General features: G+C 47.1%; 6 protein-coding genes across 11 annotated transcripts in view; 3 read left to right on the top strand and 3 right to left on the bottom strand.

The window, feature by feature from the left end:
• Positions 1-5,859, top strand: part of LOC138652017 (alpha-tectorin-like) — an 8,903-nt gene extending 3,044 nt beyond the window's left edge. Inside the window, exons 5-8 of the mRNA XM_069742705.1 lie at positions 4,174-4,455; positions 4,579-4,716; positions 4,862-5,021; positions 5,424-5,859. Of these exons, the coding sequence (XP_069598806.1) occupies positions 4,174-4,455; positions 4,579-4,716; positions 4,862-5,021; positions 5,424-5,596 (753 nt within the window). The 3' untranslated portion in view covers positions 5,597-5,859. The remainder of the gene's footprint in view (positions 1-4,173; positions 4,456-4,578; positions 4,717-4,861; positions 5,022-5,423) is intronic.
• A 1,187-nt stretch (positions 5,860-7,046) lies between these two features.
• Positions 7,047-75,191, bottom strand: LOC138651639 (alpha-tectorin-like). Its single transcript, XM_069741974.1, has 8 exons — positions 75,138-75,191; positions 14,616-14,671; positions 14,414-14,452; positions 14,165-14,295; positions 8,929-9,207; positions 8,658-8,795; positions 8,174-8,327; positions 7,047-7,570 (listed from the first exon to the last, which is right to left on the bottom strand). The coding sequence occupies exons 2-8, from the start codon at positions 14,656-14,658 to the stop codon at positions 7,398-7,400; spliced, it is 957 nt and encodes a 318-aa protein (XP_069598075.1). The 5' UTR covers positions 14,659-14,671; positions 75,138-75,191; the 3' UTR covers positions 7,047-7,397.
• On the bottom strand, positions 32,407-51,978 carry CTU1 (cytosolic thiouridylase subunit 1). Of its 3 annotated transcripts, XM_069741972.1 has the most exons (4): positions 51,902-51,978; positions 37,548-39,333; positions 36,770-37,266; positions 32,407-33,764 (listed from the first exon to the last, which is right to left on the bottom strand). In XM_069741972.1, the coding sequence occupies exons 3-4, from the start codon at positions 37,263-37,265 to the stop codon at positions 33,235-33,237; spliced, it is 1,026 nt and encodes a 341-aa protein (XP_069598073.1). In that variant the 5' UTR covers position 37,266; positions 37,548-39,333; positions 51,902-51,978; the 3' UTR covers positions 32,407-33,234. The 3 variants fall into 3 exon arrangements, with proteins under 3 accessions (XP_069598073.1, XP_069598072.1, XP_069598074.1); XM_069741971.1 differs by having other exon boundaries at positions 36,770-39,333; XM_069741973.1 differs by lacking the exon at positions 37,548-39,333 and having other exon boundaries at positions 51,902-51,972.
• A 7,526-nt stretch (positions 75,192-82,717) lies between the features above and the next one.
• LOC138651951 (beta-1,4-galactosyltransferase 3-like) overlaps positions 82,718-144,179 on the top strand; it is a 64,707-nt gene continuing 3,245 nt past the window's right edge. The window contains exons 1-6 of one of the 4 annotated variants that reach the window (XM_069742599.1): positions 82,718-82,824; positions 130,065-130,651; positions 138,307-138,542; positions 138,686-138,873; positions 141,322-141,444; positions 141,820-141,924. In XM_069742599.1, the coding sequence (XP_069598700.1) occupies positions 130,384-130,651; positions 138,307-138,542; positions 138,686-138,873; positions 141,322-141,444; positions 141,820-141,924 (920 nt within the window). In that variant the 5' untranslated portion in view covers positions 82,718-82,824; positions 130,065-130,383. Of the gene's footprint in view, positions 82,825-99,363; positions 99,481-118,716; positions 118,818-129,862; positions 129,933-130,064; positions 130,652-138,306; positions 138,543-138,685; positions 138,874-141,321; positions 141,445-141,819; positions 141,925-144,179 lie in introns of those variants that run through there. The other 3 variants (XM_069742597.1, XM_069742598.1, XM_069742595.1) reach the window with 3 other exon arrangements.
• Positions 106,131-107,663, top strand: LOC138650964 (uncharacterized). The gene is made up of 2 exons (XM_069740853.1): positions 106,131-106,253; positions 106,455-107,663. Exons 1-2 carry the CDS (start codon positions 106,158-106,160, stop codon positions 107,646-107,648), a joined length of 1,290 nt encoding a protein of 429 aa, XP_069596954.1. The 5' UTR covers positions 106,131-106,157; the 3' UTR covers positions 107,649-107,663.
• LOC138651614 (spidroin-1-like) lies at positions 125,760-127,616 on the bottom strand. The gene has a single exon (XM_069741933.1). It carries the CDS (start codon positions 127,614-127,616, stop codon positions 125,760-125,762), a length of 1,857 nt encoding a protein of 618 aa, XP_069598034.1.

Consider the following 144,179-nt stretch of genomic DNA (forward strand, 5'->3'; position numbering starts at 1 on the left):
TATATTCAACCCCTTCCTGCAATATATTATTCCATTCAGCCCCATCCTGCAGTGCATCCCTCCTCTCAGTATTTTATGCTTCTGACTCCTCTATAAACAGCAATGTATCTCTCCTTTCAGCCCCTATACACAGCCCCATCCTAGAGTACATTGCTCTTCTCAGTCCCTCTACAGCCTCAGCCTGCAGTGCATCACTCCTCTCAGTATATTATGACTCTGACCCCTCTATAGACAGCAATATCATGCAATATATCTCTTTTCAGCCCCTATAACAGCTCCATCCTACAGTTTATCCCTCCTCTCAGCCCCCTTATGTACACCCCATCCTAGTATATCTCTCCTCTCAGCCCCATCCTGCAGTACATTACTCCTCTTATGTACCAGCAAACATGCACACTACCTCTTCCTGGTATGAGCACTTTGCACTGTAACAAAGGAGGCTCTGACCCTTCTATAAACTGTTCTATCATGAAATGTATCTCTCTTTTCAGCCCCTATACACAGCCTCATCCTACAGTACATAACTACTCTCAACCCCTCTATGTACAGGCTCATCATGTTTTATATCTCTCATCTCAGTCCCATCCTGTAGTACATCACTCCTCTTATTTACCAGCACACATACACACTGCTGCATCCTAGCATGAGCTCTCTCACCGTAAGGAAGGAGGCTCTGAGTCTCTAACCCTTCTAGAAACAGGCCCATCATGCAATAAATCTCTGCTTTCAGCTAACTATACACAGCCCCATCCTAAAGTACATAACGCCTCTCAGCCTTTCTATTGACAGGCCCATCCTGCAATATATCTTTCCTCTCAGTCCCATCCTGCAATATATCTTTCCTCTTAGTCCCATCATGCAGTGCATCACTTCTCTTATTTAACAGCACACATTCATGCTGCTGCTGCCTGGTATGAGCTCTCTGCATTGTAATGAAGGAGGCTCTGGATCTCTTGACCCTTCTATAAACACCCTGATCATGCAATATCTCACTCCTCTCAGCCCTTCTATGTACAGCCCCATCCTCTCAGCCCCTCTATGTACAGCCCCATCCTCTCAGCCCCTCTATGTACAGCCCCATCCTCTCAGCCCCTCTATGTACAGCCCCATCCTCTCAGCCCCTCTATATACAGCCCCATCCTTTCAGCCCCTCTATGTACAGCCCCATCCTCAGCCCCTCTATGTACAGCCCTATCCTCTCAGCCCCTGTATGTACAACCCCATCCTACAGTACATCACTCCTCACAGCCCCTCTATGTACAGCCTCATCCTGCCGTACAACGCTTCTCTCAGCCCCTCTATGTACAGCCCCATCCTCTCAGCCCCTCTATGTACAGCCCCATCCTCTCAGCCCCTGTATGTACATCCCCATCCTTTCAGCCCCTCTATGTACAGCCCCATCCTCTCAGCCCCTCTATGTACATCCCCATCCTTTCAGCCCCTCTATGTACAGCCCCATCCTCTCAGCCCCTCTATGTACAGCCCCATCCTCTCAGCCCCTCTATGTATAGCCCCATCCTCTCAGCCCCTCTATGTACAGCTCCATCCTCTCAGCCCCTCTATGTACAACCCCATCCTCTCAGCCCCTCTATGTACAGCCCCATCCTCTCAGCCCCTATATGTACAGCCCCATCCTCTCAGCCCCTCTATGTACATCCCCATCCTTTCAGCCCCTCTATGTACAGCCCCATCCTCTCAGCCCCTCTATGTACATCCCCATCCTCTCAGCCCCTCTATGTACAGCCCCATCCTTTCAGCCCCTCTATGTACAGCCCCATCCTCTCAGCCCCTCTATGTATAGCCCCATCCTCTCAGCCCCTCTATGTACAGCTCCATCCTCTCAGCCCCTCTATGTACAACCCCATCCTCTCAGCCCCTCTATGTACAGCCCCATCCTCTCAGCCCCTATATGTACAGCCCCATCCTCTCAGCCCCTCTATGTACATCCCCATCCTTTCAGCCCCTCTATGTACAGCCCCATCCTCTCAGCCCCTCTATGTACAGCCCCATCCTCTCAGCCCCTCTATGTACAGCTCCATCCTCTCAGCCCCTCTATGTACAGCCCCATCCTCTCAGCCCCTCTATGTACAGCTCCATCCTCTCAGCCCCTCTATGTACAGCTCCATCCTCTCAGCCCCTCTATGTACAGCTCCATCTTGTCAGCCGCTGTATGTACAACCCCATCCTACAGTACATCACTCCTCACAGCACCTCTATGTACAGCCTCATCCTGCAGTACATCGCTTCTCTCAGCCCCTCTATGTTCAGCCCCATCCTCTCAGCCCCTCTATGTACAGCCCCATCCTTTCAGCCCCTCTATGTACAGCCCCATCCTCAGCCCCTCTATGTACAGCCCTATCCTCTCAGCCCCTGTATGTACAACCACATCCTACAGTATATCACTCCTCACAGCACCTTTATGTACAGCCTCATCCTGCAGTACATCGCTTCTCTCAGCCCCTCTATGTACAGCCCCATCCTCTCAGTCCCTCTATATACAGCCCCATCCTTTCAGCCCCTCTATGTACAGCCCCATCCTCAGCCCCTCTATGTACAGCCCTATCCTCTCAGCCCCTGTATGTACAACCCCATCCTACAGTACATCACTCCTCACAGCACCTCTATGTACAGCCTCATCCTGCAGTACAACGCTTCTCTCAGCCCCTCTATGTACAGCCCCATCCTCTCAGCCCCTCTATGTACAGCCCCATCCTCTCAGCCCCTCTATGTACATCCCCATCCTTTCAGCCCCTCTATGTACAGCCCCATCCTCTCAGCCCCTCTATGTACATCCCCATCCTTTCAGCCCCTCTATGTACAGCCCCATCCTCTCAGCCCCTCTATGTACAGCCCCATCCTCTCAGCCCCTCTATGTATAGCCCCATCCGTTCAGCCCCTCTATGTACAGCTCCATCCTCTCAGCCCCTCTATGTACAGCTCCATCCTCTCAGCCCCTCTATGTACAGCTCCATCTTGTCAGCCCCTGTATGTACAACCCCATCCTCTCAGCCCCTCTATGTACAGCCCCATCCTCTCAGCCCCTATATGTACAGCCCCATCCTCTCAGCCCCTCTATGTACATGCCCATCCTTTCAGCCCCTCTATGTACAGCCCCATCCTCTCAGCCCCTCTATGTACAGCCCCATCCTCTCAGCCCCTCTATGTACAGCTCCATCCTCTCAGCCCCTCTATGTACAGCTCCATCTTGTTAGCCCCTGTATGTACAACCCCATCCTACAGTACATCACTCCTCACAGCACCTCTATGTACAGCCTCATCCTGCAGTACATCGCTTCTCTCAGCCCCTCTATGTTCAGCCCCATCCTCTCAGCCCCTCTATGTACAGCCCCATCCTTTCAGCCCCTCTATGTACAGCCCCATCCACAGCCCCTCTATGTACAGCCCTATCCTCTCAGCCCCTGTATGTACAACCACATCCTACAGTACATCACTCCTCACAGCACCTTTATGTACAGCCTCATCCTGCAGTACATCGCTTCTCTCAGCCCCTCTATGTACAGCCCCATCCTCTCAGCCCCTCCCTCTATGTTCAGCCCCATCCTCTCAGCCCCTCTATGTATAGCCCCATCCTCTCAGCCCCTCTATGTACAGCTCCATCCTATAAGCCCCTCTATGTACAGCTCCATCCTGTCAGCCCCTGTATGTACAACCCCATCCTACAGTACATCACTCCTCACAGCACCTCTATGTACAGCCTCATCCTGGATTACATTGCTTCTCTCAGCCCCTCTATGTACAGCCCCATCCTCTGAGCCCCTCTATGTACAGCACCATCCTGCAGTAATCTGCACTGTAATGAAGGTGTCTCTGACTCTCTTCTAGTGACAATAACAGCACTGTTCCAGACAAAACCAAGAACAAAGCTGTGATCCTGGTACTTAGGAGTTGTCATTGGATCTTCCCAAATTTCCTTGCAAGGGGTCACATTCCGTTAGAAATCATAAAATTTGGTCTAAAAAATTGAATATCCCCCCCCCCCCAAAAAAAAAAAAACCTCCTCCATTCATGATGTTTTTTCAGAATTTTAGTTCAGTTTCCTTTTAGCCTGGAGCGATCCGGCAGCATTTGTGGTTATCGCCACCTGTGGGTGATACATGGTATTTCGGACACAATCTAAATCTTAACTTTATTCATTTTTTTCATCTTTTGCAGGTAAATAATAATGGAGTGATTTCATTTAACAAGGCAGTTTCCAAATACACCCCAAATGCTTTCCCCCTGACTAATGGAGAAACATTTGTCACCCCCTTCTGGGGAGACGTGAACAATCGTTTGGGGGGCACTGTGTACTATCGGCAAAGCACAGACCCTGATCTTCTGCGGAACATATCAGCGGATATGACGAAGTACCTGCCGGATCTGCACTATAAGGCCACATGGGCGTTCGTGGCCACCTGGGACAAAGTAGCGTATTATGGTTCAAAATCTAGAAAGGTCAGATATACATACACATTAATAGTCTCTGTCATTGCTAGTATCACTTGCAAACAATATTTTTTTCCTAATAGCAAACTTTATAAACTTTTAATACTCTTTTCATGTCATTTCCTCTATTAGGTGAACACCTTCCAGGCCGTCCTCACCAGTGACGGCTATAATTATATCACCATTTTAAATTACGGTGGCATCCAGTGGACGACTGGGACCGCCAGCGGTGGAGACCCCTACACTGGACTGGGTGGGACCCCGGCTCAGGTGTGTAAAACAAGCGTAAATACTGTGTCATATCGCCACCTGCTGGTGCTTTCAGGAATTTCAGCAGATTTCTGCACTGTGTTTTCTTCTGGAAGTTCCCCAGATACATTGTAACACTGTATATATATATATATGTATATCACAGGCCGGATTTAACAGCGGAGATGACACTCATTACTTCAATATTCCCGGATCCAGAACTAACGAGGTGCTAAAGATCGAGACCACATCTAATGTCAATTACCCTGGACGATGGGTATTCCAGGTCGATGACTTTAAGGTTTCCGGGGGCTGCATCTTCCAAGGTATTTCCTTGTTTATTACAAGGTGCATAATAACAAGTAAGAAAATAAAAACAGGAACGAAAATAACAAATACTGTTATCTGGTGACCCCTGTCACCGCCATCATCAGTATCTTGTAACCCCTGTCACCGCCATCATCAGTATCTGTTGACTCCTGTCACCGCCAGCATCAGCATGCTGAGCTGTCAGTATTTGATGGACAGCTAAGTTGTCCAATCGGATGCTGAGGTGCAGGGCCGCCCTGACTGGTGTATGGGGCCCGGTGGGCAGGTGAGACGCGGACCCCCCTCTGCCCATCAGGCCTGGGTCCCGCGACGCAGGTTTTATTGCAGCACCCTGTGCTGCTGCTGCTGCAGTTTTTGGGAACATTCTGATATCACTTTCCATTATTTCTTTATCACAGCACAGTTTGCTAAGGAAGGTGAGGATTTCTGGAGCGAGGCCTCGTGCAGCACTAAGTGCAGGTGTCAGGGCGGTAAGGTGTCCTGTGCGGAGGAGAAATGTCCGGGGTCCGGCACCTGTGAAGAATCTGGACCTTTCTTCACCTGCAAGATCGAGAAGAAACTCTGTTTCTAAGTGATCCACCGGCACATCTGATTGCCCAGGGCTTCTTATCGGGCAACCAAGAGGTCCTACAGAGCGGTGGGAGACCTGCCCCATGTCTGTAGTGCCCTCCCCCCGTAGAGACCACCCTTATGCATACACTGCCCTGCTGACTGGTCGCTGCGAGATGCCGCACATCATTGCTTCAAATAGCTGTCAGACATGTCAGCATAGCCACAAATAAGATGTAATCCGTCCATATAGGATGTCATGTGATAATAAAAGGCTTCTGACCAGGTGCCGCGTCCTCCGTGTGTACAGCCCATAGGTCATCAATATCAAATCGATAGACAACCCCTTTAATTCTCTTGGGGCTAGGTAAGGCAGCCTTACGTCTGCAACATCGGAAATTGTCTAAAATTGGACAGGTCGGCAGCACTTACAGGCTCTATCACAAGGAGTTTGTAAGCGCTGCACTTTGGACAATGATATAGAACATAAAAAGACAAAAAAAAATTCCTATATTTTTCAGAAAGGAGAGGATTTTTTTTTAAAGGAGACAATTTACAAAGTTGGGTGGACGTTGGTTAACTACCTGCACAGGTTAACATTAGTGAGATTGTTATCTTTTATTAAGGGAGAGAACTTTTGCATATAGTTTTCCCATGAAGCCTTAACAACAAGACACCATTTATATCTGGTCTTCTTAAGGAGAACAATAGAACTATTCCCCCATCCCAGAAGATATAGACGAGAAAGAAAAATTGAAGCAAGAAGAATATATATGGATAGAAAGAGCAGAACTCCTGTCCTAGTTTATCCAACATAGGGCAAATTGTTCATCCTCATCGTTAAGCCTCCAGTTGTTTCCCAATGGCCATGAACTTATCTTCGTCCTTGCTCAAGTTTTGGGTCGAGTTGTTGGAGCTCTTTCTTTGCGAGTCAGTAGAACTCAACAAGTTGAAGACGCTCCCAATGTCCCACCATGAAATCTTCAACTTCTTGTCCAAAAATTTGAGCAAGACGAACGATGACCGAAGAGTAGAATTTATCGAAATCTCCTCCGTCTCCTCCTTGGAAATTCCGAAGTTCAATATGGAGATAGAGAAGAAAAATTGAAGCAAGAAGAATATATATGGATAGAAAGAGCAGAACTCCTGTCCTAGTTTATCCAACATAGGGCAAATTGTTCATCCTCATCGTTAAGCCTCCAGTTGTTTCCCAATGGGCATGAACTTATCTTCGTCCTCGCTCAAGTTTTTGGTCGAGTTGTTGGAGCTCTTTCTTTGCGGGTCAGTAGAACTCGGCAAGTTGAAGACGCTCCCAACGTCCCACCATGAAATCTTCAACTTCTTGTCCAAAAACTTGAGCAAGATGTACGATGACCGAAGAGTAGAATTTATCAAAATCTCCTCCGTCTCCTCCTTGGAAATTCCGAAGTTCAATATGGAGATAGAGAAGAAATAAATAACCACGGAGAAGACAAGAGCTGAGAGATTTATTTTAATGTCAGGCAGATGAAAAGGAAAAAGTGGGAAAAAATGCTGCGAATCGTTCTACTGCAGAGGAACCTTCAACCTTTCGATGGGTTTGGAGGCCAGAAGAAGACACTATGGAAGTTATCAAAGAAGACAAGTCAAGGACTTCAATCATGTGAGGTCAAACATCACAGACTTTGGACTTTTTGCATAATACGATGGTGGAACGTGAAATGATAAAACTAATCTTTCTAAATAATATGGTGTAATAAAGTTGAAAAGATTTAGAGAAGAAGGCGAGCGTTTGAAGCAGGGCCGAGTCTCCGAGATCCATAACATAATCTTCAGGTGGAGACCTAGCAGTCTTCCTCATCGATTTGGCACGTGTAGTATTGACCTGATTGCACACAGATGTGACCTTCATCGCACTTCTTGTCTTCGCACAACACTTTCCCGCTGCGCCTACAAGAACACTGGGTGGTACAACCTTCGTCGCTCCACATGGTTTGTCCAAAGCTTAGGAAACTATCTGGAGATACAAGAAGAAAAAAAAAGAGCTGAGAAATTGGCTCCATAAACTCTAGAATTGTGGTTGGTTTCTACTTTCTGGTTCAGGTTCTTCCATGAAAGTCGAAACAGGCAGCTCGGGTATTGCCGTTGACCCTTTCTTCTATTGGCCACCAAAACCTTGAGATATTTGGATTGGACCGAATGTTAGGAAAGACTTTTTGTCTAAATAAGTTCCTGGAATAAATCAGCTATTTAAAGGTTTTTTTTTTGTATTGTAGACATCAATTACCTATTTCTAGGAACTCATCGAACAAAGGAGTAAAGGAGCAAGACATCCCTTGGGCTCTCTGCTATAACACAAAAGTAGGATTGTGTTGGGTCACGAGTGATGCCAAGTGAAGAAAAAGCCACTGGGATCACTTTATATTGTGTAGAGCTGCACAGACTTTGTTTTAAGACCAAGTCTGGACCTCCACTGGTCAAAATTGGTGGAATATCCTATCAACGTGTCTGCACTTTAATATTTTTATGTACAAGAAGCCCAGATGGTAGACCGCCGCTTTGGTGATGAGGAATGGGGGACTAAGGACCCCCATTTTTGTGATTAGAAGGGAACACATACCTGAGTGCGTACAGCCACCGGGCACCTTGAATTCATCCACTCGGAAGACCCAGAGCCCGGGAATGCCAACATTGCTGGAAGACTTAATATTGATTATATGTTCAGTTCTGGAGAAGGGAATGTTGAAATATTCGGTATCGGTGTTAAATCCAGCCTGTTACAAGAAAAAAAAATGATATTACAGTATTTAATGGTCTACCCTCTATCATAGGCTTGAAATAGCCCCCCGCATTATGAATCGGTTGTATAAGCACTGAGTCATGGTAACAGTCTGGTTTCAATGATGTAGACCTTTATTGGCCTTTATTCCCCATCACCAAATACATGTGTCATTTTCCCTTTTCAGATGTCAAAAGTGAAATTTCATTGTTGAACCAATTTTTTTTTTAAATTTGTATTATTTTGGAGAAACCTTCAAATTGTCAAGTGTCTTACTGGAATTTTGCAGTTGTTTGTTGCCTTTAGCGAACTTTTTTATACATACCTGGGCAGGGGTGCCTCCAAGACCCGTATGAGGGTCTCCACCGCTGGCTGTGCCGGTTGTCCACTGAATATCTTGGTATCTAAACATGACGATGGACCTGAGACCATCAACAGTGAGGACGACCTGGAAGGTGTTCGTCTGGTAAGGGGAATTAGAAGAGAGCGTCAGTTACGTCTTTTGGACGCCATCACGCGACTTTGATTTAGGAGGAAATAGTAATTTATTGATCCGAAATATTTGTTCTCTCGCTGCCGATTTCTTGGCCCCTAACCTTGTCGGATTCGGTTCCATGATAGGCCACCTCATGCCAGGTGGCGATGAACGCCCATTCTGATGTAAAATCCATATCTTCAAACATTTTGTTTATGTCATCGGATATGCGTTTCATCAGCGTTTCGTCCGTCGTCTGCCTGTAATGTATCGAACCTCCTCTTTCATTGTCGACGTCTCCCCAGTAGGGACAGATCATAAAGAGATCAGGAATGGGGAACGCGTCAGGAGTGTAGTCAGTCACCGGTTGTTTAAATGAGATCGCTCCATTGTTGTTCACCTGCGAAAGAAATGAGAATTCGCAATGAGATGATGAAGATGAACGATCACCGTAAACTGGATCATATGTAGAGTGCCCCTATTAACAGGGGCCAGACACTGAGTGCACCCATGTATACTGGCATCCAAACAGTGTCGCTATTAACAGACCATCCAAAGCGCTCTCGATAGGCAGTACCAGACACAGAGCGCATGTAGGAGAATCAAGATAAAAGGCTTTAATGCCGTGCGGCTTCCAGGCCTGAACAAAAACATACGGAACTAACTCGGAGGGAAAAAGTTGCAGGAGGGACAGAATTAGGCAGTGCTCTGGGTCAGGTGGCGATGACGAAGCCAGCCTTAGATATAAAAGCACAGTGCGCCAAAAGGGGATAAGATTTGTCGCAAAGCGAAGTGACAGGTCCACTCGCTGCGGCCCAGACATCCGCGTGTACCATCAAGTCCCCGACCCAGATTAAGACTGTCAAGCATTGAAGACCCAAATGATGCCGATCAAGGTTCCCGATCCAAACGATGTCGGTCAACAGCCAAGGACCAGCCCTCAATGATACAGGCCAAGGAAACACTCGTCAGCCATCAAGTACCGAAGAGACCCCAAGGATACCGGAGACTTGTGCCTGGGCTGGAGATTGGAGGAGATGTGTGAACCGGGCCGTCACTTTCATCGTGGACCTATGGGACCAGGCATGGGCAGGGGGAGGACTGCAGGCCAAATGGGGTCTGGTTGATGTTAAAGCGGCCCAGAGATCGCTGATAGACTTTTTTTTTAGGTAAACGTGCCACTTGTGAGATGGAGCAACAGCCCTCGTAAATTGTTGATCGCGCCCGGTGTCTCTGAGGTTGCATTCAGACCACCTGCTTACGTGCATCAATGTATACTGTCATCACAAAATACAGTTTTTAAATTAAGGTCTTCATTATTAATGGAAAAAGAAATCCAAACCTACTGGGCCCTGTGCAAAAAAAAGGGATTCCTAACATGAATTAACTGTGGTTTATCACATCTTTGGGAAGCTGAGTTCACATTCCCTAGCCACACACAGGCCTTACTACTGCCCACTTTCCCAATCAAGAAATCCCTTACATAGGACCTGCCTGACAAAGTGAAGTAGACCAAACGGTCCTCAAAAGCAAGACATCATGCCGCGATCCAAAGAAATTTCTGGAACAAATGAGAAACAAAGTAATTGAGATCCATCAGTCTGGAGAAGGGTTATAAAGCCATTCCCAAAAGCTTTCGGACTCCAGCAAACCACAGCGAGAGCTTAAGAAAAACAAAATTAAGACTTGGCAAAGTCCTGACCTTAATCAGATTGAGATGCTGTGGCGGATCTTAAAAAGGCGGTTCATTCTCGGAAACCCTCCAATGTGGTTGAATTACAACAATTCTGCAGAGATGAGTGGGCCAAAATTCCTCCAGAGCGTTGTAAAAGACTCATTGCCAGTTATTGCAGACTCTGGATTGATAAGAGGCCCAACCAGTTATTAGGGTTAGGGAGCAATCACTTTTTCACGCAGGGCCCTGTAGGTTTGGATTTCTTTTTCCCTCAATAATAAAGCCCTTCATTTATAAACTGCCTTTTGTGTTCACTTGTGTTATCTTTGTCTAATATTTACATTTCTTTATGGATCTGAAACATTTAAGTGTAAGTGTGACAAAAAAAAGGTAATCAGGAACAGCAAAATCACTTTTTCTCATCCAGTAAAGTTCCTATTTACAGTGTAAAAGAGGGAGTACTCCCACCTACAGAAAGTGCCCCTATTAAGAATGTAAGGAAGAGAGTACACCCAGCTGAGTGCCTTGAAAATAGTGCCAGCCAAAATATGGATACCGGGACACTGACACGCAGAGAGTGCCCCATAAACAGTGCCAGCCACTGATTGCATGCTGTCATAAAGAGAGTGCCCCATAAACAGTGTTAGGCCTCTTTCAGATGTCATGTGAATGGGTCTGTGCACATGTCAGTGTGTTTTTATGGACCGTGTGTCCGTGGGCAAAATACCTTGACATGTCCATTTTTTACCAGCAAAACATCCCACACACGTGCACACTGATGACACACAGATGACATCCATGTGTCATCAGTATCACACGTACTGGCGCCAGGGAAGCAGCGGTACAGTTAGCGCTGTTCCCCGGCACCTGATGCTGAAGACGGCTCTCATCATTCTCCCCTGCTCTGACGGCGATCAGCGGGAGCAGGGGAGAATGGTGAGAGTTATATTCAATTGATTACAGTGAGAGCAGGTGGCAGCTGATGGGACTACTACTCCCATCAGCCTACACCTGCTACCACTAATAAATTTAAGAAAAACGGAGCGGGTTCCCCTGTATTTTTGATAACCAGTCAAGGCATAACTGACAGCTGGGGGCTGCAACATTCAGCTGTCGGAGTTAGCAAGGCTGGTTATCAAGAATTGAGGGGTCCTCATGCTGTTTTTTAAATTATTTAAATAAATAAATAAATGGCATGGGGTCCCCCTAATTTTGGACAACCAGCTGGGGGCTGGTATTCTCAGGCTGGTTGAACTGCAGTGACCTCAGCACCATGAGAAAAAGTCAATGAGTTCACCGCAGTTAAAAAAAAACAAAACAGCGTGGGTTAACCTGCATTTTTGATAACCAGCCAGGCAAAACTGACAGCTGCGGGCTGCAACCTTCAGCAAGGCTAGTTATCAAGAATAGAGGGGACCCCATGCCATATTTTTTTTTAATTATTTAAATCATTTTTTTTAAAAACGGCGTGGGGTCCTCACCATTTTTGACAATCAGCCTTGCTAAAGCAGACAGCTGGGGGCTAGCATTCTCAGGCTGTTAAGGGGCCATGGATATTGATGCCCCCAGCCTAAAAATAGCAGCCCGCAGCTGCCCAGAAAAGGCACATCAATTAGATGCGCCAATTCTGGTGCTTTGCGGGCTCTTTGCCCGCAGCTGTCAGTTTTGCCTGGCTGGTTATCAAAAATACAGAGGAAACCACGCGCTGCTCGGCGTCAGAGCAGGATAGAATGATGAGAGCCATCTTCAGCACCCGGCACCGGGGGAACAGCGCTAACTGTACCGCTGCTTCCCTGGCACCTATACAGGTCCTTCTCAAAAAATTAGCATATAGTGTTAAATTTCATTATTTACCATAATGTAATGATCACAATTAAACTTTCATATATTATAGATTCATTATCCATCAACTGAAATTTGTCACGTCTTTTATTGTTTTAATACTGATGATTTTGGCATACAACTCCTGATAACCCAAAAAACCTGTCTCAATAAATTAGCATATCAAGAAAAGGTTCTCTAAACGACCTATTACCCTAATCTTCTGAATCAACTAATTAACTCTAAACACATGCAAAAGATACCTGAGGCTTTTATAAACTCCCTGCCTGGTTCATTACTCAAAACCCCCATCATGGGTAAGACTAGCGACCTGACAGATGTCAAGAAGGCCATCATTGACACCCTCAAGCAAGAGGGTAAGACCCAGAAAGAAATTTCTCAACAAATAGGCTGTTCCCAGAGTGCTGTATCAAGGCACCTCAATGGTAAGTCTGTTGGAAGGAAACAATGTGGCCGAAAACGCTGTACAACGAGAAGAGGAGACCGGACCCTGAGGAAGATTGTGGAGAAGGACCGATTCCAGACCTTGGGGAACCTGAGGAAGCAGTGGACTGAGTCTGGTGTGGAAACATCCAGAGCCACCGTGCACAGGCGTGTGCAGGAAATGGGCTACAGGTGCCGCATTCCCCAGGTAAAGCCACTTTTGAACCATAAACAGCGGCAGAGGCGCCTGACCTGGGCTACAGAGAAGCAGCACTGGACTGTTGCTAAGTGGTCCCAAGTACTTTTTTCTGATGAAAGCAAATTTTGCATGTCATTCGGAAATCAAGGTGCCAGAGTCTGGAGGAAGACTGGGGAGAAGGAAATGCCAAAATGCCTGAAGTCCAGTGTCAAGTACCCACAGTCAGTGATGGTGTGGGGTGCCATGTCAGCTGCTGGTGTTGGTCCACTGTGTTTCATCAAGGGCAGGGTCAATGCAGCTAGCTATCAGGAGATTTTGGAGCACTTCATGCTTCCATCGGCTGAAATGCTTTATGGAGATGAAGATTTCATTTTTCAGCACGACCTGGCACCTGCTCACAGTGCCAAAACCACTGGTAAATGGTTTACTGACCATGGTATTACTGTGCTCAATTGGCCTGCCAACTCTCCTGACCTGAACCCCATAGAGAATCTGTGGGATATTGTGAAGAGAAAGTTGAGAGACGCAAGACCCAACACTCTGGATGAGCTTAAGGCCGCTATTGAAGCATCCTGGGCCTCCATAACCTCTCAGCAGTGTCACAGGCTGATTGCCTCCATGCCACGCCGCATTGAAGCAGTCATTTCTGCCAAAGGATTCCCCACCAAGTATTGAGTGCATAACTGAACATTATTATTTGATGGGTTTTTTGTTTGTTATTAAAAAACACTTTTATTTGATTGGATGGGTGAAATATGCTAATTTATTGAGACAGGTTTTTTGGGTTATCAGGAGTTGTATGCCAAAATCATCAGTATTAAAACAATAAAAGACCTGACAAATTTCAGTTGGTGGATAATGAATCTATAATATATGAAAGTTTAATTGTAATCATTACATTATGGGAAATAATGAAATTTAACACTATATGCTAATTTTTTGAGAAGGACCTGTACATGTGGTACTAGTACAGTACTAGTCAGAAAGCGATCCTATAAAGACTGGAAATCCAGAGTGCCCCACTCACGCCCAAAAAGCGTTATCAAGACAGTTTCCTCACTCCCAAAACTTCCAGAAATAAAACATCATTCTGTATCGGACAAACAAAATTCCAGCCAGGCGCTGGATATTGGGTGGATATTCCCCCTAAAAACCCACTTGACCAGTTCTGTTAATGAGGGGCTGCTGCCCTTTACTGATCAGTGATGGTGGACTTACGTAACAACTCCTGTAAATTTCCTTGAAGAAGGTAAATGAATGTGAGAATGGGATGAGGTCGGTGCCGCCATCGTCCTCGGTTTCAGTGACCAGGTCGTTGTGAGCTTCACCATAGGGATAAAGGAGCGAGCCTGGAGGGGAGACAGAGACAGGGGCAATGGGCAAAGCTTCCCAAATGTGCACCCGACACCTGATAAATGACCCCCAAATGTCTGATGGTTCTCCGTAAGGAGCTGCCACATACGGTACCTTGTTGTGGGTATGCCATGGAGAAAGCTGACGGCAGCGCTGGAAAACAAGTGTGAACAGAGTTATTAGTACGTGGGAACCTAAAGCAGCGAATATGAAGGTTGTTTATTATCCTCGGTTAATTTTAGGGTCACTGGCCCTTTAAGAAAAAGTCAAGTATATTATATATTCAAAGTTTTGCCCATGAGCCGCTGTCACTTACCCAGGAGCAGGAGCATCCAACAGTCCCAGGTTTTCATGTCCATGATTGATTCCCCACTGAAACACAGGCTGATGAGAGTGGTTGGTGCACAATGATAGGAAGCGCAGAACCCGAGAGAGTAATGTGACGAGCGACGAGTCCCGGAGCCACGAATTATATAATGTACAGAAATAACGAATAATAAAGGACGGTAATCATCATTCCGAGGAAAAGCCGCAGTCACCAAAGCTGCATCGTTACTGCACAGTGTGAACCAGGACCAGAAACATCAAGGCGGCTCCTGCTGGAGGAGAAACCAGCGGCATCCACAGACTGGTGACACCGTCCATTACTGTGTGCCCCAAATACGCCCCAAACACGCCCCAGAGCGCTGCGTCACTGCGACACGTGTCCAGAACAAAGAATCGGACGTATCCAAAGCATCTAAGAAACATGGAGTACAAAATGCAGAATTCTGCTGAACTCAGCACAGGAAATGTCCTAGTGTATCTAATCCTCTCCTGTATGATACTGACGGCTGAGCCGTGTATCTAATCCTATCCTGTGTGATACTGACTGCTGAGCCGTGTATCTAATCCTCTCCTGTATGATACTGACGGCTGAGCCGTGTATCTAATCCTATCCTGTGTGATACTGACTGCTGAGCTGTGTATCTAATCCTCTCCTGTATGATACTGACGGCTGAGCCGTGTATCTAATCCTCTCCTGTGTGATACTGACTGCTGAGCCGTGTATCTAATCCTCTCCTGTATGATACTGACGGCTGAGCCGTGTATCTAATCCTATCCTGTGTGATACTGACTGCTGAGCTGTGTATCTAATCCTCTCCTGTATGATACTGACGGCTGAGCCGTGTATCTAATCCTATCCTGTGTGATACTGACTGCTGAGCTGTGTATCTAATCCTCTCCTGTATGATACTGACGGCTGAGCCGTGTATCTAATCCTATCCTGTGTGATACTGACTGCTGAGCTGTGTATCTAATCCTCTCCTGTATGATACTGACGGCTGAGCCGTGTATCTAATCCTCTCCTGTATGATACTGACGGCTGAGCCGTGTATCTAATCCTCTCCTGTGTGATACTGACTGCTGAGCCGTGTATCTAATCCTATCCTGTGTGATACTGACTGCTGAAATGTGTATCTAATCCTATCCTGTGTGATACTGACGGCTGAGCCGTGTATCTAATCCTCTCCTGTGTGATACTGACTGCTGAGCTGTGTATCTAATCCTATGCTGTGTGATACTGACGGCTGAGCCGTGTATCTAATCCTCTCCAGTATGATACTGACTGCTGAGCTGTGTATCTAATCCTATGCTGTATGATACTGACGGCTGAGCCGTGTATCTAATCCTCTCCTGTGTGATACTGACTGCTGAGCCGTGTATCTAATCCTCTCCTGTGTGATACTGACTGCTGAGCCGTGTATCTAATACTAAGCTGTATGATACTGACTGCTGAGCCGTGTATCTAATCCTCTCCTGTGTGATACTGACTGCTGAGCCGTGTATCTAATCCTCTCCTGTGGGATACTGACTGCTGAGCCGTGTATCTAATCCTCTCCTGTGTGATACTGACTGCTGAGCCGTGTATCTAATCCTATGCTGTATGATACTGACTGCTGAGCCGTGTATCTAATCCTCTCCTGTGTAATACTGTCTGCTGAACCATGTATCTAATCCTCTCCTGTGGGATACTGACTGCTGAGCCGTGTATCTAATCCTAAGCTGTATGATACTGACTGCTGAGCCGTGTATCTAATCCTCTCCTGTGTGATACTGACTGCTGAGCCGTGTATCTAATCCTCTCCTGTGTGATACTGACTGCTGAGCCGTGTATCTAATCCTCTGCTGTGTGATACTGTCTGCTGAGCCGTGTATCTAATCCTCTCCTGTGTGATACTGACTGCTGAGCCGTGTATCTAATCCTCTCCTGTGTGATACTGACTGCTGAGCCGTGTATCTAATCCTCTGCTGTGTGATACTGACTGCTGAGCCGTGTATCTAATCCTATGCTGTATGATACTGACGGCTGAGCCGTGTATCTAATCCTCTCCAGTATGATACTGACTGCTGAGCTGTGTATCTAATTCTGTCCTGTGTGATACTGACTGCTGAGCCGTGTATCTAATACTAAGCTGTATGATACTGACTGCTGAGCCGTGTATCTAATCCTCTCCTGTGTGATACTGACTGCTGAGCCGTGTATCTAATCCTCTCCTGTGGGATACTGACTGCTGAGCCGTGTATCTAATCCTCTCCTGTGTGATACTGACTGCTGAGCCGTGTATCTAATCCTATGCTGTATGATACTGACTGCTGAGCCGTGTATCTAATCCTCTCCTGTGTAATACTGTCTGCTGAACCATGTATCTAATCCTCTCCAGTATGATACTGACTGCTGAGCTGTGTATCTAATTCTGTCCTGTGTGATACTGTCTGCTGAGCCGTGTATCTAATACTAAGCTGTATGATACTGACTGCTGAGCCGTGTATCTAATCCTCTCCTGTGTGATACTGACTGCTGAGCCGTGTATCTAATCCTCTCCTGTGGGATACTGACTGCTGAGCCGTGTATCTAATCCTAAGCTGTATGATACTGACTGCTGAGCCGTGTATCTAATCCTCTCCTGTGTGATACTGACTGCTGAGCCGTGTATCTAATCCTCTCCTGTGTGATACTGACTGCTGAGCCGTGTATCTAATCCTCTCCTGTGTGATACTGACTGCTGAGCCGTGTATCTAATCCTCTGCTGTGTGATACTGTCTGCTGAGCCGTGTATCTAATCCTCTCCTGTGTGATACTGTCTGCTGAGCCGTGTATCTAATCCTCTCCTGTGTGATACTGACTGCTGAGCCGTGTATCTAATCCTCTCCTGTGTGATACTGACTGCTGAGCCGTGTATCTAATCCTGTCCTGTGTGATACTGACTGCTGAGCCGTGTATCTCATCCTCTCCTGTGTGATACCGTCTGCGGAGCTGTGTATCTAATCCTATCCTGTGTAACTGACTGCTGAGCCGTGTATCTAATCCTATTGTGTGTGATACTGTCTGCTGAGCTGTATATCTTATCCTCTCCTGTGTGATGCTGACTGCTGAGCTGTATCTAATCTTTTCATTTGTGATACCGTCTGCTGAGCTGTGTATCTAATCCTCTCCTGTGTGATACTCTCTGCTGCGCTTTGTATCTAATCCTCTCCTTTGTGATACTGTCTGCTGAGCCATGTATCTAATCCTCTCCTGTATGATACTGTCTGCTGAGCCGTGTATCTAATCCTATCCTGTGTGATACTGTCTGTTGAGCCGTGTATCTAATCCTATCCTGTGTGATACTGACTGCTGAGCCGTGTATCTAATCCTATCCTGTGTGATACCGTCTGCTGAACTGTTTATCTAATCCTACCCTGTGTGATACTGACTGCTGAGCCGTGTATCTAATCCTCTCCTGTGTGATACTGTCTGCTGAGCCGTGTATCTAATCCTCTGCTGTGTGATACTGTCTGCTGAGCCGTGTATCTAATCCTCTCCTGTGTGATACTGACTGCTGAGCCGTGTATCTAATCCTCTCCTGTGTGATACTGACTGCTGAGCCGTGTATCTAATCCTCTCCTGTGTGATACTGACTGCTGAGCTGTGTATCTAATCCTCTCCTGTGTGATACTGTCTGCTGAGCCGTGTATATAATCCTCTCCTGTGTGATACAGTCTGCTGAGCCGTGTATCTAATCCTCTCCTGTGTGATACTGACTGCTGAGCCGTTTATCTAATCCTCTCCTGTGTGATACTGTCTGCTGAGCCGTGTATCTAATCCTATCCTGTGTGATACCGTCTGCTGAACTGTTTATCTAATCCTACCCTGTGTGATACTGACTGCTGAGCCGTGTATCTAATCCTATCCTGTGTGATACTGTCTGCTGAGCTGTGTATCTAATCCTCTCCTGTGTGATACTGTCTGCTGAGCCGTGTATCTAATCCTCTCCTGTGTGATACTGTCTGCTGAGCCGTGTATCTAATCCTCTACTGTGTGATACTGACTGCTGAGCCGTGTATCTAATACTCTCCTGTGTGATACTGACTGCTGAGCCTTGTATCTAATCCTCTCCTGTGTGATACTGACTGCTGAGCCGTGTATCTAATCCTCTCCTGTGTGATACTGACTGCTGAGCTGTGTATCTAATCCTCTCCTGTGTGATACTGTCTGCTGAGCCGTGTATCTAATCCTCTCCTGTGTGATACAGTCTGCTGAGCCGTGTATCTAATCCTCTCCTGTGTGATACTGACTGCTGAGCCGTGTATCTAATCCTCTCCTGTGTGATACTGTCTGCTGAGCCGTGTATCTAATCCTATCCTGTGTGATACTGACTGCTGAGCCGTGTATCTAATCCTCTCCTGTGTGATACTGTCTGCTGAGCCGTGTATCTAATCCTCTCCTGTGTGATACTGACTGCTGAGCCGTGTATCTAATCCTCTTCTGTGTGATACTGTCTGCTGAGCCGTGTATCTAATCCTATCCTGTGTGATACTGACTGCTGAGCCGTGTATCTAATCCTCTCCTGTGTGATACTGTCTGCTGAGCCGTGTATCTAATCCTCTCCTGTGTGATACTGACTGCTGAGCCGTGTATCTAATCCTCTCCTGTGTGATACTGTCTGCTGAGCCGTGTATCTAATCCTCTCCTGTGTGATACTGACTGCTGAGCCGTGTATCTAATCCTCTCCTGTGTGATACTGTCTGCTGAGCCGTGTATCTAATCCTCTCCTGTGTGATACTGACTGCTGAGCCGTGTATCTAATCCTCTCCTGTGTGATACTGTCTGCTGAGCCGTGTATCTAATCCTCTCCTGTGTGATACTGACTGCTGAGCCGTGTATGTAATCCTCTCCTGTGTGATACTGTCTGCTGAGCCGTGTATCTAATCTTATCCTGTGTGATACTGACTGCTGAGCCGTGTATCTAATCCTCTCCTGTGTGATACTGACTGCTGAGCCGTGTATCTAATCCTCTCCTGTGTGATACTGACTGCTGAGCCGTGTATCTAATCCTCTCCTGTGTGATACTGTCTGCTGAGCCGTGTATCTAATCCTCTCCTGTGTGATACTGACTGCTGAGCCGTGTATCTAATCCTCTTCTGTGTGATACTGTCTGCTGAGCCGTGTATCTAATCCTATCCTGTGTGATACTGACTGCTGAGCCGTGTATCTAATCCTCTCCTGTGTGATACTGTCTGCTGAGCCGTGTATCTAATCCTCTCCTGTGTGATACTGACTGCTGAGCCGTGTATCTAATCCTCTCCTGTGTGATACTGTCTGCTGAGCCGTGTATCTAATCCTCTCCTGTGTGATACTGACTGCTGAGCCGTGTATCTAATCCTCTCCTGTGTGATACTGTCTGCTGAGCCGTGTATCTAATCCTCTCCTGTGTGATACTGACTGCTGAGCCGTGTATCTAATCCTCTCCTGTGTGATACTGTCTGCTGAGCCGTGTATCTAATCCTCTCCTGTGTGATACTGACTGCTGAGCCGTGTATGTAATCCTCTCCTGTGTGATACTGTCTGCTGAGCCGTGTATCTAATCTTATCCTGTGTGATACTGACTGCTGAGCCGTGTATCTAATCCTCTCCTGTGTGATACTGACTGCTGAGCCGTGTATCTAATCCTCTCCTGTGTGATACTGACTGCTGAGCCGTGTATCTAATCCTCTCCTGTGTGATACTGTCTGCTGAGCCGTGTATCTAATCTTATCCTGTGTGATACTGACTGCTGAGCCGTGTATCTAATCCTCTCCTGTGTGATACTGACTGCTGAGCCGTGTATCTAATCCTCTCCTGTGTGATACTGACTGCTGAGCCGTGTATCTAATCCTCTCCTGTGTGATACTGTCTGCTGAGCCGTGTATCTAATCCTATCCTGTGTGATACTGACTGCTGAGCCGTGTATCTAATCCTCTCCTGTGTGATACTGTCTGCTGAGCCGTGTATCTAATCCTCTCCTGTGTGATACTGACTGCTGAGCCGTGTATCTAATCCTCTCCTGTGTGATACTGTCTGCTGAGCCGTGTATCTAATCCTCTCCTGTGTGATACTGACTGCTGAGCCGTGTATCTAATCCTCTCCTGTGTGATACTGACTGCTGAGCCGTGTATCTAATCCTCTCCTGTGTGATACTGACTGCTGAGCTGTGTATCTAATCCCATCATGTGTGATACTGACTGCTGAGCCGTGTATCTAATCCCATCATGTGTGATACTGACTGCTGAGCCGTGTATCTAATCCCATCATGTGTGATACAGTCTTGATGAACCCCATCGTGGGATGTAAATTATATTTCCATAAATCAATATCTGCATCAATCAGAAATCGTCAGAATCTATGAGATCAATAGAAGCACAAATGAATGAGGCCGGAATGTGCGAGTAACAGGCGGAGCTGATACATTGTATCATTGTCACTGCTCGTGTTCTATTTGTAAATAACAATGTGACTGATACATAATAACATTACCAGAACTCCAGCTTGTGCTGAAACTGACTTGTGTGAGTTTTGCTTCTCCATTCACATCCAAAGCTGCAACAAGAATTTGCAGCTTTGCAAAGAGCCCTGTATATAATGTCCTAGAATCTAGAAGCAGCTCTGGATGTGAGTGGAGAAGAAAAACCATCTAATTACTTAACCAAAGTCAGTAATGCTGAAAGTTTATAAATTTAGAGATGTAGCAGAGCTGAAAGCTTTGTTCATCCACAAAGAAAAAAAACTTTATCAGTCTCCCCATACTAGTGCTGACCTCTAGGACTGCATGCACACAGAGATTGCGGAGCAGAGACTGACCTATCCTCCTCCAAACACATAAAAAACTCCGGAAAACTTGGCCCATTTTCTGCTCTGAAAATTCATCAAAAAAGACTCTGTGTGCTCCTGGCCTTATAGGCAAGTAGAGCCATTGGTGGGAATGCAAAATCAGCACCCTGATAATGTGGTAGCTTAACCCCTGCGCGTCACAAATCCCAACCATCAGCGCCCCTGTGATGCACGTGCAATGTGAATTTTTTTTTTACAAAATAGGAAAAAAAAAGAAGAAGAAAGAAGAAGGAAGAAGAAAGAAGAAAGAAGAAAGAAGAAAGAAGAAGAAGAAAGAAGAAGAAGAAAGAAGAAGAAGAAAGAAGAAGAAGAAGAAGAAAGAAGAAGAAAGAAGAAGAAAGAAGAAGAAAGAAGAAAGAAGAAGAAAGAAGAAAGAAGAAGAAGAAGAAAGAAGAAGAAGAAGAAAGAAGAAGAAAGAAGAAAGAAGAAGAAGAAGAAAGAAGAAGAAGAAAGAAGAAGAAGAAAGAAGAAGAAAGAAGAAAGAAGAAGAAGAAGAAAGAAGAAGAAGAAGAAGAAAGAAGAAAGAAGAAGAAGAAAGAAGAAGAAGGAAGAAGAAGAAAGAAGAAGAAGAAAGAAGAAGAAGAAGAAAGAAGAAGAAAGAAGAAGAAGAAAGAAGAAGAAGAAGAAAGAAGAAGAAGAAAGAAGAAGAAGAAGAAAGAAGAAGAAGAAGAAGAAGAAAGAAGAAGAAGAAAGAAGAAGAAGAAGAAGAAAGAAGAAGAAAGAAGAAAGAAGAAAGAAGAAGAAAGAAGAAGAAGAAGAAAGAAGAAGAAAGAAGAAGAAAGAAGAAGAAGAAAGAAGAAGAAGAAAGAAGAAGAAGAAGAAAGAAGAAGAAAGAAGAAGAAGAAAGAAGAAAGAAGAAAGAAGAAGAAAGAAGAAAGAAGAAGAAGAAGAAAGAAGAAGAAAGAAGAAGAAGAAAGAAGAAGAAGAAAGAAGAAGAAGAAAGAAGAAGAAGAAGAAGAAGAAGAAAGAAGAAGAAGAAAGAAGAAGAAGAAGAAGAAAGAAAGAAGAAGAAGAAGAAGAAGAAGAAAGAAGAAGAAGAAAGAAGAAGAAAGAAGAAAGAAGAAGAAGAAGAAGAAGAAGAAGAAAGAAGAAGAAAGAAGAAAGAAGAAGAAAGAAGAAGAAAGAAGAAGAAGAAGAAAGAAGAAGAAGAAAGAAGAAAGAAGAAGAAAGAAGAAAGAAGAAGAAAGAAGAAGAAGAAGAAAGAAGAAGAAAGAAGAAGAAGAAAGAAGAAGAAGAAAGAAGAAGAAGAAGAAAGAAGAAGAAGAAGAAGAAGAAAGAAGAAGAAAGAAGAAAGAAGAAGAAAGAAGAAGAAGAAAGAAGAAGAAAGAAGAAAGAAGAAGAAGAAAGAAGAAGAAGAAAGAAGAAGAAGAAGAAGAAAGAAGAAGAAAGAAGAAGAAGAAGAAGAAAGAAGAAGAAGAAAGAAGAAGAAGAAGAAGAAGAAGAAGAAGAAAGAAGAAAGAAGAAGAAAGAAGAAAGAAGAAGAAAGAAGAAAGAAGAAAGAAGAAGAAAGAAGAAGAAAGAAGAAAGAAGAAAGAAGAAGAAAGAAGAAGAAGAAGAAAGAAGAAGAAGAAGAAAGAAGAAAGAAGAAGAAAGAAGAAGAAAGAAGAAGAAGAAGAAAGAAGAAGAAGAAGAAAGAAGAAGAAAGAAGAAGAAGAAAGAAGAAGAAGAAAGAAGAAGAAGAAAGAAGAAGAAGAAGAAAGAAGAAGAAGAAAGAAGAAGAAAGAAGAAGAAGAAGAACAACAACAACAACTTGTCTGGCAAAAAACAAGCCATATTGTTGGAAAAATTTAAGAAAAAGTTACGGCTCTTGGAAGAAAAAAAAATGAAGGCGCAAAAATGGAAAATCGCAAGGTGGGGAAGGGGTGCATGAGTGCTGAAAACTAAACTCAGCTCTGCTGCAACTGTGTACAAAGGGGATTGGTATTTGACTTAAAATTGTCATTGACATCATTGCAATGAGCAGTATATAATTATTAGATACAATGTATATTACATGTATCCATAGAGCTGCCCACTGCCCACTGCCTGCAGCCCACTGCCCATTGCCTGCAGCTGCTCCTACCTCCTCCTGTGCTTCTCGGCTGTAGTGAAGGGCAGCACCTGCAGATCTCACACATCTTATAACTGTGGATTTGGGGGAGTAACATGTCATCGTTTTACATATTAATGATGCTGATGGCATCCGCTCGACAATGCAGCCACAGGACATTTTGCAGCCACTTTATCGGGGAATCGCCTTTTAAGCAATTCCTGACTCTGGTAAAAAAAAACACCTGGATATAGGATTACTTTATTCTCTAGGTTAGACTTTTTTGAGGATTTTTTTTTTTTGGGGGGGGGGGGGGGGGGAATGTTAAAACTCTTCAAAAACTTTGATTTTCTGCTCAGTTTCAGCTCCAAAAACCCAGAATAATAATAAAAAAAAAGGTTCAGTGTGCACACGGCCTGACTTTGAAACCAAATGGGGGAGTTTCAAAATAAAAAGTTATTTAAAAAAAAAAAAAGGAATTAGATTTTGGGGCGCATGTTGTAATTACCAGGATGGGTCCCCTAATATATGTAGGTCTCATATAAGATTTGCAGGGGGCTGAGGTTGGTGTGGGGGGAAGAAGAGGCACACAAAGGCTCAGTGAATAAATAATACCGCCATGAAGTGCCCATAAAATAGCATCACATAGTAAAGTATGTGACTTTCCTACGCGTTTCAGACCCCTAAGAAATGAGTAGACGTCTGAAACGCGTAGGAACCATATACTACACTTTGGTGACCTTTAAGGATGTCGCTTTTTTAATCTTTTGGAATAAATTCATTTTTTTTCATCTTGAATCACGACTGGAGGAGTTTCTCTTTCGGATCTACGCTGTGTTCCAAATTATTATGCAAATTGGATTTAAGTGTCATAAAGATTTAATGGTTTTGTTTTTCAAATAAACTCGTGGATGGTTTTGTGTCTCAGGGCTCAATGGATCACTGAAATCAATCTTAAACACGTGTGATAATTAGTTTTCCAGGTGATTCTAATTAAAGGAAAACTACTTAAAAATGATGTTCCACATTATTAAGCAGGCCACAGGTTTCAAGCAATATGGGAAGTAAAAAGGATCTCTCTGCTGCTGAAAAGCGTTAAATAGTCCAATGCCTTGGACCAGGTATGAAAACATTAGATATTTCACAAAAAAATTAAGAGTGATCATCATAATGTGAACAGAGCACAGACAGAGTTCATGCAGATAAAGGCATAATGAGGAAGGTTTCTGCCAGACAAATTCATTGGATTAAGAGAGCAGCTGCCAAAATACCATTACAAAGCAGTTATTTGAAGCTGCTGGTGCCTCTGGAGTCCCTCGAGCTTCAAGGTGTAGGATCCTTCAAAGGCTTGCTGTGGTGCATAAACCTACTATTCGGCCACCCCTAAACAGTGTTCATGAGCAGAAACGGTTGCAGTGGGCCCAGACATACATGAAGACTAATTTTCACACAGTCTTGTTTACTGATGAGTGTCGAGCAACCCTGGATGGTCCAGATGGATGGAGTAGTGGATGGTTGGTGGATGGCCACCATGTCCCAACAAGGCTCCAACGTCAGCAAGGAGGTGGAGGAGTCATCTTTTGGGCCGGAATCACGGGGAAACAGCTGGTGGGGCCCTTTAAGGTTCCTGAAGGTGTGAAAATGACGTCTGCAAGGTATGTAGAGTTTCTGACTGACAACTTTCTTCCATGGTCTAAAAAGCAGAAACCAGGAGCAAAATCATCTTCATGTATGACAATGCCCCATCTCATGCTGCAAAGAATAGCGAGTCATTGGCTGCTATGGGCATAAAAGGAGATAAACTCATGGTGCGGCCGCCATCTTCCCCTGACCTCAGCCCTATAGAGAACCTTATTAGACTGACTGTTATTTGCACCGACCCTTTAGGAAAATCAGAGAAAAATATCATTTGCATAATAATTTGGAACATGGTGTACGTAGTGCTGAAGGTTACAGTGGTCTTGGTAAAGGCGATCTGATTCCATTCCATTGTCTGTGACTCTTATCTGATCTGATCTGTGCCGATTCCGATTTATGGACACAGACCACATAAAACGCCATCTGAACTGTGCGGCATGAGTTCACTGACTGATTCTCAGTTGACTCATTCTGCTGCTAAGAACAAGTAAAAGCCAAAAAGTGTAAGAATTTAAATGAACTACCAATTGCCAAAATGCATGTATTACAGAAAAAAACATTTGTCTATATTCTTTAAAGTTCCAGAATGTGCTGAAATCTTAACTTGGAATAAACCGAAAAGTATCAACAGAACTTAAAAAAATGAGGAGTTGTGGAAACTTTCCCGAAATAGTAACTATTGGTAATTGCTGATGTGGAGTCCTACGTCCGCTGATCCTGAGCGACACACGGGAAGAACGAGAAAAACCACAAATGTAACCAGCGATCACTCATCGGATCCTCGGTTCATTGGTGGCTTCTAATCCCTGAAGTGTGTGCACAGGGGATTTACAAAGGTTAGAGCCATTATCATCGCTCCCGCGTGACTTCTAGAGCCGCCTCATTGGCCAATTCCATCTTACCCGGCTTCACGCTTTTGCTTACGGCCAACCGCAGGTCGCGGATGTGTTTGACCGGTCGTCCCTCATGCGTACCTTCCAAAAATTGGGGCTTAAATTGAGGGACACCACTGATCTCCATGTGATGACTCTTCATCATACGGAAGTAGGCATCAACTTTTTGAGATGACCCCTTCATGGAATGACTTGGGGGTAAAAGTTGAGAAACTTTGCAAGTAACTTAGGGTATGTGCACACGTTGCGGATTCTCTGCGGATCCGCAGCGTTTTTTGAGGTGCAGAAACGCTGCAGATCCGCAATTGATTTAAAGTACAATGTAAATCAATGACAACAAAAAAAACATTGCGCAGATGGTGCGGAAAATTCCATGCGGAAACGCTGCGAATTAAAAGTAGCATGTCACTTTTTTTTGTGGATCTGCAGCGTTTTTGCACCCATTCCATTATAGAAATCTGCAGGGGTAAAAAAGGCTGAAAATCTGCCAAAAATCACACCAAAAATGCTGCGGATCCGCACAAAAAACGCGACAAGTCCGCAGCTACGTTTTCTGCCAGGAGAGGCAGAATCCGCACCAGAAATTCCTAAGCCTAATCCGCAAAGTGTGCACATAGCAGAATGCATCCAATCTGGGTCACTTGGACAATGGAACACTGCAAATTTTTTGGAGGATTGGGAGGATGGGCAAAAGAAAAAAAACATATGGAAATGTAGATGGATTCAAGCACTGGGCCCCAGGGCAAATTTTGGACCCAACATGTTGCACGTGAGCCACGGTGGAGCGCTAGGGCAACTTTTGGACCCGACAAGTTGCACGTAAGCCACGATGGAGCGCTAGGCAACTTTTGGACCCGGCAAGTTGCATGTGAGCCACGATGGAGCGCTAGGCAACTTTTGGACCCGATATGTTGCATGTGAGCCACGGTGGAGCACTAGGGCAAATTTTGGACCCAACATGTTGCACGTGAGCCACGATGGAGCGCTAGGGCAACTTTTGGACCCGATATGTTGCACGTGAGCTACGGTGGAGCACTAGGGCAAATTTTGGACCTGACATGTTGCACGTGAGCCACGGTGGAGCGCTAGGGCAAATTTTGGACCCAACATGTTGCACATGAGCCTCACTGGAGCGCTAGGGCAATTTTTCGACCCAACATGTTGAACGTGAGCCACGATGGAGCACTAGGGCAACTTTTGGACCTGGCCTGTTTCACGTAAGCCTTGGTGGAGCGCTAGGGCAACTTTTGGACCCAAATGTTGCACGTGAGCCACAGTGGAGGGCTAAAGCAACTTTGGACCCGACATGTTGCACGTGAGCCACGGTGGAGGGCTAGGGCAACTTTTGGACCTGACATGTTTCACGTGAGCCACGGTGGAGCGCTAGGGCAACTTTTGGACCCTACATGTTGCACGTGAGCCACAGTGGAGCGCTAGGGCAACTTTTGGACCTGACTTGTTGCATGTGAGCCTCAGTGGTGTGCTAGGGCAACTGTTGGACCCGACGCTACATGTGAGCCACAGTGGAGCGCTAGGGAAACATTTGGACCTGAGCTCTTGCATGTGAGCCACACAGTGGAGCACTAGGGCAACTTTTGGACATGATGTTGCATGTGACCCACAGTGGAGCGCAAGGCAACTTTTGGACCTGACAAGTTGCACGTGAGTCACAGTGGAGCGCTAGGGGAACTTTTGGACCCGACAAGTTGCATGTCACCCACAGTGGAGTACTAGGGCAAATTTTGGACCTGACATGTTGCGTGTGAGCCACGGTGGAGTGCTAGGGCATCTTTTGGACCCGACGTGTTGCGCGTGAGCCACAGTGGAGCGCTAGGGCAAGTTTTGGACCTGATGTTGCATGTGAGCCTCAGTGGTGTGCTAAGGTAACTTTTGGACCCGATGCTACATGTGAGCCACAGTGGAGCGCTACAGAAACATTTGGACCTGACCTGTTGCATGTGAGCCACACAGTGGAGCACTAGGGCAACTTTTGGACCTGACATGTTGCACGTGAGCCACGGTGGAGCGCTAGAGCAATTTTTGAACCCTACATGTTGCGTGTGAGCCACGGTGGAGCGCTAGGGCATCTTTTGGACCCAACATGTTGCACATGAGCCTCACTGGAGCGCTAGGGCAATTTTTCGACCCAACATGTTGAATGTGAGCCACGATGGAGCACTAGGGCAACTTTTGGACCTGGCCTGTTTCACGTAAGCCTTGGTGGAGCGCTAGGGCAACTTTTGGACCCAAATGTTGCACGTGAGCCACAGTGGAGGGCTAAAGCAACTTTGGACCCGACATGTTGCACGTGAGCCACGGTGGAGGGCTAGGGCAACTTTTGGACCTGACATGTTTCACGTGAGCCACGGTGGAGCGCTAGGGCAACTTTTGGACCCTACATGTTGCACGTGAGCCACAGTGGAGCGCTAGGGCAACTTTTGGACCTGACTTGTTGCATGTGAGCCTCAGTGGTGTGCTAGGGCAACTGTTGGACCCGACGCTACATGTGAGCCACAGTGGAGCGCTAGGGAAACATTTGGACCTGAGCTCTTGCATGTGAGCCACACAGTGGAGCACTAGGGCAACTTTTGGACATGATGTTGCATGTGACCCACAGTGGAGCGCAAGGCAACTTTTGGACCTGACAAGTTGCACGTGAGTCACAGTGGAGCGCTATGGGAACTTTTGGACCCGACAAGTTGCACGTCACCCACAGTGGAGTACTAGGGCAAATTTTGGACCTGACATGTTGCACGTGAGCCACGGTGGAGCGCTAGGGCAATTTTTGAACCCTACATGTTGCGTGTGAGCCACGGTGGAGTGCTAGGGCATCTTTTGGACCCGACGTGTTGCGCGTGAGCCACAGTGGAGCGCTAGGGCAAGTTTTGGACCTGATGTTGCATGTGAGCCTCAGTGGTGTGCTAGGGTAACTTTTGGACCCGATGCTACATGTGAGCCACAGTGGAGCGCTACAGAAACATTTGGACCTGACCTGTTGCATGTGAGCCACACAGTGGAGCACTAGGGCAACTTTTGGACCTAACATGTTGCACGTGAGCCACGGTGGAGCGCTAGGGCAATTTTTCAACCCTACATGTTGCGTGTGAGCCACGGTGGAGCGCTAGGGCATCTTTTGGACCCGACGTGTTGCGCGTGAGCCACGGTGGAGCGCTAGGGCAACTTTTGGACCTGACATGCTGCATGTGAGCCACAGTGGAGCGCCAGGGCAACTTTTGGACCCGACATGTTGCACGTGAGACACAGTGGAGTGCTAGGACAACTTTTGGACCTGACAAGTTGCACAAAATCCAGTGGAGCGCCTGGGTTTGCAACTATTTTGTAACCACCTACTTACCACCCGGCGGCTCTTCCTTTCAGAATCTTGACCCGATGTCGCGTGCACCATTTCGCAACAATGACCTTTCGCCAAGTGTAAGGCACCAGGGACTTCGGCACATATTGGCCGGTTCACAGGGCTCCAGTATGGCGGCCGTGGACTACTGAGTTGCCCGTTGCACCATTTGTTTTTCTCTATTGGCCACTCGACCCAACCAGGAAGCCGAGATCTTTGGTGCTGTAGGTCCTATCCTCTTCCACATGAACTCTTCACATGACCTCTAGATCCTACATTTCTTGCATGAAAAAAGGTTTTCAAGTTTCAAAAAAATATTGGGCCCCCAAACTACTGCACATTTGCAAACATAAACTAAGATAGTACCCATGCTTCCTCGTTCCGTGCGTTTTCACTGCACCAGTGACATCATGACAAAAGTGAACATCACCGCTGCAGCCAATCACTGAGAAAGCATGATCTGCAGTGATTGAGCATTCCGCTTTGTGATTGATTGGGGACAGAATGGAACAAGAGAAAAACCAGCGCCGGATGCAGGAGAGCGGCGGCTTATAATGGAGGAAATATTACATGTTTATAGCTAGTGACACTTATTAATTCTGCATGTCGACCAAATGCCAAAACACGGCTGCGTTATCACCTTGTGAATGGAAAAATATCTCCTCCGCTTCTACTTGTGTTCCTATACGGGGTTTAATAGGAGAGAGTTTACAATGTGGAGAATAACGAGTTATATAAATGACGGGTACATTTCACGGAGGAAGATCCTGGGAGAAATCAGAAGCATCCGAGCCCTCTGGCTGCCCTAACCGCCCGTCTCCAAAATCCACGGAGCATAGCGGATGCTGTCATATGCTTTATGGAGCACGGAGAAAGCTGTCCGGGTGCCAGAGGTGCATCTCCAGAGCGGAAAAAACAAACCGTACCCCAACCCCATGACGTATTTAATCCACCAAGGGAACACTAAAAATAACACTGCCCATCTATACAAATATATATTATAATAGTGCCCATATGCACAAGATGATACGGTAAATACTATAATACTGCCCCACGTAGAAGAATATAACTACTATAATACTGCCCCGATGTACAATAATATTACTATAATACTGCTCCTGTGTACAAGAATATAACTACTATAATACATAGTAACATAGTAACATAGTAACATAGTTAGTAAGGCCGAAAAAAGACATTTGTCCATCCAGTTCAGCCTATATTCCATCATAATAAATACCCAGATCTACGTCCTTCTACAGAACCTAATAATTGTATGATACAATATTGTTCTGCTCCAGGAAGACATCCAGGCCTCTCTTGAACCCCTCGACTGAGTTCGCCATCACCACCTCTTCAGGCAAGCAATTCCAGATTCTCACCGCCCTAACAGTAAAGAATCCTCTTCTATGTTGGTGGAAAAACCTTCTCTCCTCCAGACGCAAAGAATGCCCCCTTGTGCCCGTCACCTTCCTTGGTATAAACAGATCCTCAGCGAGATATTTGTATTGTCCCCTTATATACTTATACATGGTTATTAGATCGCCCCTCAGTCGTCTTTTTTCTAGACTAAATAATCCTAATTTCGCTAATCTATCTGGGTAATACTGCTCCTATGTACAAGAATATAACTACTATAATACTGCTCCTATGTACAAGAATATAACTACTATAATACTGTCTCCTATGTACAAGAATATAACTACTATAATACTGCTCCTATGTACAAGAATATAACTTCTATAATACTGCTCCTATGTACAAGAATATACCTACTATAATACTGCCCCCTATGTACAAGAATATAACTTCTATAATACTGCTCCTATGTACAAGAATATACCTACTATAATACTGCCCCTATGTACAAGAATATAACTTCTATAATACTGCTCCTATGTACAAGAATATACCTACTATAATACTGCCCCCTATGTACAAGAATATAACTACTATAATACTGTCTCCTATGCACAAGAATATAACTACTATAATACTGCTCCTGTGTACAAGAATATAACTACTATAATACTACCCCTATGTACAAGAATATAACTACTATAATACTACCCCTATGTACAAGAATATAACTACTATAATACTGCTCCCTATGTACAAGAATATAACTACTATAATACTGCTCCCTATGTACAAGAATATAACTACTATAATACTGATCCTATGTACAAGAATATAACTACTATAATACTGACCCTATGTACAAGAATATAACTACTATAATACTGCTCCTATGCACAAGAATATAACTACTATAATACTGCCCCTATGCACAAGAATATAACTTCTATAATACTGCCCCTATGTACAAGAATATAACTACTATAATACTGCCCCTATGTACAAGAATATAACTACTATAATACTGCTCCTATGTACAAGAATATAACTACTATAATACTGCCCCTATGTACAAGAATATAACTACTATAATATTGCTCCTATGTACAAGAATATAACTACTATAATACTGCCCCTATGTACAAGAATATAACTACTATAATACTGCTCCTATGTACAAGAATATAACTACTATAATACTGTCTCCTATGCACAAGAATATAACTACTATAATACTGCTCCTATGCACAAGAATATAACTACTATAATACTGCTCCTGTGTACAAGAATATAACTACTATAATACTGTCCCTATGTACAAGAATATAACTACTATAATACTGCTCCTATGTACAAGAATATAACTACTATAATACTGCCCCTATGTACAAGAATATAACTACTATAATACTGCCCCTATGTACAAGAATATAACTACTATAATACTGATCCTATGTACAAGAATATAACTACTATAATACTGCTCCTATATACAAGAATATAACTACTATAATACTGCTCCTATGTACACGATTGTTTCTCCCAATGAATGAATATACGTCTGTGTGTTCCCATTGTCCATGTTGGGGTTACGTTCATGCACATTGTAGACTAGTCATCTGTAATAAGACCTGGTGGCGTTCTTCCATCACATTGCAGGGTGTGTACAGTATTGCAGCATTTTATTTTTTATTGCAGCAAAAAAAAAAAAAAAGAATGTTAAGAATTTCACAAAATATAAAAGAAATGAACAGAGCAGGTCGGCTCCTCCAACATGACATATCACACGTCTGTTTACATATATACTGCATATGACTTTTTTAAATCTTAGCGGTCAGATCCCCTTTAATACGGACCGTGCAATCCTTCTGATGCAAGTGCTATTGTCACTAACTCACTAGAATAATGTTTTACTATGTACATTGCTGGAAAAAAAAAATGCATTCACAATGGAAACCATCAACAAGTTGCAGGTGACAGATCTGATAGTTTTACAAGTCTCAACTTAGCACTCTGAGTGCCCACGGGTGCAATTTCAGATTTTACGGTCGTTCAGAGACAAATTCAGCTTTACACTCGGCAGTCACGGCTAAAATTAAAGGACACGCATTACTAAGATCAGCCGACCTGCTTGTTGATGGTTTCCTTTTAGTCACACAACTTTCCGCACAGAATTGAAACAAAAAAATATATATATTTAAAAAAAAAATAAAAATCTTAAAACTTCTACATGCAACTCTTGACGGGGGATCGATCTGTCCCACAAATATTTTCGACCATAAGTTGCATTCAGTTCTTTGGTGATAGCCTAGAAGTATTTTTTTTTATTAATGTGCTTGTGACTTCTTAAAGGGACGGTCGAAGACAAGAATGACTGCACCTCTTCCCCTGCAAAAATAAACAAAAAACAGCGCCACACCTGTCCGCAGGTCAGTCCGGGTATTGCAGCACAGCCCCGTAATATAATATGGCGTTGGGAGGGGTCTCTAGTGCTCAGAAGTCCACGACTTTCAGCTTTCGGGTCTCCGCTTCGCTCAGTGGTTCCTGCGCCAGGAGTTTGTGGTGCAGTTTGTGGTGTTTCCCGATCCCCAGTTTGGGGAGCCCCCGGTTGAGACCCTCCAGGAGGACGCACGCCTTGCAGAGTCCCTGGCTGGAGATGTAGCCGCAGCGCGTGCAGGTTCCCTGGACCGGCATCCGCACGTCTTCCCTCACCGACAGGTTTTCCCCGGAGTGGATGATGTCCATGATGGCGCTGGGCCGTAAAGCCTCCAGCTCCTTCAGGAAGGCGCGGGCGTGGCCCCGGTAGGCGTTCGGGGAGTAGATGCATTCGGTGGAAAAGTAGTCCAGCTTTTTGAAGTAGGCGTACAGCACGATCTCCTTCTCGTAGGCGTACTTCAGGGGCTTGCAGCGCGGGATGGCGCCTTCGCTGCCCGTGGTGATGGCTGTGCAGCGCCGCAAGCGAGCAATGTCCCCTCGAAGAAAATTCATCAGGACGGTTTCCGCTATGTCGTCTGCGTTATGACCTGGGAGTAAAAAATGGCAGGAGTAGTAAGTCTGTGTAGTGTGGAGAGGCAGTCTATTGTACTGCATGGTCGCAGGAAGCCCTGTCTGCCCTACATCTCTCACTCTATCACTTGCTTTGCAATCTCATTTTTATGTTATTTGTGCAAGTAACACCTTTAACAAGTCTGTGTAGTATGTAGAGGCGGTCTACTGTACAGCAGATGTCACCCTGAGCGGAGAGAAGGGTCATATAACATGTATGTGTAGCGTGTAGAGGCAGTCTACCGTACAGTACATCACTCTAAGAGGATATAAGGGTCATAAAACAAGTCTGTGTGCCATGTAGAGGCAGTCTACTGTACAGCAGATGTCACCCTGAGCGGAGAGAAGGGTCGTATAACATGTATGTGTAGCGTGTAGAGGCAGTCTACCGTACAGCACATCACTCTAAGAGGATATAAGGGTCATAAAACAAGTCTGTGTGCCATGTAGAGACAGTCTACTGTACAGCAGATAATTTATAGGTATCTGGTTACAGGAAGCGTGCTCTAAAATGTTTACTCCAAAGATATTTAAGGGCAATAAAACAAGTCTGTATCACGTTATTGTGCAGCAGACAGAGTTTCCTACATCCAAGGCATCCGGATTAAAGACCTAAAAACAAGTCTGTGCAGTATACAGAGCCAGTCTAGTGTACAGCATATAGCAGCTTCTTGTACCTAGATACATATACTTAAATGGAAATTATCCAGAAAGGATGTTAAGGGACATAAAAACAAGTCTGTGCAGCATGTCGAGGCAGTGTGCTGTATAGCTGATAGAGCTTACTACTACCGAGCACACAAACAGCTGTACAGTACACTGCCTCTCCATGCTGCACAGACTTGTTTTACATCCCTTAATATCCTTTCTGGATTACTACCATTTACCTTAAATTTATGTATCTAGTTACGAGCAGCTTTTATCTGCTGCACAGTAGACTGCTTCTATGTTACACAGATTTTTATTTTTTTGCCCCTTAATAAGGTATATATTTTTTTAAACTAACGTTTCATTAGAAATATCTGGTTACAGTCATCTATTTGCTGTACAGTAGACTGTCCCTTTATATATCTTAACCTTTCAGGGTGACTACTGCTTGAGTATGTGTGCTTGGAAGTAAGATGCTGAAACTTAAAAAAAAATAAAAAAATAAACAAAAACATCTAACATACAGAGGCAGTCTACTGTACAGCTTTCTGTTACCAGATACATACACGCAAATAGTAGTCACCCATAAACAATATTGAGCCACACTAGCAAGATAAAAGTAGTCTGTCTTACATGTAGAGGAAGTCCACTGTACAGCAGAAAAAGCCTCGCCAAACTGGATACACATATTACATTTGTAAACACCGATAAAGAATGGTAAGGAATATGAATCAAGTCTGTGTAGCATGGGGAGGCAGTATACTGTGCAGCAGATAAGAGATTTCGGTAACCAGGCAGATATACTCAAATAATAGTCACCCTGAAAGGGCATTAAAGGGAATGTGTCATCAGAATAGGGCGCACTGGATAAATCAGATTATTGTGTTACATGTAAATTTTAAAAAAAAATCTGCAGTTTTCGCACCGACCACTGGGGCTATTTTAGACTCATAATTCCTGGAAGAGTTTTCGTCAGTCTCTTTATCAGCAGAGTCAGGATTGCCATGACTAAAAACACTTCTACTAACACAATAGGAGATGTCACAGCTCACCTCTTCCTCCTGTACAATGACTGATAACACCTCTACATACAGTAGATAACACAGGAACAACCATTCACAATAGGTGATGTCACAACTCACCTCCTCCTGTACAATGACTGATAACACCTCTATATACAGTAGATAACACAGGATCCACCATTCACAATAGGTGATGCCACAGCTCACCTCCTCCTACTGTACAATGACTGATAACACCTCTATATACAGTAGATAACACAGGATCCACCATTCACAATAGGTGATGTTACAGCTCACCTCCTCCTCCTGTACAATGACTGATAACACCTCTATATACAGTAGATAACACAGGAACCACCATTCACAATAGGTGATGTAACAGCTCACCTCCTCCTCCTGTACAATGACTGATAACATCTCTATATACAGTAGATAACACAGGATACACAATTCACAATAGGTGATGTCACAGCTCACTTCCTCCTCCTGTACAATGACTGATAACACCTCTATATACAGAAGATAACACAGGATCCACCATTCACAATAGGTGATGTCACAGCTCACCTCCTCCTCCTGTACAATGACTGATAACATCTCTATATACAGTAGATAACACAGGATCCAACATCCACAATAGGTGAGGTCACAGCTCACCTCCTCCTCCTGTACAATGACTGATAACTCCTCTATATACAGTAGATAACACAGGATCCACCATTCACAATAGATGATGTCACAGCTCACCTCCTTTCACAATGACCTTTACCCCAAAGCATCTAATGAGCATGTGCTAGAGTTGAGGTCTGTGTTGGTCCATTGCTGCTAATGTACAAGTGCATTTCCTGAAACAGGGGTCTTTAAAAAAAAAAAAAAAACCTAATGGCCGGTGTGAGAATTGCAAGATTTTTAACTTTTAATAAAAACTGTTATACAGGGAAATAAAAACACTGCGGAGACTTTTCTGGTGACACGCTCTCTTTGGCTGGTTTTACCAGGATTACGATACAGATGTCCTTCCCTCCGGATCGGGCTCCTGACTCCTCTACCGATTAGTTGATTGAAGGGGCAGTGGCATTCCATCTCGTCCCCATTGCTAACAGGGCGCCACTCCACACACTGTCGTGGCCGTCCTTGGTACTGTGGCTCAGTCTCATTCACTTGTGTAAGACTAAGTCGCAGTACCTAGGAGACGTGCCTCCACTGTCCCTTTAATCAACGGGTTCGCCATGAGAAAGCAGCCCTGGATCCAAGAATGAAGCTTGACGTTGTGCACGGCAGCTTGTACGGTGGCCCCCCCTAAGACTACTAACCTGTGCAGATCTTGTTGACCCCCAGCATGATGGCGCCCCGGTCCAGAGCTTGTCTTCTGAATACCCCACAAAACGTGCAGTTGTTCTTCAGCCCCACTTGCTGGACGATCTGGTCCATGCTCCATCCGTACAGCTCCCGGTAGGACACGATCTTCAATGGCAGCTCGTACTGAAGTTGGTTCCTTTTCACCGTCTCTAAGGAGTCGTCTCTGTATCCGGAGATGCCTTCGTCCACGGAGATGAGAATGAGCTCTAAGCCGTAATTGTAGCGTCCGTTCAGAACCTTTAACACGTGGGCAAGGACCGTGGAGTCTTTCCCACCCGAAGCTCCAATGCCGACCTTCTCCCCCGGCTGAAAGAGCTTGGCTGACACAATGGTATGGTGGACCTCCTCCTCGAAAGCATGGAAGAAGCACTCCTTGCACACTGAATGGCCGGTCTTGGGTCTCCGTAAAGCGGCGCGTCGGGTCTCACAACTACTGCAATTCACGGGCATCCTGGCGAAAAGGAAACGGGTCAACAAATTGTCACCTGGGACATCCTCTGGGGACTTAACAGACTCTACCCAAGACGTTGTGCCCCCAAAATGAGTCATGTGTCTGGAGGCTCCAAACAGAGCCATAGAGAATAGAAAAGAGCGAGGAGTGGGACACCTTACACGGGGTCCAAAATGGAAAACGGAAACCTTCGGCACTGCTAGGGGCATACGAGTTACCGCTAGACATGATCAAACCATACCGGTGGCAGTTGGCTAAAAGTCCTGCAAAATGTCTCCTACCTGCCGATACATCTGGCACCTCTTGATTAGCCGCCTTGACATAACGCCATGTGTGTGCCATGCCATAACAAGGACTACTAATCAGAAGAAGGGCTATGGTTGCCAGCATGTCCACATGCCTACGGCATACTGACGTGGCCGCTAGATCATGTCCTGCAAATCGCTCCTCTGGTTACCACCCATTCAAAGGAAGTCCATGGCCAAGGGACTGGAGCCCTGCGAACAACCTCCTACTTGAAGACATCCCCAGAGCCTTTTCCGATTAGTAGGTCCATCTTGACGCACACGGTACTAATCAGAGGTGGCGCCGGTAGGTAGAAGGATCGGAGAACTACACGCCGACAGTCATGGACCACAGACATGGTGGCTAGACCGAGGTCCTTTTTGGTAATTTCTATCCACCGATCGTGCTGGAGCATTTACAGGATGTGCCCAGTTCATCGGCCCCATTAAGTGGGCAATACACGTTCTGCTCAATGGTAGCTGTCTACGACCGGCTCATAACCAGGTGTCACGCCCCGATATCAGCTCTCGGAAAGCATCCAAGAGAAAAAGTAACTGAAAGTCATCCAGAGATTAGTTCAATGTCTTTGTAGAAGCAGGTGAGGAGGATCCGCCGGGCGGCGTATGGAGGGCAAGGGTTGTCGATGAGCGGTGAATGTGCCCGAGGTGACGGGTCGGAGGTAGGACAGGAATAAAGTAAGTTCTGCAAGAGTTGAGGATCAACGCTGGACAGAAGACGGCAAAGAACTGGAAGGACACAGACCACCGAGGCGCACATCTCTGGCAGCTCCGCTCTTTAAGAGCTTGAACATCTGTGGGTGATTGGTGGAGAAATGCGTTTCTAGTGCCAGGTCCCGCCCACTCTGGCTGCGTTCTCCGGACAGCACTAAGGCGTGGCAGACCTCGCAGAACAAGTGCATGCTGCCGAGAAGACGGTCCCGTAAAGCCTGCCGGTACGCGGAGGACCTGGTACGGCCTCCTTGGTTCTGCCTATCTGACGGGGAGCTGGAGGTGGCGGCAGGGAATCCGGATGAAGTAGCGGGGGCGGTCGTGGTTTGACGTATGGACACGTCCTCGTCGTCATCATCTGAGGAAGAGATGAACGCCCCGGATCTCTTAGAAGCGACTCGTCTTCCACCAACACACTCCGAGGACAGGGCAGCAAACATCGGCTTGGGGCCACAGTACCCCAATGTCACGGCTTTCTCGTAGACCTCCTGTCTGGTCATGCCATGCCGCCTCTCCAGGTGAGTGAGGAGACAGGTGGTGCCGACCTTGCCCGGATTAATGCCCCTTCGTACCTGGGCACGGCACAGCTTACAGGTAACAACGAGCTCACGCTGTATATTGGGGGATCCTCCCGGGACCCCAAAAAAGCACCAGGCAGGTGACCCGAAGGCGCAGTGAGCAGTAGTCACTCGCTCGTGGTCCACGGTGGGTGTAACCGAGCGCGACTGACCCTCCTCCGGGTCGACGTCGTACGGAGGGCTGTGGACCTCGATCTGGATTTGTATTGCTGTTTCTGTACTGGAGCTGCCGCCAATCTGAGGAGGGCAGGCAGTGGTGTCAGCATATCCATCCGCCATCGGAAGCAGTGACATAGCGGGGGGCAAAGAGGGGAGAACAGGGAACAACTGATAGCGGGGAGTCCTCCAACGCTGTCCGCAACACTCTCCGATCTCCAGAGTCTCTGACCAAACTGATCCGATGGCTGCGAAGAAGTCAACGCGATGGATCTCCTGACAGCACTGAGCCTCTGCCCTCCGACGGAGACGGATCCACCCTGAAACAGAAGCAACAAGACCTTCAGTGCCTCCCTGGGACCTCCTCTCCGGCAAACATCTTAAGGGTCAGGGCCAATTTTTGCAATCGCTCCCTAGACATGCTGCTCTTAGACTGACAGTGAAACGGTTAATCAGCAGCGATCAGAGCCAGTTCCAGTCGCTGCTGTTAGACGCAGGTCAAACGCCCAACTTTTGGGGTTTTCTTGGTAGCCGCAATATTCCGAAAGAGAAAAAAAAAAACTACATGCACGGCCCCTCAATGGGAAATAGGAAGTTACAAGAACGGAAAAATGGCAACAAAGAAAAAAAAAAAGTTATTTACTTTAAAAAAAAAAAAAAAAACAACACCCCGCTATATAAGTCTGTGGTTGCCGCCATCGTGCCGACCAGGAGAATCTTATTCCCAGGTGATATTTCCATATGGCAAGTGCAGTAAAAATGGAAACGCAAAACACTGGCGGAATGGAGGTTTTTTTTTAACCATTTCAAGCAATTTGAGTTTTTTCTCCCTTCTGTGTTTTTTTTCGGTTTATTTATTTTATGGTTATGTGACTGGCGGCAATCAGAACTACAAGGGAAAAAAAAGACCTCGCATGGCGAAGGGGAAGGAAAAACAAGTATGGATCCAGGCAGGGGCGGATTATCAGAGGGTCAATATGGGCGGTAGCCCAGGGCCCAGTGGTCTGGGGGGGCCCTGGGCTACCGCACAGATTGACCCTCTGATAATCGTCTGTGAATGCCCGCCGCCGGGCCGGCATGTATGTGCCCCCGGACCCGGTGGGCAGAGAGCGGGGGTCCGCATCGGGCCCCTCCTCATCTGCTCACCGGGCCCCTTGCAGCGCTGCGGCGGTCTCCTATTGACGTGCGGGCGCGCGCCGGCACATCAATAGTTAACAACAACAGCCGCCAGCCAATTGGAGGCTGGCGGCTGATGTCGGCCACAGGCGCACACGTCGCCGGCGTCTGACGTCATTGTCAGTCGCCGGCGAGTGTGCGCTGCTGGAAGGAGCTCGCCGCCTGGAGCGCGGACAGGTGAGGGGACTGTTTGTTTTTTTTTGTTTTTTGAGCTAACGGTTACGGTGGACACACTGGGGGGCAATGCTGGAGGACACACTGGGGGGCAATGCTGGAGGACACACTGGGGGCAATGCTGGAGGACACACTGGGGGCAATGCTGGAGACACTGGGGCAATGCTGGAGGACACACTGGGGCAATGCTGGAGACACTGGGGCAGATTGCTGGAGACACTGGGGCAGATTGCTGGAGACACTGGGGCAATGCTGGAGACACTGAGGCAATGCTGGAGACACTGGGGCAATGCTGGGGGACACTAAGGGCAGATTGCTGGAGACACTGGGGCAGATTGCTGGAGACACTGGGGCAGATTGCTGGAGACACTGGGGCAACGCTGGAGACACTGGGGCAACGCTGGAGACACTGGGGCAGATTGCTGGAGGACACACTGGGGCAGATTGCTGGAGGACACACTGGGGCAATGCTGGAGACACTGGGGCAGATTGCTGGAGACACTGGGGCAGATTGCTGGAGACACGGGCAGATTGCTGGACACACTGGGGCAGATGATTGCTGGAGACACTGGGTCATACTGCTGGACAGACTGGGGCAGATTGCTGGAGGACACACTGGGGTAATGCTGGAGGACACACTGGGGCAATGCTGAACACACTGGGGGCAATGCTGGAGACACTGGGGCAAATTGCTGGAGGACACACTGGGGGCAGATTGCTGGAGACACTGGGGCAGATTGCTGGAGACACTGGGGCAATGCTGGAGACACTGGGGCAGATTGCTGGAGGACACACTGGGGCAGATTGCTGGAGGACACACTGGGGCAGATTGCTGGAGACATTGGGGCAATGCTGGAGACACTGGGGAAGATTGCTGGAGACACTGGGGCAGATTGCTGGAGACACTGGGGCAGATTGCTGGACACACTGGGGCAGATTGCTGGACACACTGGGGCAGATTGCTGGACACACTGGGGCAGATGATTGCTGGAGACACTGGGGCAGATTGCTGGAGACACTGGGGCAGATTGCTGGAGACACTGGGGCAGATTGCTGGAGGACACACTGGGGTAATGCTGGAGGACACACTGGGGCAATGCTGGAGGACACACTGGGGCAATGCTGGAGGACACACTGGGGCAATGCTGAAGGACACACTGGGGCAATGCTGGAGGACACACTGGGGCAATGCTGGAGACACTGGGGCAATGCTGGAGACACTGGGGCAATGCTGGAGACACTGGGGCAGATTGCTGGAGGACACACTGGGGCAGATTGCTGAAGACATTGGGGCAGATTGCTGGAGACATTGGGGCAATGCTGGAGACACTGGGGAAGATTGCTGGAGACACTGGGGCAATGCTGGAGACACTGGGGCAATGCTGGAGACACTGGGGCAATGCTGGAGACACTGGGGCAATGCTGGAGACACTGGGGCAATGCTGGAGACACTGGGGCAATGCTGGATACACTGGGGCAGATTGCTGGACACACTGGGGGCAGGACTGGAGGCATGGGCAGAATTTAGAGACGTGGCAGGATTGGATCATGGGCAGGATGGATACGATGGAGGCAGATGGGGCAGGATGGGGAGATCATATGGTGTAGAATGGATACTCATGAGGGCAGGATGGGAGAACATATGGCTGGAGCCAGGAATGAGATAAACGGGGCCAGGATGGGGAATATTATTACCATAGGGGCTAATTAAGGGATATTATTACTGCAGTGATGTATTTATTTTATATTTTGAGTATACTGTTTTAAATGGGGAGGCGGTCCTGTTACTGTGCAGAGTGACACTATATCGCCTTTTTTTCTTTGTGTTGTAATGTAGAAGTTGTGAAAAATTAAGTAATGTGTTCTGCAAGCGGAGCTCGAGATAACTGTGTTATTTCCTGCAGAAACGAGTCCTGGCTGGAAGAAATGATGGCGGTCTGTGCTGGATGAAAGATGAAGGACTTCACCTAGAGACGTCACTGGTGAGTCAGTGTTACCTATACACTGACACTATACACTGTATACTATATACAGAGGTCCTGTGTACAATGTCACCAGTGATCACTGTATTACCTCTACACAGACACTGCATACTAAGTACAGATCTCCTGTGAATACTGGCACTTATGGTGATAGTATTGTGTTTTTTTTGTGTGTTTTTTTTATTACTGATCAGTATTGTAGTATTCAGTCACTATGTGGTGGTAATATGTGGTCTGGAAATAGTGTTGTGGTATTTGTCCCTTGTATGTGCTATTTGGTCACCAAGTGGTAATATGTGGTCTTGACATGGTGCGGTGGTATTTGTTCCTTGTATGTGATATTATTCGATCACTGTGGTTGTAATTTGTGGTCTGATCATGGCGCAGTGGTATTTGTTCCTTGTATGTGATATTATTGGTCAAAATATACCTAAATTGTAAATATTTAATAGGTTACAGTAGAGTAGGGCCCGGCCATTTTTCTGGAATAATCTGGTTCGGGTATGTCACATGACCCCCGTCACATGACCCCCGTCACATGACCCCCGTCACATGACCCCCGTCACATGACCGGGGGGGCCCACAGTGTCTGAACAGCCCGGGGCCCTGGCTACCCTTAATCCACCCCTGGATCCAGGATAAATAGGGAGGAAAAAGAGAAAAGGAGGGATTAGCAGTCACATGAGGGAAATGTGTGATGGCGGCCCTTTAAATGCCTGACAATGACCCTCACTACGGTTGACAGCTCCACCCTCATATTGGTGAGTGATGATCCTGCACGTTCCCCAATTCCCCTCACCTCACACCTTCCCCTCCCCTTCTCCCCTCACATCTTCCCCCTCCCCAGTCACACATTACACCTTCCCCACTCACCTCACCCCCCGCTCCCCTCACACATTACACCTTCCCCACTCACCTCACCCCCGCTCCCCTCACACATTACACCTTCCCCACTCACCTCACCCATTACACCTTCCCCACTCACCTCACCCCCCCGCTCCCCTCACACATTACACCTTCCCCACTCACCTCACCCCCCGCTCCCCTCACACATTACACCTTCCCCACTCACCTCACCCCCCGCTCCCCTCACACATTACACCTTCCCCACTCACCTCACCCCCGCTCCCCTCACACATTACACCTTCCCCACTCACCTCACCCATTACACCTTCCCCACTCACCTCACCCCCCGCTCCCCTCACACATTACACCCTCCCCACTCACCTCACCCCCCGCTCCCCTCACACGTTACACCTTCCCCACTCACCTCACCCCCCGCTCCCCTCACACGTTACACCTTCCCCACTCACCTCACCCCCCGCTCCCCTCACACGTTACACCTTCCCCACTCACCTCACCCCCCGCTCCCCTCACACGTTACACCTTCCCCACTCACCTCACCCCCCGCTCCCCTCACACGTTACACCTTCCCCACTCACCTCACACGTTACACCTTCCCCACTCACCTCACCCCCCGCTCCCCTCACACGTTACACCTTCCCCACTCACCTCACCCCCCGCTCCCCTCACACGTTACACCTTCCCCACTCACCTCACCCCCCGCTCCCCTCACACGTTACACCTTCCCCACTCACCTCACCCCCCGCTCCCCTCACACGTTACACCTTCCCCACTCACCTCACCCCCCGCTCCCCTCACACGTTACACCTTCCCCACTCCCCTCACACATTACACCTTCCCCACTCACCTCACACATTACACCTTCCCCACTCACCTCACACATTACACCTTCCCCACTCCCCTCACACATTACACCTTCCCCACTCACCTCACCCCCCGCTCCCCTCACACATTACACCTTCCCCACTCACCTCACCCCCCGCTCCCCTCACACATTACACCTTCCCCACTCACCTCACCCCCCGCTCCCCTCACACATTACACCTTCCCCACTCACCTCACCCCCCGCTCCCCTCACACATTACACCCTCCCCACTCACCTCACCCCCCGCTCCCCTCACACATTACACCTTCCCCACTCACCTCACACATTACACCTTCCCCACTCACCTCACCCCCCGCTCCCCTCACACATTACACCTTCCCCACTCACCTCACCCCCCGCTCCCCTCACACATTACACCTTCCCCACTCACCTCACCCCCCGCTCCCCTCACACATTACACCTTCCCCACTCACCTCACCCCCCGCTCCCCTCACACATTACACCTTCCCCACTCACCTCACCCCCCGCTCCCCTCACACATTACACCTTCCCCACTCACCTCACCCCCCGCTCCCCTCACACATTACACCTTCCCCACTCACCTCACCCCCCGCTCCCCTCACACATTACACCTTCCCCACTCACCTCACACCTTCCCCACTCACCTCACCCATTACACCTTCCCCACTCACCTCACCCCCCCGCTCCCCTCACACATTACACCTTCCCCACTCACCTCACCCCCCGCTCCCCTCACCTCACCCCCCGCTCCCCTCACACGTTACACCTTCCCCACTCACCTCACACGTTACACCTTCCCCACTCACCTCACCCCCCGCTCCCCTCACACATTACACCTTCCCCACTCACCTCACACATTACACCTTCCCCACTCCCCTCACACATTACACCTTCCCCACTCACCTCACCCCCCGCTCCCCTCACACATTACACCTTCCCCACTCACCTCACCCCCGCTCCCCTCACCAATTACATCTTCCCCACTCACCTCACCCCCCGCTCCCCTCACACATTACACCTTCCCCACTCACCTCACCCATTACACCTTCCCCACTCACCTCACCCCCCGCTCCCCTCACACATTACACCTTCCCCACTCACCTCACCCCCCGCTCCCCTCACACATTACACCTTCCCCACTCACCTCACCCCCCGCTCCCCTCACACATTACATCTTCCCCACTCACCTCACCCCCGCTCCCCTCACACATTACACCTTCCCCACTCACCTCACACATTACACCTTCCCCACTCACCTCACCCCCCGCTCCCCTCACCAATTACATCTTCCCCACTCACCTCACCCCCCGCTCCCCTCACACATTACACCTTCCCCACTCACCTCCGCTCCCCTCACACATTACATCTATGATCTTCCCCACTCACCTCACCCCCCGCTCCCCTCACCCATTACACCTTCCCCACTCACCTCACCCCCCGCTCCCCTCACACATTACACCTTCCCCACTCACCTCCGCTCCCCTCACACATTACACCTTCCCCACTCACCTCCGCTCCCCTCACACATTACATCTATGATCTTCCCCACTCACCTCACCCCCCGCTCCCCTCACCCATTACACCATCCCCACTCACCTCACCCCCCGCTCCCCTCACACATTACACCTTCCCCTCTCACCTCACCCCCCGCTCCCCTCACCCATTACACCTTCCCCACTCACCTCACCCCTCCGCTCCCCTCACACATTACACCTTCCCCACTCACCTCACCCCCCGCTCCCCTCACCCATTACACCTTCCCCACTCACCTCACCCCCCGCTCCCCTCACACATTACACCTTCCCCACTCACCTCACCCCCGCTCCCCTCACACATTACACCTTCCCCACTCACCTCACCCCCGCTCCCCTCACACATTACACCTTCCCCACTCACCTCACCCCCGCTCCCCTCACACATTACACCTTCCCCACTCACCTCATCCCCGCTCCCCTCACACATTACACCTTCCCCACTCACCTCCGCTCCCCTCACACATTACATCTATGATCTTCCCCACTCACCTCACCCCCCGCTCCCCTCACCCATTACACCTTCCCCACTCACCTCACCCCCCGCTCCCCTCACACATTACACCTTCCCCTCTCACCTCACCCCCCGCTCCCCTCACCCATTACACCTTCCCCACTCACCTCACCCCTCCGCTCCCCTCACACATTACACCTTCCCCACTCACCTCACCCCCCGCTCCCCTCACCCATTACACCTTTACCCACTCACCTCACCCCCCGCTCCCCTCACACATTACACCTTCCCCACTCACCTCACCCCCGCTCCCCTCACACATTACACCTTCCCCACTCACCTCACCCCCGCTCCCCTCACACATTACACCTTCCCCACTCACCTCACCCCCGCTCCCCTCACACATTACACCTTCCCCACTCACCTCACCCCCCGCTCCCCTCACACATTACACCTTCCCCACTCACCTCACCCCCGCTCCCCTCACACATTACACCTTCCCCACTCACCTCACCCATTACACCTTCCCCACTCACCTCACCCCCCACACCTTCCCCACTCACCTCACCCCCCGCTCCCCTCACACATTACACCTTCCCCACTCACCTCACCCCCCCGCTCCCCTCACACATTACACCTTCCCCACTCACCTCACCCCCCGCTCCCCTCACCTCACCCCCCGCTCCCCTCTCCCCCCGCTCCCCTCACACGTTACACCTACCCCACTCACCTCACACGTTACACCTTCCCCACTCACCTCACCCCCCGCTCCCCTCACACATTACACCTTCCCCACTCACCTCACACATTACACCTTCCCCACTCCCCTCACACATTACACCTTCCCCACTCACCTCACACATTACACCTTCCCCACTCACCTCACCCCCGCTCCCCTCACCAATTACATCTTCCCCACTCACCTCACCCCCCGCTCCCCTCACACATTACACCTTCCCCACTCACCTCACCCCCCGCTCCCCTCACACATTACACCTTCCCCACTCACCTCACCCCCTGCTCCCCTCACACATTACACCTTCCCCACTCACCTCACCCCCCGCTCCCCTCACACATTACACCTTCCCCACTCACCTCACCCCCCGCTCCCCTCACACATTACATCTTCCCCACTCACCTCACCCCCGCTCCCCTCACACATTACACCTTCCCCACTCACCTCACACATTACACCTTCCCCACTCACCTCACCCCCCGCTCCCCTCACCAATTACATCTTCCCCACTCACCTCACCCCCCGCTCCCCTCACACATTACACCTTCCCCACTCACCTCCGCTCCCCTCACACATTACATCTATGATCTTCCCCACTCACCTCACCCCCCGCTCCCCTCACCCATTACACCTTCCCCACTCACCTCACCCCCCGCTCCCCTCACACATTACACCTTCCCCACTCACCTCACCCCTCCGCTCCCCTCACACATTACACCTTCCCCACTCACCTCACCCCCCGCTCCCCTCACCCATTACACCTTCCCCACTCACCTCACCCCCCGCTCCCCTCACACATTACACCTTCCCCACTCACCTCACCCCCGCTCCCCTCACACATTACACCTTCCCCACTCACCTCACCCCCGCTCCCCTCACACATTACACCTTCCCCACTCACCTCATCCCCGCTCCCCTCACACATTACACCTTCCCCACTCACCTCCGCTCCCCTCACACATTACATGTATGATCTTCCCCACTCACCTCACCCCCCGCTCCCCTCACCCATTACACCTTCCCCACTCACCTCACCCCCCGCTCCCCTCACACATTACACCTTCCCCTCTCACCTCACCCCCCGCTCCCCTCACCCATTACACCTTCCCCACTCACCTCACCCCTCCGCTCCCCTCACACATTACACCTTCCCCACTCACCTCACCCCCCGCTCCCCTCACCCATTACACCTTCCCCACTCACCTCACCCCCCGCTCCCCTCACACATTACACCTTCCCCACTCACCTCACCCCCCGCTCCCCTCACCCATTACACCTTCCCCACTCACCTCACCCCTCCGCTCCCCTCACACATTACACCTTCCCCACTCACCTCACCCCCCGCTCCCCTCACCCATTACACCTTCCCCACTCACCTCACCCCCCGCTCCCCTCACCCATTACACCTTCCCCACTCACCTCACCCCCGCTCCCCTCACACATTACACCTTCCCCACTCACCTCACCCCCGCTCCCCTCACACATTACACCTTCCCCACTCACCTCACCCCCGCTCCCCTCACACATTACACCTTCCCCACTCACCTCCGCTCCCCTCACACATTACACCTTCCCCACTCACCTCACCCCCGCTCCCCTCACACATTACACCTTCCCCTCTCACCTCACCCCCCGCTCCCCTCACCCATTACACCTTCCCCACTCACCTCACCCATTACACCTTCCCCACTCACCTCACCCCCGCTCCCCTCACACATTACACCTTCCCCTCTCACCTCACCCCCCGCTCCCCTCACCCATTACACCTTCCCCACTCACCTCACCCCCGCTCCCCTCACACATTACACCTTCCCCACTCACCTCACCCCCGCTCCCCTCACACATTACACCTTCCCCACTCACCTCACCCCCGCTCCCCTCACACATTACACCTTCCCCACTCACCTCACCCCCCTCACACATTACACCTTCCCCTCTCACCTCACCCCCCGCTCCCCTCACCCATTACACCTTCCCCACTCACCTCACCCCCCGCTCCCCTCACCCATTACACCTTCCCCACTCACCTCACCCCCGCTCCCCTCACACATTACACCTTCCCCACTCACCTCACCCCCCGCTCCCCTCACCCATTACACCTTCCCCACTCACCTCACCCCTCCGCTCCCCTCACACCTTCCCCACTCCCCTCACCCATTACATCTATGATCTTCCCCACTCACCTCACCCCCCCGCTCCCCTCACACATTACACCTTCCCCACTCACCTCACCCCCGCTCCCCTCACACATTACACCTTCCCCACTCACCTCACCCCCGCTCCCCTCACACATTACACCTTCCCCACTCACCTCACCCCCCTCACACATTACACCTTCCCCTCTCACCTCACCCCCCGCTCCCCTCACCCATTACACCTTCCCCACTCACCTCACCCCCCGCTCCCCTCACCCATTACACCTTCCCCACTCACCTCACCCCCGCTCCCCTCACACATTACACCTTCCCCACTCACCTCACCCCCCGCTCCCCTCACCCATTACACCTTCCCCACTCACCTCACCCCTCCGCTCCCCTCACACCTTCCCCACTCCCCTCACCCATTACATCTATGATCTTCCCCACTCACCTCACCCCCCCGCTCCCCTCACACATTACACCTTCCCCACTCACCTCATCCCCGCTCCCCTCACACATTACACCCTCCCCACTCACCTCCGCTCCCCTCACACATTACATGTATGATCTTCCCCACTCACCTCACCCCCCGCTCCCCTCACCCATTACACCTTCCCCACTCACCTCACCCCCCGCTCCCCTCACACATTACACCTTCCCCTCTCACCTCACCCCCCGCTCCCCTCACCCATTACACCTTCCCCACTCACCTCACCCCTCCGCTCCCCTCACACATTACACCTTCCCCACTCACCTCACCCCCCGCTCCCCTCACCCATTACACCTTCCCCACTCACCTCACCCCCCGCTCCCCTCACACATTACACCTTCCCCACTCACCTCACCCCCCGCTCCCCTCACCCATTACACCTTCCCCACTCACCTCACCCCTCCGCTCCCCTCACACATTACACCTTCCCCACTCACCTCACCCCCCGCTCCCCTCACCCATTACACCTTCCCCACTCACCTCACCCCCCGCTCCCCTCACCCATTACACCTTCCCCACTCACCTCACCCCCGCTCCCCTCACACATTACACCTTCCCCACTCACCTCACCCCCGCTCCCCTCACACATTACACCTTCCCCACTCACCTCACCCCCGCTCCCCTCACACATTACACCTTCCCCACTCACCTCCGCTCCCCTCACACATTACACCTTCCCCACTCACCTCACCCCCGCTCCCCTCACACATTACACCTTCCCCTCTCACCTCACCCCCCGCTCCCCTCACCCATTACACCTTCCCCACTCACCTCACCCATTACACCTTCCCCACTCACCTCACCCCCGCTCCCCTCACACATTACACCTTCCCCTCTCACCTCACCCCCCGCTCCCCTCACCCATTACACCTTCCCCACTCACCTCACCCCCGCTCCCCTCACACATTACACCTTCCCCACTCACCTCACCCCCGCTCCCCTCACACATTACACCTTCCCCACTCACCTCACCCCCGCTCCCCTCACACATTACACCTTCCCCACTCACCTCACCCCCCTCACACATTACACCTTCCCCTCTCACCTCACCCCCCGCTCCCCTCACCCATTACACCTTCCCCACTCACCTCACCCCCCGCTCCCCTCACCCATTACACCTTCCCCACTCACCTCACCCCCGCTCCCCTCACACATTACACCTTCCCCACTCACCTCACCCCCCGCTCCCCTCACCCATTACACCTTCCCCACTCACCTCACCCCTCCGCTCCCCTCACACCTTCCCCACTCCCCTCACCCATTACATCTATGATCTTCCCCACTCACCTCACCCCCCCGCTCCCCTCACACATTACACCTTCCCCACTCACCTCACCCCCGCTCCCCTCACACATTACACCTTCCCCACTCACCTCACCCCCGCTCCCCTCACACATTACACCTTCCCCACTCACCTCACCCCCCTCACACATTACACCTTCCCCTCTCACCTCACCCCCCGCTCCCCTCACCCATTACACCTTCCCCACTCACCTCACCCCCCGCTCCCCTCACCCATTACACCTTCCCCACTCACCTCACCCCCGCTCCCCTCACACATTACACCTTCCCCACTCACCTCACCCCCCGCTCCCCTCACCCATTACACCTTCCCCACTCACCTCACCCCTCCGCTCCCCTCACACCTTCCCCACTCCCCTCACCCATTACATCTATGATCTTCCCCACTCACCTCACCCCCCCGCTCCCCTCACACATTACACCTTCCCCACTCACCTCACCCCCGCTCCCCTCACACATTACACCTTCCCCACTCACCTCACCCCCGCTCCCCTCACACATTACACCTTCCCCACTCACCTCACCCCCCTCACACATTACACCTTCCCCTCTCACCTCACCCCCCGCTCCCCTCACCCATTACACCTTCCCCACTCACCTCACCCCCCGCTCCCCTCACCCATTACACCTTCCCCACTCACCTCACCCCCGCTCCCCTCACACATTACACCTTCCCCACTCACCTCACCCCCCGCTCCCCTCACCCATTACACCTTCCCCACTCACCTCACCCCTCCGCTCCCCTCACACCTTCCCCACTCCCCTCACCCATTACATCTATGATCTTCCCCACTCACCTCACCCCCCCGCTCCCCTCACACATTACACCTTCCCCTCTCACCTCACCCCCCGCTCCCCTCACACATTACATCTTCCCCACTCACCTCACCCCTCCGCTCCCCTCACCCATTACACCTTCCCCACTCACCTCACCCCTCCGCTCCCCTCACCCATTACACCTTCCCCACTCACCTCACCCCTCCGCTCCCCTCACCCATTACACCTTCCCCACTCACCTCACCCCTCCGCTCCCCTCACCCATTACACCTTCCCCACTCACCTCACCCCTCCGCTCCCCTCACCCATTACACCTTCCCCACTCACCTCACCCCCCGCTCCCCTCACACATTACACCTTCCCCTCTCACCTCTTCCCCGCCCCCCTCACCTCACCTCACACTTTCCCCCTCTCACCTTCCTGCTCTTCTCTCCAGCCGCTCCTTTCCCAGCACTTCACCCACAAACACGTTTTTCTCCTCCGGTTCAGCCCTAAGAAAAAAAAACAAACAACAACTTAAAACTACAACTCCCAGCAGGCTCCGAGCAGCTATCAGCATTTAATAGCATAAGTATGGCATGCCGGGAAATGTAGTTTTTTTCTGAATGCGCAGTACATTCCGGACGTTACGTAAATGACGTCATGAACTCCATGAAGACGGCGATAAACACAGGAGCAGAAGGCGGCCATTTTCTCGGAGACCAACTATAAGCGGTCTAAGCGAGAAAGGGCTGTCGCCAACAAAATGGCTCCTGGGGAGGAGATAAATGGTGGGGAAAGCGGATATTTGTGAGTATATTGGGGTGAGAGAATTATTCTATTTTATATAAATGATTCCTTATTTTTGCCTGCGTGCTGTAAGTAATGTTTAGTTCGTGGGTGTCGTTCCAGATTTGGACAATAGAGGGGAGTATAGGACAGAGCATAAGATATTACTATTATTACTACTACTATTATCATGATTATTATTACTTTTTATCATTCTTATTCTATTGTATTCTTATTTTACATTTTGTTATATTTATATTTATTATATTGATAGTACTATTGTTCAATTTAATTATTTTATTATTCAATGTTATTATTTTTATTATATTATTACTATACTACTATGTTTATTATATTATTATTATTATTCTGTTATTATTTTACTATTATTGCATTTGTATTATATCATTATTATACTATTAGATTATTATTCAATATCATTATTATTGTGTTTTTATTCATATCATTAATATACTGTAGTTATATTATTCAATATTATTATTTTATTTTTATTATATTAATATTGTATTATTATACTATTAATCTATTATCTTATTAATATATTTAATTATTCTTTATTTTGATTTCTAGAAAAACAAAAATTTTATTTTTCCTATATTTTACTTTTCTCAATTTGTCATTAAATCCACTACTAGGGGATTGTGACACATCCCCCCCCCCACACACACACACCCCCACACCCATACCAGTGAGTTTCAAAGAGAAGAACCCCTGATGGACCTTTTTTTTTTTTTTAAGATTTTTTTTTTCATTCACGCAAATAAATAATAATAATAATAATATTGCTGTGATTGTATCAACCTGATAATGTTTACCACATCATGAACTCCATAGAAAAAAACAAATTTTTTTTGTTTGTTTCTTGTTGCAGTTTTACAACATTTGGATTTTATTTATTATTTTTTTTTGACAATTTTTCTGGTCATTCAAAATGACATCTCATCCTGTAAAAGTCAAGAACTGGGGACGCTGGGGGAAAAGTACAAAAAAAAAAAAGTTCTGGGTCTTGGAAGAAGGAAAAAACAATTAAAGTGCAAAAATGAGAAATGTCTGTGTTAGGAAGGGGTTAAGGAGCCGACCGCGCCGCTGCGATAGCGGGGACGTTTCCTGATCCGCCGCCTCCGAGATCTCCCTCCCATAAGGGTGTGATCGAGGCAGCTCACCTCCGGGGTCTGTGTGCAGGGGTCTGGGGTAATATATATATAGTCTGTATACAGGGGGTCTGTTGTCTATATAGGGAGCCTGTGTACGGGGGGTCTGGGGTCTATATATAGGGGTCTGTATACAGGGAGGTCTGGGGTTTACATAGAGGGTATCTGGTGTCTGCATACAGGCAGGTTTAGGGTCTATATATAGGGGATCTGAGGTCAGTATACAGGGAAGTATGGATCTATATATAGGGGGTCTGGTTTCTGTAAAACGGGAGGTCTCGGGGTTTTATATAGGGGCTCTGGTCTGGGGTCTGTAAACATGAAGGTCGGGTCTATATATAGTGGGGTCTGTATACAAGGAAGTGTAGGTCTACACATAGGGGCTGGGTTAGGGTCTGTATAAAGGGAGAATGGGGTCTGGGCTGGGGTCTATATACAGTATATAAAAGGGTCTGGTCTGGGGTTTGTATACAGGGGGTCTGGTCTGGGGTTTGTATACAGGGGGTCTGGCCTGGGGTTTGTATACAGGGGGTCTGGCCTGGGGTTTGTATACAGGGGGTCTGGCCTGGGGTGGAGTATGTACATGGGGGCTCCAGTATGGAGGGTGTCCCACAGTGAATTGCGAAGTATTCCGCCCCCTTGACATTTTCTGTGTTTTGCCACTTCACAGCCAGTTCATGTAGAGAACATGCCGACTACTGTGAACATTTTTTTTTTATTATTGTGAAGCAACAAATGGAACAAAATAGCCAAAAACTTCAGTGTGTATAACTCTTTGCCCCCCTAAAGTCAGTACTTTGTAGAGCCTCCTTTTGTGGCCATTACAGCTGCAGGTCGCTTTGGATAAGTCTCTATGGGATTTCCACGTCTTGCAACTGTGGCTTTTGCCCATTCCTCAAGGCAAAACTGCTCCAGCTCCTTCAAAATAGATGGTTTCCTCTGGAGAACAGCGATCTTCTCATCTAACCACAGATTCTCCATTGGATTAAGGTCTCCGCTTTGACTCGGCCACTCCTAAACATTTACACATTTCCCCTAAACCACTCGAGCGTGGCTTTAGCAGTATGCTTTGGGTCACCGTGTTGTTGGAAGGTGAACCTCTGTCCCGGTCTCAAATCGCTGACAGGCTGAAACTGGTTTTGCTCAAGAATATCCCTGTATTTTGCACAATCCATGTACCCCTTGGCATGGACCATTTTCCCTGTCCCTGCTGACAAAAAACATCCTTACAGCATGATCCTGCCACCACCATGTTTCACTGAGGGGATGGTGTTCTTGGGGTCATGAGCTGTGTTGCCCTCCGTATCTAGTGGTTCTGCTCTGCTCTCCACATACTGCGGCTCTGCTCTCACCCCACAACCCGTGGCTCTTTGTCCCTCCAGTCTGTACTGGTTACTACTCGTTCGTGGTGGTGTTTGGAGATCTCCTTGGTCTTCGTGGTGGTGTTTGGAGATCACCTTGGTCTTCGTGGCGTTGTTTGGAGATCACCTTGGTCTTCATGGTGTTGTTTGGAGATCTCATTGGTCTTCATAATGTTTGGAGATCTCCTTGGTCTTCATGGTGTTGTTTGGAGATCTTCTTTGTCTTCATAGTGTTTGGAGATCTCCTTGATCTTCGTGGTGTTTGGAGATCTCCTTGATCTTCGTAGTGTTGTTTGGAGATCTCCTTTGTCTTCGTGGTGGTGTTTGGAGATCTCCTTGGTCTTCGTGGTGGTGTTTGGAGATCTCCTTGGTCTTTTTGTGGTGGTGTTTGGAGATCTCCTTGGTCTTTATGCTGTTGTTTGGAGATCTCCTTTGTCTTCGTGGTGTTGTTAGGAGATCTCCTTGGTCTTCGTGGTGGTGTTTGGAGATCTCCTTGGTCTTCGTGGTGGTGTTTGGAGAACTCCTTGGTCTTTATGCTGTTGTTTGGAGATCTCCTTGGTCTTCGTGGTGGTGTTTGGAGATCTCCTTTGTCTTCGTGGTGGTGTTTGGAGATCTCCTTGGTCTTCGTGGTGTTGTTTGGAGATCTCCTTGGTCTTTATGCTGATCTTTGGTTAATGGTGTTGCAGCGTCTGTGGCCTTTCAGAAAAGGTAAAGCGTATATACTGACCGACATGTGACACTTAGATTGCACACGGGGGGACATCATGTCACTAAGCCTGGGACTTATGAAGGGAATTGTTTTCACCAGAAAGGTTTAGGGGCTTCATAGCAAAAGGGGTGAATACATATGCACATGACAATTTTTAGTTATTTGATCCCATAAATTTAATTGATGCCTACATTTTTCTCACTTCACCAAATTAGAATATTTAGTGCTGATGATTCACACACAAAAATATTTACACACAGGGTGTAATGTAACAAAATAGGTAAAAGGCCGAGGGGTTAATACTTTCACAAACCACTCTCCCTTCTAAAAACTGTCCAAATATAGACTCTAATAATAAGAATACGAGTATTGATCCAGTGCAGGAATCCTGGGGAGGTAGCGTCACGTGACACGAGGACAGGCGGCTGTCAGGGCGGATTCCTGATCAATTCTTCACTCTCAGCTTCTTATCATCACATTCAGAAGAGAACAATGATGAAACTCCTGATCCCCATAACGAATAATAGTGGAGCCCGGCCCTCCCCCACTGGTTAGGCCTGTTCACAGGGATCAGCCGAGAACGACCGAGAAGAACAGGAGATTCACCGCTGAAAAATTCACAGTATATAAATATCAATTTGCAATATAGATAAGTAGGATATACACTCAAAGAGTATTATACTCCAGAGCTGCACTCACTATTCTGCTGGTGCAGTCACTGTGTACATACATTACATTACTGATCCTGAGTTACATCCTGTATTATACTCCAGAGCTGCACTCACTATTCTGCTGGTGCAGTCACTGTGTACATACATTATATTACTGATCCTGAGTTACCTCCTGTATTATACCCCAGAGCTACACTCACTATTATGCTGGTGCAGTCACCGTGTACATACATTACATTACTGATCCTGAGTTACATCCTGTATTATACTTCAGAGCTGCATTCACTATTCTGCTGGTGCAGTCACTGTGTACATACATTACATTACTGATCCTGAGTTACATCCTGTATTATACCCCAGAGCTGCACTCACTATTCTGCTGGTGCAGTCACTGTGTACATACATTACATTACTGATCCTGAGTTACATCCTGTATTACACTCCAGAGCTGCACTCACTATTCTGCTGGTGCAGTCACTGTGTACATACATTACATTACTGATCCTGAGTTACATCCTGTATTACACTCCAGAGCTGCACTCACTATTCTGCTGGTGCAGTCACTGTGTACATACATTACATTACTGATCCTGAGTTACATCCTGTATTATACTCCAGAGCTGCACTCACTATTCTGCTGGTGCAGTCACTGTGTACATACATTACATTACTGATTCTGGGTTACATCCTGTATTATACTCCAGAGCTGCACTCACTATTCTGCTGGTGCAGTCACTGTGTACATACATTACATTACTGATTCTGGGTTACATCCTGTATTACACTCCAGAGCTGCACTCACTATTCTGCTGGTGCAGTCACTGTGTACATACATTACATTACTGATCCTGAGTTACATCCTATATTATACCCCAGAGCTGCACTCACTATTCTGCTGGTGCAGTCACTGTGTATATACATTACATTACTGATCCTGAGTTACATCCTGTATTATACCCCAGAGCTGCACTCACTATTCTGCTGGTACAGTCACTGTGTACATACATTACATTACTGATCCTGAGTTACATCCTGTATTATACCCCAGAGCTGCACTCACTATTCTGCTGGTACAGTCACTGTGTACATACATTACATTACTGATCCTGAGTTACTTCCTGTATTATACTCCAGAGCTGCACTCACTATTCTGCTGGTGCAGTCTCTGTGTACATACATTACATTACTGATCCTGAGTTACATCCTGCATTACACTCCAGAGCTGCACTCACTATTCTGCTGGTGCAGTCACTGTGTATATACATTACATTACTGATCCTGAGTTACATCCTGTATTATACTCCAGAGCTGCACTCACTATTCTGCTGGTGCAGTCACTGTGTACATACATTACATTACTGATCCTGAGTTACATCCTGTATTATACCCCAGAGCTGCACTCACTATTCTGCTGGTGCAGTCACTGTGTACATACATTACATTACTGATCCTGAGTTACATCCTGTATTATACTCCAGAGCTGCACTCACTATTCTGCTGGTGCAGTCACTGTGTACATACATTACATTACTGATCCTGAGTTACATCCTGCATTACACTCCAGAGCTGCACTCACTATTCTGCTGGTGCAGTCACTGTGTACATACAGTACAGTTGGCTACGTTCACATTTGCGTTCTGCCGGGCTGCGTCGGGCGCAGCCGCGGCAACGCATGCATGCATTTTTTTTGCCGCAAGCGTTAGGGCGCAGAGGACGCAGCAAGATGCATTTTTTTTGCGTCCAAAATTCGGCAAAAAAGGATGCATGCGTCGCAAAACTATGCGTTTTAGCGTGCGTTTTTGTTTGCGTTGTGCGTTGCGTCGTCGACGCAACATCGCACAACGCAAATGTGAACGTAGCCTTACTGATCCTGAGTTACATCCTGTATTATACTCCAGAGCTGCACTCACTATTCTGCTGGTGCAGTCACTGTGTACATACATTACAAATACTGACCCTGAGTTACATCCCGTATTATACCCCAGAGCTGCACTCACTATTCTGCTGGTGCAGTCACTGTGTACATACATTACATTACTGATCCTGAGTTACATCCTGTATTATCCTCCAGAGCTGCACTCACTATTCAGCTGGTGCAGTCACTGTGTACATACATTACATTACTGATCCTGAGTTACATCCTGTATTATACCCCAGAGCTGCACTCACTATTCTGCTGGTGCAGTCACTGTGTACATACATTACATTACTGATCCTGAGTTACATCCTGTATTATACCCCAGAGCTGCACTCACTATTCTGCTGGTGCAGTCACTGTGCACATACATTACATTACTGATCCTGAGTTACATCCTGTATTATACCCCAGAGCTGCACTCACTATTCTGCTGGTGTAGTCACTGTGTACATACATTACATTACTGATCCTGAGTTACATCCTGTATTATCCTCCAGAGCTGCACTCACTATTCTGCTGGTGCAGTCACTGTGTACATACATTACATTACTGATCCTGAGTTACATCCTGTATTATCCTCCAGAGCTGCACTCACTATTCAGCTGGTGCAGTCACTGTGTACATACATTACATTACTGATCCTGAGTTACATCCTGTATTATACCCCAGAGCTGCATTCACTATTCTGCTGGTGCAGTCACTGTGTACATACATTACATTACTGCTCCTGAGTTACATCCTGTATTATACTCCAGAGCTGCACTCACTATTCTGCTGGTGCAGTCACTGTGTACATACATTACATTACTGATCCTGAGTTACATCCTGTATTATACTCCAGAGCTGCATTCACTATTCTGCTGGTGCAGTCACTGTGTACATACATTACATTACTGATCCTGAGTTACACCCTGTATTATACTCCAGAGCTGCACTCACTATTCTGCTGGTGCAGTCACTGTGTACATACATTACATTACTGATCCTGAGTTACATCCTGTATTATACTCCAGAGCTGCACTCACTATTCTGCTGGTGCAGTCATTAATATGAGATTGGTGGTGGTCCCTAGGTATCAGCGGGGTATCGTGCCCTCGTTGTGACCCCTGTAAGTCATCTGATCATGGTGGGTGGGGTCCTATTCTTGTAATGATAACCCAGGAACATTAACCATCATTAGGATCAAAAATGACATAAACCTCATGGGGTTAATATTCAAACAAGAATGCAAAGCATTTGCAAGGTTTCTTAACATCCCGTGTAGTTCTCCTCCCTGAAATATCCTTATATGTGACGCTGGGGATTAAGGATTAATCTCCGATTTTCATAAGTATGTCAGCGCACATAAAGCAATGAGCAGACCGCACGTGCTAGGTGATAACAGTATCAGGGAGCGGCTGTCGTAACCTGATGACTTGTCGCGCACCATTACGCATTCAGTCATTCGTAACAAGGGAAGTATTTCACTTCTGCATCATGTGGAGAGATCGGACGGACGCTTCTTTGTATCGACACCTTCTTCATCCAGGTCAGAGTGATGGTGGCGCCTATGTAATAAGAGCACCTAATACCACTGATCCGGCACCAGGCGGAAACACCATGAGCTGCAGTACAGGAAACGGGATCTGGGGTTCATATAAATGATTTCCCAAAACCTGGAAGGTATATAGCAGTATTCATCTATATCAACCATTGTATACGGTTATGTCCAGAAATATTCGGACAGTGACACAAGTTTTGGCATTTTATCTTTTTACCAAAACATATTCAAGATCCAGTTCTATAATCAGTCTGGGCTTAAAGTGCTGACTTTTTCTCTCTTTAATCCATCATCAATTAAGCAGGTAAATGGTCTGGAGCTGATTCCAGGTGTGGCATTTGCATTCGGAAGCTGTTGTTGTGAACCCACAACATACGGACAAAGAAGATTTCAATGGAAGAGAAACAGACCATTATTAGGCTGATAAAAAAAATAAAAGAAGATATAACAGAAAGCATGGAAAGTCTACTTCTAAAGCAGATAGATGAAGCTGCAACCCATAATGAGGTCCTGGTTATGGGGGACTTTAACTACCCGGATATTAACTGGGAAACAGAAACCTGTGAAACCCATAAAGGCAACAGGTTTCTGCTAATAACCAAGAAAAATTATCTTTCACAATTGGTGCAAAATCCAACCAGAGGAGCAGCACTTTTAGACCTAATACTATCTAATAGACCTGACAGAATAACAAATCTGCAGGTGGTTGGGCATTTAGGAAATAGCGACCACAATATTGTGCAGTTTCACCTGTCTTTCACTAGGGGGACTTGTCAGGGAGTCACAAAAACATTGAACTTTAGGAAGGCAAAGTTTGACCAGCTTAGAGATGCCCTTAATCTGGTAGACTGGGACAATATCCTCAGAAATAAGAATACAGATAATAAATGGGAAATGTTTAAGAACATCCTAAATAGGCAGTGTAAGCGGTTTATACCTTGTGGGAATAAAAGGACTAGAAATAGGAAAAACCCAATGTGGCTAAACAAAGAAGTAAGACAGGCAATTAACAGTAAAAAGAAAGCATTTGCACTACTAAAGCAGGATGGCACCATTGAAGCTCTAAAAAACTATAGGGAGAAAAATACTTTATCTAAAAAACTAATTAAAGCTGCCAAAAAGGAAACAGAGAAGCACATTGCTAAGGAGAGTAAAACTAATCCCAAACTGTTCTTCAACTATATCAATAGTAAAAGAATAAAAACTGAAAATGTAGGCCCCTTAAAAAATAGTGAGGAAAGAATGGTTGTAGATGACGAGGAAAAAGCTAACATATTAAACACCTTCTTCTCCACGGTATTCACGGTGGAAAATGAAATGCTAGGTGAAATCCCAAGAAACAATGAAAACCCTATATTAAGGGTCACCAATCTAACCCAAGAAGAGGTGCGAAACCGGCTAAATAAGATTAAAATAGATAAATCTCCGGGTCCGGATGGCATACACCCACGAGTACTAAGAGAACTAAGTAATGTAATAGATAAACCATTATTTCTTATTTTTAGTGACTCTATAGCGACAGGGTCTGTTCCGCAGGACTGGCGCATAGCAAATGTGGTGCCAATATTCAAAAAGGGCTCTAAAAGTGAACCTGGAAATTATAGGCCAGTAAGTCTAACCTCTATTGTTGGTAAAATATTTGAAGGGTTTCTGAGGGATGTTATTCTGGATTATCTCAATGAGAATAACTGTTTAACTCCATATCAGCATGGGTTTATGAGAAATCGCTCCTGTCAAACCAATCTAATCAGTTTTTATGAAGAGGTAAGCTATAGGCTGGACCACGGTGAGTCATTGGACGTGGTATATCTCGATTTTTCCAAAGCGTTTGATACCGTGCCGCACAAGAGGTTGGTACACAAAATGAGAATGCTTGGTCTGGGGGAACATGTGTGTAAATGGGTTAGTAACTGGCTTAGTGATAGAAAGCAGAGGGTGGTTATAAATGGTATAGTCTCTAACTGGGTCGCTGTGACCAGTGGGGTACCGCAGGGGTCAGTATTGGGACCTGTTCTCTTCAACATATTCATTAATGATCTGGTAGAAGGTTTACACAGTAAAATATCGATATTTGCAGATGATACAAAACTATGTAAAGCAGTTAATACAAGAGAAGATAGTATTCTGCTACAGATGGATCTGGATAAGTTGGAAACTTGGGCTGAAAGGTGGCAGATGAGGTTTAACAATGATAAATGTAAGGTTATACACATGGGAAGAGGGAATCAATATCACCATTACACACTGAACGGGAAACCACTGGGTAAATCTGACAGGGAGAAGGACTTGGGGATCCTAGTTAATGATAAACTTACCTGGAGCAGCCAGTGCCAGGCAGCAGCTGCCAAGGCAAACAGGATCATGGGGTGCATTAAAAGAGGTCTGGATACACATGATGAGAGCATTATACTGCCTCTGTACAAATCCCTAGTTAGACCGCACATTGAGTACTGTGTCCAGTTTTGGGCACCGGTGCTCAGGAAGGATATAATGGAACTAGAGAGAGTACAAAGGAGGGCAACAAAATTAATAAAAGGGATGGGAGAACTACAATACCCAGATAGATTAGCGAAATTAGGATTATTTAGTCTAGAAAAAAGACGACTGAGGGGCGATCTAATAACCATGTATAAGTATATAAGGGGACAATACAAATATCTCGCTGAGGATCTGTTTATACCAAGGAAGGTGACGGGCACAAGGGGGCATTCTTTGCGTCTGGAGGAGAGAAGGTTTTTCCACCAACATAGAAGAGGATTCTTTACTGTTAGGGCAGTGAGAATCTGGAATTGCTTGCCTGAGGAAGTGGTGATGGCGAACTCAGTCAAGGGGTTCAAGAGAGGCCTGGATGTCTTCCTGGAGCAGAACAATATTGTATCATACAATTATTAGGTTCTGTAGAAGGACGTAGATCTGGGTATTTATTATGATGGAATATAGGCTGAACTGGATGGACAAATGTCTTTTTTCGGCCTTACTAACTATGTTACTATGTTACTATGTTACTATGTAAATTCATCCGAGAGATAGCAGAAATGTTAAGAGTGGCCAAATCATCTGTTTGGGTACATTCTGTAGAAAAAAAAGAGAGCGCACTGGTGAGCTTGGGAACTCAAAAAAGGTCTGGATATCCGCGGATGACAACAGTGGTGGATGATCGCAGAATCCTTTCCATGATGAAGAAAACCCTCTCACAACATCCACCCAAGTGTAGACCATTTTCTAGGAAGTTGGTGGCTCAGTATCTAAGTCCACCATGAAGAGAAGATATCATGGAGCTAATACAGAGGGGTCACCACAAGGTGCAATCCATCAATCAGCCTGAAAATAGAAAGCCCAGATTGGACTTTGCCAAGAAACATGTAAAGAAGCCACCCAGTTCTGGAAAAGCAAAACTAAGATCAACCTGTACCAGAATGATGGGAAGAAGAAAGTCTGGAGAAGTCTTAGAATGGCTCCTGATCCTCTGCGCACCCTATCGTGGAGGCCATGTGATGGTCGGGGGCATGCATGGCTTCCAACGTCGCCGAGTCACTAGTGGTTATTGATGATGTAACCGAAGACAAAAGCAGCCGGATGAATACAGGGCGATACTTTCTGCTCAGATTCATCCAAATGCAGCAATCTAGGCCCACACCTGTCGCTTGCCACAGGTGAGTCTGAAAGAGCATCACATGCTTGAAACAAAGTTCTTTTACCCACATTTTTTGGGAAGGTGTCAACAATATTGTCTCATATTTTGACTTTAGTGTGAAATTATGTCCAATTTGCCTTTTATTCTCTGGGGTTTTTTTTTTTTTTGGTGTTGTTCCTATTAACACAAAAGGAAATACGACGTGAGCATAACGACACGTAAAAACACGTATAACTGCAATAACTTTCTGAACAATTTCAAGGGTGCCAGCACTTTTGGCCATGACGTTGTGTGAACCCTATAAAAACGGCATCCTGCAATTAATCACTTCTCATACCCTATTATTGATATTAATGCACACCCAGCAATGGCGTAAGTCGGCACGGTTGTTCTTCTGGATTGTTTTTTTTTATGCCAAGTGTTATATTTACGCTCTTCTCGGGGCCATGGTCGGTATTGTCCATGGACCCTATGGTGGGCACTGTGGTTGGTGTTCGTCTGTGGAGGGTAATATATATATATATATATATATATATATATATATATATATATATATATATATATATATACATATATATATATATACAGTGGGGCAAAAAAGTATTTAGTCAGTCAGTAATAGTGCAAGTTCCACCACTTAAAAAGATGAGAGGCGTCTGTAATTTACATCATAGGTAGACCTCAACTATGGGAGACAAACTGAGAAAAAAAAATCCAGAAAATCACATTGTCTGTTTTTTTATCATTTTTTTTGCATTTTATGGTGGAAAATAAGTATTTGGTCAGAAACAAACATCAAGATTTCTGGCTCTCACAGACCTGTAACTTCTTCTTTAAGAGTCTCCTGTTTCCTCCACTCATTACCTGTAGTAATGGCACCTGTTTAAACTTGTTATCAGTATAAAAAGACACCTGTGCACACCCTCAAACAGTCTGACTCCAAACTCCACTATGGTGAAGACCAAAGAGCTGTCAAAGGACACCAGAAACAAAATTGTAGCCCTGCACCAGGCTGGGAAGACTGAATCTGCAATAGCCAACCAGTTTGGAGTGAAGAAATCAACAGTGGGAGCAATAATTAGAAAATGGAAGACATACAAGACCACTGATAATCTCCCTCGATCTGGGGCTCCACGCAAAATCCCACCCCGTGGGGTCAGAATGATCACAAGAACGGTGAGCAAAAATCCCAGAACCACGTGGGGGGACCTAGTGAATGAACTGCAGAGAACTGGGACCAATGTAACAAGGCCTACTATAAGTAACACACTACGCCACCATGGACTCAGATCCTGCAGTGCCAGACGTGTCCCACTGCTTAAGCCAGTACATGTCCGGGCCCGTCTGAAGTTTGCTAGAGAGCATTTGGATGATCCAGAGGAGTTTTGGGAGAATATCCTATGGTCTGATGAAACCAAACTGGAACTGTTTGGTAGAAACACAACTTGTCGTGTTTGGAGGAAAAAGAATACTGAGTTGCATCCATCAAACACCATACCTACTGTAAAGCATGGTGGTGGAAACATCACGCTTTGGGGCTGTTTCTCTGCAAAGGGGCCAGGACGACTGATCCGGGTACATGAAAGAATGAATGGGGCCATGTATCGTGAGATTTTGAGTGCAAACCTCCTTCCATCAGCAAGGGCATTGAAGATGAAACGTGGCTGGGTCTTTCAACATGACAATGATCCAAAGCACACCGCCAGGGCAATGAAGGAGTGGCTTCGTAAGAAGCATTTCAAGGTCCTGGAGTGGCCTAGCCAGTCTCCAGATCTCAACCCTATAGAAAACCTTTGGAGGGAGTTGAAAGTCCGTGTTGCCAAGCGAAAAGCAAAAAACATCACTGCTCTAGAGGAGATCTGCATGGAGGAATGGGCCAACATACCAACAACAGTGTGTGGCAACCTTGTGAAGACTTACAGAAAACGTTTGACCTCTGTCATTGCCAACAAAGGATATATTACAAAGTATTGAGATGAAATTTTGTTTCTGACCAAATACTTATTTTCCACCATAATATGCAAATAAATTGTTAAAAAAACAGACAATGTGATTTTCTGGATTTTTTTTTCTCAGTTTGTCTCCCATAGTTGAGGTCTACCTATGATGTAAATTACAGACGCCTCTCATCTTTTTAAGTGGTGGAACTTGCACTATTGCTGACTGACTAAATACTTTTTTGCCCCACTGTATATATTATATATACGGCGGTACTTCGGCTTTATTGATATTAGCGGCACGATTATTCCTGACAAATATTAAAATGTATGGACCTGACATATGTTCTGTTCTTCCAAAACCCATCCGGCCCCGTTAGACGGTGCGGCGTAGGACGCCAGCCGGGCACCTGTTTCCTGTTGTTGTTCCCTGCCGATGCCACCGCTTGCCCCCGTCCTTCTATCCTTTCCCCCTTTATCAGATTTTAGCAGATGTTTGTACAGATGGAGTAATAATGTCTAGAAGGAGACGTATCCGGCAGTGTAACATCTTGTGGTGGACACATTTCCTCTATGTGCCTTGCATGCAAATACATAATGACGCTATAATACTGCCACACCCTGCAACCGCCAGTCATAATCAATGGGTTATACAAAGTTAATGTTTTGTGTATATGTGTATTCATGGTGTATAGGGGGGCAGTGTTATCTATTTCTAGAATTGCCCTGTAATTTTTTTTCATCTCCTGTTCTGTTCAGATGTCACCGTATCTCAGAATTCCAAGCGGAGGATGTTCACCGACCGCCATATTGGGACACCCAAGCGATGGGTGTCTCAATATGGAAACTGCTGCTGGTACCAACCTATTGCGCGGTACCACCAGTAGAACACTGTCGCACCACACACACGCTGTATACGCCGTACGCACCACACACCCCCTGTATATGTCGTACGCAGCCTCTTGCGCGGTACCACCAGCGGAACACCGTCGCGAACATGCCACCGCCGGGATCAGTCGAATGATTCACTGACTGCCACCATCTTTGTACAGGAGGAGCGCATGCGCAGTTTTAATGTGGCTGCCGCTATCTGTCTGCACAAAGAAGGTGGTGGTCTGATTTTCTGCGCAGTGAATCATTGGTCTGATCCCGGCGGCAGATATGCGACGTGTCTACAGGCAGAGGAAGCCGGTTTACAGTTCCGCTTGAAAACTTGCAGCTCTCTGGCGCCCAGTTACCCTCAGGTCAGATTAGGTACTACACCTAGGGAAATTAGTCGCCAGAAAGGCTGCCTGCTATGTACTGGCTATTGGGCACGCTGCAGCGAGGCGATATAACTACTCCCACTCAGGCAGGAACAATAATTATCAACGCCGCCGTCGCTACAACGACTCCCAAAGGCACAGAACAAAGGTATGCTGCCACCAGCTTCGATTAAACGGGTCCGAAGCTAACCCAAAAACAGTAGCGTAATTCCCTTCAGAAGACGTTTTAGAGCAGTAAGAATGAAAACTAGTGATTTGAATATTTTACTCCGAAAGATTAGGCAGTGTTTTATCAAAATATTACAAGGATGTTACAAAAGAGGCAATTGAAAATATGTACAAGGTAATTATAAAATAACGGGATTAAATGAGAAAAGGTAAAAACTCACATGTTCTCAGTTTATTCCAGGCAAAACCATGCTGGAAGGCGGAACCCCCCCAAATGTCCCAGTGAATCCGGAGGTCTGGATAGGAACAGCTCCTCAGGTAAGACTCACTGCTGGGTGCCTATGTATGTAGCAGTATAGACACAGAGGGCTATTAACTGTATAAAGTGAGTGAGAACATGATGCGAGGAACCTTATGGTTTTTTTTGAATGAGCCACACAGGGATAGTTACAGTACAATACTGACATTACAGCAGGGGATCACAGTGGATCCATTTTGTGAGGTAAAATATTTCACTGACTGTTTTTTAAACAATATTTTACCTCAGAAGGCGGAGAGCACATGGGGTACACAGGTCAAAGAAGAGATGACAGGAAAGGAGAAGACAGCAGATGGGGGAGAGAGAAAGCGCACAGGGGGGAGACGGCTCAAATGAGACAGCACATGAGGGGAGAACACAGCACAGGAAGGAGAAAGATGGGGGGATAGCACATGGGGTAGACAGGTCAAAGAAGAGAGCACAGACGGGAAAAGTCAGAACATGGGGAAAGAGAGTGGATAGGTTGGTGAGCACATGGGGGGGAGAGATTTTCAACGCTGCAAAGCCAGCCCCCATCGTGACATTACTGCCCTCTCGACGCGGTAGCATCAGGCCTCCATCTAGTAGTAGTTATATTCTTGTACATAGGGGCAGTATTATAGTAGTTGTATTCTTGTACATAGCGGGCAGTATTATAGTAGTTATATTCTTGTACATAGGGGCAGTATTATAGTAGTTATATTCTTGTACATAGGGGGCAGTATTATAGTAGTTATATTCTTGTACATAGCGGGCAGTATTATAGTAGTTATATTCTCGTACATAGGAGCAGTATTATAGTAGTTATATTCTCGTACATAGGAGCAGTATTATAGTAGTTATATTCTTGTACATAGGGCAGTATTATAGTAGTTATATTCTTGTACATAGGGGCAGTATTATAGTAGTTATATTCTCGTACATAGGAGCAGTATTATAGTAGTTATATTCCTGTATATAGGGGCAGTATTATAGTAGTTATATTCTTGTACATAGGAGCAGTATTATAGTAGTAATATTCTTGTACATAGGAGCAGTATTATAGTAGTTATATTCTCGTACATAGGAGCAGTATTATAGTAGTTATATTCTTGTGCATAGGAGCAGTATTATAGTAGTTATATTCTCGTACATAGGAGCAGTATTATAGTAGTTATATTCCTGTATATAGGGGCAGTATTATAGTAGTTATATTCTTGTACATAGGAGCAGTATTATAGTAGTAATATTCTTGTACATAGGAGCAGTATTATAGTAGTTATATTCTTGTACATAGAGGCAGTATTATAGTAGTTATATTCTTGTACATAGGGGCAGTATTATAGTAGTTATATTCTTGTACATAGAGGCAGTATTATAGTAGTTATATTCTTGTACATAGGGGAAGTATTATAGTAGTTATATTCTTGTACATAGGGGACAGTATTATAGTAGTTATATTCTTGTACATAGGAGCAGTATTATAGTAGTTATATTCTTGTACATAGGGGCAGTATTATAGTAGTTATATTCTTGTACATAGGAGCAGTATTATAGTAGTTATATTCTTGTACATAGGGGCAGTATTATAGTAGTTATATTCATGTACATAGGGGCAGTATTATAGTAGTTATATTCTTGTACATAGGGGCAGTATTATAGTAGTTATATTCTTGTACATAGGGGCAGTATTATAGTAGTTATATTCTTGTACATAGGGGCAGTATTATAGTAGTTATATTCTTGTGCATAGGAGCAGTATTATAGTAGTTATATTCTCGTACATAGGAGCAGTATTATAGTAGTTATATTCCTGTATATAGGGGCAGTATTATAGTAGTTATATTCTTGTACATAGGAGCAGTATTATAGTAGTAATATTCTTGTACATAGGAGCAGTATTATAGTAGTTATATTCTTGTACATAGAGGCAGTATTATAGTAGTTATATTCTTGTACATAGGGGCAGTATTATAGTAGTTATATTCTTGTACATAGGGGCAGTATTATAGTAGTTATATTCTTGTACATAGGAGCAGTATTATAGTAGTTATATTCTTGTACATAGGGGCAGTATTATAGTAGTTATATTCATGTACATAGGGGCAGTATTATAGTAGTTATATTCTTGTACATAGGGGCAGTATTATAGTAGTTATATTCTTGTACATAGGGGCAGTATTATAGTAGTTATATTCTTGTACATAGGGGGCAGTATTATAGTAGTTATATTCTTGTACATAGGGGCAGTATTATAGTAGTTATATTCTTGTACATAGGGGCAGTATTATAGTAGTTATATTCTTGTACATAGGGGCAGTATTATAGTAGTTATATTCTTGTACATAGGGGCAGTATTATAGTAGTTATATTCTTGTACATAGGGGCAGTATTATAGTAGTTATATTCTTGTACATAGGGGGCAGTATTATAGTAGTTATCCCTCACTTCCGGTATTTTTCCCTCCTCATTTAAGCATGCCATCATACATCCATTACTTAAAAAACCATCCCTCGACCAAAACTGTGCCGCTGATTATAGACCTGTCTCTAATCTTCCCTTCATCTCTAACCTCCTCGAACGCCTGGTCCACTCCCGTCTTACCCGCTATCTCTCGGATAACTCTCTTCTCGACCCTCTACAATCTGGCTTCCGCTCTTTACACTCTACTGAAACTGCCCTCACTAAAGTCTCTAATGACCTACTAACAGCTAAATCTAATGGTCACTACTCCATGCTAATTCTCTTGGATCTCTTTGCAGCATTCGACACTGTGGATCATCAGCTCCTCCTCACTATGCTCCGCTCCATCGGCCTCAAGGACACCGTTCTCTCCTGGTTCTCCTCCTATCTCTCTGACCGATCCTTCACTGTATGTTTTGCTGGTTCCTCCTCCTCTCACCTTCCCCTTACTGTTGGGGTTCCTCAAGGATCAGTCCTAGGCCCCCTCCTCTTCTCGTTGTATACTGCCCCTATTGGACAAACAATCCGTAGATTTGGGTTCCAGTACCATCTCTATGCTGACGACACCCAATTATACACTTCTTCTCCTGATATCTCGCCTGCCTTATTAGAAAACACCAGTGATTGTCTTACCGCTGTCTCTAACATCATGTCCTCCCTCTATCTGAAACTAAACCTGTCAAAAACTGAACTCCTCGTGTTCTCTCCCTCTACTAACCTACCTTTGCCTGACATTGCCATCTCCGTGTGCGGTTCCACCATTACTCCAAAGCAACATGCCCGCTGCCTTGGGGTCATCCTTGATTCCGAGCTTTCATTCACCCCCCACATCCGATCACTGGCTCGCTCTTCTTATCTGCATCTCAAAAACATTTCTAGAATTCGCCCTTTTCTTACTTTCGACTCTGCAAAAACTCTGACTGTTTCACTTATTCATTCTCGTCTGGACTATTGTAACTCTCTACTAATCGGCCTCCCTCTTACCAAACTCTCCCCGCTCCAATCTGTCCTGAATGCTGCTGCCAGGATCATATTCCTCACCAACTGTTACACCGATGCCTCTACCCTGTGCCAGTCATTACACTGGTTACCCATCCACTCAAGAATCCAGTACAAAACTACTACCCTCATCCACAAAGCACTCCATGGCTCAGCACCACCCTACATCTCCTCTCTGGTATCAGTCTACCACCCTACCCGTGCCCTCCGCTCCGCTAATGACCTCAGGTTAGCATCCTCAATAATCAGAACCTCCCACTCCCGTCTCCAAGACGTTACACGTGCTGCGCCGATTCTTTGGAATGCACTACCTAGGTTAATACGATTAATCCCCACAGTTTTAAGCGTGCCCTAAAAACTCATTTGTTCAGACTGGCCTACCGCCTCAATGCATTAATGTAAGGATCCCTGTGTGGCCTATTTAAAAAAAAAAAAAAAAAATTGTTCTCATTCACTTTATGCAGTTAATAGCCCTCTGTGTCTGTACTGCTACATACTTAGGCAGTTAACTGGTTCATGCAGCTTTACATGAACACCTGAGCCTTACACTATGGCTGGTCCGAATAACTATAGCATTTGTTACCATCCACCTCTCGTGTCTCCCCTTTTCCTCATAGTTTGTAGCTTGCGAGCAGCAGGGCCCTCATTCCTCCTGGTATCTGTTTTGAACTGTGATTTCTGTTATGCTGTATTGTCTATTGTCTGTGCAAGTCCCCTCTATAATTTGTAAAGCGCTGCAGAATATGTTGGCGCTAAATAAATAAAAATTATTATTATTAGTTATATTCTTGTACATAGGAGGCAGTATTATAGTAGTTATATTCTTGTACATAGGGGGCAGTATTATAGTAGTTATATTCTTGTACATAGGGGCAGTATTATAGTAGTTATATTCTTGTACATAGGGGGCAGTATTATAGTAGTTATATTCTTGTACATAGGGGCAGTATTATAGTAGTTATATTCTTGTACATAGGGGGCAGTATTATAGTAGTTATATTCTTGTACATAGGGGCAGTATTATAGTAGTTATATTCTTGTACATAGGAGCAGTATTATAGTAGTTATATTCTTGTACATAGGAGCAGTATTATAGTAGTTATATTCTTGTACATAGGAGCAGTATTATAGTAGTTATATTCTTGTACATAGGAGCAGTATTATAGTAGTTATATTCTCGTACATAGGAGCAGTATTATAGTAGTTATAGTCTTGTACATAGGGGCAGTATTATAGTAGTTATAGTCTTGTACATAGGAGCAGTATTATAGTAGTTATATTCTCGTACATAGGGGCAGTATTATAGTAGTTATATTCTTGTATATAGAGGCAGTATTATAGTAGTTATATTCTTGTACATAGGGGGCAGTATTATAGTAGTTATATTCTTGTACATAGGGGCAGTATTATAGTAGTTATATTCTTGTACATAGGAGCAGTATTATAGTAGTTATATTCTTGTACATAGGGGCAGTATTATAGTAGTTATATTCTTGTATATAGAGGCAGTATTATAGTAGTTATATTCTTGTACATAGGGGGCAGTATTATAGTAGTTATATTCTTGTACATAGGGGCAGTATTATAGTAGTTATATTCTTGTACATAGGGGCAGTATTATAGTAGTTATATTCTTGTACATAGGAGCAGTATTATAGTAGTTATATTCTCGTACATAGGGGCAGTATTATAGTAGTTATATTCTTGTATATAGAGGCAGTATTATAGTAGTTATATTCTTGTACATAGGGGGCAGTATTATAGTAGTTATATTCTTGTACATAGGGGCAGTATTATAGTAGTTATATTCTTGTACATAGGGGCAGTATTATAGTAGTTATATTCTTGTACATAGGAGCAGTATTATAGTAGTTATATTCTCGTACATAGGGGCAGTATTATAGTAGTTATATTCTTGTATATAGAGGCAGTATTATAGTAGTTATATTCTTGTACATAGGGGGCAGTATTATAGTAGTTATATTCTTGTACATAGGGGCAGTATTATAGTAGTTATATTCTTGTACATAGGGGCAGTATTATAGTAGTTATATTCTTGTACATAGGAGCAGTATTATAGTAGTTATATTCTCGTACATAGGAGCAGTATTATAGTAGTTATAGTCTTGTACATAGGGGCAGTATTATAGTAGTTATATTCTTGTGCATAGGAGGCAGTATTATAGTTACATTCTTGTACATAGGAGCAGTATTATAGTAGTTATATTCTTGCACATAGGAGCAGTATTATAGTAGTTATATTCTTGTACATAGGGGCAGTATTATAGTAGTTATATTCTTGTGCATAGGAGGCAGTATTATAGTTACATTCTTGTACATAGGAGCAGTATTATAGTAGTTATATTCTTGCACATAGGAGCAGTATTATAGTAGTTATATTCTTGCACATAGGAGCAGTATTATAGTAGTTATATTCTTGTACATAGGGGCAGTATTATAGTAGTTATATTCTTGTACATATGAGCAGTATTATAGTAGTTATATTCTTGTGCATAGGAGGCAGTATTATAGTTACATTCTTGCACATAGGAGCAGTATTATAGTAGTTATATTCTTGTACATAGGGGCAGTATTATAGTAGATATATTCTTGTACATAGGGGCAGTATTATAGTAGATATATTCTTGTACATAGGGGGTAGTATTATAGCAGTTATATTCTTGTACATAGGGAGCAGTATTATAGTAGTTATATTCTTGTATATAGGGGCAGTATTATAGTAGTTATATTCTTGTACATAGGAGCAGTATTATAGTAGTTATATTCTTGTACATAGGGGCAGTATTATAGTAGTTATATTCTTGTACATAGGAGCAGTATTATAGTAGTTATATTCTTGTGCATAGGAGGCAGTATTATAGTTACATTCTTGTACATAGGAGCAGTATTATAGTAGTTATATTCTTGTACATAGGGGCAGTATTATAGTGGTTATATTCTTGTACATAGGAGCAGTATGATAGTAGTTATATTCTTGTACATAGGAGCAGTATTATAGTAGTTATATTCTTGTACATAGGGGGCAGTATTATAGTAGTTATATTCTTGTACATAGGAGCATAGTATACCTATTGAAGGCCAATAGAGTGTCAGCACTTCAATTAACAATTAAAGGGAACCTGTCACCTTCTATTGCCGCTATAAGAAAGGCGCCACTGCCTTTTGGGGCTTATCTACAGCATTCTGTAATGCTGCAGATAAGCCCCATATCCGACCTGAAAGAGAAGAAAAACAAGTTCTATTATACTCACCCAGAGGTGAGTAGGTGCTGGGAGGCCGTGTACAGAGTTCAATGGGCCGGTTTAATGTGAGCACCCCCAGTGCGGGTGGGAGGGTGCTCACCGTACCCCTTTCCCTGCCGGACCTGCAGGTGCTTGAGGACCTGCATTGATGTCATGACCACTTGACTAATACATGTGATATATACCTGGACCTGTGGTTCAGCCTGTGTGGTGTATTAGGGAGAGAGCTGGTTACCTGCTGTGAAGCCTGCAGGACAGGGACTCTGATAGACTTTATCTTTGTTTTACCTTTTTGCCAGAAAGGCTCTGTTTGTTTGTTTTTTTCTGAACCCTAGGAAGATTTATGCTGTCTACAATAAACAAGCAGGTGATTTACTATTAGGAATGTTCCTGTGTCTACCTTTGTGAAGCAGCGGAGCGAGGCAACCCCATACACGTGGTGGAGAATGCGGGCAGCGATCCAGGAGCCAGGATAGAGGCTGCGGACAACTGCATGTCCTGGCTGAAATTCGTCATCCAGCACGAGACGTCCGGCAACATGGAGGAAGGAGCTGGTGAAACATCTCATGCAGGCACATCAGCAACACCGACTTGCTAGTCAGCAGGCACAGATGGCACAACAGGAGACTAATAACCTTCAACCATATCAGCAGCAGCAATGAGAACAGCAGTAGGCACTAATGCAACAAATGGAGCTCCTCACAGAGGAGGTTCGGGTAAGGCCGGCAGTCTCCTCTTCATCTCCTGAAGGTGATACATACGCCCGGAAAATGGTAAGGCGAGCTATTCAGAAAATGACTCCGGGGATGATCTGGAAGCCTTCTTGACAGTTTTTGAGCAGGTGGCCGAATGGGAGAGACTTTCGCCGCAGCAGTGGGCAGGGATGCTGGCGCCATATCTGACGGGGAGCCCCAGAAGACATGTTATGACTTAGCCCTCCAGGATACCAAGGAGTATGGAAAGTTAAAAACTGAGATACTGGCACGCCTGGGGTGACAATATCTGGAAGGGCTTAGCGAGTCCACCGCAGGGCACATGCTGGTGATAAACCTTGCTCGCAGATGTTTGACGTGCTACACCTGGTCCAAAATTGGCTGCAGCCAGAGTCGTCTACTCCAGGCCAGATGGTCGAGCATGTGGTAAAGGACAGATTCATTCATTCCTTACCCAGGCCAATACAGAACTGGGTTGCCCAGGGCGACCCCCAGAATGCAGATGGTTTGGTTGGACTGGTTGAGAGGTACCAGGTGGTGGAGAAATCCCTGGGGAGACCAGACGTTACCACGTCCCTCTACTGGGATACCCAAAAGGGGAGAGATCACCAAAGAGGGTAGCTAGGCCCACAACAGGGGGACGACCCAATCCTGCTGATGGGACCTCTAAGACTGGGATGAAAGACGTGATCTGTTCGCGATTTCACCATCCTGGACACGTAGCCTCCCGGTGCTATATACTTCCTGAACCTATGGACTGCAGTCTCGACAGACAGTGCTCGTATTATGCTTACCAGGTCTGCGGGGTGGCCTGTAAACCCAGCGATGGTCCCCAGGTGGGTGCCGTCTCCATCAATGGGGTGAATGTCCTCGGGCTGCTAGACTCTGGAAGTCTGGTGACACTAATCAGCGCTGCACAACCCCACCAGTTAATCCCGGATAAGTTGGTGGGTGTCCGCTGCATAAATGGAGACGCCAAGGACTAATCTGTCGCCAGAGTAACTATGGGGACAGACTGTGGTAATAAGACTCACGAGGTTGGGGTAGTGAGAGACTTGATCCATCCCGTCATACTGGTTCGTCACTTTTCCCTATTATGGGATTTGTGGCAGAAGGGGACTGTACCGAGTGTCCCGGTGCAAAGCCAGGCCCCTGTGAAGGTAACTCTGTCGGGGGCAGAGGTGATGGAATTTCCCCTTTGTGTCCTCTCTGGAGAGAAGAAAGAGACGGTACCGGAGGAGCCCCGCTTCCCTGACTTAGAGGTGCTTGGAGAGAAATTCGAGACTGCTCAGCTTTGAGACCTTACGTTGAAATATGTTTCTGAAAATGTTACTGTATTGGGGTTGCTCAAAAGCCGGGGGCTGACACCAGGTTCCCTCATTTTGCTGTGACTAGAGTGCTACTGTACTGGATGACCAAATCGAGGTGTGGAGAAATTGTGGAACAGCTGTTAATTCCGATATCGTTCTAGATATGGCCTATGCACATATACTGGGTAATCACCTAGGGGTAGAGAAAACCCAGGAGAGAGTACTGCAGAGATTTTATTGGTCAGGTTGTTACTGTGAGAGTATAGATTATTGTAGGCCTTGCCCCATCTGCCAGATAATTGCCCCTGTGTCTCACTTCAGAAGCTCCTTAGTTCCATTGCCGGTGATAGAAATTCCTTTCAAGAGAATCGCTCTGAACTTGGTGGGTCCTCTTGTTAAGTCGGCACTCCGCCACCCATACATCTTGGTTGTGATTTATTATGCAACCCGATACCCCAAAGCGGTGCCATTGAGGAAGTCGTCAGGTAAGAGTATCGCCCGGGAGCTGGTACACATCTTTGCCAGGACTGGTTTGCCCAAGGAAATCTTGACGGATGAGGGAAAGCTGTTTAAGAGCAAGGTGATGCGGGAGCTGTGTAGAGTCCTCCAGATCGCTCAGCTGCAAACCTCCGTGTACCAGCCGCAGACCGATGGCCTAGTGGAGCGCTTCAACAAGACCTTTAAGGCCATGCTCAAGAGGGTCGTTGAGAAGGACAATCGAGACTGAGACTATCTGCTCCTGTTCTTGCTTTTCTCCATTAGAGAAGTTCCACGGGGTTCTCACCGTTGGAACTTCTGTACGGCCGACATCCACAAGGGCTCCTGGGCATCACCAAAGAAACCTGGGAAGCCGGGGTCACACCACAACGAAGCATGATAGAGCATGTCACCCAGCTGCAGGAGAGGATGGCTCATGTAATGCCTATCGTGAAGGAACATCTGCTCCAAGGCAAGAAGGAGGCCCAAGCCAGGGTGAACAACCGATCAGCCAGGTTGAGCCAGTTCCAGCCCGGCGGCCGCGTGCTAGTACTCATACCAACGGTGGAGAGCAAGTTCATGACCAAATGGCAAGGCCTGTATGAGGTCATGGAGAACTTTGGGGATGTGAATTATAAGGTACCCCAGCCCGGTCGCAGGAAGTCGTACTATGTGAACCTGCTCAAACCCTGTGGGACCATGAACCACTGTAAGCTCCTTGCCTGGGAGCCCGTCCTGAGGCCAAGGTCGAAGAGGTCATGATTGCTGAGATGTTAACGCCGATCCAGAAGCAGCAATGTCCAGAGCTGCTAGAGCAGAACAGTGATCTGTTCTCAGAATTGCGAGGGCACCGACAGGTGATTGAACACAACACATTACTAGAACCACAGGTACAGATGAACCTAAAACCCTACAGAATCCCGAAGCACTCCGGGAGATAATCTCACAAGAGTTGAAGAGGATGCCGGACCTCGGGGTAATAGAGGAATCAAAAAGTGGCTGGTCCAGTCCCATCGTCCTCTTACCAAAGCCCAGTGGCGAGGGGCGGTTTTGTAACGACTACCACAAACTCAATGAGGTGTCCAGTGTTGACGCATACCTGACGCCCTGTGTGGATGAATTGATCGCTAAACTGGGGCCCGCGAGATATATCACCACTCTTGACCTAACGAAGGGGTACTGGCAGATTCCCATGTCGCAGAGTGCCAAAGAGAAGACGGCTTCCTCAACGTCGGATAGCTGCTTCCATTACACCAGGTTGCCATTCGGTCTGCATGGGGCCCCCGCTACCTTCCAGAGGGTGATGGATCGGATCTTGGCGCCACACATTATCTATGCCGCCGCTTACTTGAATAACATTGTCCTCTTCAGCCATGACTGGAGCTCGCATCTCCAAAAAGTACAAGTGGTCCTCGATGCCTTGAGGAAAGCAGGGTTTATGATAAACCAGAAGAAATGTACCATCGGGAAGGAGGAGGTCAGGTATTTGGGCTATATCGTAGGGCGAGGAGTAATCAATCCCCAATGGAATAAGATAGAGGCAATTCAGGAATGGATGCAAGCGCTGGCCAAGAAGCAAGTGAAGGCATTTCTTGGGATTGTGGGATATTACCGGAGGTTTATCACGAACTTTGCCATGATTGCCACACCGTTAACCGACCTCTGTGGAAAAATGGGCTCCTGACACAGAGAAAGTGTGTTAGGAACTCAAGTGGGCCCTGTGTAGTCATCCGGTTCTGGCCGCACCAAACTTTAAGAAAGAGTTTGTGTTACAGACAGATGCTTCAGAGGCTGGATTAGGAGCGGTGAGGAGCATCCTATTCTGTATCTGAGCCGAAAACTCTCTACTTTTTAAGCAATTGTGGAGAAGGAGTGCTTGGCCATAAAGTGGGCCATAGATACACTAAGGTACCAACTTCGGGGCCGTAGATTCAAATTGGTGTCAGACCATGCCCCGCTGAGATGGTTGAGTGAGAAAAAGGGTAAGAAGGACGCCAGGCTGACTAGGTGGTTCTTAGCTCTTCAGGACTTCTCGTTTCATGTCAAACACAGGCCAGGGAAGTTACAGGGTAACGCGGATGCCCTCTCCCGGATTCCCTGTCTAGTGTCTGATGGTGCCAAAACTCCCGACTTTGGGCAGAGGGCAGGGGGAATATGTGACAAAGTCACTGGCTTTGTAGAGGAAGGGAGGAACGTGACACTGCGCACGCAGCGGTCAGTGATGTGAAACCGGAATGTTTTTGCGTTTCCAGCACACTAGGTGCTGAGAGGCCGGGTACAGAGTTCAATGGGCCGGTTTTATGTGAGCGGGTGAGAGGGTGGTCATCCCCTTTCCCTGTAGGACCTGCAGGTGGTTGAGGACCTGCAGGAGAGGTCATGATCACGTGACTAATACATGTGATTTATACCTAGACCTTTGGTTCAGTCTATGTGGTGTATTGGGAGAGAGGAGGCACTCCCACGTGGCTCTCATAGGAGTTAAGGACGCTGTGTGCGTTACCTGCAGTGAAGCCTCTAATAGACTTTATCTTTGCTTTACCTTTTTGCCAGAAAGGCTTTGTTTTGTTTTTTTCTGAACCCCGAAGATTTATGCTGTCTACAATAAACCAGCAGGTGATTTACTACTAGGACTGTTCCTGTTTCTACCTTTGTGAAGCAGCGGAGCGAGGCAACCCCTCACGCCACCTACTGTATTTCTTTTAAAGTTCTATTTCATTACTATAAGGACATGATCCTTAATATTAAAATGTCCGTAGGGTAGGAAAAAAGAAGATAATAAATAATACATAATCGTAATAAAACTTATAAAACCACTTTGAACTGTTTTTTTTTTTTATATCTCTACCAGTAATGGTCTGTGCATAATCTAGTGCCCAGGGATCTGTCGGATACCAGTGCTAATACACAGGAAAGTACTTAATCCATACCATACAAATACATTCAAATGAATGGGTCTGTGCACATGTCAGTATGTTTCCTCGGACCATGTGTCCGTGGGCAAAATACGCTGACATGTCCGTTTTCTACTGTCATCACGGAAGGCAAAGCGTCCCACGCACTTGCACACGGAGAACACGCATTGATTTCCTCCGTGTGACATGCGTTGGCATTGGGGAAGAAGCGCTACAGTAAGCGCTGTTCCCCGGCGGCTGGTGCTGAAATTGGCTCTCCTCACTCTCCCCTGCTCTGCTGGCAAGCAGAGGAGAACGATGAGCGTTATGTTAAAGTCCGAACGACAGCAGGTGGGGGCTTTTGGGACTGTTACCCCTGCTGCCGCCAATAAGTGATAGTAGGTGCGGATGATCGGGGTATTCTACAGCCGCCGGCTGCGATCGTTCGGAAATAAATCAATGAATAACCCATAGTGGGTTCTCCCCTATTGTATTGAACCAACCAGACAAAATTCACAGTTGGGGGCTGCAACCCCCAGCTATCAGCTTCTGCAAGGTTGGTTATCAAGAATAGAGGGGTCCCCACCAGGTTTTTTTAAATTATTTAAATATATAATTTAAAAGAAACGGCGTGGGGTCCCCCCCATTTTTTAACAACCAGCCTTGCTAAAGCTCACAGCTGCTATACTCAGACTGGTAAGGGGCCATTGATATAGGCCCCCCCAGCCTAAAAACAGCAGCCCGCAGCTGCCCAGAAAAGGCGCATCTATTAGATGCCCCTTTTATGGTCCTTTGCCCAGCTCTTCCCACTTGTCCTGTAGTGGTGGCAAGTGGGGTAATATTTGTGGGTTTGATGTCACCTTTCAGGTGACATCAAGCCCACGGCTTAGTAATGGAGAGGCATCTATCCATTACTAATCCTATAGTTGTAATGTTAAATAAAGACACAGCCAGAATAAAGTCCTTTATTTGAAAAAAAATACACCGACTCCTTTATTATTCTAAATTAAACCATACTCACTGCAGTATTATAGTAGTTATATTCTTGTACGTAGGAGCAGTATTATACCGGTAGTAGTTATATTCTTGTACATAGGAGCAGTATTATAGTAGTTATATTCTTGTACATAGGAGCAGTATTATAGTAGTTATATTCTTGTACATAGGAGCAGTATTATAGTAGTTATATTCTTGTACATACGGGCAGTATTATAGTAGTTATATTCTTGTACGTAGGAGCAGTATTATAGTAGTTATATTCTTGTACATAGAAGCAGTATTATAGTATTTATATTCTTGTACATACGGGCAGTATTATAGTAGTTATATTCTTGTACATAGGAGCAGTATTATAGTAGTTACATTCTTGTACATAGGGGCAGTATTATAGTAGCTATATTCTTCGACATAGGGGCAGTATTATAGTAGTTATATTCTTGTACATAGGGGCAGTATTATAGTAGTTATATTCTTGTACATAGGAGCAGTATTATAGTAGTTATATTCTTGTACATAGGGGGCAGTATTATAGTAGTTATATTCTTGTACATAGGAGCAGTATTATAGTAGTTATATTCCTGTACATAGGAGCAGTATTATAGTAGTTATATTCTTGTACATAGGAGCAGTATTATAGTAGTTATATTCCTGTACATAGGGGCAGTATTATAGTAGTTATATTCTTGTACATAGGAGCAGTATTATAGTAGTTATACTCATATAATACTCCATACGTAAAAAAATCAAATTCTGACCTGTCCCCGCTTCCCTCAACACTGGTCTCCTCAATGTCTTCTTACTCTCTGCAGTGCTCATCACACAGGGCGCATTGTGCCCTCTGCTCTGAGATGTCACAGAAGGTCAGAAGACACTAAAGTGACCGGTGCAGCGGGGAATGAGTAGATGTGAGTATTAAAGGGGAACTCGGTGCAATTTTAAAATCTCTCCACAGATGTTCAATGGGATTTAGATCCGGACTCATTGCTGCCCCTTCAGAACTCTTCAGCTCTTTTGTTTCCATCCATTTCTGGTTTCTTGAAGTATGTTTGTGTCATTGTCCTGCTTGAAGTCCCATGATCTAGGACGCAAACCCAGCTCTCTGACACTGGACACTTCATTGTGACTCAAAATCCTTTGGTAATGTTCAGATTTCATCATGCTTTGCACACAGTCATGCTACCTAGTGCCAGAGGCAGCAACATAACCCCAAAACATCTTCGGCCTTCCAACATATCTCACTGTAGGTACGGTGTTTTTTTTCTTCATTAGTTTTCGCTAAACAGTAGAATAATGTGCTTTACCAAAAAGCTCTATCTTTGCCTCATCTATCCACATGACACTTTCCTAGAAGGATTTTGGCTTACTGACGTACGTTTTGGCAAACCGTAGTCTAGCGTTTCATTTCATTCACATGTGGACGGATAGTTCGCGCTGACACTTATGCACCCTGAGCCTGCAGGACAGATTGAATTTTTTGGGGACTTTGATTGAGGCTTACCCACCATCCGTTCTATCCTGCATTGCGACCTTTCATCAATTTTTCTCTGCCGTCCATATCCAGGGAGATTATCTACAGTGCTATGGCTTGTAAACTTCTTGATTATGTTGCGCATTGTGGACAAAGGCACATCAAGATCTCTAGAGATGGACTTGTAACCTTGAGATTGTTGATATTGTTAAAAAAAAATGTTGGTTCTCAAGTCCTCAGACTGTTCTCTTCTCCTCTTTCTGTTCTCCATTCTTAGTGTGACACTCTCACGGACACACAATGCAAAGATTGAGGCAACTTCTCCCCTTTTTATCTGGTGTCTGGTGTGATTCTCATATTGCCCACGCCTGTTACTTGCCACAGGTGAGTGTGAATGAGCATCACATGCTTGAAATAAAGTTGTTTACCCACAATTTTTGTCTGGACCATTTAAGAGGTTTTGTGTGAAATTATGTCCAATTTTCCTTTTTCTCTCTTTTTTTTTTTGTGTGTGTATTTTTCCAATACGCACAAATGAAATAAACATGTGTATAACAAGATATGTGTTATTGCAATAATTTTCTGGGAGAAATACTTCATTTTCGGGTGCCAAGACTTTTGGCCATGACTGAATATTAGTAGGCCGATGTCCTTTATTCTCCGGTCTTACAATGCTAATTATTCTCGCGTATAACTGGGTAAATATTTGCATGACTCTATGCTGATAAATACATGTTTGCAGAATAATCAGGATTTGTTGGATGTTTAGGACGAATGTCGGTTAGAACAATGCCGGCTTCTGCTTTGTTCCGTGCACCTGCCGCACAGATGCTTTTGATAACTGGGGTTCTGCACTTTGCACTCTCTTCAATATAACAGCAGTTCACCTCCTGAACTTTCCCGGAAATAGAACTAAGAAAAGTGCAAAGATTTCTGATGACTTCTCCTTATTTTGGTGGTGAGACGTTCGGTAAGAATCCTCATTATTGATGGAGGGGTGGTGTCTGCTCCAGGCACAGTGAGGTCCGCCGCTGGCTCCGGTGCCGGCATCTGCAGATCTTCCATGCCCGTACCCCACTATGTGATCCTGCCGCTCCTCGAAGGCCGTGGTACGTGAAATCCAGACGCTGGTGGAGCAGATTGGTAACAGGCTCCTGTCAGTCACAAACTGACATCCGGAAATCATCAGGATCATCGCGTCATCACTGAGGTCCTCAGATATCGAGCGACATCTCACAAGTTCTTACTGACTTTCCCGATGGACATAATGAGCAAATCTGAGGAACTGAGCGACTCTGAGAAGGGGCAAACTGTGAGGTCTACTCTAAACAACTAGGTCAGAGCATCTCCAAAATATGGGGTGTTGCCTGTATATGGCAGGTCTTGTGGGGTGTTCCCTGTATGTGGCGGGTCTAGTGGGGTGTTCTGGTATACGGCGAGTCTTGTGGGGTGTTCCCTGTATATGGCGGGTTTTGTGGGGTGTTGCCGGTATACGGCAGGTCTTGTGGGGTGTTCCCGGTATACGGCAGGTCTTGTGGGGTGTCCCCGGTATACGGCAGGTCTTGTGGGGTGCTCACGGTGTATGGCAGGTTTTGTGGGGTGATCCCAGTATACAGCAGGTCTTGTGGGGTGTTCCCGGTATACGGCAGGTCTTGTGGGGTGTTCCCGGTATACGGCAGGTCTTGTGGGGTGTCCCCGGTATACGGCAGGTCTTGTGGGGTGCTCACGGTGTATGGCAGGTTTTGTGGGGTGATCCCAGTATACAGCAGGTCTTGTGGGGTGTTCCCGGTATACGGCAGGTCTTGTGGGGTGTCACCGGTATACGGCAGGTCTTGGGTGTCCCCGGTATATGGCTGGTTTTGTGGGGTGTTCTCTGTATACAGCAGGTCTTGTGGGGTGTTCCCGGTATACGGCAGGTTTTGTGGGGTGATCTCAGTATACGGCAGGTCTTGTGGGGTGTTCTCAGTATACGGAAGGTCTTGTGGGGTGTTCCCAGTATACGGCAGGTCTTGTGGGGTGTTCCCGGTATACAGCAGGTCTTGTGGGGTGTTCCCGGTATACTGCAGGTCTTGTGGGGTGTTCCCAGTATATGGCGGGTTTTGTGGGGTGTTCCCGGTATACGGCAGGTCTTGTAGGGTGTTCCTGGTATACAGCAGGTCTTGTGGGGTGTTCTCAGTATACGGCAGGTCTTGTGGGGTGTTCCCGGTATACAGCAGGTCTTGTGGGGTGTTCCCGGTATACTGCAGGTCTTGTGGGGTGTTCCCAGTATACGGCGGGTTTTGTGGGGTGTTCCCGGTATACGGCAGGTCTTGTAGGGTGTTCCTGGTATACGGCAGGTCTTGTGGGGTGTTCTCAGTATACGGCAGGTCTTGTGGGGTGTTCCCAGTATATGGCGGGTTTTGTGGGGTGTTCCCGGTATACGGCAGGTCTTGTAGGGTGTTCCTGGTATACAGCAGGTCTTGTGGGGTGTTCCCGGTATACGGCGGGTCTTGTAGGGTGTTCCCGGTATATGACAGGTCTTGTAGGGTGTTCTCTGTATACGGCGGGTCTTGTAGGGTGTTCCCGGTATACGGCAGGTCTTGTAGGGTGTTCCCGGTATATGGCAGGTTTTCTGGGGTGTTTCTGGTGTACATCGGGTCTTGTGGACTGTTACCATTATATGTCGGGTTTTGTGGGGTGTTCCCAGTATACAACAGGTCTTGTGGTGTATTCCGGATACCAAGGCCGGCGTCAGCACCTGGGCAAGTGCCGGGATCCTGAGCAGGTGGGGGGGGGGGACCAATCGCCGTCAGGACACTGGCGCGCTATGGGAGCCCGGTGCTGATGCCTGTGAGTGGGCTTCCCCTGCTGCTTGGTGAGGGCCCCGGTACTTGCAATTCTTACCACTTCATGCATCGCGGCGTTTACCGCATCTTCTGACTCTAGCGTTTCAGGTTAGATGGCTTGATGGCTATAGGCTGAACTGGATGGACAAATGTCTTTTTTCGGCCTTACTAACTATGTTACTATGTTACTATGTATGATGACATCAGTACTGTGCGCCCTCTCCCTGAACAGTCACAGCGCAGAGAGCCGGAAGACGCCGACAATGAGGAATCCGGAGCAGCGCAGCGGCCAGCGACGAGAGGTGAGTATTTCATTTTTTTTTCTTTTTTTATGTTTGAAACATTATATAGGGCCATCATATACTGAAGCATTATATGGGGCCCATTATATACTGAAGCATTATATGGGGCCCATTATATATGGAGCATCTTATGGGGCCCATTATATACTGGAGCATCTTATGGGGCCCATTATATTTGGAGCATCATATGAGGCCCATCATATGCTGTATGGAGCATTATATGGAGCCCATTATTCTGTATGGAGCATTATATAGGGCCCATTATTCTGTATGGACCATTATATGGGGCTCCTTATGCTGTATGGAGCATTATATGGGGCCCATTATTCTGTATGGAGCATTATATGGGGCCCATTATTCTGTATGGAGCATGATATGGGGCTCCTTATACTGTATGGAGCAATATATGGGGCTCATTATACTGTATGGAGCATTACATGGGGCCCATTATACTGTATGGAGCATTACATTGGGCCCATTATAATGTATGGAGCATTATATGGGGCTCATTATACTGTATGGAGCATTACATGGGGCCCATTATACTGTATGGAGCATTACATGGGGCCCATTATACTGTATGGAGCATTACATTGGGCCCATTATAATGTATGGAGCATTATATGGGGCTCATTATACTGTATGGAGCATTACATGGGGCCCATTATAATGTATGGAGCATTATATGGGGCTCATTATACTGTATGGAGCACCGTGTGGTGCCCATAATACTGTATGGAGAACTATGTGGTGCCCATAATACTGTATGGAGCAATATATGGTGCTCATTATTCTGTATGGAGCAATATATGGGGATCATTATACTGTATGGAGCATTACATGGGGCCCATTATACTGTATGGAGCATTATATGGGGCTCATTATACTGTATGGAGCATTACATGGGGCCCATTATAATGTATGGAGCATTATATGGGGCTCATTATACTGTATGGAGCACTGTGTGGTGCCCATAATACTGTATGGAGAACTATGTGGTGCCCATAATACTGTATGGAGCAATATATGGTGCTCATTATTCTGTATGGAGCAATATATGGGGATCATTATACTGTATGGAGCATTACATGGGGCTCATTATACTGTATGGAGCATTACATGGGGCCCATTATACTGTATGGAGCATTATATGGGGCTCATTATACTGTATGGAGCACCGTGTGGTGCCCATAATACTGTATGGAGAACTATGTGGTGCCCATAATACTGTATGGAGAACTATGTGGTGCCCATAATACTGTATGGAGAACTATGTGGTGCTCATTATACTGTATGGAGCAATATATGGTGCTCATTATTCTGTATGGAGCAATATATGGGGCTCATTATACTGTATGGAGGAATATATGGGGCTAATTATCCTGTATGGAGGAATATTTGGGGCTCATTATACTGTATGGAGCAATATATGGGGTTCATTCGTCTGTATGGAGGAATATATAGGGCTCATTATACTGTATGGAGGACTATGTGGTGCCTATAATACTGTATGGAGGAATATATGGGGCTCATTATACTGTATGGAGGACTATGTGGTGTCTATAATACTGTATGGAGGAATATATGGGGTTCATTCGTCTGTATGGAGGAATATATAGGGCTCATTATACTGTATGGAGGACTATGTGGTGTCTATAATACTGTATGGAGGAATATATGGGGCTCATTATACTGTATGGAGGACTATGTGGTGCTCATAATACTGTATGGAGGACTACACTATCCGGTTTCTGAGCTATTGTAGAATTTACAATAGATATCACTCATGTAATGTAAGAAGTGAAATCTCTGGCATTGTGCTGTACCTATATTTCTCTGCTGTATCTGTACATCGTCAATTGTAATATGTGTTAAAGGGGCCCACTGAGACTTTATATACTTTCCGCCGGGGCCCACGGAAACCTGGAGCCGGCCGATGAGGTCAGTGCCTACCAACAGCGGTCCAGGCGCAGAGCGGTCGCTCACACGTTACTGCAGGAGGTGACAGAACGGTGTCGGCACAGGACCAACGACGTGGCCACACTGTGCGGGCGATGGGGGACGGTGGGATAAACCTGTTCCATCATGTGGAGATGGCGGCAGGAAGCGTCATGGAAAACGCTGTCACTCATCGGACAAAGGACAGAACTGCAGGTGGCAGGATGATGGGTGTATTACTCCACTGCTATCACCGCACAGGACAAGTCAGCCGTGTATCTAATCCTGTCCTGTGATACTGCCTGCTGAGCCGTGCATCTAATGCTCTCCGGTGTAATTCTGTCTGCAGAGCTGTGAATCTAATCCTATCCTGTGTGATACTGTCTGCTGAACCGTGTATCTAATCCTATCCTGTGTGATACTGTCTGCTGAACCGTGTATCTAATCCTATCCTGTGTGATACTGTCTGCTGAACCGTGTATCTAATCCTCTCCTGTGTGATACTGACTGCTGAGCCGTGTATCTAATCCTCTCCTGTGTGATACTGACTGCTGAGCCGTGTATCTAATCCCATCCTGTGTGATACTGTCTGCTGAGCCGTGTATCTAATCCTCTCCTGTGTGATACTGACTGCTGAGCCGTGTATATATCCCTCTCCTGTGTGATACTGACTGCTGAGCCGTGTATCTAATCCTCTCCTGTGTGATACTGACTGCTGAGCTGTGTATCTAATCCTCTCCTGTGTGATACTGTCTGCTGAGCCGTGTATCTAATCCTAGCCTGTGTGATACTGACTGCTGAGCCGTGTATCTAATCCTCTCCTCTGTGATACTGACTGCTGAGCTGTGTATCTAATCCTCTCCTGTGTGATACTGACTGCTGAGCCGTGTATCTAATCCTCTCCTGTGTGATACTGACTGCTGAGCCGTGTATCTAATCCTCTCCTGTGTGATACTGTCTGCTGAGCCGTGTATCTAATCCTATCCTGTGTGATACTGACTGCTGAGCCGTGTATCTAATCCTCTCCTGTGTGATACTGTCTGCTGAGCCGTGTATCTAATCCTCTCCTGTGTGATACTGACTGCTGAGCCGTGTATCTAATCCTATCCTGTGTGATACTGACTGCTGAGCCGTGTATCTAATCCTATCCTGTGTGATAGTGTCTGCTGAGCCGTGTATCTAATCCTCTCCTGTGTGATACTGACTGCTGAGCCGTGTATCTAATCCTATCCTGTGTGATACTGACTGCTGAGCCGTGTATCTAATCCTATCCTGTGTGATAGTGTCTGCTGAGCCGTGTATCTAACCCTCTCCTGTGTGATACTGACTGCTGAGCCGTGTATCTAATCCTATCCTGTGTGATACTGACTGCTGAGCCGTGTATCTAATCATCTCCTGTGTGATACTGTCTGCTGAGCCGTGTATCTAATCCTCTCCTGTGTGATACTGACTGCTGAGCCGTGTATCTAATCCTATCCTGTGTGATACTGACTGCTGAGCCGTGTATCTAATCCTCTCCTGTGTGATACTGTCTGCTGAGCCAAGTATCTAATCCTATCCTGTGTGATACTGACTGCTGAGCTGTGTATCTAATCCTATCCTGTGTGATACTGACTGCTGAGCCGTGTATCTAATCCTCTCCTGTGTGATACTGTCTGCTGAGCTGTGTATCTAATCCTCTCCTGTGTGATACTGTCTGCTGAGCCGTGTATCTAATCCTATCCTGTGTGATACTGTCTGCTGAGCTGTGTATCTACTCCTATCCTGTGTGATACTGTCTGCTGAGCCGTGTATCTAATCCTATCCTGTGTGATACTGACTGCTGAGCCGTGTATCTAATCCTCTCCTGTGTGATACTGTCTGCTGAGCCGTGTATCTAATCCTCTCCTGTGTGATACTGACTGCTGAGCCATATATCTAATCCTCTCCTGTGTGATACTGACTGCTGAGCCATATATCTAATCCTCTCCTGTGTGATACTGACTGCTGAGCTGTGTATCTAATCCTCTCCTGTGTGATACTGACTGCTGAGCTGTGTATCTAATCCTCTCCTGTGTGATACTGTCTGCTGAGCCATGTACCTAATCCTATCCTGTGTGATACTGTCTGCTGAGCTGTGTATCTAATCCTATCCTGTGTGATACTGACTGCTGAGCCGTGTATCTAATCCTATCCTGTGTGATACTGACTGCTGAGCTGTGTATCTAATCCTCTCCTGTGTGATACTGTCTGCTGAGCCGTGTATCTAATCCTATCCTGTGTGATACTGTCTGCTGAGCTGTGTATCTAATCCTATCCTGTGTGATACTGACTGCTGAGCCGTGTATCTAATCCTATCCTTTGTGATACTGTCTGCTGAGCTGTGTATCTAATCCTCTCCTGTGTGATACTGTCTGCTGAGCCGTGTATCTAATCCTATCCTGTGTGATACTGTCTGCTGAGCTGTGTATCTAATCCTCTCCTGTGTGATACTGACTGCTGAGCCATATATCTAATCCTATCCTGTGTGATACTGTCTGCTGAGCCGTGTATCTAATCCTCTCCTGTGTGATACTGACTGCTGAGCCGTGTATCTAATCCTATCCTGTGTGATACTGTCTGCTGAGCTGTGTATCTAATCCTCTCCTGTGTGATACTGACTGCTGAGCCATATATCTAATCCTCTCCTGTGTGATACTGACTGCTGAGCCATATATCTAATCCTATCCTGTGTGATACTGTCTGCTGAGCTGTGTATCTACTCCTATCCTGTGTGATACTGTCTGCTGAGCCGTGTATCTAATCCTCTCCTGTGTGATACTGTCTGCTGAGCCGTGTATCTAATACTCTCCTGTGTGATACTGACTGCTGAGCCGTGTATCTAATCCTCTCCTGTGTGATACTGACTGCTGAGCCGTGTATCTAATCCTATCCTGTGTGATACTGACTGCTGAGCCGTGTATCTAATCCTCTCCTGTGTGATACTGTCTACTGAGCCGTGTATCTAATCCTCTCCTGTGTGATACTGACTGCTGAGCTGTGTATCTAATCCTCTCTTGTGTGATACTGACTGCTGAGCTGTGTATCTAATCCTCTCCTGTGTGATACTGACTGCTGAGCCGTGTATCTAATCCTCTCCTGTGTGATACTGACTGCTGAGCCGTGTATCTAATCCTCTCCTGTGTGATACTGACTGCTGAGCCGTGTATCTAATCCTCTCCTGTGTGATACTGACTGCTGAGCCGTGTATCTAATCCTCTCCTGTGTGATACTGACTGCTGAGCCGTGTATCTAATCCTCTCCTGTGTGATACTGACTGCTGAGCCATGTATCTAATCCTCTCGTGTGATACTGACTGCTGAGCCGTGTATCTAATCCTATCCTGTGTGATACTGACTGCTGAGCCGTGTATCTAATCCTCTCCTGTGTGATACTGACTGCTGAGCCGTGTATCTAATCCTCTCCTGTGTGATACTGTGTGCTGAGCCGTGTATCTAATCCTCTCCTGTGTGATACTGACTGCTGAGCCGTGTATCTAATCCTCTCCTGTGTGATACTGACTGCTGAGCTGTGTATCTAATCCTCTCCTGTGTGATACTGTCTGCTGAGCTGTGTATCTAATCCTCTCCTGTGTGATACTGACTGCTGAGCTGTGTATCTAATCCTCTCCTGTGTGATACTGACTGCTGAGCCGTGTATCTAATCCTCTCCTGTGTGATACTGACTGCTGAGCCGTGTATCTAATCCTCTCCTGTGTGATACTGACTGCTGAGCCGTGTATCTAATCCTATCCTGTGTGATACTGACTGCTGAGCCGTGTATCTAATCCTCTCCTGTGTGATACTGTCTACTGAGCCGTGTATCTAATCCTCTCCTGTGTGATACTGACTGCTGAGCCGTGTATCTAATCCTCTCCTGTGTGATACTGACTGCTGAGCTGTGTATCTAATCCTCTCCTGTGTGATACTGACTGCTGAGCCGTGTATCTAATCCTCTCCTGTGTGATACTGACTGCTGAGCCGTGTATCTAATCCTCTCCTGTGTGATACTGACTGCTGAGCCGTGTATCTAATCCTATCCTGTGTGATACTGACTGCTGAGCCGTGTATCTAATCCTCTCCTGTGTGATACTGACTGCTGAGCCGTGTATCTAATCCTCTCCTGTGTGATACTGTCTGCTGAGCTGTGTATCTAATCCTCTCCTGTGTGATACTGACTGCTGAGCTGTGTATCTAATCCTCTCCTGTGTGATACTGACTGCTGAGCCGTGTATCTAATCCTCTCGTGTGATACTGACTGCTGAGCCGTGTATCTAATCCTATACTGTGTGATACTGTCTGCTGAGCTGTGTATCTAATCCTCTCCTGTGTGATACTGACTGCTGAGCCGTGTATCTAATCCTCTCTTGTGTGATACTGACTGCTGAGCCGTGTATCTAATCCTCTCCTGTGTGATACTGACTGCTGAGCCGTGTATATAATCCTCTCCTGTGTGATACTGTCTGCTGAGCCGTGTATCTAATCCTCTCCTGTGTGATACTGACTGCTGAGCTGTGTATCTAATCCTCTCCTGTGTGATACTGACTGCTGAGCTGTGTATCTAATCCTCTCCTGTGTGATACTGACTGCTGAACCGTGTATCTAATCCTATCCTGTGTGATACTGACTGCAGAGCTGTGTATCTAATCCTCTCCTGTGTGATACTGACTGCTGAGCCGTGTATCTAATCCTCTCCTGTGTGATACTGTCTGCTGAGCCGTGTATCTAATCCTCTCCTGTGTGATACTGACTGCTGAGCTGTGTATCTAATCCTCTCCTGTGTGATACTGACTGCTGAGCCGTGTATCTAATCCTCTCCTGTGTGATACTGCCTGCTGAGCGGTGTATCTAATCCTCTCTGTGATACTGACTGCTGAGCCCTGTATCTAATCCTCTCCTGTGTGATACTGACTGCTGAGCCGTGTATCTAATCCTATCCTGTGTGATACTGACTGCTGAGCCGTGTATCTAATCCTATCCTGTGTGATACTGTCTGCTGAGCCGTGTATCTAATCCTCTCCTGTGTGATACTGACTGCTGAGCCGTGTATCTAATCCTATCCTGTGTGATACTGTCTGCTGAGCGGTGTATCTAATCCTATCCTGTGTGATACTGCCTGCTGAGCGGTGTATCTAATCCTCTCTGTGATACTGACTGCTGAGCCCTGTATCTAATCCTCTCCTGTGTGATACTGACTGCTGAGCCGTGTATCTAATCCTCTCCTGTGTGATACTGCCTGCTGAGCCGTGTATCTAATCCTCTCCTGTGTGATACTGACTGCTGAGCCGTGTATCTAATCCTATCCTGTGTGATACTGACTGCTGAGCCGTGTATCTAATCCTATCCTGTGTGATACTGTCTGCTGAGCCGTGTATCTAATCCTCTCCTGTGTGATACTGACTGCTGAGCCGTGTATCTAATCCTCTCCTGTGTGATACTGACTGCTGAGCCGTGTATCTAATCCTATCCTGTGTGATACTGTCTGCTGAGCTGTGTATCTAATCCTATCCTGTGTGATACTGACTGCTGAGCCGTGTATCTAATCCTATCCTGTGTGATACTGAACGCTGAGCCGTGTATCTAATCCTCTCCTGTGTGATACTGACTGCTGAGCCGTGTATCTAATCCTATCCTGTGTGATACTGACTGCTGAGCCGTGTATCTAATCCTATCCTGTGTGATACTGTCTGCTGAGCTGTGTATCTAATCCTCTCCTGTGTGATACTGACTGCTGAGCCGTGTATCTAATCCCATCCTGTGTGATACTGACTGCTGAGCCGTGTATCTAATCCTATCCTGTGTGATACTGACTGCTGAGCCGTGTATCTAATCCTATCCTGTGTGATACTGTCTGCTGAGCTGTGTATCTAATCCTCTCCTGTGTGATACTGACTGCTGAGCCGTGTATCTAATCCCATCCTGTGTGATACTGACTGCTGAGCCGTGTATCTAATCCCATCCTGTGTGATACTGACTGCTGAGCCGTGTATCTAATCCTATCCTGTGTGATACTGAACGCTGAGCCGTGTATCTAATCCTCTCCTGTGTGATACTGACTGCTGAGCCGTGTATCTAATCCTATCCTGTGTGATACTGACTGCTGAGCCGTGTATCTAATCCTATCCTGTGTGATACTGACTGCTGAGCCGTGTATCTAATCCTATCCTGTGTGATACTGTCTGCTGAGCCGTGTATCTAATCCTCTCCTGTGTGATACTGTCTGCTGAGCCGTGTATCTAATCCTCTCCTGTGTGATACTGACTGCTGAGCCGTGTATCTAATCCCATCCTGTGTGATACTGACTGCTGAGCCGTGTATCTAATCCTATCCTGTGTGATACCGTCTGCTGAGCTGTGTATCTAATCCTCTCCTGTGTGATACTGACTGCTGAGCCGTGTATCTAATCCTATCCTGTGTGATATTGTCTGCTGAGCCGTGTATCTAATCCTCTCCTGTGTGATACTGACTGCTGAGCCGTGTATCTAATCCTCTCCTGTGTGATACTGACTGCTGAGCCGTGTATCTAATCCCATCCTGTGTGATACTGACTGCTGAGCCGTGTATCTAATCCCATCCTGTGTGATACTGACTGCTGAGCCGTGTATCTAATCCTATCCTGTGTGATACTGAACGCTGAGCCGTGTATCTAATCCTCTCCTGTGTGATACTGACTGCTGAGCCGTGTATCTAATCCTCTCCTGTGTGATACCATCTGCTGAGCTGTGTATCTAATCCTATCCTGTGTGATACTGTCTGCTGAGCCGTGTATCTAATCCTCTCCTGTGTGATACTGACTGCTGAGCCGTGTATCTAATCCCATCCTGTGTGATACTGACTGCTGAGCCGTGTATCTAATCCCATCCTGTGTGATACTGACTGCTGAGCCGTGTATCTAATCCTATCCTGTGTGATACTGAACGCTGAGCCGTGTATCTAATCCTCTCCTGTGTGATACTGACTGCTGAGCCGTGTATCTAATCCTCTCCTGTGTGATACCATCTGCTGAGCTGTGTATCTAATCCTATCCTGTGTGATACTGTCTGCTGAGCCGTGTATCTAATCCTATCCTGTGTGATACTGACTGCTGAGCTGTGTATCTAATCCTCTCCTGTGTGATACTGTCTGCTGAGCCGTGTATCTAATCCTATCCTGTGTGATACTGTCTGCTGAGCCGTGTATCTAATCCTATCCTGTGTGATACTGACTGCTGAGCTGTGTATCTAATCCTCTCCTGTGTGATACTGACTGCTGAGCCGTGTATCTAATCCTATCCTGTGTGATACCGTCTGCTGAGCTGTGTATCTAATCCTCTCCTGTGTGATACTGACTGCTGAGCCGTGTATCTAATCCTATCCTGTGTGATATTGTCTGCTGAGCCGTGTATCTAATCCTCTCCTGTGTGATACTGACTGCTGAGCCGTGTATCTAATCCTCTCCTGTGTGATACTGACTGCTGAGCCGTGTATCTAATCCTATCCTGTGTGATACTGTCTGCTGAGCTGTGTATCTAATCCTATCCTGTGTGATACTGACTGCTGAGCCGTGTATCTAATCCTATCCTGTGTGATACTGAACGCTGAGCCGTGTATCTAATCCTCTCCTGTGTGATACTGACTGCTGAGCCGTGTATCTAATCCTATCCTGTGTGATACTGACTGCTGAGCCGTGTATCTAATCCTATCCTGTGTGATACTGTCTGCTGAGCTGTGTATCTAATCCTCTCCTGTGTGATACTGACTGCTGAGCCGTGTATCTAATCCCATCCTGTGTGATACTGACTGCTGAGCCGTGTATCTAATCCTATCCTGTGTGATACTGACTGCTGAGCCGTGTATCTAATCCTATCCTGTGTGATACTGTCTGCTGAGCTGTGTATCTAATCCTCTCCTGTGTGATACTGACTGCTGAGCCGTGTATCTAATCCCATCCTGTGTGATACTGACTGCTGAGCCGTGTATCTAATCCCATCCTGTGTGATACTGACTGCTGAGCCGTGTATCTAATCCTATCCTGTGTGATACTGAACGCTGAGCCGTGTATCTAATCCTCTCCTGTGTGATACTGACTGCTGAGCCGTGTATCTAATCCTATCTTGTGTGATACTGACTGCTGAGCCGTGTATCTAATCCTATCCTGTGTGATACTGTCTGCTGAGCCGTGTATCTAATCCTCTCCTGTGTGATACTGTCTGCTGAGCCGTGTATCTAATCCTCTCCTGTGTGATACTGACTGCTGAGCCGTGTATCTAATCCCATCCTGTGTGATACTGACTGCTGAGCCGTGTATCTAATCCCATCCTGTGTGATACTGACTTCTGAGCCGTGTATCTAATCCTATCCTGTGTGATACTGAACGCTGAGCCGTGTATCTAATCCTCTCCTGTGTGATACTGACTGCTGAGCCGTGTATCTAATCCTATCCTGTGTGATACTGACTGCTGAGCCGTGTATCTAATCCTCTCCTGTGTGATACTGACTGCTGAGCTGTGTATCTAATCCTCTCCTGTGTGATACTGTCTGCTGAGCCGTGTATCTAATCCTATCCTGTGTAATACTGACTGCTGAGCCGTGTATCTAATCCTATCCTGTGTGATACCGACTGCTGAGCCGTGTATCTAATCCTCTCCTGTGTGATACCATCTGCTGAGCCGTGTATCTAATCATCTCCTGTGTGATACTGTCTGCTGAGCCGTGTATCTAATCCTATCCTGTGTAATACTGACTGCTGAGCCGTGTATCTAATCCTATCCTGTGTGATACTGACTGCTGAGCCGTGTATCTAATCCCATCCTGTGTGATACTGTCTGCTGAGCCGTGTATCTAATCCTCTCCTGTGTGATACTGACTGCTGAGCCGTGTATCTAATCCTATCCTGTGTGATACCGTCTGCTGAGCTGTGTATCTAATCCTCTTCTGTGTGATACTGACTGCTGAGCCGTGTATCTAATCCTCTCCTGTGTGATACTGCCTGCTGAGCGGTGTATCTAATCCTATCCTGTGTGATACTGTCTGCTGAGCCGTGTATCTAATCCTCTCCTGTGTGATACTGCCTGCTGAGCCGTGTATCTAATCCTCTCCTGTGTGATACTGACTGCTGAGCCGTGTATCTAATCCTATCCTGTGTGATACTGACTGCTGAGCGGTGTATCTAATCCTCTCCTGTGTGATACTGTCCGCTGAGCCGTGTATCTAATCCTATCCTGTGTGATACTGACTGCTGAGCCGTGTATCTAATCCTCTCCTGTGTGATACTGTCCGCTGAGCCGTGTATCTAATCCTATCCTGTGTGATACTGACTGCTGAGCGGTGTATCTAATCCTCTCCTGTGTGATACTGTCTGCTGAGCCGTGTATCTAATCCTATCCTGTGTGATACTGACTGCTGAGCGGTGTATCTAATCCTCTCCTGTGTGATACTGTCCGCTGAGCCGTGTATCTAATCCTATCCTGTGTGATACTGACTGCTGAGCGGTGTATCTAATCCTCTCCTGTGTGATACTGACTGCTGAGCCGTGTATCTAATCCTATCCTGTGTGATACTGACTGCTGAGCGGTGTATCTAATCCTCTCCTGTGTGATACTGTCTGCTGAGCGGTGTATCTAATCCTATCCTGTGTGATACTGACTGCTGAGCCGTGTATCTAATCCTCTCCTGTGTGATACTGTCCGCTGAGCCGTGTATCTAATCCTATCCTGTGTGATACTGACTGCTGAGCCGTGTATCTAATCCTCTCCTGTGTGATACTGACTGCTGAGCCGTGTATCTAATCCTATCCTGTGTGATACTGACTGCTGAGCCGAGTATCTAATCCTCTCCTGTGTGATACTGACTGCTGAGCCGTGTATCTAATCCTCTCCTGTGTGATACTGACTGCTGAGCCGTGTATCTAATCCTCTCCTGTGTGATACTGTCTGCTGAGCCGTGTATCTAATCCTCTCCTGTGTGATACTGTCTGCTGAGCCGTGTATCTAATCCTCTCCTGTGTGATACTGTCTGCTGAGCCGTGTATCTAATCCTCTCCTGTGTGATACTGACTGCTGAGCTGTGTATCTAATCCTCTCCTGTGTGATACTGTCTGCTGAGCCGTGTATCTAATCCTATCCTGTGTTATACTGACTGCTGAGCCGTGTATCTAATCCTATCCTGTGTGATACTGCCTGCTGAGCGGTGTATCTAATCCTATCCTGTGTGATACTGCCTGCTGAGCGGTGTATCTAATCCTATCCTGTGTGATACTGACTGCTGAGCCGTGTATCTAATCCTCTCCTGTGTGATACTGACTGCTGAGCCGTGTATCTAATCCTCTCCTGTGTGATACTGTCTGCTGAGCCGTGTATCTAATCCTCTCCTGTGTGATACTGTCTGCTGAGCCGTGTATCTAATCCTCTCCTGTGTGATACTGTCTGCTGAGCCGTGTATCTAATCCTCTCCTGTGTGATACTGACTGCTGAGCTGTGTATCTAATCCTCTCCTGTGTGATACTGACTGCTGAGCTGTGTATCTAATCCTCTCCTGTGTGATACTGTCTGCTGAGCCGTGTATCTAATCCTATCCTGTGTGATACTGCCTGCTGAGCTGTGTATCTAATCCTATCCTGTGTGATACTGCCTGCTGAGCCGTGTATCTAATCCTATCCTGTGTTATACTGACTGCTGAGCCGTGTATCTAATCCTATCCTGTGTTATACTGACTGCTGAGCCGTGTATCTAATCCTATCCTGTGTTATACTGACTGCTGAGCCGTGTATCTAATCCTATCCTGTGTTATACTGACTGCTGAGCTGTGTATCTAATCCTCTCCTGTGTGATACTGTCTGCTGAGCCGTGTATCTAATCCTATCCTGTGTGATACTGTCTGCTGAGCCGTGTATCTAATCCTATCCTGTGTGATACTGCCTGCTGAGCCGTGTATCTAATCCTATCCTGTGTTATACTGACTGCTGAGCCGTGTATCTAATCCTATCCTGTGTGATACTGCCTGCTGAGCGGTGTATCTAATCCTATCCTGTGTGATACTGCCTGCTGAGCGGTGTATCTAATCCTATCCTGTGTGATACTGACTGCTGAGCCGTGTATCTAATCCTCTCCTGTGTGATACTGACTGCTGAGCCGTGTATCTAATCCTCTCCTGTGTGATACTGTCTGCTGAGCCGTGTATCTAATCCTCTCCTGTGTGATACTGTCTGCTGAGCCGTGTATCTAATCCTCTCCTGTGTGATACTGTCTGCTGAGCCGTGTATCTAATCCTCTCCTGTGTGATACTGACTGCTGAGCTGTGTATCTAATCCTCTCCTGTGTGATACTGACTGCTGAGCTGTGTATCTAATCCTCTCCTGTGTGATACTGTCTGCTGAGCCGTGTATCTAATCCTCTCCTGTGTGATACTGACTGCTGAGCTGTGTATCTAATCCTCTCCTGTGTGATACTGACTGCTGAGCTGTGTATCTAATCCTCTCCTGTGTGATACTGACTGCTGAGCCGTGTATCTAATCCTCTCCTGTGTGATACTGACTGCTGAGCTGTGTATCTAATCCTCTCCTGTGTTATACTGACTGCTGAGCCGTGTATCTAATCCTATCCTGTGTGATACTGCCTGCTGAGCGGTGTATCTAATCCTATCCTGTGTGATACTGCCTGCTGAGCGGTGTATCTAATCCTATCCTGTGTGATACTGACTGCTGAGCCGTGTATCTAATCCTCTCCTGTGTGATACTGTCTGCTGAGCCGTGTATCTAATCCTCTCCTGTGTGATACTGTCTGCTGAGCAGTGTATCTAATCCTCTCCTGTGTGATACTGACTGCTGAGCTGTGTATCTAATCCTCTCCTGTGTGATACTGTCTGCTGAGCCGTGTATCTAATCCTCTCCTGTGTGATACTGACTGCTGAGCCGTGTATCTAATCCTCTCCTGTGTTATACTGACTGCTGAGCCGTGTATCTAATCCTATCCTGTGTGATACTGACTGCTGAGCCGTGTATCTAATCCTATCCTGTGTGATACTGACTGCTGAGCCGTGTATCTAATCCTCTCCTGTGTGATACTGACTGCTGAGCCGTGTATCTAATCCTCTCCTGTGTGATACTGACTGCTGAGCCGTGTATCTAATCCTATCCTGTGTGATACTGACTGCTGAGCCGTGTATCTAATCCTATACTGTGTGATACTGTCTGCTGAGCCGTGTATCTAATCCTCTCCTGTGTGATACTGACTGCTGAGCCGTGTATCTAATCCTATCCTGTGTGATACTGACTGCTGAGCCGTGTATCTAATCCTCTCCTGTGTGATACTGACTGCTGAGCCGTGTATCTAATCCTCTCCTGTGTGATACTGACTGCTGAGCCGTGTATCTAATCCTCTCCTGTGTGATACTGACTGCTGAGCCGTGTATCTAATCCTCTCCTGTGTGATACTGACTGCTGAGCCGTGTATCTAATCCTCTCCTGTGTGATACTGACTGATGAGCCGTGTATCTAATCCTCTCCTGTGTGATACTGACTGCTGAGCCGTGTATCTAATCCTCTCCTGTGTGATGCTGTCTGCTGAGCCGTGTATCTAATCCTCTCTGTGATACTGCGGAGCTGTTGTATTCCCCCTCGGATGTCCGGCTACTCTGAGGGTCGGTGTATCTAAGCCTATGTGACTGTATCTCAGCACCTGCGGGTACACGGCGCAGCGGACAGGTGACCCGCATCCCTATGATCAGTTACCATGGCAACTCGTGACGCCGCAAGGATGCAGCGCTGTGGGTCACGTGGTGCAGGGGGAGCGGGGGCGCCGCACATGTGACTGGATTCCTCCTAAGTCCCGCCCATAGGCGACCCTGTGCTGCCACACGTGACCGGGGTCTGGGGGAGGGGGCCGCCTGGAGAAGCCCGGGACCCCCTGAGGCGCGGACGGCAGAGGAGGCTTCAGGTAACGGGACCGCCGGGGGGGGGGGGGGGGGGCGTGAGAGCGCGGCCCCGGGGAGAGGCCAGTGATAGAGATGGGGGCGACCGAACACTGCCATGGAGGGACTGCGCCTCAGTCCCCGCATCCCCCGGAGGCCGCTGAAGACCCCGCTATTCCCGGGTCGCCCTCTCCCCCCAGTAGTCTCCGGGTAACACTGCTCCTCCCCCCACATGTTCTACAGACCCCGCACAGCCCCCCGCTCCCCTGTGCTGAGAGGGTCCATGTCTGTCTCCTCCCCCCTCCCCCACACTGAGAGGAAACTGAGATCCCCAATCTCCACACACCAGAAGCTACAGCGTCCGCTCACATCCTGTATTATCCTCCAGAGCTGCACTCACTATTCTGCTGGTGCAGTCACTGTGTACATACATTACATTACTGATCCTGAGTTACATCCTGTATTATACTCCAGAGCTGCACTCACTATTCTGCTGGTGCAGTCACTGTGTACATACATTACATTACTGATCCTGAGTTACATCCTGTATTATACTCCAGAGCTGCACTCACTATTCTGCTGGTGCAGTCACTGTGTACATACATTACATTACTGATCCTGAGTTACATCCTGTATTATACTCCAGAGCTGCACTCACTATTCTGCTGGTGCAGTCACTGTGTACATACATTACATTACTGATCCTGAGTTACCTCCTGTATTATACTCCAGAGCTGCACTCACTATTCTGCTGGTGCAGTCACTGTGTACATACATTACATTACTGATCCTGAGTTACATCCTGTATTATACTCCAGAGCTGCACTCACTATTCTGCTGGTGCAGTCACTGTGTATATACATTACATTACTGATCCTGAGTTACATCCTGTATTATACTCCAGAGCTGCACTCACTTTTCTGCTGGTGCAGTCACTGTGCACATACATTACATTACTGATCCTGAGTTACATCCTGTATTATACCCCAGAGCTGCACTCACTATTCTGCCGGTGCAGTCACTGTGTACATACATTACATTACTGATCCTGAGTTAGATCCTGTATTATCCTCCAGAGCTGCACTCGTTATTCTGCTGGTGCAGTCACTGTGTACATACACTACTGATCCTGAGTTACATCCTGTATTATACCCCAGAGCTGCACTCACTATTCTGCTGGTGCAGTCACTATGTACATACATTACATTACTGATCCTGAGTTACATCCTGTATTATCCTCCAGAGCTGCACTCGTTATTCTGCTGGTGCAGTCACTGTGTACATACACTACTGATCCTGAGTTACATCCTGTATTATACCCCAGAGCTGCACTCACTATTCTGCTGGTGCAGTCACTGTGTACGTACATTACATTACTGATCCTGAGTTACATCCTGTATTATACTCCAGAGCTGCACTCACTATTCTGCTGGTGCAGTCACTGTGTACATACATTACATTACTGATCCTGAGTTACATCCTGTATTATACTCCAGAGCTGCACTCACTATTCTGCTGGTGCAGTCACTGTGTACATACATTACATTGCTGATCCTGAGTTACCTCCTGTATTATACCCCAGAGCTGCACTCACTATTCTGCTGGTGCAGTCACTGTGTACATACATTGCTGATCCTGAGTTACATCCTGTATTATACCCTAGAGCTGCACTCACTATTCTGCTGGTGCAGTCACTGTGTACATACATTACATTACTGATCCTGAGTTACATCCTGTATTATACTCCAGAGCTGCACTCACTATTCTGCTGGTGCAGTCACTGTGTACATACATTACATTACTGATCCTGAGTTACATCCTGTATTATACTCCAGAGCTGCACTCACTATTCTGCTGGTGCAGTCACTGTGTATATACATTACATTACTGATCCTGAGTTACATCCTGTATTATACTCCAGAGCTGCACTCACTTTTCTGCTGGTGCAGTCACTGTGCACATACATTACATTACTGATCCTGAGTTACATCCTGTATTATACCCCAGAGCTGCACTCACTATTCTGCCGGTGCAGTCACTGTGTACATACATTACATTACTGATCCTGAGTTAGATCCTGTATTATCCTCCAGAGCTGCACTCGTTATTCTGCTGGTGCAGTCACTGTGTACATACACTACTGATCCTGAGTTACATCCTGTATTATACCCCAGAGCTGCACTCACTATTCTGCTGGTGCAGTCACTATGTACATACATTACATTACTGATCCTGAGTTACATCCTGTATTATCCTCCAGAGCTGCACTCGTTATTCTGCTGGTGCAGTCACTGTGTACATACACTACTGATCCTGAGTTACATCCTGTATTATACCCCAGAGCTGCACTCACTATTCTGCTGGTGCAGTCACTGTGTACGTACATTACATTACTGATCCTGAGTTACATCCTGTATTATACTCCAGAGCTGCACTCACTATTCTGCTGGTGCAGTCACTGTGTACATACATTACATTACTGATCCTGAGTTACATCCTGTATTATACTCCAGAGCTGCACTCACTATTCTGCTGGTGCAGTCACTGTGTACATACATTACATTGCTGATCCTGAGTTACCTCCTGTATTATACCCCAGAGCTGCACTCACTATTCTGCTGGTGCAGTCACTGTGTACATACATTGCTGATCCTGAGTTACATCCTGTATTATACCCTAGAGCTGCACTCACTATTCTGCTGGTGCAGTCACTGTGTACATACATTACATTACTGATCCTGAGTTACATCCTGTATTATACTCCAGAGCTGCACTCACTATTCTGCTGGTGCAGTCACTGTGTACATACATTACATTACTGATCCTGAGTTACATCCTGTATTATACTCCAGAGCTGCACTCACTATTCTGCTGGTGCAGTCACTGTGTATATACATTACATTACTGATCCTGAGTTACATCCTGTATTATACTCCAGAGCTGCACTCACTTTTCTGCTGGTGCAGTCACTGTGCACATACATTACATTACTGATCCTGAGTTACATCCTGTATTATACCCCAGAGCTGCACTCACTATTCTGCCGGTGCAGTCACTGTGTACATACATTACATTACTGATCCTGAGTTAGATCCTGTATTATCCTCCAGAGCTGCACTCGTTATTCTGCTGGTGCAGTCACTGTGTACATACACTACTGATCCTGAGTTACATCCTGTATTATACCCCAGAGCTGCACTCACTATTCTGCTGGTGCAGTCACTATGTACATACATTACATTACTGATCCTGAGTTACATCCTGTATTATCCTCCAGAGCTGCACTCGTTATTCTGCTGGTGCAGTCACTGTGTACATACACTACTGATCCTGAGTTACATCCTGTATTATACCCCAGAGCTGCACTCACTATTCTGCTGGTGCAGTCACTATGTACATACATTACATTACTGATCCTGAGTTACATCCTGTATTATCCTCCAGAGCTGCACTCGTTATTCTGCTGGTGCAGTCACTGTGTACATACATTACATTACTGATCCTGAGTTACATCCTGTATTATACCCCAGAGCTGCACTCACTATTCTGCTGGTACAGTCACTGTGTACATACATTACATTACTGATCCCGAGTTACATCCTGTATTATACTCCAGAGCTGCACTCACTATTCTGCTGGTGCAGTCACTGTGTACATACATTACATTACTGATCCTGAGTTACATCCTGTATTATACTCCAGAGCTGCACTCACTATTCTGCTGGTGCAGTCACTGTGTACATACATTACATTACTGATCCTGAGTTACATCCTGTATTATACTCCAGAGCTGCACTCACTATTCTGCTGGTGCAGTCACTGTGTACATACATTACATTACTGATCCTGAGTTACATCCTGTATTATACCCCAGAACTGCACTCACTATTCTGCTGGTGCAGTCACTGTGTACATACATTACATTACTGATCCTGAGTTAGATCCTGTATTATCCTCCAGAGCTGCACTCGTTATTCTGCTGGTGCAGTCACTGTGTACATACACTACTGATCCTGAGTTACATCCTGTATTATACCCCAGAGCTGCACTCACTATTCTGCTGGTGCTGTCACTATGTACATACATTACATTACTGATCCTGAGTTACATCCTGTATTATCCTCCAGAGCTGCACTCGTTATTCTGCTGGTGCAGTCACTGTGTACATACACTACTGATCCTGAGTTACATCCTGTATTATACCCCAGAGCTGCACTCACTATTCTGCTGCTGCAGTCACTATGTACATACATTACATTACTGATCCTGAGTTACATCCTGTATTATCCTCCAGAGCTGCACTCACTATTCTGCTGGTGCAGTCACTGTGTACATACATTACATTACTGATCCTGAGTTACATCCTGTTTTACCCTTCGCCACGACAGCACCCCACATGAGAGAGAGGGATCCGCCCATAGGAACAGGAAACCTACAGAATAAAAGGAGGCGGTCCCCTCTCCTCCTCAGTTTAGGTTTCCTGTTCCTACAGGGACCCGGCTTACCTACAGATGAAGAGGATCCCTGGGCCATGCACCCGCCTGCGCCGGTTTCTGTGGGAACGGCAGGGGCTGCGGTACCAGAAGCAGCGGCGGGGGAGCCCCTGCTTGCAGCCTCCCCCCTCGTCTGGCCAAACATCCACGGTCCGGGTCCGGTCACCGTAGGTCCGGCCGGCACTGTGAGGACGCGCGCGCTGCAGCGGCTGGCTTAATAGCCTCTGGCGGCCGCATGGTGAGTGAGAGCGGCGCGTCTAACCCGGAAGTCGCGGGAGCACTTCCGGGTTGGTCCGGGGAGGCAGGAGAATGGGCGGCAGTTTTAAAAATGCAGCGCTAGCGTCGGGCCGGTGTGTGTGAAATGGCTTCACCGGCCGACGAAGCGCACCTGCCCGCAGTGCAACAGCGCTCTCCCAGCAGGGAGAGAAGCACGAGGAGCAGCACAAAGAGTGGTGGCCGACCTCCAGAGAAGAGTTCTACCACCAAACGAATTCCGCCTCCAGAACCGGTACCTGTCAGCTTCACTGGGTGAGTTTTTGAAAGAGTCTCTTCCTATATGCTGATATATGTTCCTCCTGTATCCTTCCTCTAGACTAAGAAAAGGACACACAAATCTAAGCATAAAGAGTGTGCTTTATGTACGCAGCCCCTCCCGGATGATTATGCCAAAAAACTGTGTGCAGAGTGTATCATGCAAACTCTACGGCAGGAAAATATCATGACTCCCTCAGATGTCAGAGCTATTATCCGAGAAGAGATGCAGGGTTTGGCGCAGACAAGTAGCGCCAGTACCCGTCAGCCTAGCAGGTCCCGGTCTCCGGTTAGTTCGGAGTCAGAGGGTGTATGTATTTCTTCAGACGAAGAGGGATCTCAGCCGAGCTCATCCGAGACTGAAGGGGGACTTTGTCTTCCCAACAGTAATGTGGACAATTTAATAAAATCTGTCAGGAGCACGATGGGGTGCCCAGATGGGAAAGAAAAGAAATCAGCACAGGACATAATGTTTGCGGGGTTAGGACAGAAGAAACGTAGGTCCTTCCCCGTCATACAAACCATCAAAGATATTGTCAAAAAGGAGTGGGACAAGCAGAATAGAGGGTTTTTACCATCATCCTCTAAAAGGCGCTATCCCTTCAGCGATGAAGACCTAAACACCTGGTCAAAGGTGCCAAAAGTTGATGCTGCGGTAGCCTCCACAACCAAACAGTCGGTCCTACCAGTGGAGGATTCAGGGGTCCTGACAGACCCGCTGGACCGTAAAGCAGAAGCTTTACTAAAGAGGTCATGGGAAGTCAATACGGGGGCGTTCAGGCCCGCCATATCTAGTACCTGTACTGCAAGATCTCTACTAGTATGGACGGAGCAATTGGAGGAACAGATTAGAGGCAAAACTTCGAGGGAATCTATCCTGCTGAAATTGCCTCAAATTAAAGAAGCAGTAGCATTCCTAGCTGATGCCTCAGTGGACTCGCTACGTCTTGCAGCCAGGTCAGCCGGCCTAGTCAACACAGCCCGGCGTGCACTCTGGCTAAAGAATTGGAAGGGGGACGCACAAGCTAAAGCAAAACTTTGTGCGATTCCCTGTCAGGGTGAGTTCCTTTTTGGGAAGACGCTGGATGAACTCCTGAATAAAGCAGGTGAAAGGAAGAAAGGCTTCCCTAACCAGTATCTTCCATCCTACAGGAGAGCCTTCAGGAGACGCCCCTTTACTAGGAACAAGCCGCTTGAACAAAGAGAGCGATGGGAGTCGAAGGACCCAAAGCAAAAAGGTGCCTTTTTTAGCGGGTCCCATAATCCGAGACGTAAATACCGCTAACCAGGAAGTAGGCGGCAGATTAAAATTTTTTCTTCCCCAATGGGAACAGATAACATCCAGCCAGTGGATTCTGGACATTGTGCAATACGGCCTTAAATTAGAATTTGATCGAATCCCTTGGGATTCCTTCATAATAACATCTCCAAAAGGTCAGGACCAACAGAGGGCTCTAGAAATAGAGATCCTATCTCTTCTATCTAAGAAAGTCCTGATTGAAGTTCCCCAGGATCAAAAAGGGAAAGGGTTCTACTCCCCTTTATTCCTGATTAATAAACCAGATGGTTCATTTAGAACCATCATAAATCTTAAAAAATTAAATTCTTTCCTGCGTAATCATACCTTCAAAATGGAATCCATTAGTTCTACCATAAAACTCTTATTCCCTAGGTGTGTCATGGCCGGAATAGACTTAAAGGACGCCTATTACCATCTTCCCATACATGCCGAACATCAGCAGTACCTAAGGGTAGCAGTCACCCTGGAGGGAAAGGTTCGTCACTTTCAATATGTTGCAATGCCATTTGGGCTTTCTATGGCTCCCCGCGTCTTCACTAAGGTGATACTAGAAGTGATGGCTCATCTACGCCAACGAGATACCTTGATAATACCCTACCTAGATGACTTTCTAGTGGTAGGAAGCTCTGCACTTCAATGTAAAACTCGTTTATCTAATACGATCTCGTCCCTACAGGAGTTAGGTTGGATCGTCAACTTCGAAAAATCTCGGCTGAATCCAGAAACCGTTCAGACATTTCTAGGAATCCAGCTAGACTCCGTAAGTCAGAAATGCTTTCTTCCTCAGTCAAAGAGGTTGACTATACAATCAAAGGTATCAGACGCAATACGCAAACCCTACATGACACTAAGGAAGGCCATGTCCTTACTGGGGTCATTATCATCATGTATCCCTGCTGTACCTTGGGCACAATTCCATACCCGTCAATTGCAGTACGAAGTATTGTCGGCTCAGGGGAAAGACGGTTATCTAGAAAGTAGAATAACTCTTTCCAGTAATGTCTTAGAATCGCTATCCTGGTGGCTAGACATGGACCACCTATCACGAGGTGTGCCATGGATAATAGACCCGTCTAAAATAATTACCACCGACGCCAGCCCTATTGGGTGGGGAGCACATATGGAAGACAATCTGGCCCAAAATACTTGGGATCAGACAGAATTAATATGTTCCTCCAACTGGAAGGAGTTAAAAGCAATAGAATGTGCCTTATATCATTTTCTTCCGCAGATTCATGGAACAAATGTAAGAATTTACTCAGACAATTCCACCGCAGTGGCATACTTGAACCGTCAGGGTGGTACAAAGTCAGGAAGTCTGATGACCATAGCTGCAAACATCTTTCAGCTGGCAGAGGCTCATCTAACATCCTTAACAGCCCTGCACATCAAAGGTGTAGAGAACATCAGGGCAGACTACCTCAGCAGAAACGAGTTGCGTCAAGGAGAATGGACCTTAAACAAATCCATATTCAGAAGGATAACAGAAGCATGGGGGATACCACAAATCGACCTATTTGCCACAAGAGACAACCGGCAAGTACAAAGGTTCGCTTCCCTGAACACCAGGGATCACCCAGATATGTTGGACTCTCTCCACCATCCTTGGCGGTTCAGACTGGCATATGCCTTTCCTCCAATGTCTCTGATTCCTCTAGTGATCAGAAAGATCAGGAGGGAACAGGCAAGAGTAATCCTCATTGCACCATTCTGGCCGAAAAGACCATGGTTCTCTTGTCTCCAGACCATGTGCCTATGCGATCCTTGGATCCTCCCATCAGACAAGGAGCTGCTGTACCAAGGCCCCTTTTTCCACCCGCAAGTGAAAGGTCTTCACTTGACGGCGTGGAATTTGAGAGGCAACTATTAAGTTCCAGAGGGTTCTCAACAGAACTAGTAAACACCCTCTTATTGAGCAGGAAAAGATCTACCACCCTAATATATAGTAGGGTATGGAATAAATTTTTAGACTTCTACACGGTACCGTTCACTAAGCAAGTTCCACTCACACCTATCCTAGAGTTCTTGCAAAAAGGCCGAGAGTTAGGACTATCTGTAAATACCTTAAGAGTTCAGGTCTCGGCATTAGGAGCCCTATATGGATGCAATATAGCAGCTAATAGGTGGATCTCCAGATTCATAAAATCTTGTGAACGTAGTAAACCGGTCCATATTCCCCGTCTACCTCCGTGGGATTTAAATCTAGTATTAGAGGCCTTAACATTTGAACCATTAGATTCAATACCTTTAAAAATCCTAACATATAAAGTAGCCTTACTAGTAGCCCTAACCTCAGCTAGACGGGTTAGTGACATCCAGGCCCTATCAGTAGACCCACCTTTCTTACTGATATTTCATGATCGGATAGTCCTGAAACCAGACCCCTCATACCTCCCTAAGGTAGCGTCCACCTACCACAGGTCACAAGAAATATTTCTCCCTTCCTTTTTTGATTCACCTGTAACTCCAGAACATCATAAGTTCCACACCTTAGATGTCAGAAGAGCCATCCTGACTTATATAGAAAGGTGTCAGACATGGAGGGAGAGTAGGGCTCTGTTTATCTCCTTTCAGGGCTACAAGAAAGGACATGGGGTCACGAGAGCTACCATATCTCGGTGGATCAGAGAGGCTATCTGCTTGGCCTATACGTCAAAAGGCGAGATTCCTCCAGTGGGTATAAAAGCGCACTCAACACGAGCCATGGCTTCCTCCTGGGCGGAACAAGCAGATGTACCGATCCATTTAATATGTAAGGCTGCAACTTGGTCTACACCTTCTACCTTCTACAACCATTATAGACTTGATCTGTCCACGTCTTCTGATCTGACCTTTGGTAGAGCTGTTCTTAATACAGTAATCCCACCCAAATAATGACTCTCTGAAAATCTCTCATGTGGGGTGCTGTCGTGGCGAAGGGTAAAAAGCCGGATTACGTACCGGTAATGCTCTTTTAATGAGTCCACGACAGCACCCATGTATTACCCTCCCTAAATTATGCACAGCTCTTTCTTTTAAGGTCACAAATAATGGTTGTATAGAGTTAAGAAATTTATGTGACTGAATAAGAATGAATACTAACACTTTTGCGGTTCCCCTTTTTATACTCTGTAACTAAACTGAGGAGGAGAGGGGACCGCCTCCTTTTATTCTGTAGGTTTCCTGTTCCTATGGGCGGATCCCTCTCTCTCATGTGGGGTGCTGTCGTGGACTCATTAAAAGAGCATTACCGGTACGTAATCCGGCTTATTCTACCCCAGAGCTGCACTCACTATTCTGCTGGTGCAGTCACTGTGTACATACATTACATTACTGATCCTGAGTTACATCCTGTATTATACTCCAGAGCTGCACTCACTATTCTGCTGGTGCAGTCACTGTGTACATACATTACATTACTGATCCTGAGTTACCTCCTGTATTATACTCCAGAGCTGCACTCACTATTCTGCTGGTACAGTCACTGTGCACATACATTACTGATCCTGAGTTACATCCTGTATTCTACCCCAGAGTTGCACTCACTATTCTGCTGGTGCAGTCACTGTGCACATACATTACATTACTGATCCTGTGTTACATCCTGTATTATACCCCAGAGCTGCACTCACTATTCTGCTGGTGCAGTCACTGTGTACATACATTACATTACTGATCCTGATTTACATCCTGTATTATACCCCAGAGTTGCACTCACTATTCTGCTGGTGCAGTCACTGTGTACATACATTACTGATCCTGAGTTACATCCTGTATTATACCCCAGAGCTGCACTCACTATTCTGCTGGTGCAATCACTGTGTACATACATTACATTACTGATCCTGAGTTACATCCTGTATTATACCCCAGAGCTGCACTCACTATTCTGCTGGTGCAATCACTGTGTACATTCATTACATTACTGATCCTGAGTTACATCCTGTATTATACTCCGGAGCTGCACTCACTATTCTGCTGGTGCAGTCACTCTGTATATACCTTACATTACTGATCCTGAGTTTCATCCTGTATATACTCCAGAGCAGCACTCACTATTCTGCTGGTGCAGTCACTGTGTGCATACATTACATTACTGATCCTGAGTTACATCCTGTATTATACTCCGGAGCTGCACTCACTATTCTGCTGGTGCAATCACTGTGTACATACATTACATTACTGATCCTGAGTTACCTACTGTATTATACTCCGGAGCTGCACTCACTATTCTGCTGGTGCAGTCACTGTGTACATACATTACATTACTGATCCTGAGTTACATCCTGTATTATACCCCAGAGCTGCACTCACTATTCTGCTGGTGCAGTCACTGTGTACATACATTACATTACTGATCCTGAGTTACATCCTGTATTATACCCCAGAGCTGCACTCACTATTCTGCTGGTGCAGTCACTGTGTACTTACATTACATTACTGATCCTGAGTTACATCCTGTATTATACCCCAGAGCTGCACTCACTATTCTGCTGGTGCAGTCACTGTGTACATACATTACAATACTGATCCTGAGTTACATCCTGTGTTATACCCCAGAGCTGCACTCACTATTCTGCTGGTGCAATCACTGTGTACATACATTACATTACTGATCCTGAGTTACATCCTGTATTATACCCCAGAGCTGCACTCACTATTCTGCTGGTGCAGTCAGTGTGTACATACATTACATTACTGATCCTGAGTTACATCCTGTATTATACTCCAGAGCTGCACTCACTATTCTGCTGGTGCAGTCACTGTGTGCATACATTACATTACTGATCCTGAGTTACCTTCTGTATTATACCCAGAGCTGCACTCACTATTCTGCTGGTGCAGTCACTGTGTACATACATTACATTACTGATCCTGAGTTATCTTCTGTATTATACCCAGAGCTGCACTCACTATTCTGCTGGTGCAGTCACTGTGTACATACATTACATTACTTATCCTGATTTACATCCTGTATTATACCCAGAGCTGCACTCACTATTCTGCTGGTGCAATCACTGTGTACATACATTACTGATCCTGAGTTACATCCTGTATTATACCCCAGAGCTGCACTCACTATTCTGCTGGTGCAGTCACTGTGTACATTCATTACATTACTGATCCTGAGTTACCTCCTGTATTATACTCCAGAGCTGCACTCACTATTCTGCTGGTGCAGTCACTGTGTACATACATTACATTACTGATCCTGAGTTACATCCTGTATTATACCCCAGAGCTGCACTCACTATTCTGCTGGTGCAGTCACTGTGTACATGCATTACATTACTGATCCTGAGTTACCTTCTGTATTATACCCAGAGCTGCACTCACTATTCTGCTGGTGCAGTCACTGTGTACATACATTACATTACTTATCCTGATTTACATCCTGTATTATACCCAGAGCTGCACTCACTATTCTGCTGGTGCAATCACTGTGTACATACATTACTGATCCTGAGTTACATCCTGTATTATACCCCAGAGCTGCACTCACTATTCTGCTGGTGCAGTCACTGTGTACATACATTACATTACTGATCCTGAGTTACCTCCTGTATTATACTCCAGAGCTGCACTCACTATTCTGCTGGTGCAGTCACTGTGTACATACATGACATTACTGATCCTGAGTTACATCCTGTATTATACCCCAGAGCTGCACTCACTATTCTGCTGGTGCAGTCACTGTGTACATACATTACTGATCCTGAGTTACATCCTGTATTATACCCCAGAGCTGCACTCACTATTCTGCTGGTGCAATCACTGTGTACATACATTACATTACTGATCCTGAGTTACATCCTGTATTATACCCCAGAGCTGCACTCACTATTCTGCTGGTGCAATCACTGTGTACATTCATTACATTACTGATCCTGAGTTACATCCTGTATTATACTCCGGAGCTGCACTCACTATTCTGCTGGTGCAGTCACTGTGTATATACCTTACATTACTGATCCTGAGTTTCATCCTGTATATACTCCAGAGCAGCACTCACTATTCTGCTGGTGCAGTCACTGTGTGCATACATTACATTGCTGATCCTGAGTTACATCCTGTATTATACTCCGGAGCTGCACTCACTATTCTGCTGGTGCAATCACTGTGTACATACATTACATTACTGATCCTGAGTTACCTACTGTATTATACTCCGGAGCTGCACTCACTATTCTGCTGGTGCAGTCACTGTGTACACACATTACATTACTGATCCTGAGTTACATCCTGTATTATACCCCAGAGCTGCACTCACTATTCTGCTGGTGCAGTCACTGTGTACTTACATTACATTACTGATCCTGACTTACATCCTGTATTATACCCCAGAGCTGCACTCACTATTCTGCTGGTGCAGTCACTGTGTACATACATTACAATACTGATCCTGAGTTACATCCTGTGTTATACCCCAGAGCTGCACTCACTATTCTGCTGGTGCAATCACTGTGTACATACATTACATTACTGATCCTGAGTTACATCCTGTATTATACCCCAGAGCTGCACTCACTATTCTGCTGGTGCAGTCAGTGTGTACATACATTACATTACTGATCCTGAGTTACATCCTGTATTATACTCCAGAGCTGCACTCACTATTCTGCTGGTGCAGTCACTGTGTACATACATTACATTACTGATCCTGAGTTACCTTCTGTATTATACCCAGAGCTGCACTCACTATTCTGCTGGTGCAGTCACTGTGTACATACATTACATTACTTATCCTGATTTACATCCTGTATTATACCCAGAGCTGCACTCACTATTCTGCTGGTGCAATCACTGTGTACATACATTACTGATCCTGAGTTACATCCTGTATTATACCCCAGAGCTGCACTCACTATTCTGCTGGTGCAGTCACTGTGTACATACATTACATTACTGATCCTGAGTTACCTCCTGTATTATACTCCAGAGCTGCACTCACTATTCTGCTGGTGCAGTCACTGTGTATATACATTACATTACTGATCCTGAGTTACCTTCTGTATTATACCCAGAGCTGCACTCACTATTCTGCTGGTGCAGTCACTGTGTACATACATTACATTACTTATCCTGATTTACATCCTGTATTGTACCCAGAGCTGCACTCACTATTCTGCTGGTGCAATCACTGTGTACATACATTACTGATCCTGAGTTACATCCTGTATTATACCCCAGAGCTGCACTCACTATTCTGCTGGTGCAGTCACTGTGTACATACATTACATTACTGATCCTGAGTTACCTCCTGTATTATACTCCAGAGCTGCACTCACTATTCTGCTGGTGCAGTCACTGTGTACATACATTACATTACTGATCCTGAGTTACATCCTGTATTATACCCCAGAGCTGCACTCACTATTCTGCTGGTGCAGTCACTGTGTACATACATTACATTACTGATCCTGAGTTACCTTCTGTATTATACCCAGAGCTGCACTCACTATTCTGCTGGTGCAGTCACTGTGTACATACATTACATTACTGATCCTGATTTACATCCTGTATTATACCCAGAGCTGCACTCACTATTCTGCTGGTGCAATCACTGTGTACATACATTACTGATCCTGAGTTACATCCTGTATTATACCCCAGAGCTGCACTCACTATTCTGCTGGTGCAGTCACTGTGTACATACATTACATTACTGATCCTGAGTTACATCCTGTATTATACCCCAGAGCTGCACTCACTATTCTGCTGGTGCAGTCACTGTGTACATACATTACATTACTGATCCTGAGTTACATCCTGTATTATACCCCAGAGCTGCACTCACTATTCTTCTGGTGCAGTCACTGTGTACATACATTACATTACTGATCCTGAGTTACATTCTGTATTATACCCCAGAGCTGCACTCACTATTCTGCTGGTGCAGTCACTGTGTACATACATTACATTACTGATCCTGAGTTACATCCTGTATTATACCCCAGAGCTGCACTCACTATTCTGCTGGTGCAGTCACTGTGTACATACATTACATTACTGATCCTGAGTTACATCCTGTATTATACTCCAGAGCTGCACTCACTATTCTGCTGGTGCAGTCTCTGTGTACATACATTACATTACTGATCCTGAGTTACATCCTGTATTATACCCCAGAGCTGTACTCACTATTCTGCTGGTGCAGTCTCTGTGTACATACATTACATGCTCTATATCTTGTATTCTGCTTCAGAGCTGCACTCGCTGTTCTGCAGCCCATTTTTAGGCCCCGCAGATGTTCCTTTGTTCAGGTTTCCCACTTTCTGTGCGTTCCTGTCTTATCTTTTCTCACTTTCTGCCTGTGAGTTTTGGCTTCTGTTTTCTCAGCACAGATGTCATGTGGGTGGAGATTTCCCACTTCTGGGCTTTTCCGTGATGCCGCTGGTCCGCCCCTTGCCTCCTCACCCTTTACATGACTTGTTTGGGAGCTCCTGTCCTAATGATAGGACCCCTCTAGGTGACTTCTGTGCCCGTGTGTCCGGCCGACACTGCTGCCTTTGACAGCTGACAGCTTCCACTCACTATATATGATAATTTCCTGTTTTTTCACCCGGATGGACACTTGCCCCCTTCTGCCCGTGCAGTTTTTACCAATTCCGAGCTCCCTGGTATCCGCTTTCTTTATGCAGATATATTCCGCACTGAAACCTAAAAGTCGCCCCGAGGGTTAGAATTTCCTGAGCGGCCCGATACTCTGGTATTCTCCCTTCGGGTGCGTTTTTCCTTTTGTCAATGTCACGCCTGCTGCCATGTAGACGTGGTATCAAGTTTGAAATCGCGCCTCCAGGCAGCGCCTTGCAGATTCGTCCGGACCCTCCTGTCTTCATGCCGGGTTCAGTTTCCGTCACGCCGTCTACGAAGGAATGACAAAAATTGCGCTCCGCACTTTCCAGTTCCTCTTTCATTGTTCTGTGACATTCACCTTCCTAGTTTCGCATTCTTTCTGCGGCCAGGCCAAGTTGTGCGTCACTCCTCGCGTTTCGAGTCATGCGCCTCTCGATGCTGGTAGTAGGTTTTACACTCGGTGGCATGTACCTTTCACCTTCTCAGTGCTCCACCACTCCTGGCATTCATTGATTCTTCTTGCGTGACTTTCTGTATAACCAAAGGTGTGACGCGTTTTGCTCTAAGATTGTGTCTAGGGTAACAAATCACCTGTTCTCACATTCCCTAGTATCTCACTTGGTCATTAGGTTGATTCCTAAACATCACTGGTTGGTATCGAGGAACCGCCATGAAGACGATTTTCCAAGAAAAGAGAACGTCCATCATCTGACTCATCGATAGTGGTCTCTTGGCCAAGAAATTTGCCAAACTGCATCATGTGAGCGTCACGACAGCTGGAAGAATACGAAATGTCCATCCATTCATTCAGAAGCCAAGAGGTGGACGTCCAGGCAAAATATCAAGAGTCAACAAGTCTGGTCGTCCCAAGATCTATGAGTTCTGGGCGACAACACGGCAGTGGAGGAGGCTCGTAATCATGAGATCTCTGACGTCCATGCGTGTACCCTGCGACGCGTGTTACACAAGTCTGGAACGGTGGCCCAAAAAGTGAAGGAACTGTGATGTTCGGTGGAGGAAGCCTGATGATCTGAGAATGCTTCACAGCCAGAGGCGTGAGATACTTGACCAGGATCGATGGTGGTCTCAATACTAAGCTATATGTGAGTGTCCTACAAGATGACTTCGTACTCTCGAGTACTATGGGTATGAAAAGGATGACCTAGTGTTCCAGCAGAGAAAGGAAACCAAAGAATACGTCAAGATTGGTGAAGAAATGGGTCAATAACAATGAAGTAGAGGTCCTGGATTAGTTCCCAGACCTCAACCCAATCCAAACCTTGTGAGGAGAGGTGAAAATTAACTGTACACATACCCAAGTTAGGCGACCAGTGTGCACCAAGATGGGGGAACGTGTAGAAGAGACCTGGGATCAGATTTCAGGAGAGCCATGATTGATTCTGACCAAGAGCAGCCCAGAAGGATTCAAAGGAGCAAAGCAGTGACAATGACCAGAATCTGCATAACTAATGATTGGTCTTATATCCTGCGTGTGGGGCAGACTATTCATGTCTGGCTTCTGGTCTTGCGTGTTGGGCCTGCAGACTCGGGCCGGGCCTCTTATTACGTGTGGGGCTGGTCGCCTGGGGTATGACCTTGTGTCATGGTACCATGCCACCTCTTATCTGGTGTTTGGCCTACAACTTCAAGTTTGACCTTCTGTCTCATGGTGGACATACCACCTCAGGTCTGTGTTTGGCCTGCCTGAAGGGTTTCGGGCTGCTTTATAGTTGTGGAATAACTTGTCTCCTTTGATATGGTTTTTTTTCGTCTGTCTCTGCCTCACGGCGTGACTTGATGGGACCTTCAGTGGTGTATGACTTTCAGTGGTATGTACAACTTTGGGGAACGTGGCTTTTGCCTGGTTAACCAGCTGCCTTGGGTCTTGTAGGCCTGATTTCACTTCTGTCTCAAAGCTTCACTACTGGAAATGGAGTCTCTGGAAATGATGACGATGGAGCCATTCTACCCAGACCAGAGCTTAAGACCATCTGAGATTTGACCAGTACCATATGAACACTTGAAGTTAAATCCTAAGGGATAAAACATAGTACTAAAATATTCCTGCTGGTTTCTGGAAGCCCTTTGTCATTCTGGGGATCTTTCTTTAGGTGTAAGATCTTTCAGGGGTCCTCCCTCCCTATTAGAGGGATCCTTCATCATCTTCTGTCATGGGCAAGGAGAAAAATGATAATTACTTACCGGTACTTTTGATTGTTCTGACACCCATGACGGCACACTGATTTTTCCCTCCCTCTGGCTTATGGTTGATGGTGGTTCTCAATCTTCTCTTCTCACAATGAAGAATGGTCTTTAGTGACTGTATAATTAATAACCGGAATAACGATGATTGATTGGGCGACTCTTACTTGACTCCTTTTGCGTCATCTTATTTTGTACTCTTGGCTTCTTGTCCAGTAATAGGAGCAGATCCTGCTCGCTCTGGTGCTGTCTTGGGTATCGAGAAAAACAAATTACCGGTAAGTAATTTATCATTTTTAGGAGCAAATCGGTGACCATGCAGTGAGATTGCCAAGATGTCTATGAAATGATGGTGGTCTCACTCTCGATGGTGAGATATGGAGCCTGGAAGGCAAAAGTTCAAATCATCGTTACCCTTATTCTCATCACTGTATCTAGTGCAGTTCTTTTGTTTTGTTTTTGTTTTGTTTTTTTAAAGATGCCCCGAAACGCGTTTTAGACCAGACTGTATGATGGAGGGGGGTCGGCCTGATCGTTCCTTGTCCCATTAGTGATCGCTTTCATAGGGAACCTCTCAGATGTTTCCAGCCCTCCTAACCTCTTAGACCCTGCTCTAGCGACACATGAAACGCGTCGGTATCTGTATAATTCAATGCCCCCATGACAACTCTTCCTGTCCTATAAGGTACAAGGTAGTTCAGCCTTATTTAAATTGCCCTCCACATCCTGGCGGTTTTGGTTTCGCGCCTGGTACGCCGCGTCTTGGCTCCTTCTCGGCGGCAGCAGTGTCCCTCCTGTCGTGGCGGCGCTCATTGATTTCTCTATAGATCTGTGTTGGCTGCCAGAGATCTCTGTGTAACTGATGAACTTGTAGACTCGACTGCACTCCATGGAGATAAGAATGCGCCATCGATCGCATATGTAATGCCGTCTGTTTATTTTGGTGTTTTTTTTTACTTTCTTATCTTTTTGTCCATTACCCAGCATGCACTGATTATCTGAATATCATAAAAAAAAAAAATTGTGATAAGTCTTACATTTTTTTTTAACCCCTAAGCGGAATAATTATTTATTTATTTTTCTGCAGCCTCGTTTTGCAGTAATTTTATGAAGTTTGGTTTGATGCAACTTTTTTTTTTTTTTTTTTTCATCACTAATATTAAGAAAATAAAAAAAAGCTACTTTTCAGTATAAAAAAAACAACAACGATCTTTTGATGTTACAACCAAACTGCAGTACCTGATCCGGCCACCGGACGAGAGCGGCGCTGTGAAATGTGAAAATTCCGCAGCGATTGCTTCATTGACACAAGTGAACCGTCCCTTTAACACCGGAGCGATGTGCAGCTCTTGTTGCAACCGCTTACAATTCCAGCCCGGCTGCAGCCAATGACGCCTCTGCCGAACGTGCCGAGAGCGGGCGAGCTTGGACTTGCAAGTGAGGGAAGCTCTGCCTCCGGCGTGGCGTGCCTCGGAGCGTTCCCTTGCTGTTGCTGGTTTGCACCGTTTGCCCACTTTTAATAAATCATCGTGCCGACCGCTAGGTCCAAGCTGTAACCAGAGCATCCGTCCACCATGCTTTACCCTGCAGCTTTGTTTGAGGTCCCTTTAAGCAAGCGAAGCTGCAGTGTAAAGCATGGGGAATGGATTTTCTTGCCGTCTGACGTCTCCAGCCCTCCGGTGAGTCTCCTTCTTGTAGTCGACCGGTTCCAGGCGTCTCCCGTGAGGACACAGTTTTGTCAACAGACCCAATGTTTATATGTATATACAGCGGCCGTGTCCTGCAGTTATCAGCCTCTGAACGCGGCTGCCACCCCTGCCGGGCACTAAAGGGGGCGATCATCCTCCCATCGCCCTTAAAGGTAAAACTCTCCCATGCACTGGCATTAAGTTCCCTTTAAGAGGGCGACTTCTATGGGAAGAGCCATTCCTGCACTTGTACGATGCCGGTGTTGACTTGTCTCTATGTGCAATTCCCAGGACTCGGCAGCGAGAGGATCTTCGCTCTGCGTCACCCGTGGCTGCCAGATGTCCCCCGAGTCCGGACCGGTAATATTCTCATTTCCTCTGCTCCTGGCACGGTGCTGGCGCTCTGGGTTATAATCTGCATCACAGGAGCCGGAGGGCGGGTGATGAAAGTCACGGGCACACGCTGTACTGCGCCACCTCCTCCGCTCAGTAAGTGCGAGCGATCCGCACCACCGACATCCCGCTCCTTCCAGATGGACGGCACCCGCCGCGCTGTGACCAGCTGAGGCTAGGAGCAGTCAACCAGCAGAATAGTGAGTGCAGCTCTGGGTATAATACAGGATCAGTAATGTAATGTATGTACACAGTGACTACACCAGCAGAATAGTGAGTGCAGCTCTGGGGTATAATACAGGATGTAACTCAGGATCAGTAATGTAATGTATGTACACAGTGACTGCACCAGCAGAATAGTGAGTGCAGCTCTGGGGTATAATACAGGATGTAACTCAGGATCAGTAATGTAATGTATGTACACAGTGACTGCACCAGCAGAATGAGTGCAGCTCTGGGGTATAATACAGGATGTAACTCAGGATCAGTAATGTAATGTATGTACACACTGACTGCACCAGCAGAATAGTGAGTGCAGCTTTGGGGTATAATACAGGATCAGTAATGTAATGTATGTACACAGTGACTGCACCAGCAGAATAGTGAGCGCTGCTCTGAGGTATAATACAGGAGGTAACTCAGGATCAGTAATGTAATGTATGTACACACTGACTGCACCAGCAGAATAGTGAGTGCAGCTCTGGGGTATAATACAGGATCAGTAATGTAATGTATGTACACAGTGACTGCACCAGCAGAATAGTGAGCGCTGCTCTGAGGTATAATACAGGAGGTAACTCAGGATCAGTAATGTAATGTATGCACACAGTGACTGCACCAGCAGAATAGTGAGTGCAGCTCTGGAATATAATACAGGATGTAACTCAGGATCAGTAATGTAATGTATGCACACAGTGACTGCACCAGCAGAATAGTGAGTGCAGCTCTGGGGTATAATACAGGATGTAACTCAGGATCAGTAATGTAATGTATGTACACAGCGACTGCACCAGCAGAATAGTGAGTGCAGCTCTGGGGTATAATATAGGATGTAACTCAGGATCAGTAATGTAATGTATGTACACAGTGACTGCACCAGCAGAATAGTGGCCGGTGGTGTGGGGCGGTGGCCGGTGGTGTGGGGCGGTGGCCGGTGGTGTGGGGCGGTGGCCGGTGGTGTGGGGCGGTGGCCGGTGGTGTGGGGCGGTGGTGTGGGGCGGTGGCCGGTGGTGTGGGGCGGTGGCCGGTGGGGCGGTGGCCGGTGGTGCGGGGCCGTGGCCGGTGGTGCGGGGCCGTGGCCGGTGGTGCGGGGCGGTGGCCGGTGGTGCGGGGCGGTGGCCGGTGGTGCGGGGCGGTGGCCGGTGGTGCGGGGCCGTGGCCGGTGGTGCGGGGCGGTGGCCGGTGGTGCGGGGCGGTGGCCGGTGGTGCGGGGCCGTGGCCGGTGGTGCGGGGCCGTGGCCGGTGGTGCGGGGCGGTGGCCGGTCGTGCGGGGCGGTGGCCGGTCGTGTGGGGCTGCTGGGTTCTGGCCTTGACGATGTAATATGGATCTTGAATGGCATCACTGCTGTAGGTAATGAACACTAGAAATGGATCTGGTTTAGGAATTGCTATTTATGCTGCGCCGGCGCTTACAGCGTCATTGTGTTCCCAGGTCTTTAGTAACCTGATGGTTTCCATTGTTGCCTGAGGTGCAATGACTTGATGGTGGTGAAAATCCTGATTTTCCTTCACCTTTGTCCTTGTTTGACCTGGCAGCGTCAGCCGGAGACCTGCGATCTGCAGGGAGACATCTGGGTGCGGGCCCCGAGTCCTGTGTCCGGGATCGGTCAATCTTTGTCCTACCTGATATAAAGGCTCTTAATCCTTCTGGTTCTACCTGTTCCTCCTGAATGTTTGGCAATAGGTCATAGGAAATAAAGGTAAACCCGCTGTGAACCGCAGAGACAGGGCTGTAATGGCCCGAGGCCGCGGATCAGGGAGATGCATAAATGGCAATTCCCTAGTTCTCATTAGTTGGTGCCGGCACGTTAACGAGCCTGCATGGAGCGGGGGTTATGTTTCCCCACCATTGTCCAATCTGCCATTCCTGGCCTTATAGGGCTGATCTTTATGTATTTGGGGCCAATTCTCGTGACCTTTAGTGTAATAATCGCTCACTATGAAAAGGTTTCCTGCTTTCTGTCCCAGTTTAATCAGTTTCCTTTCTGCTTGTTGTCAGTGAATAGAATCATCCCAGCCAGCGGACATAGTCATGGCTCCTTACAGGAGAGAGCAGTGGTACAGTGTAATAATGACGCATGTCACCTGGACATGATCTGAATAGCCGGTTTCAACCACCTTGAAAATATTTCCATTCATTTAGAGCAAGCAGAGGACCCTTCACGGGACATAAATATGTATTTTTTTTTTATCCTGGCCTAAACACCGCTCTTCTCCTGAATCCGGCGATGTTTTCCTTTTCCTCCTGCACCTTTCCTTTCCTGAGATATCGCCCCATATTCTATGTATTTAAAAAAATAAATAAATCTAGTTTATTTAGCCAAATGGGAAGAGCTTAAGACCACGCCCACTTGTTCAAAAAGACTACAGAGAAGAGGAGGCCGTATCTCTGGAACGGAGAGGCGCAGGAACGCGAGAGAAACATCGCCGGATTCAGGAGAACGGCGGCTTTTATACCGGGTGTATAAAAAACGACATATTTCAGGTCCTCTAATTAGTGTGAATGTTATAAAGAAGCAGAACTTTCCTTTAGGTTATGATTAAGCTTTATTGACGCGGCGGTTTCCTTAGTGAGGTGCTTAGGTGGAAACCCGGGATGTGGTCGCAACACTGACGGTCATCGCTGCTACTAATGGCTGCTGCCGGTCAGTATCATGAATATGTAACAAGCCTGGAGCTAACGAGCAAAGCGGCTCGTTAGTACATCTCTAGCACAGGGAGGATGAGGCCGCGCCACTGACGTTATTCATCTTCCCCCGCTTTTCGGAAAAACCTCTTAAGCACTTCACTAGGAACATGGAAATGCTCAACAGTCAGCCCCGAGAAGAGGATGTAGCGTTCTGTTTTATTGCAAATAAAGGGGGATAGTCTGCGGTTTTACTGTTCCTTTAAGTGAGCGGTAGCATTTGATATTACCGCCCTTTGTCTTCCACCTCCTCCTCCCATGTTAAACCTGAAGCTCTGTGCTGCAGATGTGCCAGAGAGCCATGTGTGACCCCCCGAGGCCTGTGGATGAGGGGCCTGTGGATAATTGGAACACAAAGCCATCCAACTGTGACAGCCGGGATTGGATACTTTTACAGTCCGCACTGATACATTGTAACAAACTGTCAGGACAGAAGAGAGACTTGTGATGCCCTGTTTAGCTCACAGAGACATCCCCGGACCACCAGCCAGACCCATGCCGCCATGATAATAAACGCACGATGGTTAAATGGCTGAAATTAACAAGAATATAACTACTATAATACTGCCCCCTATGTACAAGAATATAACTACTATAATACTGCTCCTATGTACAAGAATATAACTGCTATAATACTGCCCCCTATGTACAAGAATATAACTACTATAATACTGCCCCTATGTACAAGAATATAACTACTATAATACTGCTCCTATGTACAAGAATATAACTACTATAATACTGCTCCTATGTACAAGAATATAACTACTATAATACTGCTCCTATGTACAAGAATATAACTACTATAATACTGCCCCCTATGTACAAGAATATAACTACTATAATACTGCTCCTATGTACAGGAATATAACTACTATAATACTGCTCCTATGTACAAGAATATAACTACTATCATACTGCTCCTATGTACAAGAATATAACTACTATAATACTGCTCCTATGTACAAGAATACAACTACTATAATACTGCTCCATGTACAAGAATATAACTACTATAATACTGCCTCTATGTACAAGAATATAACTACTATAATACTGCTCCTATGTACAAGAATATAACTACTATAATACTGCCCTCTATATACAAGAATATAACTACTATAATACTGCTCCTATGTACAAGAATATAACTACTATAATACTACCCCTATGTACAGGAATATAACTACTATAATACTGCTCCTATGTACAAGCATATAACTACTATAATACTGCTCCTATGTACAAGAATATAACTACTATAATACTGTCCCTATGTACAAGAATATAACTACAATAATACTGCCCCTATGTACAAGAATATAACTACTATAATACTGCTCCTATGTACAAGAATATAACTACTATAATACTGCTCCTATGTACAAGAATATAACTACTATAATACTGTCCCTATGTACAAGAATATAACTACAATAATACTGCCCCTATGTACAAGAATATAACTACTATAATACTGCTCCTATGTACAAGAATATAACTATTATAATACTGCCCCTATGTACAAGAATATAACTACTATAATACTGTCCCTATGTACAAGAATATAACTACTATAATACTGCCCCTATGTACAAGAATATAACTACTATAATACTGCCCCTATGTACAAGAATATAACTACTATAATACTGCTCCTATGTACAAGAATATAACTACTATAATACTGCCCCTATGTACAAGAATATAACTACTATAATACTGCCTCTATGTACAAGAACATAACTACTATAATACTGCTCCTATGTACAAGAATATAACTACTATAATACTGCTCCTATGTACAAGAATATAACTACTATAATACTGCTCCTATGTACAAGAATATAACTACTATAATACTGTCCCTATGTACAAGAATATAACTACTATAATACTGCCCCTATGTACAAGAATATAACTACTATAATACTGCTCCTATGTACAAGAATATAACTACTATAATACTGCCCCTATGTACAAGAATATAACTGCTATAATACTGCCCCTATGTACAAGAATATAACTACTATAATACTGTCCCTATGTACAAGAATATAACTACTATAATACTGCCCCTATGTACAAGAATATAACTACTATAATACTGTCCCTATGTACAAGAATATAACTACTATAATACTGCTCCTATATACAAGAATATAACTACTATAATACTGCTCCTATGTACAAGAATATAACTACTATAATACTGCTCCTATGTACAAGAATATAACTACTATAATACTGCTCCTATGTACAAGAATATAACTGCTATAATACTGCTCCTATATACAAGAATATAACTACTATAATACTGCTCCTATGTACAAGAATATAACTACTATAATAGTGCTCCCTATGTACAGGAATATAACTACTATAATACTGCCCCTATGTACAAGAATATAACTACTATAATACTGCCCCTATGTACAAGAATATAACTACTATAATACTGCTCCTATGTACAAGAATATAACTACTATAATACTGCTCCTATGTACAAGAATATAACTACTATAATACTGCTCCATATATACAAGAATATAATACTGCCCCTATGTACAGGAATATAACTACTATAATACTGCCCCTATGTACAAGAATATAACTACTATAATACTGCTCCTATGTACAAGAATATAACTACTATAATACTGCCCCTATGTACAAGAATATAACTACTATAATGCTGCCCCTATGTACAAGAATATAACTACTATAATACTGCTCCTATGTACAAGAATATAACTACTATAATACTGCCCCTATGTACAAGAATATAACTACTATAATACTGCCCCTATGTACAAGAATATAACTGCTATAATACTGCCCCTATATACAGGAATATTACTGCTATAATACCGCCTCATTGTGTGTGCTGTGGTTGCAGTTCAGTGCATATCTGTATATAGCGAGTCCTCGCTCTGTGTCATCGTTGCATAAATCAAGTTCATCCTTTTTCAACAAGTTTATTCATTTTCTAGCTCTGAATTACTCATAACCCAAAATACCATTTGTTGTGAGAATCGTATCTGGCCCTTTTATAATTAACGATACGGTGTCTAGCGGTATTACTTTTCGTGGTCACGTATTCCAGTGTGAACGCTCTAACCGGAAAGAACCCTTTGATATCTGCGCTTTCCCCCCCCCCCTGCTCCTTGAGATTAATTAATCTTGGGCCAGGTCTTTGTATTGTTACTTAGACCTTAGATCACCTCTGAGCTGAACCAGCCCAACTCTTCCAACCTCTCATTATGGGAGACTCCGTCCACCCCAGATAATAATCTGGTTGCCGCCTTTGAACTGACTCAAGCTTTCGAATATCCATTGCAAAATGTGGAGCCCAAAACTGTTTAGAGATGTCACAACTGATTTATAGAAGGGTAATAATAACATTTTGACCTTGGGATTTTATCTTTTTATACACCCTCATATTTTATTTGCTTTTGCAGCTGCAGCCTGACATTGAGTGCTGCTGCTTAGTTTGTTGTAGCCAGAATCTCCCGTTCTGTGGTCCCGAGTATATTTCCAATATCAGTACATCCAGCAATAGTTACTCCGTCCGCCGTGTGTTACTCTACATCTGTCTTATCCAGGTTGTTCTGTTTTATTATACGTCTACCTCCATTTTTATCATACAAACTTTTGTGTCTTCAGTGAAAGCTGAGGCTCTCGATCCATCCACAAGGTCATTAATAAGGCCGGGGTCACACTAGACCGTAATATGGACGAGTGCAATGCGATAAAAAATCGCATCGCACTCGTCCCAATGTTAATCTATGGGGCAGCTCCCATCATCCGATATTTTCTCGGCCGTATTCAGGATCCGAGTGAAATCGCAGCATGCTGCGATTGTCAGCGTATCTCGGCCGAGAATTGCCAAGGAGTCTATGGGGGTGAGAAAAAATAGCGCAGCACACACGGACCATCAGTGTGACTTGCGAGAAATTCTCAGGCATTGAGCAGGTGACAGGAAAGGCTCAGCCATTATTTGCTCATTTTGCAAGTGTGTGAGAAAATCTCGCCATACGGATGTCACACGGATGCCAAACGGATCATTGGATGCGAGCAAATCGCATCCTCGCACTGCACACGGATCACTGTTTTGGTAACATTTGTGCGATTCTCGTCCGTCAAAAACGGACCTTTTTTTATACGTTGTGTGTCCCCGGCCTAAAGGAAATAAAAAGAATTGGACCTGACACTTAGCCTTGTTGCCCCCGCTGCTTCACGGCACTGGCCCATGTCGCCTCCGCTGGTCCCCGTCGCCCCCGCTGCTTCCCGCATTGGCCCCTGTTGCCTCCGCTGGTCCCCGTCGCCCCCCACTGCTTCCCGCACTGGCCCCTGTCGCCTCCGCTGGTCCCCGTCGCCCCCGCTGCTTCCCACATTGGCCCCTGTTGCCTCCGCTGGTCCCCGTCGCCCCCGCTGCTTCCCGCATTGGCCCCTGTCGCCTCCTCTGGTCCCCGTCACCCCCGGCCGCTTCCCGCACTGGCCCTTGTTGCCTCCTCTGGTCCCCGTCGCCCCCGGCTGCTTCCCGCACTGGCCCCTGTTGCCTCCGCTGATCCCCGTCGCCCCCGGCTGCTTCCCGCACTGGCCCCTGTTGCCTCCTCTGGTCCCCGTCGCCCCCGGCTGCTTCCCGCACTGGCCCCTGTTGCCTCCTCTGGTCAATGCCGCCCCTGCTGCTTCCCGCACTGGCCCTTGTTGCCTCCTCTGGTCCCCGTCGCCCCCGGCTGCTTCCCGCACTGGCCCCTGTTGCCTCCTCTGGTCCCCGTCGCCCCCGGCTGCTTCCCGCACTGGCCCCTGTTGCCTCCTCTGGTCCATGCCGCCCCTGCTGCTTCCCGCACTGGCCCCTGTTGCCTCCTCTGGTCCCCGTCGCCCCCGCTGCTTCCCGCACTGGCCCCTGTTGCCTCCTCTGGTCCCCGTCGCCCCCGGCTGCTTCCCGCACTGGCCCCTGTTGCCTCCTCTGGTCCATGCCGCCCCTGCTGCTTCCCGCACTGGCCCCTGTTGCCTCCTCTGGTCCCCGTCGCCCCCGCTGCTTCTCGCACTGGCCCTTGTTGCCTCCTCTGGTCCCCGTCGCCCCAGGCTGCTTCCCGCACTGGCCCCTGTTGCCTCCTCTGGTCCATGCCGCCCCTGCTGCTTCCCGCACTGGCCCCTGTTGCCTCCTCTGGTCCCCGTCGCCCCCGGCTGCTTCCCGCACTGGCCCCTGTTGCCTCCTCTGGTCCTCGTCGCCCCCGCTGCTTCCCGCACTGGCCCCTGTTGCCTCCTCTGGTCCCCGTCGCCCCGGCTGCTTCCCGCACTGGCCCCTGTTGCCTCCTCTGGTCCCCGTCGCCCCCCGCTGCTTCCCGCACTGGCCCCTGTTGCCTCCTCTGGTCCCCGTCGCCCCCGGCTGCTTCCCGCACTGGCCCCTGTTGCCTCCTCTGGTCCCCGTCGCCCCCGGCTGCTTCCCGCACTGGCCCCTGTTGCCTCCTCTGGTCCCCGTCGCCCCCGGCTGCTTCCCGCACTGGCCCCTGTTGCCTCCTCTGGTCCCCGTCGCCCCCGGCTGCTTCCCGCACTGGCCCCTGTTGCCTCCTCTGGTCCATGCCGCCCCTGCTGCTTCCCGCATTGGCCCCTGTTGCCTCCTCTGGTCCCCGTCGCCCCCGGCTGCTTCCCGCACCGGCCCCTGTTGCCTCCTCTGGTCCATGCCGCCCCTGCTGCTTCCCGCACTGGCCCCTGTTGCCTCCTCTGGTCCCCGTCGCCCCTGGCTGCTTCCCGCACTGGCCCCTGTTGCCTCCTCTGGTCCCCGTCGCCCCCGGCTGCTTCCCGCACTGGCCCCTGTCGCCTCCGCTGGTCCCCGTCGCCCCCGCTGCTTCCCGCACTGGCCCCTGTTGCCTCCTCTGGTCCCCGTCGCCCCCGGCTGCTTCCCGCACTGGCCCCTGTTGCCTCCTCTGGTCCCCGTCGCCCCCGGCTGCTTCCCGCACTGGCCCCTGTTGCCTCCTCTGGTCCATGCCGCCCCTGCTGCTTCCCGCACTGGCCCCTGTTGCCTCTTCTGGTCCCCGTCGCCCCCGGCTGCTTCCCGCACTGGCCCCTGTTGCCTCCTCTGGTCCATGCCGCCCCTGCTGCTTCCCGCACTGGCCCCTGTTGCCTCTTCTGGTCCCCGTCGCCCCCGGCTGCTTCCCGCACTGGCCCCTGTTGCCTCCTCTGGTCCATGCCGCCCCTGCTGCTTCCCGCACTGGCCCCTGTTGCCTCTTCTGGTCCCCGTCGCCCCCGGCTGCTTCCCGCACTGGCCCCTGTTGCCTCCTCTGGTCCATGCCGCCCCTGCTGCTTCCCGGTACTGGTCCCTGGTCTTGTGAGAACACGGCCAAAGCCTTCCTTCCTACACGGACTTCTACGCCATTATCTCCCTCGGCTCCTTCTTTTCTGGCTTTCCAGCGACGCTCGTGCCATCGGCGGTATTTCGAGGGTCCTAAGCTTCGGCTTCTCTCCCAGCTGCCTTTAGTAGTTTTTTAGGGCCTTTAGTCGCTGCGTGCCCCCGGCTGCTGTTCCTTCCTCATCGTGCTCCGTCTCATTGTCTGCGCCGTTATTTCCTCCTTTTTGGCGGCTCTGATGATGTGTATGGCACTTTCTCTTCCTCCTCGGTCTATCACACGATGCCATCTGGCAGGTGACACCGAATACCTGGCATGGCCGCGCGCTGCGATTGTTCAGCTCCGCTCGGCCATGAACAGTTTAGCAGCTAATTTGCAGTTTTGTGACCCTTTGCTACATCTTGATAAATTCCTAGATAATAGATCATCTTCCACCACGAGAAAGCCGACGCGTGGGGTCCACGTGGCCGAGACCATCACCAACTGCAGCCTGTCGAATAACCGTGAGCAAAGAGCAAAAAGTGGTCCTCCCTGCAGTGGCCACTAGTGGTTGACTGTGGTATTACACGCCAGCTATTTAAATAAGAATCCATGGGGGGGGAACCAGGTCAGGAGCAATGGTTCCTCTCTGTAATCTCCACACAATTAATAGGCGCCACCCCTCCCCCAATCCAGGTTTCATCCTCTTTTATTTACATTGTACCGTTTTACATTTTGCTCTATGAACGCAAATCTCCAGCTGCAGTCACCTTTACAACTTCCCAATAATCTTCACTTGAATTCGTCACCATCTCTGCTTGCTGTCAGAGAGTAGAAATATTCACATATTCATTTTTGCATTTGTCCATTTTTATAATATATATATATATATATATATATATATATATATATATATATATATATATATATATGTAATATATATATATATATATATATATATATATAATATAATATATATATGTATGTATATGTATGTATATGTATGTATGTATGTATGTATATGTATAATTTTGTGTTTTGGATGGCCATTAATTTAAATAATTTTATTTATAATATTTTTCTTTTTATTTATAAAGCGCCAGCATATTTCATTGTGGTCGCGGGTTGTTGTTTTTTTTCCCCCCCTGATGTTTGCAGCTAATTCAATTGCGACTTCTAAAATTAAATAAAAATAAAAGAAATAATAATAAAATAAATAAAAATATAAAAATAGCACATTACTAGCACAAATGTTCTCCAGTCCCCCCACAACCCCCCTCATGTTGGGATTTTTATCTACACCTGAAATTTTTTTGCTCAAATTTTTCCAACTTTTTATATATGACTTTTTGCTTTTAAAAGGCACAAATGTAACATTTTTTTTTTTTTATTTGGCTCAATATTCATGAGCCAAATTCTGTGCTACAAACCCAGAAACAATTCGCCCCCTTTTTTTTTGTTGTTGTTTTAAATAGTCTCAATTGATGAATTGATCAAAAAAAAAACATTTGGATAATGAAATAGTCCGTACCCCAATGTCATCGAACAAACCTAAAAAATAAATAAATAAAATGGCCGTAAGAAATTGGAACACAAACATAATAAACAAACAAAAGAAACAAATAAAACAATTCTAAAAGTGCAAACGGAATGTTGAATTGAGGCCAATGTGTATCGAAAAGTTGTAGAACTTTTTTAGAAAACGTTTGTCCTTATGTGACGGCTTGTAATTGCGCCCCCTTTTCCCCTGTGGTCGAGCTCGTCGGGTCTAACAGGTGGGTACAGGTCCGACCTTCTGAACGGCCCCCCCATCACAAGGATGCAAATCCCCTTTAAGCAGCTGTGAGGTATGAAACGCGTCGGCCTATTTCTTTCTTTGGCCGCAGGAATTTTGCTTTTGTTCTTCGAGCTTTTTGTGCTCGGGCCCCGCTCCCTCCCCACTCGTTGCCCAATTGCTGGCACCACTCCTCCTCGCCTCCCTCTCCCTTTTACTCCTCGCCTCCCTCTCCTCTCAGTTTGGGCTTCACTTCCTAGTGATCGCCACAAGCTCGCGGAATCTGGCTGCATCCAGCATTCAGGTGATTCTGGGCGTCCATCATCGCCTCTCCCCCCCCCCCCCCCCAAAAAAAAAGCGCATCTCGACCCCCTTCCTCCCCCCTCCAAACTCCCAGCCCCGCTTGTCTAACATGCATTTGCTTTATTTCTTGCAGGAGCCGACATCTGAGCGTGTTCCTCTGCAGCCCTGGATCCCTATGAATCGGCGCGGACCGTAGCTCATGTGCCTTACCCTTATATTTTTTTTTTTTGCACTCTTCCGAAATGTTTGCATCCTTTTTAGTTCTTTTTTGAAGATTTCCCCATCCTGGCATGCCGCCGCCCGGTGAGGAGAGATGACACCTCTTCTCTTTTCCCGTCGGGAGACGAGTAGAAACTTGCCGCTCGCTAGACTATAATCCGGAGAAGACGCGTGGACCGGGGGAGGGTTGTTGTGTATAATTTTTTTGGGTGTTTTTTTTTTTTCTCTCCGGAATGATGGTGATCGCCAAGATCAGGTTCTTGATGCTCTTCCTCTGCGTCCAGCTGGTGGTGATGGCGCTGCTGTACAGAGAAGGTTACCGGAAGCGGGTGGCGTATTTCTTCGGAATTTTTTACAAAAACGGACCCCACTCCCTGGCGCTGCTGAACGCACAGAACCTTTCCTTCCCCGGCGACGTCTACGCCAACCTCAGTCTGATCTCCAGGCAGACCGTGCGCGACGACCCGCTGCCGTACTGCCCCGACACCTCGCCTTTTATAGGTAAGCGGTTGATTAATTAGTCTGTGGGGGGGCATAAAATAACACTGGCCTGATTAGTGAAGACCCCTCACATTAATCCTATGAGCCGTCTTGGGGGGGCAAGTCCACCTGGAGGGGTCTCGCGAAAGACCACCCCCTTTAATTCGGTGCCCCCTCCATAGATTACATTTGTGATTCCTTAAAGGGACGTGCCCATGTTACTCATTAACTATGTATATCTATCAGTTTAGAGTCAGTCAGGGTTGTGGACCCTTTAATCTTGGCCGGCTGGGACCCCGCTGTCCTTCATGGTGGTCCTAGAGAGGACAGCCCCCCCTTCAGGATGGTAGTGCCCCTGTCATTTTCGCAGAAGGGTCTTGCCGGGGTCATCTCTGCCTTGTAGATACCGTATATGATATATGCAGGTGAAGGGTGGTTGCTGGGACTTGTAGTCCCCCCCCCCCCCCCCCGTCCTGACCCTTCCGCCCGGAGGCAGAATTTTGCAATATTTGCTCTTTCATGCAGTTTTCATGGCTTCATCCGCTGCTTCTGTTTATTTAGCCGGGGTGAAACTCCTGCGTATTGTGTGCGGTGTGCAGGTCGGGGGCGTGCGCCGGCGCTCTCGTTGACTTTTGTGTGCAGAAGTGGCGGGGCCGCCGGTACTTTTGCATCATCGGGGTGTTGGTCAGGTTTTTTCCCACGGTTATGTGAAGGCCTCTTCATCCGAGCCCCAATCAAACATCATCTGACCTGCACTCATTCAAGTTCCCTGCTTCTGACCCTTTAAATTTCACTTAAAGGGGTTTACGACCGTCCCCCCCCCAAAAAAAAATTTTTTAGGAACAGCCGATGTTCTAAAATTCAAAAAAAGAAAAACGCGAGCATCCGTGCGTTTCCAATGCCCTGAAGTGTCATGTGATCACTGCAGCCAATCGGTGACATCAGGGCTGTCACATGCCTACTACTGGCAGAACCGCTCAGCGATGGCCGCCATGACGCCAGCAGTACGCGAGATCCCTGATTGGCTGCCGAGTAAAAAGTTCTACAACTTTCCAGTAAACTTTTTGTTTTAGCTTTTAACGAATGGAGACTGCGGAGGCCGAATGCTCCTAATGCTTCTCGCAGCTGAGGGTTTGTTACACTTCTATCTGATATGCGATCCTCTGCTTGAGACATTGTAACAAACCCTCAGCGGCGAGACCTGCACAGGTGACAGCAAGCAGAGATTTTAGAAATGGCGCGAAAATGAATGACAAAGTTGCAAAAGTTTTTTTTAAACAAACTTTACTTAAAGGGGTATTTTCATGTTCGGTACTTTTGTCCCTTATCCATTTTATAGGGGTTGTCGTCCTGTTTGCAGGGGGTCCCAGTCCCAAATTGGGATAATTTATGCCATCATATGGCGGTATTATCCAGTCGTCAACTCTCACCCCGAGCTAATGTCGCCCTTCTGGAAATATCCAAACTTTCTGAATACGGCATTGTTCTAGCCGGGGGGGGGGGGGGGGGGGGTAGATTCGATAATCCGCGGCTCCTGGCACCGCTGATCCCTCTTAGGATTGACCCGGGAACACGGTATGCCGGCCCCTGGAACATCCTGAGCTCCTGGCAGGGGGTATATGACCCAAAATCAGGTTTATGTCCTCAGCCGACAGCCCGGACCCCTGTATCATTAGTGTAAGTCTGGGGTGGGGGGACGACACGGCGCATCCTGACCCCACACAGCCCGTCCAGACCTCCCCGCCATCTCTGCAAATATTGGCATCTACTGTGACGGCATCGAGCGTTCTTGGCCCGGAGGTATCAGTGTATAACTATAGTGAGCAATTCACTAGCAGCAAGCGGAGGTGATGAAAGTGATAATAGGCGAAATCCGGAGTGGATGAAAGGTTCCGACATCCAATTATAGAGGCGTTCACACCTTAGTGTCCTCATCGGACCGAGACCCCACCGATCCTGAGAAATAGGGGTCCACAGAGCTGAACCTCCTCCAACCAGCACAGGATCAGTAATGTAATGTATGTACACAGTGACTGCACCAGCAGAATAGTGAGTGCAGCTCTGGAGTATAATACAGGAGGTAACTCAGGGTCAGTAATGTAATGTATGTACACAGTGATTGCACCAGCAGAATAGTGAGCGCAGCTCTGGGGTATAATACAGGATGTAACTCAGGATCAGTAATGTAATGTATGTACACAGTGACTGCACCAGCAGAATAGTGAGTGCAGCTCTGGAGTATAATACAGGATGTAACTCAGGATCAGTAATGTAATGTATGTACACAGTGACTGCACCAGTAGAATAGTGAGTGCAGCTCTGGGGTATAATACAGGATGTAACTCAGGATCAGTAATATAATGTATGTACACAGTGACTGCACCAGCAGAATAGTGAGCGCAGCTCTGGAGTATAATACAGGATGTAACTCAGGATCAGTAATGTAATGTATGTACACAGTGACTGCACCACTAGAATAGTGAGTGCAGCTCTGGGGTATAATACAGGATGTAACTCAGGATCAGTAATATAATGTATGTACACAGTGACTGCACCAGCAGAATAGTGAGCGCAGCTCTGGGGTATAATACAGGATGTAACTCAGGATCATTAATGTAATGTATGTACACAGTGACTGCACCAGCAGAATAGTGAGTGCAGCTCTGGGGTATAATACAGGATGTAACTCAGGATCAGTAATGTAATGTATGTACACAGTGACTGCACCAGCAGAATAGTGAGTGCAGCTCTGGGGTATAATACAGGATGTAACTCAGGATCAGTAATGTAATGTATGTACACAGTGACTGCACCAGCAGAATAGTGAGTGCAGCTCTGGAGTATAATACAGGATGGAACTCAGGATCAGTAATGTAATGTATGCACACAGTGACTGCACCAGCAGAATAGTGAGTGCAGCTCTGGAGTATAATACAGGAGGTAACTCAGGATTAGTAATGTAATGTATGTACACAGTGACTGCACCAGCAGAATAGTGAGTGCAGCTCTGGGGTGTAATACAGGATTCAGTAATGTAATGTATGTACACAGTGACTGCACCAGCAGAATAGTGAGTGCAGCTCTGGAGTATAATACAGGAGGTAACTCAGGATCAGTAATGTAATGTATGTACACAGTGACTGCACCAGCAGAATAGTGAGTGCAGCTCTGGGGTATAATACAGGAGGTAACTCAGGATTAGTAATGTAATGTATGTATACAGTGACTGCACCAGCAGAATAGTGAGTGCAGCTCTGGAGTATAATACAGGATGTAACTCAGGATCAGTAATGTAATGTATGTACACAGTGACTGCACCAGTAGAATAGTGAGTGCAGCTCTGGAGTATAATACAGGATGTAACTCAGGATCAGTAATGTAATGTATGTATATAGTGACTGCACCAGCAGAATAGTGAGTGCAGCTCTGGAGTATAATACAGGATGTAACTCAGGATCAGTAATGTAATGTATGTACACAGTGACTGCACCAGCAGAATAGTGAGTGCAGCTCTGGGGTGTAATACAGGATGTAACTCAGGATCAGTAATGTAATGTATGTACACAGTGACTGCACCAGCAGAATAGTGAGTGCAGCTCTGGAGTATAATACAGGATGTAACTCAGGACCAGTAATGTATGTATACAGTGACTGCACCAGCAGAATAGTGAGTGCAGCTCTGGAGTATAATACAGGAGGTAACTCAGGATCAGTAATGTAATGTACGTACACAGTGACTGCACCAGCAGAATAGTGAGTGCAGCTCTGGGGTATAATACAGGAGGTAACTCAGGATCAGTAATGTAATGTATGTACACAGTGACTGCACCAGCAGAATAGTGAGTGCAGCTCTGGGGTATAATACAGGATGTAACTCAGGATCAGTAATGTAATGTATGCACACACTGACTGCACCAGCAGAATAGTGAGTGCAGCTCTGGAGTATAATACAGGAGGTAACTCAGGATCAGCAATGTAATGTATGTACACAGTGACTGCACCAGCAGAATAGTGAGTGCAGCTCTGGGGTATAATACAGGAGGTAACTCAGGATCAGTAATGTAATGTATGTACACAGTGACTGCACCAGCAGAATAGTGAGTGCAGCTCTGGGGTATAATACAGGATGTAACTCAGGATCAGTAATGTAATGTATGTACACAGTGACTGCACCAGCAGAATAGTGAGTGCAGCTCTGGAGTATAATACAGGATGTAACTCAGGATCAGTAATGTAATGTATGTACACAGTGACTGCACCAGCAGAATAGTGAGTGCCGCTCTGGAGTATAATTCAGGATCAGTAATGTAATGTATGTACACAGTGACTGCACCAGCAGAATAGTGAGTGCAGCTCTGGGATATAATACAGGATGTAACTCAGGATCAGTAATGTAATGTACGTACACAGTGACTGCACCAGCAGAATAGTGAGTGCAGCTCTGGGGTATAATACAGGAGGTAACTCAGGATCAGTAATGTAATGTATGTACACAGTGACTGCACCAGCAGAATAGTGAGTGCAGCTCTGGGATATAATACAGGATGTAACTCAGGATCAGTAATGTAATGTACGTACACAGTGACTGCACCAGCAGAATAGTGAGTGCAGCTCTGGGGTATAATACAGGAGGTAACTCAGGATCAGTAATGTAATGTATGTACACAGTGACTGCACCAGCAGAATAGTGAGTGCCGCTCTGGAGTATGGTACAGGATGTCACTTTTCCATTTCTGCTCTCGCTATAATAATATTTATATAGCGTCATCATATTCCTCCTCTTTACAGTTTAGCAGCTCATACACAACAGTCATAAGTATCAACGTTTAAAATGATACAATAATTAAAGCATAAAAGTCACCACTGCTTGTGAGAACTTACAATCTACAATGAGTAGAGGGTCCTATTTACAATGATGGTCCGGCCATGTTGGTGGAGTGGGGGATGGATACAGTTGCATGATCTGGTCCAGACAGTATTTGTGGTGCTGTTGGCTGCGGTGGACTGTGATGGACGGTTATTCTCACACACACGGACTTTGATTAGTGAATGTGATAGGCCACTCTGAACAGATGTGTTTTGAGGGAGCACCTAAAACTGTGTAAGGCCATGTGCACACGTTGCGGTTTTTACCGGGGATCCTCAGCGTTTTTGACGCTGTGGATCTGCAGCAGTTTCCCATGTCCGCATTAAAAACCGCACCAAAATCGCATCTGCGTTTTCTGCCAAGAGCTGCGGATTTAGTGCAGAAAAATCTGCAGGCAAATCTGCAACGTGTGCACATACCCTAAATTGTGGTTAGTTCTGATTTCGTGGGGTAGAGCATTCCAGAAGATTGGTGCAACGCAGGAGAAGTCTTGGAGTCGGGAGTGGGAGGAGGTACGGATTACTGCAGAGGTTAGTCGAAAGTCGCTTGCAGAGTGTATTGAGCGGGTAGGCCGATAAACAGAAATGATGGAGATGTAGGGGGTCCACATTGTGGAGAGGACAAGTAGGGGGATAGAGATGAGGGAGGAAATGTAGGGGGGCCACATTGTGGGGAGGACAGGTAGGATAATAAAAGTGCAGGAGGAGATTTAGGGGGGTGGCACTGGAGAGGATGAGTACGGTGCTAGAGATGAGGGAGGAGATGTAGGGGGGCCACACTGTGGAGAGGACAGGTAGGGGGATAGAGATGAGGGAGGAGATGTAGGGGGGCCGCACTGTGGAGAGGACGGGTAGGGGGATAGAGATGAGGGAGGAGATGTAGGAGGGCCGCACTGTGGAGAGGACGGGTAGGGGGATAGAGATGAGGGAGGAGATGTAGGGGGGCCGCACTGTGGAGAGGACGGGTAGGGGGATAGAGATGAGGGAGGAGGTATAGGGGGCCGCACTATGGAGAGGACGGGGAGGGTGCTAGAGATGAGGGAGGAGATGTAGGGGGGCCGCACTGTGGAGAGGACAGGTAGGGGGATAGAGATGAGGGAGGAGATATAGGGGGCCGCACTGTGGAGAGGACGGGTAGGGAAATAGAGATGAGGGAGGAGATATAGGGGGCCGCACTGTGGAGAGGACAGGTAGGGGGATAGAGATGAGGGAGGAGATATAGGGGGCCGCACTGTGGAGAGGAAGGGTAGGGTGCTAGAGATGAGGGAGGAGATGTAGGGGGGCCACATTGTGGGGAGGACAGGTAGGATAATAAAAGTGCAGGAGGAGATTTAGGGGGGTGGCACTGGAGAGGATGAGTACGGTGCTAGAGATGACGGAGGAGATGTAGGGGGGCCACACTGTGGAGAGGACGGGTAGGGTGCTAAAGATGAGGAGATGTAGGGGGGGCCGCACTGTGGAGAGGACAGGTAGGGAAATAGAGATGAGGGAGGAGATGTAGGGGGGCCGCACTGTGGAGAGGATGGGTAGGGTGCTAGAGATGAGGGAGGAGATGTAGGGGGGCCGCACTGTGGAGAGGACGGGTAGGGTGCTAGAGATGAGGGAGGAGATATAGGGGGCCGCACTGTGGAGAGGACGGGTAGGGTGCTAGAGATGAGGGAGGAGATATAGGGGGCCGCACTGTGGAGAGGACAGGTAGGGTGCTAGAGATGAGGGAGGAGATATAGGGGGCCGCACTGTGGAGAGGACAGGTAGGGTGCTAGAGATGAGGGAGGAGATGTAGGGGGGCCGCACTGTGGAGAGGACGGGTAGGGTGATGAAGATGAGGGAGGAGATGTAGGGGGCCGCACTGTGGAGAGGACGGGTAGGGTGCTAGAGATGAGGGAGGAGATATAGGGGGCCGCACTGTGGAGAGGAAGGGTAGGGTGCTAGAGATGAGGGAGGAGATGTAGGGGGGCCGCACTGTGGAGAGGACGGGTAGGGTGCTAGAGATGAGGGAGGAGATGTAGGGGGGCCGCACTGTGGAGAGGACGGGTAGGGTGATGGAGATGAGGGAGGAGATCCGGGTCCTGACCATTCATTGTGTATCTGTAGTAATATCTTGTGCGGTGTCTTCACCTCGTCAGCAGTCTTGTTGCGTCCGTCCTTTTGTCGTGCTGCTGTCCTCGGGCCATGTCAGTGATGACGTCCTGTGTGATTGCCGTCACTCAGTCTTGTGATTTCTCCGGATTCTTTGTTTTGTGTCCTCGGGGCGTTCCTCGGGCTCGGTACAGACCGTTCCTCCCTCCTTAGACTTTTTCTTTCTCAACATATAATTGTGAGAGATATGGGGTCAGGAAATGGTCCTGTGGGGTCACCGCCGGCCCCTTTGCGGTCCTGTCTGATGAGCGTCACCCTGCACATCAGGAGCTCATCCCTCGCTCTCGGCAGCCAAAACACATCCAGGAGGGTAGTGTTTGGGTAATTGAGGCTAATGGCTGCGCTAATTATGTCAGCGGCTCCATAAAGAAGCGGTGGCCTGCAACCAGCGGAGACTAGTAATAGCCTAATTTATTCCATGGCTAGCGAGGCTGACTGCATGGCTTCTCCTCTAGTCACATTCAGAGCTGCACTACACATGGGCAGCCGCCCTCCGCTGACATGCTGATTCTATGGAGAAGTAGTAGGTGCTGGGTGGGAGTTGTAGTTGCTCATCTGCAGCTTTGGAGGTGACTGGAGTACAGAGAAGCCACTCATTGATCATGCCGCTGCTTTGATGTACAACGCTCCCTCGTATACGGCGCCATATTTAATACTCTTCTTGCCTCTAGGAGGACCCCTCCGGGTGCAGTTGCCCGACGTTTTGACATTCGAAGACGTGGTCCACAAGAACCCGTATGTGACCAGAGGAGGCCGGTACAAGCCCCCCGACTGCGAATCTACCCATAAGACCGCCATCATCATCCCGCACCGCAACCGGGAGCAGCACCTTAAATACCTCCTGTATTTTCTCCATCCCTTCCTGCAGAGGCAACAGCTCAACTACGGCATCTACATCATCCACCAGGTAGGGATCTGTGCCCATCCGAGGACCCCCAGACAATACCCCCACCCACCCCCAAGCATTACCAATATACTAGGGCACCCCCTTTTTTTCTTAGGTGTTGATATTGGGGCCCCCTTCTTACATGCTCCTCCTTATTTTTCCAGGCCGGGAATTCCACCTTCAATCGGGCCAAGCTGCTGAACGTGGGCTTCAAAGAAGCCATGAAGGACGAGGATTGGGACTGCATGTTCTTCCATGACGTGGACCTCATTCCCGAGGACGACCGCAACCTGTACACCTGCGACAGGTTCCCGAAACACGCGTCCATCGCCATGGACAAGTTTGGATACAAGTAGGTGCCTCTGAGACGAGGCTCACTAGATCGTAATTGCCACCAATGTGTAGATGGCCCCATCAGCAATGAGGGTCAAGAGAAGTCTCCCCGACTCTGGCAGGCGGCGAAACTCTTTAAAGGGACAGGTCGCTCCGGCAACGCTCACTTTACATTAACGATCTCTTCTGCACACAAAGTGGGCTGACGGCTCCTGTTTTCAGCAGTTGACTTTGCTGTATAGACTGGAGCAGGGTCAGCGGAGTCCTCTCAGGATTATTATTATAGGGCAGGGCCAGCACAGGCAGATGGGTTCCCGATATTGCCGCCGCCATGTGTTAAATCATCAGCACGTTGGTTTATATGGCGGAATCGCATCCTCTATGTGATGGCCGGAGTTGTGCACGAAGCTGAATCGTTGGCGCCAAAGATGTTATCGAGAACGAAAGTAACGTGCAGCCGAAGTTACAGAACTTTCCCACTCGCAGAGGACTGGGAATCCCCATCACTGGAGATCAGGGCGATAATGACTCCCTAGTGACCGCATCCCTTTAATGTAAAGCACAGCATAATCACCGGTTACTCCGTCTTCAGTATGTTGTGGCTGCTGATGACAAGGTGGTGAGATCGGGGCCGCTGGTCTTCTAGTGTCCGGTCATTGCTGCGTTTCTAGGAACGTTGCCCGCAAAACACTGATGGGTTATCAGGTGACTCATCCAGACGGCGGTTTTTTACGTAATGGGGTGAATAATCCGGCTCTTTATCATTTCAACATTCACGTCTATGGAAGTGCTGATAATACCTAGCAAGTGTGCAAGTGTTTTCAGTGAGGAGAGGGGTATGTGCCCTGATGGGGACGCCCCCGGCTGTATCCCATCCCCCTCTCTCATTCCCATACTTTTGACACCTCCTCCAGGTCCCATCCATCCCCACCCCAAGCCTTTACACTGTCGTCCATTTGCCTTCCCTGCTCCCTGGATGCCCCCTCGTCCCCGTCAGTTTTCCCCTTCATGAACAACCCCCAGCCCTGTGTCCGGTTTCCTCTTCCCGACCCCATCAACCAACATCCACCCACCCTTCCCGCCTCTGTCCGTTTGCCCTTTCCCGCCTCCATCCATTTGCCCCTTCCCACCTGCATCCGGCCTTGTCCTGGCTCAGTTCCTTTCCTCCCCCCTTCATCCTTTTTCCCCCCAGCTTTGTCCGTTTGCTCCTTTCCGCCTCTGTCCGTTTGCCTTTCCTGGACAACACCTCACTGTTATTTTTCCACCCCTGGCCCCTGTCAGTTTGCCCTTTCCTGATGCGTCCCCCAGCCCCGTCCATTTTCCATTTCCTCCCCTCCCTACTCCCGGGCCCCGTCTGGTTGCCCTACTCCTGGGCCAGTCTGGTTGCCTTCTTATGCCAGCCCTGTCCATTTTCCAGTTTCTTCCCTTCCCTACTCCCAGGCCCCGTCGGGTTGCCCTCTTTTGCCAGCCCCGTCCCTTTCCGTTTCCTTCCTTCCCTACTCCCGGGCCCCGTCCCTTTCAGTTTCCTTCCCTCCCTACTCCCGGGCCTCGTCCATTTTCCGTTTCTTCCCCTCCCCACTCCCCGGCCCGTTGGGTTGCCTTCTTATGCCAGCCCCGTCCCTTTCCGTTTCTTCCCTTCCCTACTCCCGGGCCCCATCGGGTTGCCTTCTTATGCCAGCCCCATCCATTTCCTCCCCTCCCTACTCCCATGCCCCATCCCTTTCCATTTCCTCCCCTCCCTACTCCCGGGCCCTTTCCATTTCCTCCCCTCCCTATTCCCAGGCCCCGTCCCTTTTCATTTCCTCCCCTCCCTACTCCCGGGCCCCGTCCCTTTCCATTTCCTCCCCTCCCTACTCCTGAGCCAGTCGGGTTGCCCTCTTCTGCCAGCCCCGTCCCTTTCCGTTTCTTCCCTTCCCTACTCCCGGGCCCTGTCGGGTTGCCCTCTTCTGCCAGCCCCGTCCCTTTCCGTTTCTTCCCTTCCCTACTCCTGAGCCAGTCGGGTTGCCCTCTTCTGCCAGCCCCGTCCCTTTCCGTTTCTTCCCTTCCCTACTCCCGGCCCCGTCGGATTGCCCTCTTCTGCCAGCCCCGTCCCTTTCCGTTTCTTCCCTTCCCTACTCCCGGGCCCCGTCGGGTTGCCCTCTTCTGCCAGCCCCGTCCCTTTCCGTTTCCTCCCCTCCCTACTCCCGGCCCAGTCAGGTTGCCCTCTTCTGCCAGCCCTGTCTCTTTCCGTTTCTTCCCTTCCCTACTCCCGGGCCCTGTCCCTTTCCGTTTCCTCCCCTCCCGGGCCCTGTCGGGTTGCCCTCTTTTGCCAGCCACGTCCCTTTCCATTTGCCCCGGGGTTGTCTGGCAGCCCCCGTACACATCAGATAGTCTTAGTCCCCGTGGAATCGGCGGTCCAGCAGAGGATAAACCTGGCGTCATCATTCTGGGAATCGCTCACTGACCACCTGCACCTTTCTCCCTACAGGTTGCCTTACAAGACTTACTTCGGAGGGGTCTCGGCTCTCACCCCGGAACAATACATGAAGATGAATGGCTTTCCCAATAACTACTGGGGTTGGGGCGGTGAGGACGACGACATCGCCGTTAGGTGAGATGGGGTCTTCTGATTGTAGTCGCCTCCTCCATCACCGCGTCCCGTCCAGGTGTGCAGCACCAGGGATCGGCAGTGCGCACGTAATCAGCGAAGGCTTATCTCTGCCGACTCCACCCATAAAACACAATGAAAAACTGCATTCACAGCAGATTGTGTCACATCATGTGCTGATGACTGAATTACTCCGCAGGAAATCTTAAAGTGACAGAGGCCGTCCACTGCAGCTCAACCGGCAATTCCCTAATACGCGATTGTTGCTTGAGCGGCGTCATTGTATCTATATATTGATGGGGGGAATAAAGCTTCTAATTAAGGGACTGGTTCACGAAAATTAATAACCGCAGCCTTTCTTCTCCCCCCCCCTTCCAGGGTGGCACTCAGTGGCATGTTGATCTCTCGGCCGTCCATACGACATGGGCGATATAAGATGATCAAACACGGACACGACAAAGGAAACGAACAGAATCCTAAAAGGTAAGATCCGGACCGTGTGCCCAGTGGGGTCTGGCTGTGGGGGCCTCTCCTATTAAAGGGGTTTGCAGAGAGCAAACGGAGATCTTTGGGCACAAAAAAAGTAGGCACCCACGGCTGTCGGCTCCTGACTGCGGGGATTCCTCGGCTCCTGACTGCGGGGATTCCTCGGCTCCTGACTGCGGGGATTCCTCGGCTCCTGACTGCGGGGATTCCTCGGCTCCTGACTGCGGGGACTCCTCGGCTCCTGACTGCGGGGATTCCTCGGCTCCTGACTGCGGGGACTCCTCGGCTCCTGACTGCGGGGGTTCCTCGGCTCCTGACTGCGGGGACTCCTCGGCTCCTGACTGCGAGGACTCCTCGGCTCCTGACTGCGGGGGTTCCTCGGCTCCTGACTGCGGGGGTTCCTCGGCTCCTGACTGCGGGGGTTCCTCGGCTCCTGACTGCGGGGTTCCTCGGCTCCTGACTGCGGGGTTCCTCGGCTCCTGACTGCGGGGATTCCTCGGCTCCTGACTGCGGAGATTCCTCGGCTCCTGACTGCGGGGATTCCTCGGCTCCTGGCTGCGGGGATTCCTCGGCTCCTGACTGCGGGGATTCCTCGGCTCCTGACTGCGTGGATTCCTCGGCTCCTACCGAGATCCTCCGTACATGCGCGGCGCAAGTCTGTAGCGGGTGTACGGAGATGGCTCACGGGGTGACACAGCCGTGGGTGGAGTGACTGTTAACTTGTTAAATGCCACCGATAAAGTCTGACAGCAGCATTAACGGCGTGCCAGTATGGGGACTCATCTCTCTTTGCCCATCAGCGCTGCCGTGATGTGATCGCTGGGTGTCGATAGGTCGCTGTGACAGCTGGGGGTGTATTGAAGACCTCCGTGCCATCACGGCCGCTCACTAGAATCCCACCATGTGGACCGGCTTCAAAGGAAACCTGTGATTTCTACTATATGACATTCGCAAGTTCAAGTCCTCTAAGGGGACCTTACAAATAGGTTACATCAGAAAAATGATTAAAAAAAAAAAAAAAGTGAGTTCCATTCGCCCTTTTTTTTCTCCCAGTAAAAATTAATTAAAGAATTTGGTATCACCAGAAAAGTCCAATATATCAAAATATAACAATAATGACATTTTAACCAGAACCAAAATTACGGGTTTGTTTTTTTTTAATGCCGTAATACCACAAAAAATGCTGTAAACAGTGTTCAAAATGTCTTATTTATTCCAAAATGGTACCAATAAAAACGCCGTCTCATTAAAAAATACTGTCACAACTCGTCCCGCAAAAAAAGTTAAGACCTCAGAAAAATAAGAGTTATGGCTCAGCGAAGGGGATGAAAAAAAGGAAATAGGGAATTAGTTGTGTCCTGGAATGGGTCAAAATAGGGGTTTTGTATATATTTGTCATCATGACTGCAGCGGCTTCTACATTGTAATGTCAGTGACCGTCTGATCTCTGCTCTGAGCAACACAATGAATGCACACGAGTAATGTAACCCTGTGTAAGAGTACTACAGGAACCAGAAGGCATCTCATGCAGGCATGTACAGAAGCAAACTCCGAACTCACTCTACACCGCTGCCCCGAAATGCGCAGAATGCTGAAAATGAAGTGGGAAACTCCAGACCAGCATGTGCGCAACTACTATAATACTGCCTCCTATGTACAAGAATAAAACTACTATAATACTGCCCCCTATGTACAAGACTATAACTACTATAATACTGCCCCTATGTACTAGAATATAACTACTATAATACTGCCGCTATGTACAAGACTATAACTACTATAATACTGCCCCTATGTACTAGAATATAACTACTATAATACTGCTCCTATGTACAAGACTATAACTACTATAATACTGCCCCTATGTACTAGAATATAAGTACTATAATACTGCTCCTATGCACAATAATATAACTACTATAATACTGCTCCTATGTACAAGAATATAACTACTATAATACTGCTCCCTATATACAAGAATATAACTACTATAATACTGCTCCTATGTACAAGTATATAACTACTATAATACTGCTCCTATGTACAAGAATGTAACTACTATAATACTGCTCCTATGTACAAGTATATAACTACTATAATACTGCTCCTATGTACAAGAATGTAACTACTATAATACTGCCCCTATGTACAAGAATATAACTACTATAATACTGCCCCTATGTACAAGAATGTAACTACTATAATACTGCTCCTATGTACAAGAATGTAACTACTATAATACTGCCCCTATG

This window comes from Ranitomeya imitator, chromosome 10, assembly GCF_032444005.1.
Source record: "Ranitomeya imitator isolate aRanImi1 chromosome 10, aRanImi1.pri, whole genome shotgun sequence".
NCBI classification, from domain to species: Eukaryota; Metazoa; Chordata; class Amphibia; order Anura; family Dendrobatidae; genus Ranitomeya; species Ranitomeya imitator.

Excerpts from the sequence above, each read along its gene's own strand:
- LOC138651614 (XM_069741933.1), bottom strand. The coding sequence starts at position 127,616 with ATGGACCAGAGGAGGCAACAGGGGCCAGTGCGGGAAGCAGCCGGGGGC.
- LOC138651639 (XM_069741974.1), bottom strand. The coding sequence starts at position 14,658 with ATGGACATGAAAACCTGGGACTGTTGGATGCTCCTGCTCCTGG. Across the intron at positions 14,296-14,413 it reads CATGGCATACCCACAACAAG|GCTCGCTCCTTTATCCCTAT; the intron begins GTACCGTATGTG and ends TCTCCCCTCCAG. Across the intron at positions 9,208-14,164 it reads AAATTTACAGGAGTTGTTAC|GTGAACAACAATGGAGCGAT; the intron begins GTAAGTCCACCA and ends TTTCTTTCGCAG.
- LOC138650964 (XM_069740853.1), top strand. The coding sequence starts at position 106,158 with ATGGCCGGAATAGACTTAAAGGACGCCTATTACCATCTTCCCATACAT. Across the intron at positions 106,254-106,454 it reads CAGTCACCCTGGAGGGAAAG|GAGTTAGGTTGGATCGTCAA; the intron begins GTTCGTCACTTT and ends TCGTCCCTACAG.
- CTU1 (XM_069741971.1), bottom strand. The coding sequence starts at position 37,475 with ATGCCCCTAGCAGTGCCGAAGGTTTCCGTTTTCCATTTTGGACCCCGT. Across the intron at positions 33,765-36,769 it reads GGTCAACAAGATCTGCACAG|GTCATAACGCAGACGACATA; the intron begins GTTAGTAGTCTT and ends TTTTACTCCCAG.